General features: G+C 39.1%; 1 protein-coding gene across 3 annotated transcripts; it reads left to right on the plus strand.

Annotated features, from left to right (window-relative positions):
- The first annotated feature begins 14,267 nt into the window (after positions 1-14,267).
- On the plus strand, positions 14,268-112,264 carry Pkib (cAMP-dependent protein kinase inhibitor beta). 3 transcript variants are annotated; one of them, XM_021174711.2, is made up of 6 exons: positions 14,268-14,436; positions 31,561-31,652; positions 60,638-60,704; positions 83,673-83,777; positions 103,023-103,199; positions 111,477-112,264. In XM_021174711.2, the coding sequence occupies exons 4-6, from the start codon at positions 83,693-83,695 to the stop codon at positions 111,542-111,544; spliced, it is 330 nt and encodes a 109-aa protein (XP_021030370.1). In that variant the 5' UTR covers positions 14,268-14,436; positions 31,561-31,652; positions 60,638-60,704; positions 83,673-83,692; the 3' UTR covers positions 111,545-112,264. The 3 variants fall into 3 exon arrangements, with proteins under 3 accessions (XP_021030370.1, XP_021030373.1, XP_021030369.1); XM_021174710.3 differs by lacking the exon at positions 14,268-14,436 and adding an exon at positions 27,145-27,242; XM_021174714.2 differs by lacking the exon at positions 83,673-83,777 and having other exon boundaries at positions 14,274-14,436.
- Positions 112,265-144,179: the final 31,915 nt, after the last annotated feature.

Consider the following 144,179-nt stretch of genomic DNA (forward strand, 5'->3'; position numbering starts at 1 on the left):
CCTGAGATTTCAGGGAGCTGAAGAGTTATTTTTTTGTCTCCAGGGGAACTATAAAATGTGGACAGAATGTAATGTGATAACCTTATATTAGTAGTTAATCTGATGAATGTAGACACCAGAGGGATGAGGGTTTAATCTCCAGAGCCAGTATTTCAAGTTTTAGACAGTAGGACAATCAGAAATCTTTCCTGGTCTAGTCTGGCCAAGGAGTCAAGGAGAGTCAGAGGGTGTTCGGGGAGAGACTAGAGGTAAGGGAGACACGGGCTCTTTGGTATATGTGTAGTGTGTTCTCCTCTGCACCTTTATTTCTATTGACAAGGATGGAGGAGAAAATAAATATGAGACATGTGAGAGTGTTAAACTATTCGGCCGATCTGTGTTTCCTTTAGACCGACATCTTTCTGTCATGAGCATATTCAACAAACTTAAACAAACAAATGGCCCAAATCTCATTAGTCTCAGCCTTCTATGCAATGATGATGTAGTGCCAGGGAAGTGTTAGTGATCCCCCCCCCCAAAACAGACAGGTGCTTATCTGATGCAACTCACAGCAGGGTCTTTATTCTATTCAAGCTAGCTCAGACCTCCCCTCCCCCAGCGCACTATAATGCAGAACAGTTTTGATGGTTGGGGAGTCCCAAATATCTATCAGGGCAAGGCTTTCTAGTAAGCAGCAAGTGGGGGTGAGTGTGCAAGCATCTAATTGGAAAGCTACTGTGGCCTTTAACAATTGGCTGGTGCTGGGAGTCATATCATAAACTTAATTTCTCTTCCCCTCTGCGTTGGTGGTCATTAGCCAGAGAGTGGGCTTGTAACCTGGGGATGCTGGTTTGTTGGGGGAATCACCTGGAGATGCTGGTCTTGTTGAGGGTGTAACCTGGAGACGCTGATCTTGTTGGTCATGCATGAGTCTAGAGACTGGAGCTAGGCTCTGGTTTTGTTGGGGAGCTACTTGGAAACTAATGCTAGGTACCAGCCTGTTTGCCTGAGTCAAACTTAGGTCAGATTCTCTAAAAGGGAGTCTGAACTTAAAAGATTTTGCCTCTCAATGGTTTATCTACCTTTTAAAATTGTCTCTCAGGAAGGAAATCCCAGAAGCCCCAGATTCTCCATGCTGACTTTTAGCAAGGCTCTTTCATCTGACTTTTGTATTTCAGTCCTCCCATCCTCTTGCCTACATGCACACAAAGCCCATAGAAACACTGCACCACCATTTATGAGTGCATGAGTGTGGATAAAGGACTTCTAGATAGTATTTCTTTGGGGCACTAATTGCATTAACTATCTTCTAATTTTATTTTATAAGAGTAGAGAATGATGAATCTAATTCAAGTATCTTGGAAGCGAAGTACCTGTTCAGAACAGATGGGAGTCTCAGAGCGATGGCAGGAAGGTACATTCTAAAGATGCTTTAGTGGTCCAGAGGTATATAAAAAGAACAAAAACGAAGGAAAGAAAATGCTTGCTTGTCATCATTTGCTAACAACTCACTAAAGATAGTTGGTAATACGGTAGCTAAAATTCAAGATTCTAGTAGCCTGCTCTGCTTTCTTTAAAGCGTTTAAACCACAGACTTGCTATTAGGTTTTCATTCATTTTAGTGGTGGTTAGATTTTTATTGTATGTTAGACTTTATTCAATGCCTTAGTTACTTTTGTATTGCTGTGATAAGATACTGTGACTACAGAGCAATTCATTTGGGACTTACGGTTTCAGAGAGTTAGAGCCATGAGTGTCACAGTGGGAACATGACAGTAGGGTGGTAGGCATGTCCTGGAACAGTAGCTGAGAGCTTGATTACATCTTGATCCACAAGCAGTGAGAGCTAATTGAGAATGGTGTGGGGTTTCAAAACACAGCCCTTGCCCTCCAACAAAACCAAACCTCTGCAACCTATCAAAATGTTTCACCAACTGGGGATCAAGCATTCAAATACAGGAGCCTAAGGGGGCTGTTCTCATTCAACCTCCACATTTAAGAACTCAATAAGTTTGACTGACTATAAAACAAATTTCCCCATCTTTCACTGGATAAATATTTAGCTCAAACTGATCACCTGTATATAAGATTTCAAAGGACAAATAAACTATGCTTGGTATCCTTGGCTGACATTCTAAAACCGTTCTACAAATGCTTGCTTGGTGTATGGCCAGTTTTGTTTGCCACTTTGTTCTCTGAACAATTTCCTTTTCTTCTACTTTAATGAAGAATCAAATTTGTGACTTTTCCAAATTTAATGTTCAACCTCAACGAACAGAGTCAAAGTTTTATAGGTACATATTCACTCCACTTCCCGTTTACATTACAAACAATGAATTTAAATTAATGATCTTTTGAAAAAATCTCACCTTGTTCAATAATGAGTATCTCTTGACAGCTAGCAGGATAATGTTTGCATCAAGGATAGCTCTTGATTTCTACAACCTATTTTTTTTCCAGCTAATTTCCTTTTAATGACATGATTAAGTTACTTTAAACTAAATGATTACATGAATAGATGAAATAAACTCCAGGATTCCTTTTTGACCCAAATATCCATTATTATGACTTTAAACTTTTTAAGATAATGAATTTCTAAGTAACTTGATTGAAACACCAATCAGAAGATTGAAAAGTGGTCTCATTTTAAACTATGGTCTCAAGCGAGTTCTGCAAAATTCTAATCATTTACAAAATCATGAAGGAGTTACATTTGTAATACTCGGAAGTCAAATACCATCAAAATTCAGATTAAAACAAGCTGAGACTCATTTTCCAGAGAGAAGGACTCTTACATTTTGGAGTGTTTTTTCCATGTAATTTGTCTCACTCTCCAAAGACATTGTTTATAAATTGCATTTGCGATGCCAGAAATCGGATTAACTTAAATACTAGGATTACTATTCAGTGATGAAAGGGATTTTCTTTCTTAGAGTAAGGTAAACATAGTTTATCCTCAGTGAAACCTCAGGAGGTTAACTACTGACTTTAGGATGTATATACAACAGGGCTTCTCGAATTTAGAATGACACAAATTGTTGGAGATCTCATTAAGTGTCAACTGAGGTTTGTGAGATCTAGGATGGGTCTATAATTTTGTGTTATTAATATTTCAATTTTACTTCAGAGAGCTCATGGAATCACATTGCCTACCACTCTAATACGTAGGGCCTTCTATGGCTAATATTCGTAATTTGAAATCATGAGTGTTTGGAGATCACTTTATCTATGAATCTTTTGTTGGTTTTGTTTTGTTTTTCAAGACAGAATTTCTCGTTGTAGCTTTGACTGTGCTAGAACTCACTCTGTAGATCAGGCTAGCCTTCAGCTCACATAGATCTGCCTGCTTCTGCCTTCAAGTGTTGGGACTTGGCTCCCTAAAGACCTTTTATAGACTAAAACACTGAGAACAAAGCTAGTGTGTGCTAAGCTAATATGTATCTATGCAACTTACTCATCATGTGTTTTAGAATCTTTCCATTAGTTCTTTGAGAAATTTGTACAAATTAATTTTCACTCCTTCCTCCAACTCTTCCTATATCTACCCCCAATTCCTATATCTTCCCTCCCAATTTTGTGTGCCCCCCACCCCCACCCCTACCAAGGCAATTTGTGCTTCTCAGGTATTCTTGGATTCGTTGTTGTCCACTGGAGCACAGCTGATATACAGCAGCTGAACTGTAGAAAGAACTGGCTCTTTTCCCAGCAGCTAACAACTGCTGATAGTTCCTCAGCTAGGTGTGGAACTTCATGCCCAGCTTCCCTCTCTGTGCTACAAGTTTGTCTGGCTTGGGTTTGGTAGGTCTTGTTCATGCCACCACTGCTGTGAGTTCGTATGTGCACTGCCCTTCTGTGTTTGGATAATAGAGTATCATTGTTGCCACCTACCTGCCTCTGGCTCATGCAGATTTTTCTGCTCCCTTTTCTGCAGTGATCCTTGTATTTGTAAGGGAAGAGGATGTGGTATATATGTTCCAGTTAGGCCTGTCTGCAGACTCTGATTCTCTGCATCTTGGCTAGGTGTGGGTCTCTATGTTGATCATCATTTAGTGTAAATGCAGGTTTTTCTAATGGGAGAGAGTCAAGAGATGTCTTTATTTATTTCATTTAGGGGGTATGACCTGTCTGCCCCTATGTTCTTGAATGATAATAGTACCAAGCATGTGTTTCATCTTTAGAACTGAGCATTAAATCCAATCAGAAAGTGGTTGGTTACTCCCATGATGTTACTAGTGTACCAATGGTATGTCTTCCTAGGCCTGTAATTTTTGTTATTCTCGGACCTCACAGCTGTGCATGGATGATGCTTTCTACTCTCTTCCAATAGCAGACAGAGCACCTTCCAGCACTCATAAAGCTAAGCAGTAAGGGTGAAGTATCCAGATCAATGCCAGCTTGATGTGTCCGTGTTCTAGGATTCCAGTGCATAGTCTGCTATCGGGTCTTACTATCAAGTTCTGGAGGGATGCCAAGAGGGAATGCTGGCAGGGGCTTTTAATGATTGGGGACCTTTGGGACCTCACTGGCTAACAGCTTCAGAAGATGTTACTCACTCCTGAGAGTGGGCTTCTTATTGACTAGTCTGTGGTGTCTACTACTAGGGACACTGTTGCCTCCTTACAGGACTACATTTTGTATGTATATATTTTATGTGTGTATACAGACATATTTTGGGAACATTCTACACTAGTAGATTTCCTTATGAGTTTTTGGAAAGTAGTTAGTATTTTCTATCCCTCTCAGTTTTTCTTTTCTAACCTGCCCTTCCCTCCCTGGTCCTAATTTGTCCCTTCCTAGTTCGAAATTCCTGTTTAACCCTTTATAAACTGCATTCTATTGCCCTCTGCCCAGATAGCTACATATGAACCAAAAGCACAATGAAAGAGTTGGTACAGTAGATTTATATGCTCTTATTTTTTAACAACATAAATTTGTACAGTTTTTATAAATACTGTACAATATTTTGTGAGACTGAGGATATTCCTTAGTAAAGATCTGTTGGTCATTAGTTTGATGAAAAAGTTGAGATTACCAGTGCTGAACTAAGTATTTTGTATTCATTCTCCTCCTTGACGTCAATGTGGCTCTTAATGGTGACTTTCATCAACTCTGCTTGAGATTACAGCCTCAAATTAGCCCTGTACTCATAATTAGTAATTTATAGATAGACAGTATTTGTGGTAGAGTGCTGTAAAGACAATATAGTTAGAATTTAAATATAATCCTGGCTAAAACCTCCGTTATTCATATTTAATATGAAAATTCTGCATAATTTAGATAGAATGTCAATATCAATTGCCATTCCATGTTTCATGTAATTCCAGAAAACCATGTTAGTTCCAGGCAGGCTCTGGGAGTAGCAGCGGCACGCCTGCTAGCTAACACTTTTCCCACTGCTTTCCCCACCAACGCCAGGAGCGCCTTCCCGGCTATGCTCCGAGAACACTGCCAACAAAGGTCTCACCCAGCTCGCAAGGCTAGCCTGGCAAAGCCGCTCTGGTCTCTGATTGTTTCGTGCTTGTGCCAGCAATGGCAGCCTCACCCAGCTCCCTTTAGCCCTGTGGAAGGAAAACACCAGAGACCTTTATATTTTAAAACTGACCAGACAACTCAAAGGCTGGGCGAAGAATATCCTGCCCCATCCTCCTTGGCCTCCACAATTGCCTGCAGAGACTACAAACGTATCGGTGCCTTGTAGAGACTACACGTCTGCAGCTTCTCATCTGGCCACTGCCTGCTCCGACCCTAACCTCTCTCTCCTCTTCCTGTCCTGCCTAGAAATCTCACCTTCTCTTTTACCCAGTGATTGGCTTCTGATTTCTTAGGGAAAGTCCCCTTACAATTTTATATAAAAATCTAGACATAAAAAGTTAAAGCCAAAGAAGTCCACACAAACTAAGAAAAGAAGTGGTTATCTCAGAGTTATGTCATTGCAAAATTCTCCAGATTTAATTTCTCTGAGAAAATGCAACCAAATTCTTTTATTCCCCTTTCAGTCAGTCTGAATCATTTATTGAGTGCATTGTGTACAATGAGTTGTTACTAAATATTAAGTGGCAAAAATGTTTTACATAAGAACCCAAAACTATAAAAACCAAACATTTAAAAAGACTATAGGTTATTTGCTCTACTCAAGATTGGTAATTGGCACCAAATCTATCCCTTTGCCTGGGGAAATTATCACAGCAGGTAATTGGGATGTTTCTCAGAGGTTGCACTCTCCTTGCAGCTCCAACTAGTGAACTTGTGAAAGAAGGGACTCAGAGCACTGACTGAAAAGAATGTTCCAGCCACAGTGCAGAAGGGATAACTCAAGCCAAGGTCAGTCAGCCCCTAGAGTTGACAAAGAGAAGTTGGTCATTTTCACAGCTCAGAGTTCTCTAGCAAAATCATCTGAATGGAAAAGAACTTGGCAATCTTTAGTAGACCTTCACAAGTCTTATGATCAGTCCAGTCTCTGTTTCCATGTGAGAAAACTACTTCAGATTGGGAGCTTTTGACAACGTAACCACACGAGGAAGAGTAGGAAAGAGCTCCAGCAATCCCCTAAGTCTGTTCCTGGGATACTAAGTAAGATCAAAGTTTAAATAGAAGGCCAAAGATATGCACATCTAAGTGCATGGTCTGTGTGTGTTTCTGCCCAGCACTGACACGTGATGCTCTGGCCTTCAGTCCCATCCTGTAAGGTGTTCTGTCAAGTTGTTAGAATGGAGTAAAATTTATTTTAGGGAGACAAGTTTCCCCTCTGATTGGAGCCTTTTACTTCTCCCAGAAGGAGATTCCTGGGGAAATTCACATTTCTTTACTATCCATTGTTTCAATAGCCTGATATTCAGATTGAGAGAAGCAAAGTGTTTCTTTTAAATATCTTCATTTCTACCATGTTTATAATACCTATTTACTTCACCCCTGAGAAAAGTTGAGCACAAAAAAGGGGGGCCCTGGGAAGGCCCTGGGGAAGAAGGGGGGGAAATATGCCATGTCCTGCCAGACTTCCTGTGCTCTAGGCAGGCAGATGCAGGGAGAGTGCCAGGCACTTTCCACAGGGCCCCAGGTGGACATCTAAGCCTCTGACCCACGTGGCAAGGGATGGAGAAGGGGCATCCTCTGACAGAGGACCTTGAGGGGACACCCTGTCACCCGGGGGTTATAGGAGAGAGGGATGAGGGAAGGAGTTCCCAACCCTGGCGAGAATGGCGCAGCGGATCTAGATGGAGCAGAGACTCTGTATGGTTTAAGAGGTTTATTATAGAAATGCAGGGGAAAGAGAGAAGGGGGGAGGGGAGAGGGAAGGGGGAGGGGAGAGGAGGAAAGAGGAGAGGAGAGGAGAGGAGAGGAGAGGAGAGGAGAGGAGAGGAGAGGAGAGGAGAGGAGAGGAGAGGAGAGGAGAGGAGAGGAGAGGAGAGGAGAGGAGAGGAGAGGAGAGGAGAGGAGAGGAGAGGAGAGGAGAGGAGAGGAGAGGAGAGGAGAGGAGGAAAGAGGAGAGGAGGAAAGAGGAGAGGAGAGGAGAGGAGAGGAGAGGAGAGGAGAGGAGAGGAGGAAAGAGGAGAGGAGAGGAGAGGAGAGGAGAGGAGAGGAGAGGAGAGGAGAGGAGAGGAGAGGAGAGGAGAGGAGAGGAGAGGAGAGGAGAGGAGAGGAGAGAGGAAAGAGGAAAGAAAAGTGAGAGAAGTGAGAGGTAGAGGAACAGAGGAGTGAGAGAGCGAGGTGGGGGCCGAACAGCCTCTTTAATGATCTTCACTGTTGCTAGGTAACTGGGGAGGAGTTTAGCCTGAAGGTCAGAAGCTTGGGCCATTGCTTACCTGACTACTGACCATGCTTCTCTTGTGGGGGCTGTGGGAGGTGGTAACTTAGGCAGGGACCAGAGTTCCAGGAGCATGTGGGAACGCCTACCGTGTCATGTAGGTGAATTTTGACCATCGGGGTTCAGACAGCTCAACTGGATACCAGCCTTCAATTCCCCACTGAGAAATATGACTTTAATGAGATTACACAGTCATGACTGGTCTTGTCATTTGGAATCAAAATCTCAAATCTTCTGCTTTCAAGATTCTTTTCGTGTACAGTATGAGAAGTCTTGTGTGATACAGCACTGGGAGATATAATAACAGGAAGAATAGGTTAGTTGCCATATGAAACTTCTATTTGGAATACTTGAAGCAAGTGGTATTTTTTTTTAATGCTTCTTACTTTGTATCCTCTTCTCTTCTAGAAGTTACGTGTTTTCTTTCCAACTGCTTTGGTGGATGTGGGTTCTTAGCATCCTTATACAGAAGTTCACTTTTAGTGGACATGGGCTCTTAACACCCTTCTCCTCAGCAGGAACAGAGTAACAATTGCGAAGCCTGAGCTCTACCTCTTGTGTCTTAGGGCATTACATTTTTCAAATCTAGTTTCAGCGCCATTTTTCCTGAGGTCTCTCCCGAATGGATGCTTTTCTAACCTGTTTAAACACACACACACACAAAACACTAAAAAACAAACTAGTCAGCAAACAAACACACAAAAACCTTTCTTAAACTACTTTGAAATCTCTTACAATCGTCATTGACCAAATGACAATTTCTAGTTCTCTGCCTCTAATAAAGAGAAAGAACCACTGAGTTTTGCTTTATGAAGATAGTTCCATTAGGTCCTGGCAGCTACTTGAATGCTTCCTGGAGTGGAGTGCCTGCCAGCCAGCATACAAAGGAGCATGGCTAACACTATTTTAAATACTCCTTTCTCTCTCCAGAAGGATGCATATCTGTCCATATGGAGACAGATTAGGGAACTATTTCAGTTTTGGTGCCAATGTCGGAAAGGTACAAGGTACTCCAGCCCTGTTCAGTTTTGTGCTTTTATGGAGAGATGAAGTATGTTCCTCCCATAGACTGTCTTTTGACACTAGGGAACTCTGCCAGTACTCTAGAATGGAGGCTGGTGAAGAAATTGACCACAGAACCCCATTCTCTTGATTATCTGTACTTGGACTAGATCTTCCCATAGGAACCTGGATCTGTGGGGCAGTGGACCACACCACCAGACAGAACAGGTAAGGCTGTAGCAAAATTCAGAAACCCAATAAAACTCATAAGTGAGAAAGGCAGGAGTTCAGAGTCCATCCGAACCAGAGTCCTATCCTGAAGCGCATGACCACGCCACGCCACTAAGAAGACCATGACAACCAGCCATGTAGTATAGAACTTGCCAATGAGCTGCTCTTCCTGGGCATCCCTTCCTGCAAAAGGTATTTAATCTCTGGTTCACCCTGAGGAAGATGTATGCATCTTCATCTGCCATGAATAAAACAGTTTGGACAAACAAAAATAGTCTCCTTCATCAAGGACCCCAGGCAGGTGTGGAGGGATGGTGTTATTGTCATACAGAGCCCTTTCTAAGTCCCCCTTAGAAGCTCCTATATACTCCTAGCACTCACTTTGAACTGAGTCATAGTTCACCCCCACCCCCAACCCTGGGCTCATGGCAGTCCATCTGGGCTAACTCCTCTCAGTCCCCAGTGGTATCTACAGGGGAGGAGGATGGGACCTTTCTGACCCCCTCATTCTCTCAGCTCCTTGCAGTTCCCAGCTGAGTCTGGGTGCCAAGAAATTTGAGACCACAGCTCTGTTCCAGCCTCTACTGTTTCTCACCTGGATGAACATGGACTGGGACCCCTGGGAACCCCTGTCCTAGACTGCATTTCCCCTGCAATGAACAGCACATGTCCACGTTCTGACATGGTGGTATGGAAACTGTGAACTACGTGGATCCTTGTCTTGGTGCGTCTGCTTCTGCTAATGACAAGTCACTACTCCAATGATCTAACATTGCTCTGGGAGGTTTTTACCTTCAAAGTTTTATTTATCTTACATTTAATGTTCCATATACTCCAGAAATGTTAATAAGCCTCATATTACTATGATAGCTCAGTTTTGCCAAATACACTTGAAAAATCTTTCACCTAGTAGTATCATCCAGCCTGCCCAATTCTGTGGCCCTGTCAGATTGGGGTATAGTGGACTAATGGTTCTGTCTTAAAAACATATGTTCAAATCCTAGTCCCTGATGCTTGTGAATGTGATCGCCTTTTAAAAGATCTGTGAAGATTATATTTCTCAAACACTTTCACAGAGGTCGCCTAAGACCACCAGAAAACACAGATGTTTACATTATGATATATAACAGTAGCAAAATTACAGTTATGAAGTAGTAATTAAAATATACTTTTTTGGTTGGTGTTCACCACAGCATGAGGGTTGCAGTCTTAGGAAGGTTGAGAGCCTCTGTTTTAATATAGAATGTGTGTCCAGATGAAGTCATCTGAACATAATTGGATGTGCTACAAGTGTCCTTACGTAAGAGCAGAACATGGAGAGTGGAAACACGATGGGGAAACATGATGAGAGAGGCAGGGAGAAAATAACACGGAGCACAAGCTCATCTGCATCAAGGATGGCTTATGACTGAAAGCCAGAAGGGGTAGCACTGGCCTTCTCCCCCAGGACCTTTAGAGGTGGGGGGAGGAGGGAGGGAAGAAGGGAGAGGGAAAGAGAGAGAAAGAGACAGAGATAGAGACAAACCGAGAGACAGACACAGAGAGACAGAGACACAGACAGAGCCTATCCATACCTTGATTTCAGACTTTGATCCCTGAACTCTGAGAGATTACAAATACATTTTGAATCACCCAGGTTGTACCAATTTGTTATGCAACCTCAGGAAGTTAAAATACTCTCAGAAAGAACAGCAGAGTAGGTTGTTAGTGGCTGTCCCCAACTCCTACTCAGATCTCAGCCAGCACTGCCCCAACCAAACAGAACCCAGAATGCACTTGAGACCTAGCACAGCACTTCTCCCTAAGAATCTTGGTGTCCCATCAAAATGCAATCTCCCGCTTCAGTTGGGCAGAGGCTCCTTACTGCTTCTTGCTTCACATCTCTGTCCATGTCTCCGCTGCCCCACAGTTTTGATGACATACTCATTATAGGCCAGTGGCAAGATGAAAGTGCTTCTTTTTGTTTAAAGGATGTTAAGGGTTTCAAGTCAGGGAGAGAAGGTATGGTTTTCTCGGAGGCAAAGCTATGTTCAAGAGTACAAGTTACAGGACCTTGAAGGGTTTTCTCTATGGATCCGTTCTAACCTTGGAGGATCTATATTTAGTATTGAAGAACACTTACCGTCTGTATAATCCTTAACTACAACTTCCTCCTTGTTCTGGATTTCAGTTTCTTCTTTCAGCTTAGTGGATTCTTCTTCTTCTTCTTCTTTCACCCTCCTAGAGGTCATGGGAACAGCATCATGTCCTGCTGCTGTCTAGTATTGAACTGTTAGCCACCTCTCACCTTTCACCCACTTAGATTCTCCCTCTCTGGGTGTGCACATGTGAACTTCTTCCTCGACTCTGCAGTCTTCCTTCAACTCCAGACCTTTCCACTACATTCATGAATGTCCCCTGCACCATGATCTAATCATATACCCACAGGCATCAATGCTGGTGGCTTTGGTGTCTATGTGGATACCTTACTCCCCAATTGTTTGGCCATTGCTGTGGCCAGCCAGTCTTACCCACAGCTTCTCCATAAATTATGCCACCATTACTCTGTGAAAATGTCTATAATTGACATCCTACCTTCTCACTGTTAGTCCTCTTGTCTGTATAATTTGATTGAGACCAAATTGCTTTATTTTCTCTTCTTCCTCAGCTTTCGTCTTCTTTATCTTGTCTTGCGTTTACTTCATGTCTGTCTCCTTCATCTACTCCAAGAGCTAACATTTAAGCGTCTCACTTGTCTTCTCACCATCTTGCTATCATATCACTTGATAAAATGTTGAAGCTGATTTGAGCTTTCTGTATTTAAAGTCACTGTCTGACACAACTTAATGCAACTGTTGGAAGCTACTGTTGCCTTCAACTCTTGGACTTGAACTATTTCGTTGGATACACAGTGAGTTCTGTCCAGTGGCAGTGGCTGCAGAACTTCCAACTGGCCACATGGTGGCGTTGGCTTTATTTAGACATGAGAGGACACATAGAAAAAAATCTTCAATCTTCTCTAAGTATCCAAGATCACTCCACAAATAGGTTTTTTTTTTAAGTCACTATACATAAAAACAAGCATAAGGAAATCAATTTGTTCATTTTAAAAACTACTCATTTGGTAAAGACATTTGCTACCACAAAACCTGACCAGCATAATAGAAGGAAAGAACCAAGTCCCCCCAAAATTGTCCTCTGACTGCTACACATTTGTTGTGGCACCCTGTTTCTTATGTAAGTAAATAAATAAATAAAGCAGTACAGAATTTTAAAAAACATCTCTCTAAGCATCTGTTTTTATGGATACCTTAGCTCTTAAGGGCACACGATTGTGACTCCTGTGAATTTTAAGTATGTAGGACTTTATAGGCACATCACTGAGGACTAGTTTTAAAAATAAAAATTGTCCCCAAATGCAGGTTTTTAAAAACAAACAAACAAACAAACAAACTGTGAATAAACAAAACTACAGTTGCACATTCACAAAACGTTGGCCATTGTTATAGAATAGCTCGCATGTCAGATATGTTACCCCACACCCCATCATAAATCCCTAATAGGAACTAGCTTTAGAATAACTAGATAACACAAGTACTACACTATGGACTAGTATTGGACTTGGAAATGTGCAAAATAGTAGGTTTTCAAGCTATGCTAAAGACAGAAGTAATGTTTGGTGGTCTCTTTTGTGGATACATTGTGACTACATAAATGTTCTCAGGGAAAAGATGCACCTATTCCAACATTTAGAGAACTCATCATATTACCAGGCTGCAATTTAAATCTGTCATCAGTTCAGAAGGTAAAAAGGCCTGAGTTTTAAAATCAGCTTGGTTAAAAATGAGATTAACTTTTAGTTTGTGTTTACGTGTGTTTTTCCTGCAAGTATACTTATGTTATCACATGCAAGCAGTACCTGTGGAGACCAGAAGGGCGTGACAAAACCTTTAGAACTGGAGCTTCATCCATTTGCCACGTGCAATATGGGAGCTGGGAACACAGTGCTGGTTCTCTGTGAGAGCAACAAGAACTCTTTACCATGGAACCATCTCCTTAGCCCTCTCTTGAAATTTTAAATCACATTTATACATGTGTACTGGTGAATGCATGCATGTGTGTAATCAGAGCATAGTTTATGGGAGCCAGTTTTCTCCTTCCACTATCCAGGTATGGGAAATCAAACCCAACTCATCAGGTTTGGCAGTAAGCACCTTAACCCTCTGGGGCATCTCACAGGCCAGGGTTTGGATTTCCCTGTTTCATCTTATGCAACTGGCCTCACTTTGTTGGATTTGAGTCTATTATCTGCAAGTAGAGAGTTATTACCACCCGGTGCAGTTACAAATAGTCAATAACTCAAGGAATCTAATCAGCATACACTTTGTAGACACTTCCAATGGGGACTTTTCCCTGATTATATTTTAATACGTTAGTCTTTCTATAAGCAGGCCAAACGGGGCTGGTCAATGGGAAGTGGTATCCCAGACCTGGAATTCCTGGAAGCCAGATGCAGGATAATTGAACAGCCCATAGTAAAGACTTGGAATTCTGGTGACTGTCAGGGCATCAGAGGCCACTGGGACTTCCAGCAAAAGTCACCTCCTCCAGAATCAGAGTCTTTTTTGTTAGCAGCATTTTCCATTTCCTACATCTTTTAAAGGACATAAGGACAACTTAATAGTAAGAACTTTGTTTTCTTTAGTGAGAGTCTAAAAGTGAAGCCTGATAAACAGTGATGTCTGCTTTTTATTGCACAAAAAAAAAAAGAAAGAAAGAAAGAAAAAGAAAGAAGAGAAGAGAAGAGAAGAGAAGAGAAGAGAAGAGAAGAGAAGAGAAGAGAAGAGAAGAGAAGAGAAGAGAAGAGAAGAGAAGAGAAGAGAAAAGAAGTGTTCTTTATGGCGTGAGACTCCAATGTGCTAAAAGAATCTGTAAATAAACGCGAACACCCAGATTCCAGGTGCAACAGAGCTAGTTTCTCCAAACCTCCCTTGTTAGAGAAAGTGCAACCTCCTGATACCAGGAGCCTAAGTCCTGTAAATAAGAGGGAAGGATAGCAGCAGACAGACAGACAGACAGACAGACAGCAGCGGAGGTGTGTAATTTCAAGGGAACTGACTGTCTTCGGTGAACATGCACAGAGGCTTTCCCCCTAGGACACCTGGAGCAGGAACCACTGTTGCGTTTGTCCCCTGGGGCTCAGCGGTGGCAGGTTCTGCTTAACTGGGCAGGTCCTGTGGAGCCTAGCTCAGCTCGCGGGGGCGGGACCGAGTGGCTCCCTCCGCCCTACACATTGCTGCCACCAGCTCAGCCCAGCCGCATCCCAGAGCAGAGGCGGCTGCAAGCTCCAGCCGCGTCGCAGCTCCGTGCCGCAGAGAGGCCGGCAGCAGGCGCCACCGCGAGGGACCTGGCCCGGCGCCGCCCGCATCTCTTGCGCGCAGCTGGTAAGTACTGGCGAGCAGGTGTCACTAGAGAGGGGATGGAGGGAAAGGGCTCGGGGAGTTGGGGAGACCGAGCGAGGGAAAAATGTAAGCTCAACTTTGCTATTTTATGCCTGGTCTGCACATGCCCAGGGGGATTTCAGAGCAGATCCCATCCTTCCACCTGGAGCTGGGGGACTGTCGGAGTGAAAGCCGGTGCTCCTGGGAGGTTTGCTCATTGGCTTATCGCTGGCCACTGAAAGTGGACTCAGGGGACCTCTGATTATAAGTTGCTGAGCCTTTCTCTGCTCGCCACCAACGCCACATCATTTTCTTCCGGCCTCGTTTTTCTATCAGTAGAGGTCTGAGTTCCAACCCGCTTCAAGCGTCCAGAACTGTGACGTTAGCCAAGAGACCTCACCTTACCGGTTCCCCCCATTCCTTGATAAAGTATGCCTGCTAGGAAACCAGCGACCTCAGGGGTGCCCCGCAGCTATATCAGACTCTGCTTGCTGCGAGGACCCTCGCTGATAAAGGAAGAGGGACTCAAGTGCCAGATGGTCCCACAGACTGAGAGGCAGAAGGCATCCCAGTCCAGGTTGGTCTTGGCTACAGTTCCTGCAGCCTTTTGTGGGTTCCTGAAGGTTTGGAGGGTTTCAGTAAAGGGTGACTGGGTCTCATGGACGTCTCAGACCCCACAACTCAATTCCCTTCTTTAGTCAAGCTGAGATGATAGTAGCATTCCATCTTCTCAAAGATAGTATCAGAAAGCACTCCTGACTCAGGAAAGCTCCCTGAGGAGCAGGTGCTGAGCCCAAGGGAAGCCATTAAAGCAAACAACGGGGTTAACAGCTGGACCCTACCAGACCAGCAGGTGGATACAGGACACTGATGACATGCTTAGAGGCATGTTCAGCTGGGAAAGACAAACCAGAACGAGGCACTCTTACCTGTGATTGGATACCGGAAAAACTAATGGGTTAGACTTACTCTTACGGGTTGTTTTGCTCTGTGTACCTTTAAACATCCATCTATCGATCCACTTCACAAGATGTCTTTTTTCCCCCTTACTGACACGTTGAAAAAAAAAAAGCAACTTCCTTGAATTTAATATTCGGAGGCTCAGAGTTTGGCTTATTAAAATGAAAATTAAAATGTGGTGACCTCAACTCTCTGATGCCAAAGATTGCACCTCCAAAACGCTGTACCCTGTGACTCCCTGACACTAGTCAGAGCCAGTCAACTGACTCTGTCTCTAGGGAAAAAAAAAGTGTTTGGCAAGTTCAACTGATTCAATTTTAAAAATCTAAATATAAAAAAGAAAGAAAGAAAGAAATAAGAAAAGAAAGAAAAGACCCAGAGAATAGTTTTAGTAATTTACTAATAGTATGTCCATGACTTTCTTCAGCAAAGTATTACAGACAGGAGCTTACTCAATCTAGAATATTTTAAGAAGTGCCAAATTCCCCTCTTGTTAAAGAATTTTTCCCTCCTATTTAGTCAGCTTAAGTGTATATTTAAATTCATGATAGATCAGATTATTTTTCTAACAGTCTTAGAATTCTTTAACTTCCCATTCAGTTTGCATTACAGATTTAAAGGTAAATTGGTTGAGATATAGATTATAAATTTATACATAGTAAAATCTACCCTCTTCAAAAGCAGATGATCTTCAAAAAGCCACCCCAGCCACTATGAGTTTATATGCAACTCTCCTGTTTTACCCAGAAATCACTGCTTCAATAGAGTCGCGACTGCCTCTACCTCTTCCAATCTTTCCAATCCTCTTAGTGATTATCTCTGAGCCTTGAGAGGCAAGGGTGTGATACAAATGTCCCATTAAGTGCTATGAGCTCCGAGTCTTTTCCTCGGCCTGTGGATGACTCGTGGGGGTTAATCATCTGTACTGCACAAAGAATCTTCTCTGATGGAGGTGAAAGGACGCACTGATCTATGGGTATAAGCTTTTAGGTGTTGGTTTAATACTATGCCCTTTCAGTAGAGTTCTAGTGGGTTCTCTTTTAGGGCCCAAGACCTACTCAGTTTCAGGTTCTTTGCCCTATGTATAGTAGCAGACATGCATGTAATATAGTGTGTCATAGCATGCATAGGAAGGGTAGAGAACAACTTGGGGGAGTACATACATTTCTTCTACCATTTGGGTCCAAGGACCAAACTCCCAACTTCAGGCTTGGTGACAAATGCCATCAAGCCTTCTTCCTCACTCTGCATTGTTGTCAATATGTGCTGTTGTGAACCCCAAAGCTAAGGATATTCATGCGTAAGTCTTTGGGAGCTCATATATTAATTTCTTTTTTGTAGATATTAAACCATGGTATCTCTTCATTATATATGAAAATTATGTCGTCTCCATTTAAAAGAACATGATGCAATCAGTTTTATATGTAAAAATGTAGAAAATTCTAGAGCATTGTGTGTGTGTGTGTGGATGACATAGATAGTTAGATAGATGATAGGCACATAGGTAGAGAAATAATAGAGATTCACAGAGGAAGCTTTCTTTCAAAGTTAATGCTCAAGTACAGCAAACTACTCTGAAAAACTGTTTCAACATTTTTCACATAATTTTGTGTGGCTCGACAGTAAATTTGGTCATGTTCCATTCCTTTACTGCAAACGTTTTAGCTAAGTAAAAAACAAACAAACAAACAAACAAAATCCATCCTGAATGTCAAAACAATTGAGAGAGTCTAGAATAAAAGGAGCCTCCTTAGTTAAAGTGTCATGCAGATAGATACTAATTAATCCTCTCTTAATGCAGGTGAGGAAATCTAAGGCCCCTACATTCAGGAATTACATCTACCAAAATCACATATTAGGAATAAATTCAAGACAGAAGTCTTCCTTTTAGGACCTTTCCTACTGGTACATGCTTTTCTAAGTCTGTTGAAGGAAATATTTTAAAATGACTGTCAGGTTTCCCACTGCCAGCAACTCTCAGCCCCTGTGTTGTCCCGCTGCCTCAGCCTCTAGACTAGCCTCATCAGTGACTGATCACCGTCTACCCAGCTCCAGTTCACTTGTTTCATAGCTGTCTGTACCTTCTCAGCCATAAACCTCTGTGGTCAGTGGTCCCACATTCCAGTATCCCAGGAAAACAAAACTCTTGAAGCTTATAATAAACCAGTAAGGTTTATGTATCAATAAATTATCAATTCACAAGATGCCCATACAAAATTTTCAGAGCCAATTGATAATGATAAAAGCTGCCCACCTAGATTAGACAACGTATCCCAATTATTCTGTCTTTTATGATATCATATCTACCAGTGGCTATTTAACACCACGTGAAATCTGAATCTTCCTGGTCCACCGTCTCCATCTTGCTTCCTCTCTCTCCTGAGTTGCTCTCTGTCCCTGCAACCTTTAGCTCTGCCTCCCTTTTCCCTGTCCAATCACAGACCTCCTGCTGCACTAATGATATTTAATGTAATGGGACAGGGAAAATCCTGACACGTAACTGTGTTGGTTTTACACATTATCATATACTTTGTATATAGCTTTTCTGTGTCATTGTGAGATAATGATATTTCACAAGAAAAGTTCCAGGTCGCACTCCTGTGCGTACCTGCAGAAACAAAACTGGTTATTATTTTTCTTCTTACTAGAAGTAGAACTGATTTTGAGAAACGAAACAGAGTTACTACTTTTTACTCAAATAAGAGAAGCATATTTTTTTTTCCAGCTGGCAATAGCAACTGCAGTTCTGTGCATCTGCCTAGGCAGGATGCCTGCTGCAGACTTTATAGAAAATGAGGATTTGTATCCCTCAGAGTCTCAGTATGACAATATCCAGGAGCTGAGTTTGTGGGGTTGTTTGTTTGTTTGTTTGTTTTGTGTGCATATCTGTTCCTGAATTTGAGGCAGCAATCTAAAGGAGAATTCTCGATGAATTAGATATAAGATTTTTCAAGAAGGAAAGAGGGCCAAGGGAACAGAGATGCTTCAAACAGTATGGAGTCAGGACATAGTTGACAGTTACATGCGGTGGCAACAGCTGAAGCCTTTGAGCACAGGATAGACAGGCAGGAAGTCCTCTGTGGATCCTCCCTCCACACATCCCTCTTCCTTAGAAGTCCTAACATTGTTCTGCTGATAAGAGGAAGTATGGTCTGTGCTGGATGTTCAGTAGGGGCTACTGAAAGTGTTCATTTAGGGACTGAAATAAAAGGAGAAACTGAGGCCCAGTGTGACAGCCTCAAAAATAAAACCACAGAAGGGGAGTCCCACATCCTTCCTCTGCATGCTTGTATTCTAACCATCACAGAATTTCTTATGTCTGCATTTATTTTATGCACTGAGGTTACATGTCTCAAGGAGAAAACAATTTGGCTTTCTCAATCTCTCTGCCTCTCTTGTTTCCTTGCACACACATGTGTAAACAGAAATGGTTCACAGTCCAAGCAATTATAGTACTTTATTATGTTGGTTTTTTTTTAAATGAAAATAACCACTTTTATTGTGGAATCTCTGGAGCAAAGAGTAATGCTAAACTCGAAATGATGAAGTAAGACCTCTTCGCCTGCCTTTCTCAAAGAGGTCTTTCGAATCTAATAAAACAGCTATATTACAGACATGATGACTTTTGTTACACTCTGAAGGTTTGTAAGACATCTATCAAACCCAAAGAAGAAGTTCCAAAGGGCAGCACTTCCCCAGAAACTGCTTTGCCTCCCAGTTCCTCTGTCCTTGATGAAGGACATCTGTCACCACTCTGTGTGCTGAGGGGCAGAAGCAGCACTGCTCACGGGAGGGAAAAGTTAAGACAGAAAATAAAGACTGACTCACTCAAGCCTTTCACACATTCTAGGAAGTTACAGATGTTCCCCACTCTTACAGTTCTTAGGTGAGTAGATAGATTGCAGGGCAGTGCAAGCAAATATTTCTAACCATTAATCCAAATGAGGAAGACTAGGTAATATTCTGGTTCCAGAACTATTAGAGCCTTAAAGGACTGGGCCTGATGATAGCTGAGTTGTGTAAGGATAGACTGCCAAATGCTTCTCTGTGTGAGGCTACAAGCTGGCACAATTTATGGGCACAGCAATTTGAGATTGAGAGTGGACTTGATGTGTATTTTGAATCGTATATCTTCCTTTTATTTTCCCCTCCTTAGAACCTGGAAATGTGAGCACATATAAAGCCCTACCTTATGTGTAAGAGATAAATCAGAGGTGTGATATTTAAGAGGCCAATGTATAGAAGCTCAAGAGATAACATTAGTGTTGGTATATAGGAGAGAATATGGTGAGACCCCTTATGGTAAGAATGCAGAAGCACAAGAGTTCAGAGAGTGCCCCCAGAAAGCCCAGGAAGAAGCTGGAACGAGACATTTTTCACATAGCAACGAGTGTGTCTATAACCACACAGAACTTCCGAATGTGTTATATATATATAACCACAGGTCAGGGCTGTAAGAGTAATGGCAGGAGGATGGTTAATAGAGCTTTTGATTTGACAAGATGAAAGGCAAGGCTTTGTGTTCATGAGGAGGAGCAAATAGGAGGTGAGGAGACGCATCAGTGCTCAATATTCATTGTTGTCTTGGGACACCGAGTCAAATTGACTTTTATTCAATGATAAAACAACTCATTGGTGGGAGAGGCTGTGACTCTAGAAAAAGTAAGTCATGGGACTGTTTCCCAAAGGAGAGGGGTTATATTAAGTGGGAGTCACAAACATTGCATGCTCTTCGGCCTGTAATGGAGTTTAAGGGAGAGCAGTTCTTAAACATTTTCTATGGAACTGGCTATGTTAAGAAAATGGAAGCGATCTGTTGCCAGGCCTCGGACTAGGTATGTTCCAATGCTTCTTTTATTTTTCGACTTATGAAACTGGTATTATGGCTGCATTTTCTGGATGAACAATTAAAGGGTGTTTTTGTTCAGTCTTTTATTTTGTTCACATGTATTGTTTGTGTGTGTGTGCGTGCGCACATGTGTATACTCACCCACTTATGTACAGGTAGAGAACAGAGGTTGATGCTGGTGCTTGCCTTTATTGTTTTCTGCTTTGGCTTTTGAGGCAGGTTCTCTTGCTGTCCTCAGTGATTGACATTTTAGCTAGGTTGGCTGGCTAGGAAACTCCTGGGATAGGTCTGTCCCTGCTCTGTCTAGTGCTGGGGTTACAAACTAGCATAAGTCCAAGATTTTACATGAGTGCTGGAGATCTAAACATAGGTCCTTGTGCTTGCTTTTTCCAAAAGCATTTTACTCACAGAGGCATCTTCCTAGTATTGAGGTTTTGACTGTTGCTATGCATTGTAATACCAAATTTTATGCCCAAAGGTCTAGGCCTGCGAGGGAGTTCTCACATTTGCAAGTTTTTGTTGTGCGAACCTTGTTCCTTAACTTAAAACTATTGGTTAAACAAAAATGACTACAGCCAATTACTGGAAGTAGGTGGGGTTTGAATTACCTGGTTGAGGGTTGCAAAGAGGAGGAGAGAGTCAAGCCAGGGAGAGAGGAAGAAGCCACCATGAGATCTGGGGACGAGATGGACCATGAGCACATGGCTGGGAGAAACAGCAAGTATTTGGGGGACACCGCTGGGGAAGTAGCCAGGGCAGCAGTTAGAAAAGTAGCCTAGGGGCTACGCCCAGTAATTGTCAAACCAAAATAATGTAACTGTAGTCTGAGTCTCATTTATTCGTTAACTAGACAGGGTTAAGCTTAAACTGGTTCTACTATACCCTAGCTCCTCTGTCCAGTCATTAAATAGAAGGTATCAGACTTTATTTTGATGATCACATAAATTCAAATCCTTGGTCCACTGGAAACTGACAGGAATTGAAAAGGATAACCCTGTCATCCTGGACATTTTAAAAAGTCTAAGTGTGGTACACACCAAGCTCTCATTCTTAGTGTCAGGGGTAAAGATGGCCACAAAAAGGCAGTGTGGAAAGGTGGGTAGTGCATCTACTGCAGCCTTCCCTGGCCGCTGCCCTTCAGCATTGCTGGAAGCCAATCATCTCAGAGTCCATATGGAATCAACAGTAGAGATATGAAATATTCTCTTACTAGTTTCAGGGTGAACCTTGGCTTTCATTCATCTGCATTGGGAATAATGGGGAAAGGTTTCAGAGGAAGTGAGAAACAGTTTCCTTTCCCAGTAGATCTCAGGCAGTCTTTGAAATAGGGTGGATGTTGGCTAAACGCGGTTAAACTTCCAATAAATCCCAGCAGAACTTATTTCACCTTTATAAGCCTATGTTTTGGGGTTCTGGTTTGATTTAAAAACTCCTGCTTTTGAAAGTAGAAATGTATTTTTTTCAACCACCTGCCTTCATTTTCCCTTTAAAGCTGTGCACTGACACTTTATCTTAAGTATAAGACAATTCTGCTCCATCTCTTAACCTTCCCATCTGTTGTGAATGGAGATGCTTAAGCAATTAACCATATTTTAAGGATTATTACCATGTTCCATAATAGCAAATATATGTCAAGTTAACACAAAGGGACAAGAGGTGTTTATGAGATTTGTGAAACTCGGCTTTTAGTCACAGCTTGATGCAAACTAAAATTATTTTGAAAAAAGAAAAAAAAACAACAGTTTCTTTCTCCCTCTTTATTCACTTCATTATCAAGCTTTACTCTGAAAACAAAAGAAGCTGTCAACCATTCTATAATTAATTTCTAAAGTATACATTCAAAGAGAACAAGGTATATCTACTCAGGCTTTAGTAAGTCTCTTGTTCCATCAATTTATTCCATAAGCCCATGTGGGAAGCTACTGCTGTGGGGGGTGGAAGGGTGGGGAATGTAACAAGTTTTCTGGGCAGGTGTGATTCATGCTGGGACCTAAAAAACAGCTGTGATTAGGGCATGTGAAACTTTGATTAATCTGGCCTTGGTCTCAGTGTCATTCTTGGGAACAAGTGAATCTGGCAGAGCCTGAAAAGAGAAGGAAGAGCCCTTCACAGAGATAAAGTGCAGGGAAAATATTTACCGGCCTCTTCCACCCTGAAGATGAATGGGCTAAAAGGAAACCAGACAGGTAATGAAACCAGGCAAAGGTCTGGTTCCAAAGGCTGTTTTATGTGTGAAAACCATGAATATTATTAGCACATAGGTTGTTGGTGACATTTATTATCATTATTACATTATATCTTCATCATCACATACATATCATCATTATTATATATTTTAATATCTTGATGTTTTGCTGTATTCTTTGTATTTTTGGTGAAAAGTAAGTAAGCTTTGTAGAAATAAATCTTGTTCAGTATAATCCTCTTTAATTATCATTAATGAACTTTATTGTATATAGTCTGAATCCAAATAATAATTTGAAAAGAAATAATAAGTGTGAAAGAAAATCTTTCTCCTTTATATAACTATATATCTGTGACTAACACTTGAGAAAATATGGACAAAGATTGTGGCGAGAATAACTCAAAAATCACTAAGCTACAAATGAAAAAGCTTGCTCTGTAGCCACCTCCACTTTTAGTCACGTGCTAACAGACAAATACCTTAGTTTTTGAGATTTTAGGTTTTTTTCTCAACATAATTATACTACTATAACAAAATTGAGTTCAGTTTTCATCATAAAATCACTTCAGAAAGCTACATGTATTATTGTAAAAAGAGTCCTCGTTCCATGTCTTTAGGTTGCATTTTCATGCTCATGCTTAAGAGCGATCATAAGCATTTATTTAGTGCTGGAGAGGTGGCTCTGTGGTTAAAAGCACTCGCTGCTCTTCCAGAGGACCTGAGTTTGAATCCTAGTGCCCATATGGCAGCTTATAACCATCTGTAACCTGGGTTTCAGAGACTCTACTGTCATCTTCTGGTTCTTGTGGTCACCAGTCATGCATATTGAACACAAACATACATGTTGGCAAAATATCTAGACATATAAGATAAAAATAAAGAACACTTAAAAATGTTTATTGAAAGTTTTAATGTACTTTGGAATTGACTAAGTCTGGTTTTTTGGTTTTTTTTTTTTTTTTTTTGAGGTGAAAGGCTAACTAACCTTAAACAAACAAACGCCCACTTAATCGCATCCTCTTGGATGCAGGCATTTCTTTCTGTGTGTTTATTAGTGATAGATGTCAGCAGGAATGAGGGAGACTCATCTTCTTTGTTTGGGTGCTCATGGCAAGTGATGGAAGACAGTCAGCCTAATCATCCATCTCTTAAAGAAACAGAAAGTGTTGAAGAACTTCAGAGAATTCAAAGAAGAGAGAAATAAAATTAGCTATTCAGAAGGGTGGTCCAGAATAGCAGAAACAACAGCTCAAGTGCAGAAAAGGATAAGACAGAGCTGCAAAGACTATTCAGGACTCAGAGAAGGTAAGAGTAGAAGCAGAGATTGAGGCTGTTGTGAAGGGCTTTAAATACCAGACTGAAGACTCTGTTTACACATATATACATATATATTATCACTAATAAAATGCAGTATTTACTAACATTAGCCACAAATTTAAACACAAAGTCTTTCCTTAGTCTGATATATATCTGGTATGTATGTGTGTGTATGTGTGTGTGTGTATATATATATATATATATATATATATATATATATAAACATACACATATATGTGTGTGTATATATATATACATATATATGTGTGTGTGTTTGCACGCGCGTATGTGTTATGTGTGTTGTAGGTTCATTTTATATACAAATGTACTTACCATATTTATTATATAATAAATATAATATATAAAATATATAAAAATAAATATATAATTTATATATAATATGCATGAATGTATATTGAAATATGATGGAAGAGAAATGGTCATTAGCAGAATTGGTAAAATAATAGAGGTTTTTGGCTTATTATTGATCAGCTAGTGATTAATAATATCAAGTGGCTGTCCAACAAAGGTAATGAGTATATAAAGAGTAAGATTTAGTTAGAACTTAGATCTACTACTTGTTTGCTCTTTTATTTTCCAGATTTTTCTGACTTTTGCACTTCCAGTGTATTCGCATCATAGAGATGACAGCGTTAGCTTGTCTCCCCTTTTCCTAGCATCTAATACATCTCCACTGTTTGTGACTGGTGTTTGAGTGTGAAGGCTGCATATAGGGGGTTAGATTGGGTCAATGAGGAGCCTGTGCATTGAGGACTAATGGTGGAGAAAGAAAAAATATATTTACACACTAGATACACAGCCTTAGTAGGGCATATAACTGATCAACTCACTGGGTTAAGAATTCTTTTCATATGTGCAAACACAGGCAGGCTAGGAATTAAGATTTCTAATCTTCAGAATTTGTGTTCAAGTTAGGCACTCACAATACTCTTAGTGCAAACATGCTTGAGCGTTGCTCACACACAGGTATATGGACCTCAGGCTCTTCAGTACTAAGTAAACCTGTGAGAACAAGGCTTACATATGTCTCTAGCTCCAGGGGTGCTAGAGAAAAGGAATGACTGTGGGTATTGTGACTGATTGCCGGATTCATAAGCTTTTGTGTACTATTTTCCTATGGTCCTATTTAACTTTTCAACTAGTACTTTGAAAGAAGCAGATATTGAATAAATGCTGACTTGGGACTATTTTGGATGTTTTACAGTTAGGATAACTTGCGTTCAATCCAGAGTACCTGCACATAAGCCAGACATGTTGATGCAAGCCAGTAATGAGAGACTTAAGGTCATTTTTTTGGGCCATATAACAAGTTTGAAGCCAGTCTGAGCTACACGAGAGCCCATTTCAAAAGAAAAACAAGCCAAACCCAATTGCTGATTAGTATGGAGAATTATTTTTCTGAGATGGGATCCAGATCAGTATCAGTGATTGGCTCCTGGATGTAGAGCTCATTTGAGTGTTCCATTATCGTGACTCTAGTAAGAGAGACACAGACTGGGGATTCAGGAGACTCTGTGGCAGAATGCTTGTTTAATTTGCCAAAACTAAATCAAATCAAACCAAAACAAAACAAGAAAACATGGGTTAGTATTGCAAGGAAGAAAAAAAAAAAAAAGAATACAGGGGACCAGATTATAAGAACAATGTCACTCAAGGGATATCTGATAAGTTAGTGTAGAAGCATTCATTATAGTTTAAGAGAAGTCAGGAAATGGAGTTTTTGTTTTAATTTTTGGCAAATTATATCACTTCCCATCCTAGATGTATTTGGGAGATAAAAGAAAGGCAGAAGACACCAAAACATGCCCAGTCTTTATAAATTTTGCAATTTTTCCCTAAGTCACTGTTTTCTAATCAACAATCCATTATCCCATGGTCACCTCCTTAATCCTAAGGACTAGGCCAGGCCTCAACAAGGTCAAGTTAGGTGTAGTGTAGGCTGTTAAAAGAGTACAAGATTAATGGGAAAATAAACAACTTCAAAACCATGTGACTGAATTCACCATAGCAACTTTGATCAAGTGTGGACATGATCAGCTGCCTTTATCAGTAATCTTGAAATCAGGGCCAGTTACTCTGTAGAGGATGACATAATTGCCAGATCTTAAAAGATAGCCAGTCATTTCTCAGGTAAAGAGGAATGTGTTCTGGGAAAACGCCAAGAGATATGAAGTGCAAGGTGTGTTTGAGGAATTGTGACTCATTCAACATAATGGAAGTGTTCTGTATGGGGCAGCAGCGGATGGGGCTTGACGTTGAACAGGAAATAGAGTCAGAAGTGTTTTTGTGAGTCAGGGTATATATACTTGGTCTTTATTGAAGGCTTTGAACTGGAAGAGTAATGGATTCCATTTCTAAAGTGGTGACATGACTAATGGCCCATGCACCTCTGCATGAATCCTTCCTTGTCTCCTGAAGAGTTTGGGAACATTGGGGGAATGAGGTCAGAGAAGAGCTCATGACTGGTTGGGGAAAGTTTTCAGATTATTCACTACATGTTGCCTTCAAAGAATGGGTCAGGTATAGAAAATATGACGACTTTAGGTTGGTTGAGCTGTTATGGTAACTTTGGGACAGAACATCTCAATGTGGGCTTAACTATACATAAAAAAATGAAAGTTTTGCCTGGAAGTTGCTATGCCAAACTAGAGTTGTACACTTAAATATTTTGTAGAGTTAAATTTTCTCTCCTCTTTTTCTTGCTCTTTCTTTCCCTCCTCTCCCTTTTGTCCTTCCTGAGAGAGTCTTACTATGTAGCCACAAATGGTCTCATACAACATGTCTTCCTCAGCCTCCCAAGTCCTGGAATAATAACCATGTGTCATTGAATGCAGCTTCAAATATGTCTGGCATAGTTTTCCAGGAGCTTTGTGATTTAATTCTTGGGTTTCTCCACTTTTCTGTGAGCAGAAAGTATGTAAATAGTTAAGTTCTTTGAAACGGTGAAAACTTTGGAAGTCATACTTTAAATGTGACTTAATAAATATTGGCTCATTTATTATTTATTTCAGTACTTAGAGTTTTCTAGAGTTTGCTTCCGTTGCTTTAGTCTTCCTGACAGATTCTGTAACTCTCCAAGGATAGAGTTTAAATCAAGGATACATTCAAAGTACCCTTTGTGCTGAAAAATAACTCTAACCAGATTTTTATTTGGCAACAGTGGAGAGTTTCCTGAGAAGCATGTGTATACATTATGTACCTAGTCATAGAACCAGATACCCCTAGCATCCTGTGAACCTGGCTCACTTGAGAGCCACTAAGCTGTGAGTGTTCTTGGGAACAGCTGGGGCAAATGAAGCACTGTTGCCTAGCAGTCCCTCTGGGGCAGTCATAAGGGATTGTTGCTGAGCAACCAGGAGCCTCTTGGTGCCACATCAGCCTCCATGGAGTATCAAAGTGGTAGTGGGTCCACTCCCCTTGGGAGGGGCAGAACATCTTGGAAGAGTCCAGACTAGCCTCAGAGGCATGGTGTTATCAGTAAGTTTCTGACCGTATCATGAAATATGGTAACTTGTATACTGTGGACATACACGCCTTTTATGGAATTGTAAATTGAATTACATGTAAACTTGGGGAAAGACACATAGAAGTGGCAGCAAAAATTCTCACACAAGTAACTTGACTCTGGGTTTTTTTGTCCTTCAGGCTAGATTGTAAGGAAGGTCTTCTGGGCCAATGAGATGTCATTTTTCATTGTAGTACATGGAATAGGTACTGTCCCTTGGTTAACATTCTGTAAGCCAAGCAAATATTTGCATTTGAGAAAAACTGGCAAGCTAATTCTAATCTGGTCAAGAGATCCTGTTGAGTCAAGTACTTGATTCAATTCAACATAATTTGATCCTACTATTTGAGATATCCCATTGAGTACAGAATGGTCAAGACATTGTCTTATTTAATTTTTTTTTAAATATTTTTCTTTTTAATTTTTTTTTCCAGAGCTGAGGATTGAACCCAGGGCCTTGCGCTTGCTAGGCAAGTGCTCTATCACTGAGCTAAATCCCCAACCCGTCTTATTTCATTTTTAATTTTATATAGTGTATACATTACTCATCAAGAGTTGATAAAAAATGTGGAAACTTATTAAATCTCTGAGGACAACTGACTTCTCATGTTGGAAGTCAATGTTTCTTTGGTGAGCAAATGCTTGTGAAGATTCTGGCAAATTTTTCACAGACCAAGATTCAGTCCAGGATAGTGTGGGACAATTTCAGCCTCTGTTGGAAGTGGAGTGTGAAGTCTCTAATCTGTTTTAGTTTTTATTTTTTGTAAATATTAGAGCAAGCTGTCCCTGACTCTGTGGCCTGCCTATGGATCTCCTTCTCCTAGATGGGCTACCTTGTCTGGACTCAGTGGGAGAGGATGCCCTTAGACCTGCTGTGACTTGATATGCCAGAATGGGTTGGTACCCATGGGGGCTTCCCCTTCTCTGAGGAGAAGGGGAGGGGATAATAGAGGGAGGGTATGTGAGAGTGGGACTGGGAGGAGAGGAGGGAGGGAGCTGCAATCAGGATGTAAAGTGAATAAACAAATTAATGAAAACTTTAAAAATTCTTGCTAAGTCTTGCATACAGAGATCTGTTTAACACACATTCTTTCACAGTGATGCATGGAAGATGGTAGAGTTAGTGCATCATTGAGGTTCTTTATGTAAGTAGTCACAGGAAAGTGGACATCTCTGTAAGGTGCTTGATGCTGTCTCTATACTATGAACATTTACAATTAGCAAGAACTGTCATTTATCTTATATGCATGTTGATAATCTGAAACATATAGAATACATTTTTGCTAGAAGTTGTTCTATGTGACTTAAAATACTAGACTATTTAAACTTTAAAAGTTATTTGTTTATTTTTAAATTAAATTTTAAGGTAGCATAGAAAGTAAAGAATTGTTATGGCATTTTCATATATACATATATGTGTGTGTATATGTGTGTTATGAATATTAGGAAGCATAAATATACTTTGTTCTAATTCGTTCCCGTCTTTCACTGCTTTCAACTTCCTACTCCCTCTTAAAGATTCTCTTTCTCTTCTCAAATGTCCCTCCTCTACCTCCCTGTCACATGAATTCCACTAACCTCTCTTTTATCTCCTCCTAACTTCCTTAGGATATCTTCAATGAACAGTGGTGGCACATACCTTTAATCCCAGCACTTAGGAAGAAGAGGCAGGTAGATCTCTGACTAATGCACACACACACACACACACACACACACACACACACACACACACACATGCCTATCCAAACATATATGTATATATGTGTACATATATATATATATATATATATATGTGTGTGTGTGTGTATGTATATATATATTTGAATATTAGAGAAAATGTGTTATTTGGATTTCTGAGTATAGCTTATTTCTGATTCCATCCATTTTCTGGCAAATGTCAAGATTTCAGTTTTCTTTGTGGCTAAACAAAATTCTATTGTGTATAAGCATCACATTTTCTTCATACTTTCATTTATTGATAGATAGCTAGGCTAATTCTAAAAACTATATACAAAATACTTGACTCTTAAGGTTATTGTATAGATGGTGTCTTAGGCTGGTATAGAATACTTAGTAGCTTGGCCAAAGACAGTGTAGAAAAATCAGTCTTCAAAATCCATGATCTTAGTCATTATTTTCTTCCATAAGCACTATGTCATTTTATGAGGGCAGCCATGTCAGTATTTACAATGAATTTGTCTTTTTTTGTTGTTGTTTGTTTTTTTTTGTTTTTTTTTTGTTTTGTTTTGTTTGTTTGTTTGTTTGTTTGTTTTTGAGACAGGGTTTCTTTGTATAGCCCTGGCTGTCCTGGAACTCACTATGTAGACCAGGCTGGCCTTGAACTCAGAAATCCGCCTGCCTCTGCCTCCCAAGTGCTGGGATTAAATGCATGCACCACCACTGCCCAGCAAATTTGTCTTTTAAACCACATAACCACTTGGGTAACTAAGCTGCTTGATTTATGATTTCTCTCTCTCTCTCTCTCTCTCTCTCTCTCTCTCTCTCTCTCATAAGAACGCCTTTTGATCAAGTGTCTTTGTATCCATTAAAGCCTCTGAAGAGGAGAATAAGTTCAGCAGGCATTAACAGTCTTGCTTCTATTTGTTATCTTGTTTTATAAAATAAGAAAGTATATATATATATATATATATATATATATATATATATATATATTTAGTATAATATGTGAATGAAGGATAAGTGGTTAGAAGGTAATTTGTAAAAATAAATAACATTTTAACTGATTTTGGAGTCAATCCACTAGATTTATTTTAGGGCTTTGAAAATTATAAAGATAAAACGCATTTATTTTCAAGAGAAAAGTTATCTAGGTGAGAAGATATATAAAGGTAGAATCAAAAGTCCAAGAATATTACAGCCTCATCATGTCCAATTTTAGAGTTGGACAGAGCTAAGCTTAAATCCTGGTTCTGGGATTTATTAGCTGTATGTCCTTGGGGATGGATATATCATTAAGCTTTGAAAAGCATTCAAAGCCGGCGTTGGCACTATGGTCATTCTACTGTACCATAGAATATAAGGAGTGTCCTTTCTAATGGTGGCTTTGTCCTGCATCATCTGCCATTGCTGTTCCCCTTGCCCATCCCCCACCCCCTTGTCACCTATCCTTTTGTGACCCCATCCTCTTCTACCTCTAGGAGACCTAAGTGGATATTTTTAGGTTCCAGACGTGAGTGAGAACCTGCAGTATTTTCTCTCTCTCTTTTAACTTCAGGGTCTTTTTGATATCCAAACACATAAGAATATACTTGTTGTCTCTGGAAGCAGAAACTCTTTCTTTAGGACTTCCCATCCATAAAGGGAAACAGCAAGATGTAGGAGTGTGAGCCGCTTCCTTCCCGGGGGGTCCAGGACAGATTTAGTGCTAGAAGTAGCAGATTTTTGTTTTTGCTATTTCTTGTTCTTCAGGAATATTAACAGAGGCACATTTGCTGTTTCATTGCATGGGGCCATCCTTTAATCCCAGGGTAATCTAGAGAGACAGGCAGGATTGTCAATGCTCTGTCTAAGGCAAAAGATGAGCCTCCAAGTCAGCATCTGATCTATGGAAATGAAAATAACAGTTTGTGTGTGTGTGTGTGTGTGTGTGTGTGTGTGTGTGTTATTATCTTTAAAAGGCTGACATTTTATGTAGAAAACCTAAAACCTAAAAGAATACAAATGGAAAAACTACATGTAGGTCAGCTGCCTGTGCACAGGAAACCTTTAGGCATTATGTGTAAACTGGATTTTATTGGATTTTTCTCTTCAAGAATTCCAATACTGTGGCATATGACTGAGGAATACAGTAGTCTTGCTTCTATGCATTAGGATTCAAAGACAACTGCTGCATGGATTGTCACCTTTGCAGGCACAGGGTTGAGAGAGGCTGCCACTCACACAAAGGATTCATTTGAAATGGAAATTTGAAAATGTGAAAAGAAACATGTGTTTTCATTTTAAGCTCTTCTTACACAGTTTAGCAGAAAACCCAAGGAAGGTTGCTCAACTATCAGAAGATAATTGGTATATATAATACATCCATATTTCTTAATATATATATATATATATATATATGCATGCATGCATGTGTATGTATATATAAAGACAGGCAGCTGTTTGCTTAAGAAATCTGTCCTCCTAATCTTAGAGAAACAGAAAAATTATGAGATTATTTTATCATTTTAAGTGACATGGTTTTGCTCAAGAAAGCTCTTGTTTATTTCAATGAAGAACAAAGGACCAGAGACATTTATCTTTATAATTTTTCTTCCTGTTTGTTTCCTTTAGGGGTCATGATATACTGGGAACCACACAAGATTAGTCTGGGGAGGCAGAAACCATAAAGCCCCTGAAACCAGGTCCAGAGAGGAACGATAAAGGTAGGTAAAGTTTTGGTCCCGTTGATCCTTGGACCGATGCTATCACTGACTATATCTTTATTACTCTAAAGCCAGGGAACAGCAAAGGATGGCTAGGGAGAGACTGGCCTCAGTTTAGAAAGTTACTCAATACTGTTCTGTCAACCATTTCTAGTGATGAATAGCAAACACTACACACATTTCCATCTGATGTCACCTCGGGACTGGGGGAAGTAGAGAAAGACCATCTTTTGATATTTCTATTCTTCTTAGCTGTGTCTCTTTAAATTTCTCTCAGTGAAAGCCAATTGGTCATTAAAATCTTTTAAAATTCTAGTCTTTAATGCTGGATACAAATTCGCTACATTAATTATTACTCTCACTGGAAATATTTTTCTGAGAGGCCACAGTAAGCAATGCCTGTAAATGATCTTTTGTTTCCTTGAGACAGGCAGGGTCTTACTATATAGCCTGAGCTGCTCATGAACATGTATCCCAGGCGTTGGGCTCAGCCTTGCAAAATATTAGGACTGCATGACTATTTTCAAATAAATTCTCTTGATGGTTCTGACTGGTGGACATACAACTCAGATTAATGTATTTTGAGGACCGGGAAAATAATACAGAATATCTTTAAATCATTTATGTATATGTATCTTGATATATAGATGTATATGCACACAGGTGAGGCATGTGCAATCTTAACAATGATGGAATTTTCCTTGAGGCCACTCTAACCCATAGTTCTGTGTTCTGCTGTCTGGAGTGAGGTATTTGCTCCTCCATCATAGTTTGAATGATGGGTGAGAACACTGACAAGGCTTCATCTTAGGTGCAGTATACTCTTATTCTTGCATCCCCAAGAGAACAGTACAGGGAGGCAGCAGCAACAAGTAGGTATTGACAGGGGCTTAGGCCCTGTGCCTGCTTTCTGGAGACTGTTTGTTTGTTTGTTTTGTTTTGTTTTCAACATCTAAGATTTAGATAGTGGTAATGAGTTCTATGTCTTATTGAAACATTTTAATGTCCACTTTCAAACTTGTCAACAAAGAATAGCATCGTCATTTGACGTTTGCTTTCTATAAGCAAAGGATTTTAGTAAAATAATTTTGTGAAAAACACATTTCTACAGGAGTTATTCTAATCTCTAAAATGGTGAAAATAATAAACTTAGAGATTCTTGCTACATACTTGAAGACAATTAAAACTGATCGATAAAATAATTACTGGGTCACTGTGGTGGGATGAATGCTCAGGATTTATAAACAGAAACCATTAATCCAGTTCTCATGACAGTTCTGGCAGGAGGTGAAGAGGGTTGTTCCCTTCTGTCATGAAGGCTGACTGCGTAGCCAACTGCACATATTTGGCCAGTGGGTGGTGAAGTTTGACATGAGTCTAATTCTGTCTACTGTCAAACCTATGTCCTTGACCAGTATGGAGAACAAAAGCTAAAATACTGGCTTTAAAGAACAAGGCATCTCACTTTCATCAGACACTTATCATCCACTGCTAGAATATACACTTTTAAGGAACACATTATTTCTCTACACAGTGGGCTCTGTGAAGAAATATATATATAATTGGAATGTGATGATGGTCAAAGCTGGAAATTTCAATTAAATAATTTTACAATTATAGACCAAAAAAAAAAAAACCCTACACTTTTGATTTTATAACAGACTTCAAATGTTTATTTTTTAAGAAAACACATGTCTAGATCATTTAGTAAGTTAAGATAGCAAAAGCTAATGAAAATATAAGAAAATCTTTCCAAGAAATCAGAAAAAAGTTCTAAGGGTTAACTGTATAACAAGTTTGATCAGCTGAACTTAGCCTCACTTTATAAATTCTAATGGATATAATAGAAATTGTTATCTGTCAAAAACTATTTTAAACTTCTTATAATACACATTTTTTTTTCAAAATTTAACCTCTAGGGAGTTCCAGTTACTATCATTTTCATTTTACAAACTTGGAAACTGACAGGCAAAAAAGCTGAAACAACTTAGCCAAGTCCACAGACATTAAATAGCAAAATAGAATTAGTAGTCAGGGGATTTAATCTATGAGTCCTTATTCTTAAACACTATATATTGCTGTCTTTTTAAAAGTTGTAATTTTTAAAATTTATAATTATGAAAAATATGACAAAGTAAAGAGTATCAGAATAGAAGGATACAGTTACTCAGGCATAGAAAAATCTGGAGAGATACCTCAGCGCTCAAGAGCACTGACTGCTCTTCCAGAGGTCCTGAGTTCAAATACCAGCAACCACATGGTGGTTGATAACCATCTGTGAGGATACCAATGCCCTCTTCTTGTGTGTCTGAAGACAGCTGCATTGTACTCACATTTAAAAAAAAGACAATGGTATAAATCAGTTTGTCTACAATAAATAGACAATATGATAAAGTAATCTCATTTATAGCAGTCATGCATACCTGTGGATAGGAAATATATAAGAATTAAATGAAGAGGGCAATGAGAGAACGAGAAACACACAACAGAGTTAGCAGTGAGCAATGTCTCCATTGTGTTCCTGTATAAGAATAATAAGTGTTGTATAAAAGTTACCCACCCCATATACACTTATAAATTTGATATAATTAAATTTGTAACCTCAAAAAGAATTTGTGGGAAAGCTTGCCATTCACATGGAAGAACAAATGGCCTGGGGGAAACCTTTTTGAGAAAAAAAATATAATTTAAGAACATGCTTTTTCTGAGTATTAAAACACGTTAGCACAGTGAGCTACTTCCCTCTTACCATTACCACTACTAACACAGAAACTTAAAGGAACGGTAATGATTTGAAGAGGAATGTTCCCATAGGCTCCTGTATTTGACTCTTGGTCTCTGGGTGGTGGCACTGTTGGGGAGGTTATGGAAGCTATTGGAGATGCCCCCTTGCTGGAGGAGGTGTATCATTGGGTTTTGAGGATTTGCCATGGCCCTGCTTTTCTCTCTGCTTCCTGTGTGGTTGAGATGTGACCAGTCAGCTTCCTGTTCCTGCTGCCCTCCCTGCCTGTTACATGCTCTTCCTGTCTTTGTGGACTCTATCCTTCTAGAACCTGTCAGCCAAATAAACAATTTTTCTCTTCAGTTTCACTGCTCATGGACTTGTATCACAGCATCATAAAAGTAACAAGTACAGGAGGAATTAAATTAATTCCATGGAAAAGGAATATGTAATGCACACACTTCATATTGATAAAGTGTCTGCTATTCAATGACCATAGTAACAATAATTGGTTAATGTTTGGAAAAATGTAAATACACAAGTATTGAATGAAGATTGATAAGAGAAGAAAAATGGTAACTGAAGGAAAATAGATTAGTGATTGTCTTTGCAATCTTGTTTAGCATTCTATTAAAAGAAGAATCCATGGCTGAATTATATGAAAACTTCCTTGTATGTCAAGGAGCAGGAGACAAAACAGTATGACACTAAGAATGAATTTGTTTCACTTTGAGAGTAGAATTAATAAATCTTGTAAGTTCTGACTAACGTTCCAAAAATATGACTATTTAAAGGCCTAGTAAAGTGAAGGTCTATAGGTAAGTTAGTTTTCTACTCTCAGCAGCAAAAGTCAATAAGGACACTATCAAAGGAGATGGGTATGTTAAGTCATAACATAGGAAATATCTCATTCTGTCTATCTGTCTATCCATCTATCCATCTACCTACCTACCTACTTACCTATCACCTATCTACATTATATATATATATATATATATATATATATATATATATATATCGATTGATGTACCAATATATTGATATGTAGATATAGCTACCTATATAGAGAAAAATGATATAGATCATATGTATCTTGATGTCATAATGTTTATATACCAGTTAAGTGTAATAACTGTATTCCAAGCAATAACCTGGGAAAATGGCAGTTTTCTATCAAAAAGGCCAGCTAAAATTGAGCTACAGTATTCACAAGAGTAGGGGACTTTTAGCAGGCATTCTTATAGTTCTTTAACATCAGTGCCTGCTTTAGAAGCTATGTGTAACATCTTTGAATAATTCAAATTTTGTACACATGAAAACATATCATTAGTAGTAAAAATGAAATAATTACAGTTCTTCAAATGCAATAGATAACAACAGTGGAGTGGTATGGTGATAGAATTTGCAGGAAAATGTTTCCAGTCTTATGATTGTCATGTATGGTGTAAGAAAGATGGCTACTTCACCTCCATCTAGAGGTGAAATAAAACTCTCATTTTAAAGGCTGAATCCCCAAAGCTAATGTGAAGGGAAAGCTATCACCATCACCGTACACTGATGAATTTCATGTTGTTGATAATAAAAGTTTTAGAGCTTAGTGGGCAAAAGCACTTGCCACACAAGCTTGTCAATATGAGCCCAATTTTGTGAAGCCACAGGGGGAGAGAGAGAAGTGACTCCTGAACACAGTCTTCTGACCTTCGTGCACATGTGTAGGTTTCGGATTATGCCAAGGGATCTAGATTGTCAACTCTGGTTTGTCCCATCAAAAGGGTTCTTGATTGTATTGAATGTGTTTCAACCCATCCCAAAGCAGCTTGCTAGTGCATGGTTAGTGACTTTGGGTATGCTAGAGTTAGGATGCTGTGCTGCAATCAATTCCTGTTTATCCATCATGCTATGGGTATCAATAATTGAACAAGGTATATTAGTCATTGAGAAGTCCAAAAGGACTCAGTGGTTGATCTATTCCTAGGTCATTCTAACAGAAGTCAAATAAAGCAGTTAGGAACAGTGTGTTGCCATGTAAACTCAATGTACTTACCAATTACAGTAAATGAGCCATTCCATGCTTAATGCTCCCCTTTCCAGTCCGCCTTTATGAGCTCACCTTGCCTTTGTTTGTAACCATCTATGCTGTTTCCATGTAGCATGTGTGTAACTCAGGATGGTTTGATTTGCAATTTTTCTACTTTATGAAGTGAAAGTGATATCCATTTATTAGCAGCAGTAGTCTGAATATTGAATGTTAGTGTTTTCTCGAATGGCACTATGTGTTACAACACTCTGGCTATGTAAATAACAACAGTAAGCTGCAGCTTCCAGTCAACCATGCAACCATGAAAGAAACAATAAAGGCTCTACAGTGACATTTCTAAGTCTTAGTGTTTCATAGGTTAAGTGTGCTGCACAAACTTTGACCTACAGGATTTTCAAGGTAATTTTATAATAACATTAGTCCATTGCCAGTCAAGACACTTTTGTGCATTGTATCTTGCGACATTTAAGCAATATAGAGAATAAAGAATAAAATCAACTCCCATTTCTGAGAAGGGATACATTTCATTGTGATAGTCCCGAAACTTTTTTTAAATACAGTGCTACAGTTGGTTAACTGGCAGAGCATCATGAGCAGTATACATGGTTCTGATACTTTTTATGGTTTTTTTTCCACATATTTTAAATTTACAAAAACCCATCTACTTTTTACATTGTTTTTAAGATCAGTGAGGCTCTGTCTTTCCAGCTCTGTTCTCCTTTTGGAATTGTGTATCACTTGGAAATGCAAGTATTTGTTTGCTGTTTGTGTTCACTCTCCTGCTTGCCTATTAAGAGGATTCACCAATGACAGGATGTTACTGTTGGAAGAGTTAGAAGAAAGCTCCTTATTAGATGCTTTTTTTTTTTGTTGTGGTTATAAAAAAAAAAAAAACCCAAGAAATAAGGGAGGGAAGGAGGGTGTGTTTTGGCTCATGGTTGGGAGTGTACCACCCATCAGAGAGGGGAAGGCATGGAAATAGAAACAGGAGGAGACTCATCAGAGTCAGGAGGCATCATAGAATGTTAAATGCAGATGCTCAATTCACTTTTTGCCTTTTTACTCAGTTCTGGAACTCTGGCCCATGCAAGTGGGACTGCCCACTTAAAGTGTGGAGTTTCCCCTATCAGTTAAATCTCCTTGGAAGCTACTTCAGAGAAACCAAAAGGTGTGTTTCTACTGTGATTGTAAATCTACTTGATAGTGATAATTAACCTCCGCAGCATCCTCCATTTATGGGTCTCTATATGTCGAGTACTGAAGCCATTTGAAGATGATAAAAGTTAAAGTGGATGGGAAGATGGGAAACATGAATAAATGAAGGAAAGAGCAGACGAGTCATATGGAGAGTCAAAGTAACTGTTAAGGAAGTGAGACCACAGCAGGTGAATTGACTTTCTCAAAATAAGCAGGTTTTGTGCCTAAGGTTTATCCGTACCTACAACCTTTACACAGGCAAAATGAAACCAAAAGCTTGGTATGTCACAGATCACAGGCCTCCACCTAGTCAATTGATTTGTTACGTAAGCAGGAACACACCAACAAACCATATCCAAGTGAATCACACTACTGTTGCCAGTCAACACACTTGCTTTTGTATTCAGGCTACAGGGGCAGAGCACTGGGTTTCTCTCCTAGTTTCATGTACTACCTCATCATTCAGGACGACTTTAGGTATCACTTGAGGGGCTGCAAACATTTTCTGTTAAACAAAAGCTAGTTAATGAAAAAGATTTTCAAGTCCATGACAATCCCCCAAATGATGTAGTGAGAAATGGCTTTGATATTTAACCAACCAACCAAACAACCATGTGTGCAGTACAGTTTGATCTTAATGGGACTGGTTGTTTTTAAGTTTTTTATTTGCAGCTTTCCTATAGGTTATGTGGCAGGGTTAATGCTGGTCCTTTAACTCACAGCCCAAATCTCAGAATCAAACAGTTGCATAGGATAAAATGCAAAATGATTTTTGTTCATCTCTTTATTCATTATGTTTCTTATGTGTGAAAGAATAGAGAGAACGTAATGAATCCTTCGAGCTCCCCTCACCAAAATCAACTGTCTGCTATTCTGATTTCAGAATGGCTGGTAGCAACATACCTTCTTCCCCTTTGAGCATTATGAATCTAACCTAGCTACTGATTCCCTTTGGGTGAAGCAGTCTGGCCCATTTGTTCCAATACAAAAGAGAATATAGTTTGTCAAGTTGGAATTCACTGGTCATGAGAGTCCATAGCCTACTTAGGGATTTCTCAGCCAAAATTTGTTCTTCCCTACGGTTGTTTTGATTTGGGGATAATTAACAGACATGGCATGTCCATTTCTAGAAAGGTTTGGGAAATGTCAACATTCTTCTGGGGACAGAACTATGTCAGCTTGAAAAGCAAGTTTGTGGATGCAACCAAGGCCTGCAGTTCCCTGTGGTTGAGGTAGCCTCAGCAGTTCTGGGCAGTCAGTAAACACTGAGTTTGTATCATTAATGGTGCATGGTACTATGGTAGATCAGTCTTTATCACATTTTTATTTAAACTTTGACCCCAGTGTATCTCCTAAGATTAAGAGGAATGTAACTATTTTTTAAAATAAATTCACTTCAAATTTGTTCCTATTTTAAAAGATGTTTTACATATTTATAAAATAAATAAAATCAGTGTTCTTGACCAGCATGTAGGCAACAGAATTTTTAAAACACTAGTGTATTTGCTACAAGTTATATAGCAAGTTAAAAGTAATAGCTTGTCATGTGTAATAACATGCCACAGTAATAACTGCAAACAACATAAATGTTTGGTAATTATTAAAAACTCTAATGGTAGAAAATGATATATATAAATGTGCAACCTTAGAAGATCAAAGCAGTAACTAAAAAGATGACATCACTGTCCCAGAGTGACATCATTGTCCTAGAGCTGCCCACGAAGAAGCTGTTTTTATTTGTCTCAGATGATATATTTTCTGACCTTTGGAAGGCATTGTAGATATTTTAGCTGCTAATTATTATCAACATTTTCAACAAATAACAATTATATGTATGGCTATGATTACTGAAAGTATGAGGGACAGCAGTCCTTCAAGGTCACATTCACATTGTATATATGTGAAGGATCTCTTATTGAATTTAGTATGTGGCTTTTTATTATTGCTATGTAATAGAGAACATGGTTTAACTCTGTGACCTGATGCTAGATGAGTCTCCAGCATGAACCTCTCGAGAAGTGTGTGGAGTCTCTTGTTACAATTTAAATGCATATCCACAGCTTAAGTTTATCACATGAAGTTGTGATTATAGCAGCAATTTATAATTCCTTTTTGGGTTTTTCTTGTATCAATTAGTAAGTAGTCTGCTGCATGAAATTTTATAATATTTCTCATGCATGGTGGACATTTAAACCTCAGGAAGATTTTTGGGAAAGAACCTGAAAATTGGAAATTAAATCTCTTTCCTAACATGCTTTGTCACTATCTGGCTACAGTAGTCTCTGAGATCACTCAGAGGTGAAGCACAGTGCAATAAGCTAAGTCATGAGTTGCCAATCTTGACTTTTCCTTGCTTCCTTTTTGAGTTACATGGACTCAGGCAAATAATTTAACCTTTATGGGGGTATCATCTGTAAAATGAAACTGATATTAGTATTTCTCTCCTAAGGCTGTTAAAATGAAATTTATTGTTGTTTATATAATATATAAAGTGTTTCCTTATATAACTATTTAATTATTATTATTTAATGTTACTTACTATGATGTTTATGAAGTTTTTTTCCAGTTTGAAGGTCATATCATTTTAAGGCTGATTGTTTTCAATGTGTCTTTAACTTATTAAACTTCCATTGATCAATACACAGCCATAGAGTCTATCGCTGATTGATGGTTGTTCTTTTCTTTTCTTTTTTTTTTTTTTATAAACCAAAGACTATTTGCTGAACCAAAGAACTAAAGCATGACAAAATATTTACATGTTCCATAGCTTCATATATGTTGACAAAAACCTATCTGCCTTGAAAATAGTCTTCTAATTGTGTGTATGCTTTGTTTCCATGCTAAGGGGCCTTAATCTCATGACTTTACATATGTGCTTTGGATAGCAGGCTGTTTGGGATGCTAACTCGATGATTAATATTTCACCTCTGTTTATGTGTGAGAAGTTTCCACTTCTTATCAGATTTCTTTAGCACAAGTTGGCACATGTCTTATCACTTACTAGAAACTAGTAAACAACATCTGCTTCCATTATGCTTGAAACCTGTTCAATTGGTGTTTTCTGATTTAGAAGCAGGGCAAAGAGTAGTATAATATCACTGAAGAGCTTGGTGGTAGAGGTAAATGTCCATTTGTTTAAAGACTCTCCATCAGCATCAGAGTGTAAGAAGCGCTTGGAATTGTAATTTACTTAACTGATGGGAGAGTATCAAAGTAAGTCAGCAGGCTCCTTAGGAGGGAAGGAGATGATGGCAACAAGAGGTGGATCTGACAGCCAAGAGGTTGGAGACCATGAGAACCAGGAAGGCCCAGCAGATGGTATCCCAGCATGTGGGTTGGCCATGGTGACACAGAGTCTGGAGGAAAGTGATATCTGGGCAGATAACCAAAGAAGTCTGGCCATAGGTGCTGAGGCCCCAGGGTTGAGCTTGGGTAGAGAGAATAGCATGCCATCCAGGGTGCTAAAGCACAGGCTACATTCTGTGAAGTCACTATACCATAAAAGCTGTGCTATTTCAGGTTTGTCAGTTATGAAGACTGAGGGCTGTGGGAACAAGGATACCAGTCGGTATTCTAGCTACCAAGTCTGAGGTTCTTCAATTAGAAGTCACAGAAGTGTAAGACACATATGTGTTAGTCAATATGTGCTCTATGTTACTAAGGAGGATAATTAAAAGGCAGCTTGGAACCAGCCTGGTTAGTTTCATCATGGGAAGCTGTAGTAGCTTGCAAAATGGTCAGAATCCCTGACGGTTGGTACTGCTCACACACAGACAAGGTTAAGTGACACATGAAACATGGACGTGCTGTTCTATGCATTTTGGACTTATCCTTGGGGGGAGGTCATCTGTCAGATAAAAGAATGGTGGCAGGTGGTTGTTTACAGCTGAAGTCTACTTGCAGAGGAAGAGAAACAGTGGAAGCTTGCCGAACTCATTTCCTTATAGTGACACGAATGTCATTGGCCTTTTTTTCCTGGCAAGGACTGTCACAACAAATTCTTTGACTGCCAAGGAGCAAAAGGACACTGGACACTGAATCACTTCAGTCTTGGTTTAGACGTACTTCTCTTGTTGGACTTAGACCTTAACATATACTTATGTATCCATGATCAATGTAAAGTACTGTCCTTCCTCAAAACAAGATTCAAGCATTCTCATGCTTCATATTTTTAACATTTATTTGTTTTTACATTATTATGTGCATATGTTGATTATCTTCATGTGTGTATGTGCATAGTGTGCCTGTTTGGTGCCCATGGAAATGTGACAGGAGTAAGAGATCGTCTAAAACTAAGGTGGTAAATGATCACCTGCTTCCTGACGTGGGTGGTTAACCAACCCCAGTGCCTCTATGAGAATAGCGAGTTCCTTAAGGACAGACTCAACACTCTGATGCTATATCTATATTAAAGAAATAGTAGTGTTTCCATAGGTTGCTATGAAGTTTTGAAACTTGGAAAATCCATATCTTTTTTTCCAAACAGCATTGTTTATAATGGTGAATGTGGAATGGCAGTACATTTAAGTGGTTATTTAACTTCTTGCATCTCATGGATTCTAACGTTTTGAATTCTGACCTTTTGTATAGCTTTGGGGCAGGTTATTTACCATACAGGTAAATATGAGGCTTTACTTTCTCAGGTTCACTGTTCTTTATATAATACTGTCATTTTGGTAGTCCTCAGGAAATCAAGATTGTTTTTATTGAAAAATCTCATACTTTAAATAATTTTCATATGCTCTACTCTTACTTATCCTCACAGTGTGGACATAATTGTATATGTCCAGGCACACCAGAGAATAAGATCTAGAAGGGGAAAAATTACAAGGCATTTTGCAACTGGTCACAAAGTAAGTGACTTTGTGAGCTGGCAGAAGGACTGGCCAGAAACTCAGGAGCAATGGTTGAAATGTCTTTCGCCAATAGAATTTCATTTTAGTAAACCTTCATTCTGCTCTCAAGCCCTCTAAGGGATTGTTTCTGATTATGAAAGGTAAACCTCTTAGAGTCGGTTGACTGCAGATACTATGTGTACAACCTATTTTACAACAACACCCAAGTCAGCCTATGATAACTGAAGACAATGATGTCAACAAAGTAACTCATGGATTTGTCATTAAAGTCCAACCTTCATCACCTTTGCACCCCTATGCCTTTTCTTTAACTCTTCATCTCAGGGGCTATGACAAAGTCAATCTTCTGTAATATGATACAACCCCTTTGAAGAATGTTTTATTTCTAAAACTATACTAGCCATTTCTAGAAAGAGAATATGCTGTTGGTTGATATTTGCTATTCTTCACATCGTGTTACTTTAACACTATGACACAGCTATAATTGCTCTGTGTAGTAAAGGTTAGATGATAAATGCTTAAAGACAAAAGCAAAACTACACATACATAATGAAATAAATGCTCATAATTATAGGTCTTTTCTTTAGAACTGGGTACACAGCCAGAGCTGGTATTCTTTAATACAAACATTGTGCCAACCATTCATTATTGTTTTTGCTCTTAAGCAGCCACACCAATACATTTCTTTGTCTAGTAGAGTGACCAACACTATCATCAGGGATGCATTAGAAAGCAGCTATATTGCAATAGCTGTTCATCTGCCTATAGTATTTACATATTATGCACAAATGTTTGTAAGGCAGACTAAAGCTTCTCTTCCTGTCAGTGTGTTATAGCAGACTCCTGATGGAGCCATATGAGTGAGCTGATAGGAGAGATAGTAAGACAGTAGTATAGACTGCAGATATGTGGCCTAGCTCCTGATGTAAATTATTTGTGTCATTGAGATTTGCTTGAGTTCAGTCTTATACACATGGCTTCTGTTCAGTATTGAAGTTCTTTGTACTAGTTGGTCTAACAATTAGTTTATAATGCTTATGGTAAGATGGTGGCCCATGGTTTATTAAGACTTAAAAAGCTAAACAAATGCTATTTCTCAAGGGGAGGGTAATTATCTGTGGAAGAGTCCTCAGGGTTCACCATGATTCACTTGTAGGGTCTGCTGTGGCCTCTAATCAGCGTTTTTGTCAGCTACTAGGACTTAAAGCTCCATCAGATCTGATGAGTCGTAAGTCCCAAAAGACAGAACACAGCAGCCTGGCCTTTCTGTGGTGTCTTCCCTTATTCACAAACATACTCTAAACTGGTGGCAGCTTCTGTGATCACTCAGCAAGTGGGCCAGAGTAGCACACACAAGTTAACAATCTGTTGCTTTCTAAATCTATGGACTCATTAGACATTGTGCTTCCTTGGAGAAGACATAAGGGGCAAGTGCAACTTCCATTTTACTTTTAAGAGAATTTGCTAAGTGCTTTACATTATTAGACCTCTGGAGACCCAGCATGTATGGAAAGGCCCACATAATTGTATAGGTGAACTAACTGGAAAGAGTGGTGGGAATTTACCACTGTGCCTTTCAATTTCTCCATGATGTCATGAATCTCTGCAGAGCATCAAGAAGTCTTGTTTCATTTTGTTTTTCCAAGCACAAACTGTGATAGGATTTTCCACTTGAGTAATCTTACCTCACCACACAGGTTTTTATGCTTGGCAGGTTTAACCGCTTCAGACAGTATAGAAAGTCTTCTAGTCAAAGAAAACCCACCAGCCTTGAGGAGGTTGCTGTTCAAAGCTTTACTGGGTTATCCCATATATCCCCACCCTAAGTTTCTTGATCCTATTCCTTCTCACCAATGAACCACTTTCAGAGAAGGAATTCTGTAAGGCAGAGAATTATTTTGTTATAAATGAGCAACGTACAAGGGTGAGATCTTCTATGTGAAACACAGGTACAATGATTGTAGGAGATAAGGACTTATTTGAAAAATACATAAATTTCAAGTCATTTATGCAGAGCTTGAGTTGGGAATATCAAGTACAAAGTTAATATTTTCATTCCCTGTTTTTAGAAGTTAGCTAAAATACTCTTTCATTTGATTAATGTATTGTAATGTATTAGTTAATCGAAAATATCCCATATAAAATGCATTTAATACATCTGACCTATCCAATACAGCATCTCAGCAATTCTGCAGTATAGAGTACAGGTTGTGTCTCACCTGTGGTGCCTGATGGAAACCACTCATGTTACTGCTCGGCCTCTCTAGATAGTATCCTATTATGTATCAGAAAAAGATGAAAATTTAAAATACAGTTTCTACTGAGTGTGTACTGTTTTTCTTTGCAGCAAGAGTTTCAGTCAATTTTAGGTTGGAAATTTTCTCAGTTTAGGATAGGAGATACATAATCAAGCATACAAATATATGGTTACTAATTGCGATGACTTTTACAGAAAAGATATAGATTGCTACACAGAGTAACCTCTAAAACCCTTCATATGTGCCATGTTTATGACTATAATTTATTTAAATTTGAATAACCCTTAATGGGTAAATGTCAATTTTAGGCTTTATCCTTCTACCTATAAATTACTGACAAAAAAAAAACCCCAATTGTTTGATTTTGTAGATGTACAGAGCTGTGAAACTTAAAGACTTAAAAAATGTGTGGAAATAGCAATTTTGAGTTCAAAGACAAAAGTGTTGGTGTGTTCTCTCACTTGATGGCAATCTTACATTTTTTACTAGTGTAAGTTTTGTTTAAATGATATTGTATATATATTTTGTATATAATAATTTTAGGAGATGTTTCTTCTTCATTATTATTGTAACTTCAGATGTATTTTTTATTTGGTTATGGGGCTAATATTTGTACATGTAGAATCTGGCCAACAAAACTTTTGCATCTGTGAAGTAAGAGATCTGTTAAATCTGCAAGAGAATATTGTATTATATAGATATGATTAATGGTTAGGTGTTTTTTTTAAAAGTGCAATTGCATAAATATCACTTGATTAACACAACTGTACTAAGACTTTTAAGCACATTTTACCTCAGCTGAAAAAAATATCAAATCATAAGTATTCGGTAGATTTGTCTATGCATTCAATCCATTCACTATTTTAATCGTAGGGAACCTGGTGTATATCTGGCCTCACTTGTCTGCTCATACAGCTGATTCTCACTGACCTCAGTGCAGAGGGCCAAGTATGGCTCTAGATGAGTGGCCAGTCAGGAACTCAGCAAAGAGGAATAAGTGGGCAAGAGAAATGAGGGGGGATTGGAAACCCTAAGGGGAGGACCAGAAGAGCAACAACGACATCCTTAACTTGTAAGTGTGGCACCAATACATTAAAAACAGATGTGCAATGCAGTGAAATTGAGTCATTCTGTTGAAGGTGAGGTTGCCAGTGGCTGTGTTTGCTCTGCACACACACTGTAGATTTCCCAGGTCCCCCTACCTTACTTGCCTCCTCAGAGGTTTCCCAGACCTCCCTATTTAATTAAAGTTCATCCTGACTCCTTGTGTTTAAACAGAGTAACTTCCCCCTTCATGTCTCTTAGCAAAACACATAAAATTTGTTCTATGTTCTCTTTTGCTTATTACGGGATTATCCCAGCTAGCTCCTAGTTAGATGAAGGCACATTTATCCAAGCTTTCCATTGATTACTTTATTATAATAGCTATGTTTCTCCTCAAGATGACAAAATACTGCCTAGAAGCAATCTAAGGGCGGGTGGGTTCATGGTTTCCCATGTCTTAGTCCACCAAAGTGGGGAAGGCATAGAGGAGGCCTGGTTGTTGGAAGTCTGTGCCTGTATTAGTTTTCCTTGGCACATGAAGAGACAAGGTGAGGCCTCTAGAGGCAGGTATACTCTTCAAAGTCCAGACCCTAGTGACTCAATTCAGCTGTCTGGGCCCACAGATTTTAAAATAGCATCATAGGCTTGGGGCTGAAAACATGAGCTTGTCTATGGATGACATTTTAGATTCCAACCACAACAGTTATCCTCAGTGTCTGCCTTTACCCAATAAAACTTGCATTTGAAATTGTTGCTCGTGGCTATATGTTCATTGGGAACACTCACGACTGTCACCAAAATGCAATAAATGTGGTGTTATTTTTAGCCATGCAGCTTCAATATACATGGGAAGTGATTTACCTCTAAACTGTATCTATTCATCCAGAAGTAGAATTGTAGTTTATGGTAGTGTCTTTAATTGCTATTAATTGATATGAATTACTGATTATAGGGTAATATCTTAGAAATGACATGGCTGTAGTTTCCTGTGGTGTTCTGTAGGGGTTCTAATGTGTGAATGAATGCAGATGTATTTGGATCCTCTCATTTTGAGGTTTTCTGCAATACTGCTTCAGGTCTCTCCATAATTTAGTAAGAATTTCTTGGCATTTTATTTGCAGTGACCACCACCACTTCCAGCACAGCAAATTATATTTGTATTTATCTTTTTTTGTTTATTTGTTTGTTTTCGAGACAGGGTTTCTCTGTATAGCCCTGGCTGTCCTAGAACTCTGTAGACCAGGCTGGCCTCGAACTCAGAAATCCGCCTGTCTCTGCCTCCTGCGTGCTGGAATTAAAGGTGTACGCCACCACACTCAGCTGTATTTATCTATTTTTTCAGTTGTGCATTTCTAATTAGTAAAAGACTAGAGAGAAAACTATCTTAAACACCGACTTTCAGCCACACCTCTGTGTATTCATTAAGCCAATAGATTTCTCAAAAGTCAGTTTTGCAGGCACAGGAATCAAGTGACTCACACTGGAGTCATTTAAAAACGTAACTAAAGATATGGGCTCTGATGAACGTCAGATATGTTGTGGTGTATGTGCTAACATTCAGAAATTCTAGTTGTACTTTTACACTCTGTGCATTCCCCCAAACACAATAGCGATATCTTCTATTACCCCAGGTGATGCCTGAAGTCATGGATATTACCAAATCCTGTATGGACTATTTTTTCTCCTAGATAGTATGAATACCAATGGTTGATATATCTTTATTGGAGTCATGGTCTGACTTCAAATCTTGGTACTGTCAATTCTGAGCCTGCGCATTTGGAAGGCTTCCCCGTCTGAAGATTGCTTTTCATTGATGAATTAGGGATGGTCATGCCTATTGTGAAAATGTAATAATGCCTATTTGGTAGCATCTTTTAGTTGTTTAAAACAACAATATATAAAAAAAAAACTATTTGTAATTTATGCTTTAGCCAGGCTTCTACCCAAATTAGAACTTTTTGGGGCTTGGGGGGTTTTTTGTTTGTTTATTTGATTTTTGTTTTTGAGAAGGTTTTAAGTTTACATCTCTTCTTTGTCTTCTTGGTTAAAGGGTCAATGAGGAAAAGTCCCTAAAAATCAAGAAATATGAGAGGAAGGCAGAATAATATACTTGTGTTCTTGTTACAGTTTAATTATAAAACACCCCCCTACACACACAGGCTCACGTTTAGATAATTGGTCCTTTGGAAGCAGCAGTAATAAAACTTTAGAGAGCGAGGCACAGCCAGAGAATGTAGGTCAGTAGGACAAGTAGTTCGAGGTGTCTTATTCTTGTCTCTTTCCTGAATTACTTTGTGCTTTCTGGCCACCATTAAGTAAACAACTCTCATCTGGCTACAAGTTCCACTGCTGTGATGTTCTGCCCATGCAGTAGTGTCAAGAAAGCGTGAGCTAAAAAAAGACTCTACAACCTCAAACTGAGAACACTTCCCCTTAAGTTGATTCATGACTTTGCAAAAGAACTAACAGTGCTCATGTAAGTTACAGATAATATGGTTTGATCTATGAAATTATTATGGAGATCAGTCAAAATAGCACTTATATGCATACTTAAAACTTTGTGTTACAGCAATTACTTGATGATGTTATTATAACTGACAATAATTTTAGCATTATGATGGCTACCTAAGAGTTGGGGGGACGGTGCTTGAGGCCCCTAAAAATTCTACATGAGAAAGTTTAGATATTTTACTTTATGTTTTAAAGTTTGGTGCTTATTTATAAAATAGAAATGTCAGTGGTTGCTGTCCATTAATGCTGTTTAGTCCTGAAAAACATTGAAGTCCATAAAGATATTCTTGTAGTCTCTGTACATTCATTCAAAGCACCTGATGATGTTATCTTGAGTCACTAGGCAAATGTGTTAAACAGTTAAAAGAACTGCGAAGCTCCTTTCCAGAGAGATTGTACTTTTTCACATTCTAACCAGCTATGAATAAAGTTTTCAGTTTTTCTTCATGCCTGATAGCACCGCCATTGTGTTTTATAAATTATAGCTGTCATTGTGTATGCAAAGTGATGTTTCATTTTGACTTTGCTTTCCATGTTGTTCATGGTTAATAACGCTGAATACAATTTCATGTGCACATTGGATTTCTTCTTCAAGACTGTCCATTCAGATCTGTTGCCTGTACTTTTTTTTTTTTGTTAGTTGTGTTAATTCTGTGCTCAAAATGCATCTATAAAATGTATCTTGATTGGTAGATGTATCTATTGGCATTTTTATTGGTGGTGTGTGCATCTGTGATTGGCAAGTAGTTTCATGCTAGGGAAGGTCATTTCACTTTCTGATGTCTAACATACAGAATTTTTCACTTCCATGAAAATTAATTTATCTCTACTTTTTCTTATCTATTATGTTTTGGTGTTATAACCAAGAAAGAGTTGACATGAGGCATTGATCTATGGGTATAACAGTATGTTATTAGGAGTCATTTTCTTTTTCTTTTTTTTCTTTTTCCAATTTTTTATTAGGTATTTTCTTTATGTACATTTCAAATGCTATCTCGAAAGTTCCCTATACCCTTTCTCTGCCCTGCTCCCCTACCTACCCACTCCCACTTCTTGGCCCTGGCATTCCCCTGTACTGAGGCATATAAAGTTTGCAAGACCTAGGAGCCTCTCTTTCCACTGATGGCCGACTAGGTCATCTTCTGCTACATATGCAGCTAGAGACACGAGCTCGGGGGGGGGGGGAGAGTCCTGGTTAGTTCATATTGTTGTTCCACCTATAGGATTGCAGATCCCTTTATCTCCTTGGGAACTTTCTCTAGCTCCTCCATTGGGGGCCCTATGATCCAATCAATAGCTGACTGTGCATTGCTAGGTTTCTTTAGCAGGCTTATAATATCTTTTCTCCGAGAACCATGGCTTACTTAGTCCCAAGTTCTTGGCCACTTTTGCAATGTCAGATATGAGTTCTATTGGGCCTTTACTTCAATGAGTAAGAAATAGATGGTTCCTCCCATCACATCTGTACCACTTTTGAGCTTGCAGGCAGATTACTGTTGCATGTTGAAGGATGTGGATCTGGGAGTTGTGGATGATTGCTATTCCTTCTTGGTAGCATGCCGAGTACTTTCTAGTACCACACTACTATTCAGTAGAGATGAAGTCTCTAGTTACACACCAGGGTTTTCCCCCTGTTTTTCATGACATAAGTAAATGTTGCATTTGGAAATAGGGCCTTACCACTAGATTTTGGAGAGAAACCAGCAGCCTGTGATGTTTCGAGTGGTTCTGTGGGGCCACTTTGACTAATGACTTAACAAAATGTAACCCATTCTTGACACTTGACATTTTACTTAATGGCATAAGAAGTCTAGTTGGGTTATTCGCTCCGTTATTATTTGGTGACTCCACTTAGAATCCTTTCATATATAGAAACTTCTACAGCAGTGAATTTCCACATGGGTTTTCAAAAGGCCTCTGGTGTTAGCTTTCCCACCTTATAGTCCTTTGCTTACCTCTCTCTTCTATCCCCTCCATAATTAATCCTCTTGTTCAATTTTCACTATTATCTTTCCATAACAGTATATTCTATTTCTCTTTACTTAGGACAGCCCTTCCACCCCACCTGGTCCCTTATGAGGTACTTAATCTCTATGACTATTTAGCTTCTAGCACACAGACTGAAGGTTTCAAAGCTAACATCCACATATAAGCAAAAACATCTTTGTCTTTTGGGGTCTGAGTTACCTCATTTAGGATGATTTGTTTTAGCACCATCCATTTACTTGTAAATTTTATAATTTCATTTTTAAATGGCTTAGTAATTATCCCCTTGGTAAATGTTTCACAGGGAAACCAAACCAAACTACAAAAGGTGTGGAGTTCAATTTGTGATAGCAAACTATTCCTAAGTCTCGAGTATGTCCTGAGGTGTGATTGATTAATCAGTATCACTTCATAGAAGCAGACTGGTCTTTCTTCTTCTATGGGATCAATTGCAAAAAGCATCTTGGCTTGAGTTGGGATTTTCTGTTTGCTTGCCCTCATCTGTGCTGGGATCTTGTCTGATTTAAGCATATGCAGTTCTTGTCTGAGCTGTTACAGTTTCTGTTAGTTCATACGTGCATTTGTCTTGATGTGTCTGAAAAATAGTGTTTCTTTGGTGTTATCCACTTCTGGATCTTAAAATCTTTTGAAATCTATCATTTTTGAACAATTATATTTAGATTTAAACACTTGATTGTCTATGAACAATTGAGAAATATCAAATTATATATAGCTTATATATTTTCCCCTAAGAGAAAATATTTACCATAGCTAGATATTTTGGATGTATGGAACTTCATATAAAGATGAAGCAAAATTTTAAAGCATGATAATACTATGAGATAAGCATGCTCTTAACAAGAAATTGCTATTATTGTATATTAAAGCATAATGCAAATTAGTTATCTAATGATATTTAATGTTTATACAAGCTGAAGGCAGCCCAATGATCAAAAATTATTACCCTACCCAATATCATCTAAACAGATATTGCTAGTAGATGTCAGTATCTGAACAAACAGGAGATGAAAATTAATTTATTTTAGAAATATTTCTGTCAACAAAATTTGAAAAGTTTTAAAGAATAAAAATTTCCAATTGGGTATAGTACAATTATAGAAGTAGTTTGCATGGCACTATGGATATTTTTTAGAATTGATTCATTTTCCTATTCACCTGATTTCCTTCTGATTAATAGAGAAGAAGCAGAGTCTCTGGGAGGGTGGTTATCTCTTCCATGAGTAAAGTGCCAGTTTGTACCAACACTGAGCTAAGTAGTGACTTTCCTAGCCATTACTGCGTACATGCTGTATGGATTGAGTGAAGTGTGAGTCTCATGGTACTCATCTGTAAACTGAAGGTCACCAACGGTGATTTTCTTTGTCAGTGGCACAGAGGTCATCAACTGTGGAGTTAACACTGTTTAAAGATGTCTTGGTCCTAGCAGTTGTGTCTCGCTACCCCTAGTGGGGGTGCTAGAGCAGGAACTCAGTGTCTCAGTCCTTGCTCTCATCACTCTCTTGCCATTTTGGTATCATTTCTCTTCCATTTGATTTTGCTTGGGAAAATAACAAGAAAATAATGCTCTAATGCTATCAACATACTGCTTTGTTCTGGGTATCAGCCACCATGGTGATTAGTTGATATCAATTAATACCTGCAGGTCATGAGATGAAACACTATTTCCTCCCGGGTTATAAGGACAACAGTCATACTTGTTTAATGGCTCATCTTATTCTATTGGGATCTTTCTTTATTTGGGTACCCTGGGTACCCTGCAATAACTACTTTCAAATTTAATGGTGTTCAGAGGCACTAATGGTTATGACCTTAAATATCATTTTGAGAGGTACCACTCCACTCATGACACTAAATTTGATATTTCTGTTACAGTTGATATATGCTAGACTGAGAACCCCTTAGGGAACCATGGAGGGTGGGTGGGATCATTCAACTGAAAATCACAAGGTCCTTCTGCATCAATGACTTATTTTTTATAATTTATTTTGCAAAATGAATGCATTTTCCTGGTTGTGTGGCCATTCCTGTGTTTAAAGATGGGATTTAAACCAGTTCAGTATGATGTGTTGTAACACAAGGAGAATAACAGTCACACAGCCAGCCTATCAGGCTGGCGACTGACAGCTCCTACAGCAGCGTGAGACTTTGGAAGTGCAGCTTTTAGTAGGAATGGCAACTTTAAGAAGTAGCTCTAGTGAATCTCTACCAGAGCTGCTATTTTTCTCAGAGCCAGATAATTCCTGATACAGGGATAAGATGCTCTTATAGGAAGTATACATTTAGATAAGATGTATTAGGCGTGTAGTCATTATCAATAATTTGGGAGAAAGATGGTTTACATTTTCTATATCTATCTATCTATCTATCTATCTATCTATATATATATATATATATACAGATATCTATATCTATATGCACTGTTTTTTTCTGCCTTTTAAAATTTTCATCCCAACCTTTTGCCTTTTAATTTACTATCTTAAGATAAATTCTGTCAATGTAAGTTACTTCATTTTCAAAAGCAAATATATTTAGTATAATGTTTAGGACTTTGCTTGTCTCATAACCATTGTTCTAGGGAGGATATACCTTTGTGGAAAACATATTAAAACTTTTTAAGTTCTAAATTTGGACCCCAATGACATCAATGATTTTTAAATTGAGCTGAGAATATTCCTTGGACAAAGTGAGTCACAGCTGTGATGGCTGTCTGTGTGGCTGTAGACAATGACAGCTGTGATGATAGGTTGTGCAGCTGTAGTGAGTGACAGCTGTGATGGCAGTCTGTGCAGCTGTAGTGAGTGACAGCTCTGATGGTAGTCTGTGCAGCTGTAGACAGTGACAGCTGTGATGGCAGTCTGTGCAGCTGTAGACAGTAACACCTGTGATGATAGGCTGTGCAGCTGTAGACAGTGACAGCTGTGATGGCAGTCTGTGCAGCTGTAGACAGTAACACCTGTGATGATAGGCTGTGCAGCTGTAGTGAGTGACAGCTGTGATGATAGGCTGTGCAGCTGTAGTGAGTGACAGCTGTGATGGCAGTCTGTGCAGCTGTAGTGAGTGACAGCTGTGATAGCAGTCTGTGCAGCTGTAGACAGTGACAGCTGTGATGGCAGTCTGTGCAGCTGTAGACAGTAACACCTGTGATGACAGTCTGTGCAGCTGTAGTGACAGCTGTTTTGGCAGTCTGTGCAACTATAGACAGTGACAGCTGTGATTGCATTCCATGCAACTGTAGTGAGTGACAGCTGTGATTGTATTCTGTACAGCTGTCTGTTATGGCCTGCTGTCACATACTCTCCAGTTCTAGAAAGACTATGAATTAGAAAAGATAACATTTTGTTATTCAGAAATATTTCAGTTAGAGATGTGAATATGGCAGGTGCGGGTTTGTTTACAAGAGCATAATGCTTTGGAAGCCTAGAAAAGGACATCAGATCCCCTGGAGCTGGACTTAGTCACATGGTGTAGGTTCTGGGAATAAGAACTTGTATTCTCTGCAAGAGCAGTGTATATTTTGTTCTCTGAACCACTGAGACTACTCACTAGGCCTAAGCTTTTGGTCTTTGGGCTCATATATATGATTTAAAAAAAAAAAAAAGCACAGTAAAATCACAATAAATTATGACAACACATACATACACACACACACACACACACACACACACACACCAAACAAAAAACAAAACTAGGCTATGCAACTTAATGAAGACAAGCATGGAAAATAGAAGTTGCTTTGTTGATGAACAAAACAACAGTATTAACTTCAGTTTACTTTTCAAGGATGATTCTTATTAAAATCCCATGCTTATCAAACATCCCTTTATAAATGATTCAAAGCAGGATGTACTCAGAAGCATGGAGGCAGAAGTGGAACTTTTGAAGCAAGATTGTAATATATTCTAAGTTACACACAGAACAATGGTCTCAAAAAGCCAAGGGTCAGGCTTGAGCTCAATGACCACACAGTGATTGGTTGTCTTCAGCTGCCATGGAACACATTGATAGGCCTTTCCCAAACAGATCAGCTTCCTCTGGGCAGGTTACTGATGTTACAAAAGTAGGGATGGGATATTGTGGGGAATATTAAAAAGAATGGCAAGTTCCCACGCTATACCCAGCAACTCTCAGCCCTGGTGGTCTTGCTGGCCAGTTCTTATCTCACGGAGACTCTCTGACTCAGAGTTCCAAAATCTCTCCACTCAGCTCACTAAGTTCCCACTGGCAGGTCGTTACCACACCCGCTCCATGCTTCCAAACCCCCACAGCCTTTGTGGTGCACATCTGGCAAACCAAGGCTTTGCTGCTGTACCTTTCTCTCTGGAACCCAATCGAGGTGCTGTGTGAAGAAAAGCACCACACAAACTTAGTTCAGAAACAATAGTAACTCAATCTCTGGGCACAACAACTAGAATTCTAATCTTGTAAACCATATTAAATCTAAATCCTCTGGTGGCGAATCTGCCAGGATTTGCCGTCTAATCCAGGAGATGCTAGTAGCTACAGCTTGTCCTGTCAAAATCCCCATCCACAAAGGCCCCTAACTCTCTCCTGCTTCCTCTCTTCCTCCCTCCAACCCAGAAGTCCTGTCTACTTGCCTAGTGATGCCTTTATTCATTAGGGGATAGTTCACAAGAAGCCACCTGAGTACATGGCTCATTCCTCATTCCAGACAACCCATTCTGGGAAGGCAGAATTAACATCAAAATACAACAACACCAGGGCCATCCACAACAATGGGACATCTGGTCTTAAAATATAGTAATGTTAGTATAACATTAAATAGAAGTATCTTTGAATAATACAGAACCTTATCCAAAGCAGCCACTGAGATAGAATTCATCAGTCCCACTTCCTACTGACTTCCATATGTGTATCATATGGCTTCTAGGTTGACTTACTTATTTCTCCTGTCATCAGTCAGTGTGACTTTGTGGTAGGCAGACTTGGATTCAAATCTTGTTTCTGCTTCGCACTGACTCATATAGATCTGAAGGTTCCCTCAGGTATCTGATATTATTAGTACTTTCTTGTGTATTATGTAAAGATTCAGTGAGATGCAGTTCACATCATCAGGAAAATCATGGCAATAACACTTCCTGCCTCCTTCTTTCCCAGGAAGTAGAGGTATACAGTTTTGTGTCTAAGACACTTGTTTCTTTCCCTTATGAATACGAATGATCAGGTACAAAGGGTAAATCTGGTAGGTTGGATATAACAATATTGGTGGCATATCTAGTATTTTAGCTCAATTAAGTTTATAATTATCCATGGAGATATTTTTCAACTATAATGCACAATTGTTACCCAAATCTATTTGTCCTTTTTTTTTCTTTCTGTATCAAAAGATTCCAGAAGTTACCTAATTTTTATTTTATTATTTTATTTTATTTGTAACGGTAATAGATCACTTAATTTGTTGACTTTTGAAAGCAAAATAAAATTCTATCATAAAAAGATACTGGAAGCTATGCAGCAGATATGAGACATTTACAAACTAACTACAGTCAGAATGTTACATAGGATATAGAGGAGGAAGCTTTTAAAATGTGTGCTTTTACTGAAGCTTTGCTGGTAACCATTAAGAAACACTGAGCAATTTATAACAAATGTGAGCCTGCTGCTCTACTTGGTGCTTTGTTTATTATGTGGCGCGTCCTGGGGTCAGGAGAGGAACTTTTCTGTCTGAGCTGAGTGACTTGAAGGTCAGAATATAACTCTAAAGATGCAAGAATCACAGGTTCCATACTTACCACAGGCTCATCTTCCATCCATGTGTGCCCTTTCTTTATGCAATTCAACATAAAAAGAAAGCTCTCTCACTCCCCACAAGCTAACTTAGTGCTTTATAGCAGCTGCTGCCTGGGTGTTCTGCATGTACTTATATTGGAAAGATCATTTTAGGTTGGGTCTTCCTACCCTGCATTCACTTGGAAGAATGATAAGTAATGTCTAATCATTATATTAAAAAAAGATAAACAAAACAAACACCATAGTGAAGAGGTGTGGGATCCCAAACATGATCCACTATTGAGAACTTATAAAACTCAAGTAGAGCATGAAAGCTTAAAACTACAATTAAATCTCCACCCCCACCATCCCAGACAGAAAGACCATGGATAACGCAGTCACTATGCAAAGAGGAAGAGATTACTACCAGATTTTTCTTCAAAGGAACGGAAAGGAAGATCAGTTTCTCAGACAAAGAGATTTAGTGTGAGCAATTTCAATGGAAATGCAGTGCTTCCAGAAGAAAATCCTAGAGACTTCCTAAATGTTCCCCCTGAGCAGCTGTAGTGTGTGTTTATACCATGTGTTTTTGCAAGAAAGGAAGCAGTCTTTACAAACTTGATCAATCTGAAGTTCATGGTACTAAGAGAAACAGAAATCTTTGCTGTGATTCCTTCCTGAAGTATTCTATCTTTATTCGATAGCATAGTTAGGTGTAGAAAGATGGGACTTGGAGGGTACACAGTGTAACATCCCCTAAAAATTCTAGAACAATGGTGATTGTCCAGCAACTGGAATAAATCTCACAAATGACATAAATTCCCAAACTATTGCCTGTTTCTTACAGGAGGCAGCTTATTTTATTCTTATAAACTGTTATATATATATTTTTAACTTTAAGGCTTAAATGTAAAATGTACGAAACAATAAAGATCGAGGAGGATTTTGTCATTTCTGAGGTAAGCAGTATCCTAGAGGTAACATCTATCAGAGCTAAGATGCCTCTGCTGCCTTTGCCTCTATTCTCTCACCTCATCTCCTTCTTCCTCTACTGTGAGGGTTTCCTGCAAAAGGAGAAGATGCTACAGTCCTTGTTCTGTCTCTCTTAGGATTTCTGAAATTGAACTTGGCTTGTTCAGAACCTTGATGAACACTGTTCTGTTTCAAGACATGATTGTTTTATTTTTCCAGCAGATCTCTACATGCAATTTAAATATCCAGAACATGACATTCCTTCAAATGTCTTTGCCAGCTGGAGTTGATTCTATTCTGTTTTTAATCATTTTGTACTCCCATGTAAGAAATGCCTGTATATTTTCCTGTGCTGATCTTTTTGCTGCATCTTACTGATTAGTGTGCAAACACTCCATTATTAAGCTTTGGACAGGCAGTACATATTTTTTATTCTGACATTCTCTTCTCATTTGTAAACTATATAAACTATAAAAAAATGTTGATCTTCCATTTTTCAATTTGCTCCTTTGTCTGAGTCCCAGACTCCTGGCTCCAGTTATTGTCTGAGTACGTCCCTGTCTCTTCTACTCTAATTGCTAATAATCTCGATATCGCTCTCTATTACTCTCTCCTCCTGTCATTTTGACTATTGTCCTTCTTCCATCGACCCTGAGCCTAGAACATGTTTACATGGTTTTAGATCAGGCTGACCCTCATCCAGTATTTCATAGGACTACTTTCCATGAACTTTTTAAAATGCTTTTCTTACCATATGTATTTGTTAAAATAAAGCCACAAAGTAGCAGTGGCTTAACCACAGTATAAGCTGAGCTTCTCCTTCCAGACAGTTCTACCATGTGATCAAGGATATACAATGATTAGACAGTACCACAAGCTCCTCCCATCTTCTCATACTATTTGCAGTGGAGAGAGTCTTTGTCTACCTTGCGATCAAGGAATCCCTCCACACATTCAGTCCAATTTGCAAATAGGATAAGACTGCTTTCCTTTCAGAGTGTGATCTAGAAGTAACATAGACTCCTCACAATTCATGTTAATGAAATAGTCCTTTGCGATGACCACACCTACCAACACAGGAATTACAGTACTAGTCTTTGTGCTAAGCTTTCTTGTTCTCTAGAGGCATGGGCAGGTAGGGGGGTTGCTATTCACAGGGAACGAGCATGTCATTTCTTCATTATAATAGTTTTACTATCTTCACCTTCTGGTGGGTTTTTATTGCCCATTTCTGAGATTACATCTAGGGACTTTTCATTTACATTTCTGTTTGCTCACTGTTAATCTACCCATTTTTATCTGAATTTTGATATATGAAAAGTCAAAGTAATGGGTGTAAAACTATTTTCAAAGTCCATTGAAGAAGTATTTTGCATGTAACATTAGTCAAAAGGAAGCCAAGAGGAAATAAATTGTTCTATTCATATTTCATGGTCTTGTCCTGTCATGGACAGAGTAGGTGAAAATTTGTAACATTCAATTTCATTCTAGAAAGCATGTAAACTTAATAGAATTTAATCATCACTTTGAAAACATAAATAACAGGCATGGATCTATCTAACTGACTTAATAGTGAATTTCTGTTTTTACTTTCTCCTGGATCTTTGCCAAGAATTACATGCAAATGGCTAAAGAAAGAAAGTAGAGTTAGGAAGATTTTTTTCCTTATTTTGGATTTTTAGTGATATATATAGGCATTAGAGTCTATAAATGTTTAAGTTCATAATTTTTTTATCTTCTTGCTACTTCCCACATGACTGTTGCATGATTTATTTTTCTCTTCCTCTCCTCACTTCCTTCTGTTTGGCCTATAAATATAAGGCTTAACTGAAGGGAAACTGTCCCTGAGTGATTGGAACAATACAAAACCATGTGAGAAGCTGGTTATAGGAACAAGGCTCAAAAGTGTCCTCTTTCGATTTTTAAGATTGGGAAGTATGCAGTCGGATAGCTGCAAGTCTAAAATGTACCTTGTGCGTGTTGACACTCGGCAAAATGTTTATTGCATTTTTCCCCACCACCTGGGAAAAAGTGTGCTAGGGGTAAGACAAGTGAGTTACTGTTTTATGTCTTTGAAGTGTTTAAAAACAAACTTACATGAGAAGAAAGGCAGTTAGTTCGAAGAAATGTACAATGCATGGGGTAAGTCCAATTGATGTACTGCTCAACCTAGTCTTGAAGAGATGTGAAAGACTTCTGTGAAGGAGTGCTCAAATTGACCCAGAATAGATGAGTAGATGCCAGCAAGTGGTGAGAGAAAATTGAGGGTAAAGAGCCTCAGCCACAAAGGCAAATATAGACCCAATGCTTGAGTACAGCATCAGAGTTTTAGCACTGATGCATACTGGATTTGAGTGAAAAGCAAGGAGAAACTCAGAATGAAGTTAATCCCTATGGGACAACTTGTACCAAGTAATGGGTCTTGAGCTTGATTATGTAGAGATAGGAAGTCTAGAAATGATCAGTCATAGGGTGAATATGAGCAGATTTACTTTAAAATGATTCCACCCAATATGTAGGTAAAGAATGAATCTTCAGGAAACAAGCAGGCATGTAAGAATATAATTTATGAGATAGTTGAGATAACATAGGATGGAAAACGGGGCAATTAACTGGGACATAAGGATACTTGACTGCTTTGTAAGGATACTTACATGCCTTATTGCCTTGGAAACACTGGTGAGTCATATTCCTACTACTTCCCACCCTATTTGCAACGTGTGTTTAAACCAAGATCCAGGGGCCATTCTTTGAAGAGGAATTCAATGTGTGTAGTTTATTTCCATAATTGGAATGAAGATGGTTGGATTCCTTCTCTGTGGTTTCCATATCTGTGCTAGGCACCTGGATACAATGTCTCAGTTTCTCTTACATTTCTGGCTGCTGTGGAACAATACCTGATAGAAATAACAACAGTTTAAGAGGTTTAAGAGAGGAAGACTTAACTGGGGTCACCAGTTAGGTGGATACTACAATTTATCACTCCAAGAAACATGGGACATCCGCAGGCATCACAGATAGTGAGAGCTGATGCTTCATAGTGTTGATAAAGAAGAGATGGCCAGATGGGCCTGGGGCCAGACTATAATCTTAAAGCCCACTTCCAGTGATCTATCCCCCTCTAGAGAGGCCCTACTTGCAGGTCACACAGTCAAGGTTCTGCCTACAGATGGGGACCAAAAGTTCAGATATACAAGCCTGTAGGAGACATTTCATACTCACATCCTAAATGTTTGATATGCATAGTTACAACTTCTCAAAAATATAGCAATGCCAAGTATTTTTTTTACAAGATTGTTCTGTGAATGGCAATAAAACTGTTGACTGTGATGTGTTGTGTCTATGAGATGATTTTTTTTCTCAACTTGCCTTTGATCAGTACTAAGGCAGTAATCACCTGCTAGATTTTGTAGCTGATATCTTCAGTACATCTGGTGTTGGAAGTGCAATCACTTTGATTTTCAACACACAGTATCTCTATTGACTCAGAGGGTCTGGTTTCCCTAAGGAGGCCAGGAAAATCTTAATGTTTATTTCTTGGACCCTGTTTTAAAAAACATATATCCAAAATATTCAAATTTGGTTACTCATGTAATTATCCTCTTTTCTGGTTCTTCAAAGATTTTTCTTCTCTGCTTCTTTTCCTTTTCCAGGAAAGACTCCCTTTCGGCTCATCCTTCACCTGTCTTAGAAACAACAGCACATTTTAACCACAGATTTGTAAGTATCCTTTTAATTTTTTTCTACTTAAGAAATTAGATACAAAAAAACAAACAAAAACAAAACAAAACAGCCGGGCGTGGTGGCGCACACCTTTAGTCCCAGCACTCGGGAGGCAGAGGCAGGTGGATTTCTGAGTTCAAGGCCAGCCTTGCCTACAAAGTGAGTTCCAGGACAGCCAGGGTTATACAGAGAAACCCTGTCTCAAAAAACAAACAAACAAACAAACAAAAAACAAAAACAAAAAAAAAGAAATTAGATACAAATTTGGGGAAAAATAGCTCCTTTGGCAAAATACAGCCACACAATATGAATTGACATGAAAATTTGCAAAATTTACCACTCTTCAAAATAGCAACAGAATATTATGAAAGAAACCAAACACCAATCAAAAAATCTTTTAGCACGTGTATGTAAAACTAGTGAATATTGCATTTATTCTTTGGCCAATTACTCTTTCCTGATGTCCTTTAATTATGTTTTTCTCCTGTGTGTATCTGTGTCCGTACTTTTTATGAGGTCAGCATGTTACCTATTACTCAAGTGACATACCTTATATCCACATGTTTTAGAACAGCTATGGCACAAGTAGGAAGGAAGAGACAGAGCATGGATACATGGATATGTGTGTTTATACATTTAAAAGTCATATGGTGTGCATTTTGCATGCTTAACAGTTTTAGTAAATATTTAACATTTCATACTGCATCTCACACAGCTAAGGTCTGTTCAGTTTCAACACATTTCTCAAATGCCTATTGCTGTGTATGATAATTAAGTTTAATGGTTCAGTTCAAAATCTAGTGCAATCTGACCCATCCTATACACAATCAGGAGTTTAAGGTTGAACATGTATTTTGACAGATGTGTTATTAGGTAAAATTAGAGGTACCAGGGAGAAAAAAAAATAGAAACCTGTTGTGCAAATGTTATCTGTGATGATACCATTTTTTACACCTTATTATTAAAAAAAAAAACCTGTGTGGATATACATCAAGGTAAAGAGTACAGATCCAGGGACCATGCTGTAGAGCAGTGGTTCTCAGCCTTCCTAATGCTGTGACCCTTTAATACACTTCCTTCTATTATGGTGATACCCACCCCCCAACCATATAATTGTTTCATTACTACTCCCTAACTGTAATGTGGCAACTGTTATGGATTGTAAAGTAAATACCTGGTGTACAGGATAGCTGATATGCAATCCCCAAAGGCTCAAGAGCTACAGGTTGAAAAATGCTAAGGAAACGAGATCAAGAAGTCAAGGCCATTAGCTAAGGTTCTCACTGGCTCGGAAATCTGTACCTCATATGTTTGGACTTCACAACTGCAAACATCTGTGTCTGTGGGTGTATTGACCTGGAATAATAACTGCTTAAGATCTTTTTATGATCCCAGGAAATTCTCAAATCACTGTTCTTTAGTATTCATGACCTTAACATTTACAGAGTAACCAATATACCCAGCCAACAGGAACTTGACATATTTTTAATTTGCCTCATCAGATAAGATCTAGCTAATTGTGTAGTTAAGAGGTATACTCAACTCTTAAGCTTTCAGTAGCAGTGCAATCTGTTTCCTAGCTGTGTGATCCTAGCTCTTTGGTTCTAATCCATGCACTTATTAATTTTTTAGTCTTGGGGGTAGGGAAGTACCTGAACTCTTAAGGATGTTTCACTTGACTGTACAATGCAGGCTACAGGGCTTCCTTCACAGCTTGTAACAGGAACTAAGTGAAAACAATGAAACTATACTACATTACTCTCACATTTCCTCATCTTTTCTATGTCATTTTGTAAACCTTGCCCTTCTATACAATGATGACTTCCTTAGTAAACATATATAAACTCTCTTACAAGTTAAGTTGGTCGCTGTGGAATCACTTTGACAACTGTTTCAGGATGGATTCTTTCTTGGCCACACTTGCTGTTGTTTCTAGCAAACATCTTAGATCCTTGACCTGCAAAGTAATCTGTGGACAGGACTTTGAGAAAGATGCCTTTTTTAAAAAGTGAGATTCTCAAACTACTTGGTCATTAATACTAAAGGAAGTGTTGTGGTTTGGATTGTAACAAATGGGTGTTCCTAGAGCTCTTCCCCCTGAAATCCCTATTTAGCAGATTGAATAGATATTTGGTTTCAAGAAAACAAACAAACAAACCTGTATCTTATGTCTATATTTTGAATTACAGCCTCGCTATGTTCTAAGTGTTGAGCAAGGGAGCTGTATGTGTGCCTGGCCAGTGTGGATGAAAGGATATACTTGTGTTTGGCAATCCAAATCAAGTTGAAAGAGTGGAAAACTGGTGTTGAGATGTCTAAGAGAAGCCAGGTGTGAGGGGCAACTGACAGGGAATAATGGGGGTATTGCAAAGATCAAGGAGCTTTTACTGGTCTGTCCTAGGTCCTCTGCATATATGTCATGTCTCAATCACTTGGCTTCATTGTGGGAATCCTAACAGTGGGAGCAGGGGCTGGCTCTGACTCTTTTGCCTGCTTGTTGGGACCCTTTTCCTCCTACTGGGTTGCCTTGTCCAACACTGATGTGATGGTATGCACATAGTATTATTGTAGCTTGTTATGCCATGATTGGTTGATGTACCTGGGAGGCCTGCTCTTGTCTGAGGGAAGGAGGTGGGATGGGGTATATATGGAGGTGAGGGAAGGTGATGGAGGAGAGGAGGGGGAAGAAACTGCAGTTGGGATATAATATATGAGAGAATGTTTCTTTTTAAAGTCACCTGAGAAATTCATTAAATGGCAGACTTTCTCTGCTTAAAAGGACTGTTGGAGACAATCTAGCTTTGTTTCTTCTTCATAGAGGAGGAGAGTAACTTAGTGCTTCACCCACGATCACAGAAGACAGGGATTACAAATCATATTTCTTCTCCCAACTCCACTCTGCCCCTATCATACTAGGCTGACTCTGCCTCTGCCATTTCAAGAACCAGTAATACTAGTGAATCCACTTTCTCTGAGCAGTCAACAGGGAGCTAGAGAGCGCTCTGCCTTGCAGGTCCAACTGCATTTGGAAAGCAAGAGTGTCTTCCTTTCAGAGTCTCACTCAGCAGGAAGGCATCCAAGGCACCATAGAGGCAGGCTGTGTGTCCCATGTCCACCCCCACTGTTGCCCTCCCACCTCTTCCTCTGTGCCTCTTATCAAATTCCATTACTGTATCTGTTGCTAAGAAAGAAACTCCAGAAGGAAGACCAGGTTTCAGAAGGGAGATGAACATCTCTCAGATGAGAGGAAGACACCAGTTAACATATCTCTTTCTGGTTTCCTCAACATGAATGGGTTGTTCATACAAGTAGGCGTCCACATGCATTGACCACATCCAGTCTCCCCAACTTTGGGAGGTTTGGTTTTGTGGACTCCAAAGAAATAGAAGCAGCTTAGACCATCTATGTGCTTGCCTAAGGTGTTTCTCAAGAAGCAGGAGCTCCAGATCAGATGACAACCCATTGTGAAGCCTATGTGCCTCACTCTTTGTTGCTGGTTCTTTTTAGCTCAGCCGCATGTAATTCTGTGAAAACAGGTCAATTTTTAAATGCAAATAACTTGAGAGTTTATGAATTGTTAAGTAGGACACATGAGCTATCTTGCAAATTATTCTCACCTCTCACTTAGACTTTGCAATGCTCTCTAAACTCTTATATTTTACAAGTGTGCAGGTATGAGTATAGAGTGCAGAGGACAACCTTGGGTGTTGCTTCTTGGTAACTATGCACATTTACTTTGAGGCAGAGTCTCTCACTATCTTGGAACTTGTCACCAAGCCCCAGGGTTCACCTGCTTCTACCTCACCAGCTCTGGGATTATAAGTGTGTGTCACCATGCCTGGCCCTTCTTTGTTTCTTTCTTTGTTTCTTTCTTCCTTGCTTGCTGAGACAGGGTCATGAGTACTTTAACTGATAAGTTATTTCTTCAGTCCCTGAAAACTCATTTCTTTATGTGCATGTATGTGTGTGTGTGTGTGTGTGTGTATTGATGTGAGTGTGTTTATGTGGCTAAGAGTACATGTGTGTGCACTTGCCAGGGAGACCAAAGGTTGGTGTTGGGTGTCTATTTCCCATTGCTTTCCACCTTGAGACAGGGTATCTTTTTTAACCTTAACATCTAGTCAGATAGCCTTGGCTGGCCAGTTGACTTCAGGAGTACCACATCTCTATCCCTCTAGTGCCAGACACACAGACTCACACCCAGCATTTCTGTAGGTTCTGAGGATCTCAGGTCCTTGTGTTTATTGGCCAACTGATTTTTTTCCAGCCCCTTAGCTCATTTCTTAAATCCATTTTTCCTCTTTCCAATCTGTGCTGTTTGTTACAGCCAAACAAACCTGAAATGCAGGTCTCGTTGTCCACTATTTCTTAAAATCTTTCAGTGACTTCCTGTTGCTAAACACACCTAATTTTTAATGTGTCTGAGTGACATGATTTCTACCAAATTTCCCCTTTATCTCCTGTTGTTTGGTGCCATCTTTCTTGTGCATTGGCTATATACCCTTTCTTTATGTTTTAAAATTAATTTTATTTTATGTTTATTGATGTTTTGCCTTGGATGTTTGTATGTGTACCATATGCATTCCTTAGTGGTCCAAAGAAGAAATTTGATGCCCTAGCACTAAATGTAAGGGTGGTTGTAAGACACTATATGGGTGCTGGGAACCAAAAATGGGTCTTCTGTAGCAATAACAGTGCGCTTAACAGATGAACTATCTCTCCAGTGCCTTGCATGGTCTTCTTACAGCCATGAAATGTGCCGTTATTCTCTCCTTGTGAAACACTTTTTTTTCTCTAACCTCTCAGCAAGTGCTGCTTTCATGCATTCATCTCAGACTACTGATGAGTTTGATGTTGATACAGAGGTCCCACACCCATCACCATTCCTGCGGCCTACTGTAGTTTTAAATCATATTAGTCCCCTGTTGATGGTTAACTATGATTACTTCGTCTATTAAGAGTTCTTTTTTCACAATCAGCTATTGGATGGATCACAGAGCCCCCAATGGAGGAGCTAGAGAAAGTACCCAAGGATCTAAAGGGAACTGCAACCCCATAGGTGGAACAACAATATGAACTAACCAGTTCCCTGGAGCTCTTGTCTCTAGCTGCATTTGTATCAAAAGATGGCCTAGTCGGCCATCACTGGAAAGAGAGGCCCATTGGACTTGCCAACTTTATATGCCTCAGTACAGGGGAATGCCAGGGCCAAGGGGTGGGGGTGGGTGGGTGAGGGACTGGGGGGGGAGTGTATTGGGGACTTTTGGGATAGCATTGAAAATGTAAACGAGGAAAATACCTAATCAATAAATAAATTATATAAAAAAAAGAACTCTTTTTTTCTCTTTTTTTTTTAAATTAGGTATTTTCCTCAATTACATTTCCAATGCTATCCAAAAAGTCCCCCATACCCACCCTCCCAATCCCCTACCCACCCACTCCCCCTTTTTGGCCCTGGGGTTCCCCAGTACTGGGGCATATAAAGTTTGCAAGTCCAATGGGCCTCTCTTTGCTGTGATGGCCGACTAGGCCATCTTTTGATACATATGCAGCTAGAGACAAGAGCTCCGGGGAACTGGTTAGTTCATATTGTTGTTCCACCAATGGGGTTGCAGTTCCCTTTAGCTCCTTGGGTAATTTCTCTAGCTACTCCATTGGGGGCCCTGTGATCCATCCAATAGCTGACTGTGATCATCCACTTCTGTGTTTGCTAGGCCCCGGTATAGTCTCACAAGAGACAGCTATATCTGGGTCCTTTCAGCAAAATCTTGCTAGTGTATGCAATGGTGTCAGCGTTTGGAAGCTGATTATGGGATGGATCCCTGCATATGGCAATCACTAGATGGTCCATCATTTCGTCACAGTTCCAAATTTTGTCTCTGAAATTCCTTCCATGGGTGTTTTGTTCCCATTTCTAAGAAGGGGCAAAGTGTCCACACTTTGGTCTTCGTTCTTCTTGAATTTCATGCGTTTAGCAAATTGTATCTTATATGTTGGGTATCCTAAGTTTCTGGGCTAATATCCACTTATCAGTGAGTACATATTGTGTGAGTGCCTTTGTGATTGGGTTACCTCACTCAGGATGATGCCCTCGAGGTCCATCCATTTGCCTAGGAATTTCATAAATTCATTTTTTAAATAGCTGAGTAGTACTCCATTGTGTAAATGTACCACATTTTCTGTATCCATTCCTCTGTTGAGGGGCATCTAGGTTCTTTCCAGCTTCTGGCTATTATAAATAAGGCTGCTATGAACATAGTGGAGCATGTGTCCTTCTTACCGGTTGGGACATCTTCTGGATATATGCCCAGGAGAGGTATTGCGGGATCCTCTGGTAGTACTATGTCCAATTTTCTGAGGAACCGCCAGACTGATTTCCAGAGTGATTGTACAAGCTTGCAATCCCACCAACAATGGAGGAGTGTTCCTCTTTCTCCACATCCTCGCCAGCATCTGCTGTCACCTGAATTTTTGATCTTAGCCATTCTGACTGGAGTGAAGTGGAATCTCAGGGTTGTTTTGATTTTCATTTCCCTGATGATTAAGGATATTGAACATTTTTTCAGGTGCTTCTCAGCCATTCGGTATTCCTCAGGTGAGAATTCTTTGTTCAGCTCTGAGCCCCATTTTTAATGGGGTTATTTGATTTTCTGGAGTCCACCTTCTTGAGTTCTTTATATATATTGGATATTAGTCCCCTATCCAATTTGGGATAGGTAAAGATCCTTTCCCAATCTGTTCGTGACCTTTTTGTCTTATTGATGGTGTCTTTTGCCTTGCAGAAGCTTTGCAATTTTATGAGGTCCCATTTATCGATTCTCGATCTTACACCACGAGCCATTGCTGTTCTATTCAGGAATTTTTCCCCTGTACCCATATCTTCGAGGCTTTTCCCTACTTTCTCCTCTATAAGTTTCAGTGTCTCTGGTTTTATGTGGAGTTCCTTAATCCACTTAGATTTGACCTTAGTACAAGGAGATAGAAATGGATCAATTCGCATTTTTCTACATGATAACCACCAGTTGTGCCAGCACCATTTGTTGAAAATGCTGTCTTTTTTCCACTGGATGGTTTTAGCTCCCTTGTCAAATATCAAGTGACCATAGGTGTGTGGGTTCAACTCTGGGTCTTCAATTTTGTTCCATTGGTCTACTTGTCTGTCACTATACCAATACCATGCAGTTTTTATCACAATTGCTCTGTAGTACAGCTTTATGTCCAGCATGGTGATTCCACCAGAGGTTCTTTTATTCTTGAGAAGAGTTTTTGCTATCCTAGGTTTTTTGTTATTCCAGATGAATCTGCTGATTGCCCTTTCTAATTCGTTGAAGAATTGAGTTGGAATTTTGATGGGGATTGCATTGAATCTGTAGATTGCTTTTGGCAAGAAAGCCATTTTTACAATGTTGATCCTGCCAATCCATGAGCATGGGAGATCTTTCCATCTTCTGAGATCTTCTTTAATTTCTTTCTTCAGAGACTTGAAGTTCTTATCATACAGATCTTTCACTTCCTTAGTTAGAGTCACACCAAGGTATTTTATATTATTTGTGACTATTGAGAAGGGTGTTGTTTCCCTAATTTCTTTCTCAGCCTGTTTATCCTTTGTATAGAGAAAGGCCATTGACGTGTTTGAGTTAATTTTATATCCAGCTACTTCATTGAAGCTGTTTATCAGGCTTAGGAGTTCTCTGGTGGAATTTTTAGGGTCACTTATATATACTATCATATCATCTGCAAAGAGTGATATTTTGACTTCTTCCTTTCTAATTTGTATCTCCTTGATCTCCTTTTGTTGTCTAATTGCTCTGGCTAGGACTTCAAGTACAATGTTGAATAGGTAGGGAGAGAGTGGACAGCCTTGTCTAGTCCCTGATTTTAGTGGGATTGCTTTCATCTTCTCACCATTTACTTTGATGTTGGCTACTGGTTTGCTGTAGATTGCTTTTATCATGTTTAGGCATGGGCCTTGAATTCCTGATATTTCCAAGACTTTTATCATGAAGGGGTGTTGGATTTTGTCAAAGGCTTTCTCAGCATCTAACGAGATGATCATGTGGTTTTTGTCTTTGAGTTTGTTTATATACTGGATTACGTTGATGGATTTCCATATATTGAACCATCCTTGCATCCCTGGGATGAAACTTACTTGGTCAGGATGGATGATTGTTTTGATGTGTTCTTGGATTCGGTTAGCAAGAACTTTATTGAGGATTTTTGCATTGATATTCATAAGGGAAATTGGTCTGAAGATCTCTATCTTTGTTGGGTCTTTTTGTGGTTTAGGTATCAGAGTAATTGTGGCTTCATAGAATGAGTTGGGTAGAGTACCTTCTTCCGTTTCTATTTTGTGGAATAGTTTGTGAAGAACTGGAATTAGGTCTTCTTTGAAGGTCTGATAGAACTCTGCACTAAACCCATCTGGTCCTGGGCTTTTTTTGGTTGGGAGACTATTAATGACTGCTTCTATTTCTTTAGGGGATATAGGATTGTTTAGATCATTAACCTGATCTTGATTTAGCTTTGGTACCTGGTATCTGTCTAGAAACTTGTCCATTTCATCCAGGTTTTCCAGTTTTGTTGAGTATAGCCTTTTGTAGAAGGATCTGATGGTGTTTTGGATTTCTTCAGGATCTGTTGTTTTGTTTCCCTTTTCATTTCTGATTTTGTTAATTAGGATGCTTTCCCTGTGCCCTCTAGTGAGTCTGGCTAAGGGTTTATCTATCTTGTTGATTTTCTCAAAGAACCAGCTCCTTGATTGGTTGATTCTTTGAATAGTTCTTCTTGTTTCCACTTGGTTGATTTCACCCCTGAGTTTGATTATTTCCTGCCTTCTAACCCTCTTGGGTGAATTTTCTTCCTTTTGTTCTAGAGCTTTTAGGTGTGTTGTCAAGCTTCTAATGTGTGCGCTCTCTAGTTTCTTTTTGGAGGCACTCAGAGGTATGATTTTTCCTCTTAGGAATGCTTTCATTGTGTCTCATAACTTTGGGTATGTTGTGGCTTCATTTTCATTAAACTCCAAAAAGTCCTTAATTTCTTTCTTTATTCCTTCCTTAACCAAGTTATCATTGAGAAGAGTGTTGTTCAGTTTCCACGTGAATGTTGGCTTTCTATTAGTTATTTTGTTATTGAAGATCAGCCTTAGACCATGGTGATCTGATAGGATGCATGGGACAATTTCAATATTTTTGTATATCTTGAGGCTTGTTTTGTGACCAATTCTGTGGTCAATTTTGGAGAAGGTACCATGGGTGCTGAGAAGAAGGTATATCCTTTTGTTTTAGGATAAAATGTTCTGTAGATATCTGTTAAGTCCATTTGTTTCATCACTTCTGTTAGTTTCACTGTGTCCCTGTTTAGTTTCTGTTTCCATTATCTGTCCATTGGTGAAAGTGGTGTGTTGAAGTCTCCCACTATTATTGTGTGAGGTGCAATGTGTGCTTTGAGCTTTACTAAAGTTTCTTTAATGAATGTGGCTGCCCTTTTATTTGGAGCATATATATTCAGAATTGAGAATTCCTCTTGGAGTATTTTACCTTTGATGAGTATGAAGTGCCCCTCCTTGTCTTTTTTGATTATTTTGGGTTGGAATTTGATTTTGTTAGATATTGAAATGGCTACTCCAGCTTGTTTCTTCATACCATTTGCTTGGAAAATTGTTTTCCAGCCTTTCATTCTGAGGTAGTGTCTATCTTTTTCTCTGAGATGAGTTTCCTGTAAGCAGCAAAATGTTGGGTCTTGTTTGTGTAGCCAGTCTGTTAGTCTATTTCTTTTTATTGGGGAGTTGAGTCCATTGATATTAAGAGATATTAAGGAAAAGTAATTGTTGCTTCCTGTTATTTTTGTTGTTAAAGTTGGCATTCTGTTCTTGTGGCTGTCTTCTTTTAGGTTTGTTGAGGGATTATCTTCTTGTTTTTTCTAGGGCGTGGTTCCCGTCCTGGTATTGTTTTTTTTCTGTTATTATCCTTTGAAGGGCTGGATTCATGGAGAGATAATGTGTGAATTTGGTTTTGTTGTGGAATACTTTGGATTCTCCATCTATGGTAATTGAGAGTTTGGCTGGTTATAGTAGCCTGGGCTGGAATTTGTGTTCTCTTAGTGTCTGTATAACATCTGTCTAGGCTCTTCTGGCTTTCATAGTCTCTGGTGAAAAATCTGGTGTAATTCTTATAGGCTTGCCTTTTTATGTTACTTGACCTTTTTCCCTTACTGCTTTTAGTATTCTATCTTTATTTAGTGCATTTTTTGTTCTGATTATTATGTGTCAGGAGGAATTTCTTTTCTGGTCCAGTCTGTTTTGGAGTTTTGTAGACTTCTTGTATGTTCATGGGCATCTCTTTCTTTAGATTTGGGAAGTTTTCTTCAATAATTTTGTTGAAGATGTTTGCTGGTCCTTTGAGTTGAAAATCTTCATTCTCATCCACTCCTATTATCCGTAGGTTTGGTCTTCTCATTGTGTCCTGGATTTCCTGGATGTTTTGAGTTAAGATCTTTTTGCCTTTTCCATTTTCTTTGATTGTTGTGCTGATGTTCTCTATGGAATCTTCTGCACCTGAGATTCTCTCTTCCATCTCTTGTATTCTGTTGCTGATGCTCGCATCTATGGTTCCAGATTTCTTTCCTAGGGTTTCTATCTCCAGCGTTGCCTCACTTTGGGTTTTCTTTATTGTGTCTACTTCCCTTTTTAGTTCCTGGATGATTTTATTCAATCACCTGTTTGGTTGTGTTTTCCTGCAATTCTTTAAGGGATTTTTGTGTTTCCTCTTTAATGTCTTCTACTTGTTTAGCAGTGTTCTCCTGTATTTCTTTAAGTGAGTTATTTAAGTCCTTCTTGATGTCCTCTACTATCATCATGAGATATGCTTTTAAATCCAGGTCTAGCTTTTCAGGTCTGTTGGGGTTCCCTGGACTGGGCGAAGTGGGAGTGCTGGGTTCTGATGATGGTGAGTGGTCTTGGTTTCTGTTAGTAAGATTCTTACGTTTACCTTTCGCCATCTGGTAATCTCTGGAGTTAGTTGTTATAGTTGTCTCTGTTTAGAGATTGTTCCTCTGGTGATTTTGTTACCCTCTATGAGCAGACCTGGGAGACTAACTCTCTCCTCTGAGTTTCAGTGGTCAGAGCAGTCTCTGCAGGCAAGTCTCCTCTTTCAGGGAAGGTGTAGTTATCTGGTGTTTGGACCTCCTCCTGGCTGAAGATGAAGGCCCAAAACAGGATCTTTCCCAGAAGCTGTGTTGCTTTGGCCTGTGCAGACTGCCCTCCACGGAGTCCCGGAACCAAGCTGGCTCCTGGGGAACCTGAGGCAGAAGCCTCTCAGGTGGGCAGACACCTGTGCTCTGACCAGGAAGGTGGCCGGTTGTCTGGAGTCTAAAATGGCGCCGCCTCGGAGGCTCTGTGGCTCTCGCCTGTCCCAGAGACTGCTGGCCTCTGTATTCCACACTCTCACTTGTGCAGACTGCCCTCACGGAGTCCGCGGAGTCCGCGGAGTCCCAGAACCAAGCTGGCTCCAGCGGAACCTGAGGCAGAAGCCTCTCAGGCCGGGCGGACACCTGTGCTCTGACCAGGAAGCTGGCCGGTTGTCTGGAGCCGAAAATCCTATTAAGAGTTCTATATCAGGCATATAGTTGACACCCACCAGATATTTTCAGGTAAATTTATAAGTGAAAAACTTATATTTGAACAGTTATTTTTTTCTTTTTTTATTTTTAATATTTTTATTACATATTTTCCTCAATTACATTTCCAATGCTATCCCAAAAGTCCCCCATAGAGCCCCCCACTTCCCTACCCACCCATTCCCATTCTTTTGGCCCTGGCATTCCCCTATATTGGGGCATATAAAGTTTGCAAGTCCAATGGGCCTCTCTTTCCAGTGATGGCCGACTAGGCCATCTTTTGATACATATGCAGCTAGAGACAAGAGCTCCGGGGTTCTGGTTAGTACATCATGTTGTTCCAACAATAGGGTTGCAGATCCCTTTAGCTCCTTGGGTACTTTCTCTAGCTTCTCCATTGGGAGCCCTGTGATACATCCAATAGCTGACTGTGAACATCCACTCCTGTGTTTGCTAGGCCCCGGCATCGTCTCACAAGAGACAGCTATATTTGGGTCCTTTCAGCAAAATCTTGCTAGTGTATGCAATGGTGTCAGCGTTTAGAAGCTGATTATGGGATGGATCCCTGGATACGGCAGTCTCTAAATGGTCCATCCTTTCATCACAGCTACAAACTTTGTCTCTGTAACTCCTTCCCTGGGTGTTTTGTTCCCAATTCTAAGAAGGGGCACAGTGTCCACACTTTGGTCTTCATTTTTCTTGAGTTTCATGCGTTTAGCAAATTGTATCTTATATCTTGGGTATCCTAAGTTTTGGGCTAATATCCACTTATCAGTGAATACATATTGTGTGAGTTCTTTTGTGATTGTGTTACTTCACTCAAGATGATGCCCTCCAGGTCCATCCATTTGGCTAGGAATTTCATAAATTCATTTTTTTAATAGCTGAGTAGTACTCCATTGTGTAAATGTACCACATTTTCTGTATCCATTCCTCTGTTGAGGGGCATCTAGGTTCTTTCCAGCTTCTGGCTATTATAAATAAGGCTGCTATGAACATAGTGGAGCATGTGTCCTTTTTACCGGTTGGGACATCTTCTGGATATATGCCCAGGAGAGGTATTGCTGGATCCTCCGGTACTACTATGTCCAATTTTCTGAGGAACCGCCAGACTGATTTCCAGAGTGGTTGTACAAGCTTGCAATCCCACCAACAATGGAGGAGTGTTCCTCTTTCTCCACATCCTCGCCAGCATCTGCTGTCACCTGAATTTTTGATCTTAGCCATTCTGACTGGTGTGAGGTGGAATCTCAGGGTTGTTTTGATTTGCATTTTCCTGATATTAAGGATGTTGAACATTTTTTCAGGTGCTTCTCTGCCATTCGGTATTCCTCAGGTGAGAATTCTTTGTTCAGTTCTGAGCCCCATTTTTTAATGGGGTTATTTGACTTTCTGGAGTCCACCTTCTTGAGTTCTTTATATATATTGGATATTAGTCCCTTATCTGATTTAGGATAGGTGAAGATCCTTTCCCAATCTGTTGGTGTTTTTTTTGTCTTATTGATGGTGTCTTTAGCCTTGCTTTGCAGTTTCATGAGGTCCCACTTGTCAATTCTCGATCTTACAGCACAAGCCATTACTGTTCTATTCAAGAATTTTTCCCCTGTGCCCATATCTTCAAGGCTTTTTCCCACTTTCTCCTCTATAAGTTTCAGTGTCTCTGGTTTTATGTGAAGTTCCTTGATCCACTTAGACTTGACCTTAGTACAAGGAGATAGGAATGGATCGATTCGCATTCTTCTACATGTTAACAACCAGATGTGCCAGCACCATTTGTTGAAAATGCTGTCTTTCTTCCACTGGATGTTTTTAGCTCCCTTGTCGAAGATCAAGTGACCGTAGGTGTGTGGGTTCATTTCTGGGTCTTCAATTCTATTCCATTGGTCTATTTGTCTGTCACTATACCAGTACCATGCAGTTTTTATCACAATTGCTCTGTAGTAAAGCTTTAGGTCCGGCATGGTGATTCCACCAGAGGTTCTTTTATCCTTGAGAAGAGTTTTTGCTATCCTAGGTTTTTTGTTATTCCAGATGAATTTGCAGATTGCACTTTCTAATTCGTCAAACAGAATTTCCTTTTGCTTTAGTAAAATAAAATGACTTTCAGCCATCTTGATTACTGCTTTTAATGCACAATTGATACAAAATTTCCCTTGTATTATACTCTAATGGTGTTCCTATTTCTGAAGTCTATTTGCTCAATCAGTAAAGCTAATTTAGGTAATTACTAAGCTGAGTTGTCGTTTTTTTTTAACTAAACCAATTAAACTAAGCAATTAAATCTTGGTAACAGCAACTATAAAAAAAAATCACAATTAAGTGACCCAAAGAGATTTCAAAGATTCAGGATGGCTGGCTCCCTTCAGTGCCAATTCGGCTCAGCTTCTGTGAACAAGTCCTTTTGATGTTTTCCCACTTTTGTTTGGGAAGACATCTGACAGTTGTCTGTATTAAGGCTAATTCCCAGGTTGTTCTTTGTGATGGCTAGTGTTAAGTTGTCAACTTGAAAGAATATGAGGGACAGGTCACTCTGTATGCCTGTGGGGATTATTTTAACTGCATTATATGAGAAGGGAAACCTACTGCTGTGGGCAGCACTATTCTGTGGTAGGAATGCTGAACTTTGTAAGAATACAAAGTCACTTGAGCAGGTGCAGGCATTCATCATTTTTGTCTTTCTTACTGTGAGTGAATGCGATGTGATGGACAACTTCAACATCCTGCCATCTTGATGGTCTGTAGTCTTGAACTACAAACTCAAATAAATCTTTCTCCCTTAAGTTGCAACATGAGAAGAAAGACACCTGTAGACTCAGGTGGGTCTTTTTGTTTGTTTGTTTGGGTTTTTTGTTTGTTTGTTGTTTTGTTATTTTCTTCAGTTATTTTAATTCAGCTGGATGAGGAGAATTTTCCTTTTCCAAAGCTCTTCATTATCCTTTTACAGATATGAAAGCCTATCAGTGCAGAATTTGAATGTGATCAGAGTGGTGGAATAACTTAGTGTCTTTCTTGGTTCATGGAAGCTGAAAGCTTAAAAAGCCAACAGATGTTTTACTCTTGTATCAAATTCACCTAAAACTTTCTGCCTGTAATGATAGGTTTTTCAAATAATTTGAGTAACACAAGGTCAGTGGTTATGAAGCTCAATTGAAGTGTTCCACTGAACCCCTGATATCCATGGCCAATGCATAGGAAGTATTTGTTCTTGCCTCCCAGGAGTCTCTGTCACTCCTGGGGGAGGGATGCCCTACACAGTGTTTAGTGACATGATGGTAAATTGCTTCATCAGTGAACCTCATGATTGAGAAGGAAGGGTGGAAGATTACAGAGGAAGACATTAGCATATATCCTGATGTAACAAGTGCAACAAATATTTATTTTTCAACTTAGTTTAATTTTTAACTTACGATAAAGAAAATTTTACTCAGGTCTGAAATCGAGCTATCAGGTCTCCGAGACTGAGTATGTGCATTGCCATGCTGTTAAAAGCACCAATTATAACCTGCCGAGTGATAATAAATGAATGAATGCATTCTGGAGAAGGGTGTAGGGGACAGTATAAGATGTAGTGAGAAAGATGTTGTGAGCTAAGATTTATTCTAATTCCATTCTCAAATGTGTTAACCTCAATTAGCTACAGAATTAAGAATACATATGACACCAGATAGCAAGAGGCTCCGGGGAATACTCGGAACTCCATATTCATAACAACTGTCACCACGGAGAGTTATGCACAAATTTGGCAAACCCTGCCCACATTCTTCTGGCATGAGATTAATCGTCACAAATAGGGCTTGTTTGGTTTTGTTGTTTCTCTTTTTTGATTCATTCCCTCCTCCTGCATTTACTCCTGGCTCTCAGAGGAAGATTTTTAAAAAGATCTCAGGAAGAGCTAATTTGCTGTAAATTCAGTTTGTCAGGCTCCAGGCTGGCACAGACAGGCTGTGACTTTCTGAGACCTCGTTTCCCACAATTTAATCAAGTGCAAAGGTGAGAATCTAGTTCTTGGTGGAATGACAAAAAAGGATGAAGAGGAGTGAATGCCCACTGCCCGACATCGACATCAGGAGGTAAAATGATGCTGTTAGTAAAGCTATAAAAGTACCTAAAGCCTATACAATCTGATGAGGTTGCTGTCAGGGCCGACAGATGCAGTCCACTGGCTGATCATTCAGCAGCTACTGAGCAGAAAGCATCTCTAGGATGGCGTGTGTGTAGCTGGGAGAAGGCCATCAAGTCTTACGTTTCAAAGGAGAATCTCAGGACTTTGCAGTGTTTCCTATGAGTTTGCCTTAGTTTATAGAAATGACTCAAAGGACAATAAGTCCTCAGCTGTCAGTCTTTTATTTCATTATGTGTGTCTTTTTTCTTTTGCAAGAAAAAAAAGTCTTTTTATAAGATGTAAGTAATTTTAATATTCTAATGAACTGTAAGGATGAAAAACATTATGAATAACTCTAAAATAATATTTGAAAAAACCTTAAGGTTATTAAAAACAAAAGTTCACACTGGCTTCATACTATCTTTAATGAACAAGTTCTTTTCCCTATTGTGAATGGAAAATAAGGTGGGGAATAAATTTAACTCACCTAGAAATTATACGTTGATTAAATTATAGAGCAGTTTATATTATTATAGAGAATAATATAAATGTTATTGTTTAAACGGGAATTTTCTTCTATTTATTCTATGAAAGACTTTTAATGAATATGGAAGTAGGTTTTCCCATATATAAACTGTATAATAACTAAAGAGTAGCATAAAGAATATATATTGTATTCAAAATTATATATATCTTTCTCAGTCTTGCAACTTATGTTTTTAGGAGCAAATCAAATTTTAAGAGCAAATCAGTTTGAATCAGATGAGGGGCTAAAAAATATATTTTGATGGTAAAATATTATGGAGACAGGGTTGCAGAGATGTCTTAGTGGTTAAGAGTGCTTTCTGTTCTTGTGAAGGACATGCATTCAATTCAGGGGTGTCATTTCTGCCCACACTGGGCAGTTTGCAACTACCTATAATTATAGCTCCAGGGTTCTAACATTCTCTTTTGGCTTCCATGACCACTGGCACACATGTGCACACACACACACACACACACACAGATACACACACATTTACAATCACACACACACATACAGTTATAAACACACACACAAAATAAAGTAAATTAAAATAGAAATAGAAACACTGTAGAGAATATCTGGGTCATAGAAGAACAATTTTAGTTGAGATTCATGCATGTGGAAAATGGCTGCAGTAGGTAACTTTTAGGTGGCTTATTTCTAAATTAAGATACTTCAATTTTATTCTAATCTTATCCAAATTTATGAAGGCCAATGGAGACTGATAGAACCTAATGAAATGACTAAAAACCCATGTTGTGGAATCACATATAAGAAATTTAAATCCTAACATAGGACAAGATTCTTGATGTCTGGAAAGCTCAATTTTAGTCATCTCATGATTATGAGTTTTCTTGATTTCTCTTTCTCTTTCATGCACACATGCTGATATTTGTGGTAATGATTACATGAAATAATGCAATAAAACAATATACAGTTTATAAATGCCTATAAAGCCACTGCCTCACTAAAGACTCAGTTGAGAAGAGCTGCTAAATTTGTATGGCTGATAACAATTTAATTATTAACTGAGATTTCTTTACTCATTAAACTTCCTTTAGTGTTTTGTATGGACACTGTTAGCTGAGAATGATACACACAATCACCTATGTTTCTATCACTGGTTAAGTGGAAACAAAGAGTCACATTCTTGAGAGCCAACGATATTTCTGACAATAGGCTGGCTTTAACTTTCTGAGATGAGAACTGAGAACACACCTTGAAGGAAAAAACAAACGAATGTCCTAAGTTAGGCTTTCTGTTTCTGGGAAGGGAAATGAATCATTTACTAGCGAGTGGGAGAACTTGTGCTATGAGGGGGAGAACACGGCTATGGAGTGTTTGCTGAGCTCTCCAGATTTCCAGCCCTCTTGGTTGAGCAGCAAAGAAATAGCAATGGAAATTTCAGTGGGGTTAGCAAATCCAAGAAAGAGAATTATAGCTTAGTTCCCAGGGAAAACCTGAGCACGATAGAGAAGTTCCGTAGGTACTATGGCCCTCAGAAGGCCAAGAAGTCATGGGGAACTGAAATGCCGAGGCAGATGAGCTTAAAGGCCACCCCTGACTTTCCAGGCTCTCAGGAGAATATGGTTGAGACACCAAAATTATTCAGTGTGTTTCAAGCGCCAATAAGAGCCATTGCAATAAACATTAAGCTCCAAATATCTTTGGCTGGAGCAGAGGATGTAACTATGTATATTTCAACTCAATGTTAGGGCTGAAACAGTTAAACCAACAACTGTAGATTGCAATATGCAGAATAGAGTAATTTGTACCCCACTGTTGGTTGGTATGGACACAGGACATATGTGAACTGAATGCCTTTTCCCTTTCTATCCTTCAGGTTCTTTTTCTAGGGTGAAAAGTGGTATTGGTATTTCGGGGTGTCTTAATTTATTCACACCATTGGTAGAAAAAGCCGAATGCCACCTGACACTGAAAACATAAATTTGAGGGCAATTCATCAATCATGTATAGTGATAGCATGGGAATGGGGAAACCCTGTACAGAGCCACACAGTAACACACCTGGGAATTGATGCAGTCAATATTTAAAGATACACCAGTGCCATTGTAGACAAAAGGCTGTAACTGATTTGCTTGATCAATTATCAATTATTGGAAACTTGGTAAGGGAGGGTTTTCAAAAGCTGTTTTTTTTTTTCTCTTTGATAAGGACAGGTGTCTGGCTCAGAAATTTTATCTATAGCAAGAATAGTGAGGGAACTATGGCTGGGCCATTTGCAAGATATTGTATCCGATGTTTGGCCTTGAGATTTTGGCCTTATCCCAGAATTCATACCTAACATCAGGTGGGTTATTCATTTGTTTTGTTCAATTAATTAATTAATTAATTAAATTTGTTGTTGTTGTTGTTTGCTTGCTTGCTTGGTTTTATTTATTTTGTTTTGAGATAAGCTCTCACTATGTTACCCTGGATGACCTGGAACTTGCTATATGGACCAGGCAGGATTCAAACTTGTGACAATCCTTCTGTATCTGCCTCCTGAGTTATGGGATTATAGACAACTATTTGTAACTAGACAATAGCTAAGACCTTTAGGAACAAGCAAAAGCATGGTGACTTGGATGTGAAACATCCACCTGACAAAGAATAGACAAAATATTTTGGCTGGGTGGTGGTGGCGCACACCTTTAATCCCAGCACTTGGGAGACAGAGGCAGGCAGATTTCTGAGTTCGAGGTCAGCCTGGTCTACAAAGTGAGTTCCAGGACAGTCAGGGCTATACAGAGAAGCCCTGTCTCGAGAAAAAACAAAAAACAAAAAACAAACCAAAACAAACAAAAAAATTGAACTGGCACTTGAAAACATGAACTTTCCTATACATCCTCTTGTCCAGCTAATAATGGCAACTCAGGGACCCATGTGATGCTGATGTAGAACTCATTATCTTTAGACACTTGATTATGTCTGTGATGAGAAGGGACCATGGCAGGGATTTGGGGTGTCATTTTTCAGTTTGTCTTTAAAATAGGAATTCTTTGGAAAGATCATTAGGCTACTTACACTGTCTGTCTCCCAGGCCTAATCATCTCTGGGTCTTTATGGGAGGTTGAATTCCCACTAAATGTCTTCTTCAAGCGCCCAGCCTGAGCATCCTAAGTCACAAGATTATTTCTCTCTCTTGGACTCCTAGTCAGCTAAGGAGTACCCTGAGAGGCCTTAAATTGTGATGTAACCCTACTAGGAGAAATGTGTTACCCTGGTTCATGCTTTGAGCCTGTATCTGTAAAGCAAGAATCTCCCAGTGTTCTTTACCTAAAAGAGAAACTTCTTGCTAATGGTCGACGAGTTTGCAAATGTGTTCAGATGGGACCAATGGCCAGGGAATCCAGGGAATCCTGGCAGTATGTCTAGTGAACTGCCCCTTGGCTTTATCCTTTGTTAGGAATGTTTTTGCTAGAAGAAAAAAAGGAAACAACTCTCCATCAAGATCCATCATATGTAACAGAAATATTACTACTGTGTATTTACTTAGGTCATCCAAAGAAATTTGTCATATTACAAAGAACATTGGGAAATGGATGAATGTTCATGGAGAAACCATGGATATCATGGTGTCTGACAAATGATAGAGCAAGAAGGCCACCGCTCCGGGGAAGAGAATTTGTCCAAATGTCGAGATGTGACTTCATTCTATATCTAGGATCCCAGTAGTTATGACAAGCTCATGCAGTATGGCTTCAATGATCCAGAGCTTACGGGTGCTGGATGTGAGTGCAGGCTCAAGGTCTCTGAGGTTCTGTTCCAAAACTCTATTCTAATTCCACTGTCTGCCACTCTACTGAAAGATAGTATGATGTCAGGAAAGGCATGCTATTTTTCACTAGAATCCCATGGGTAGTTTATAACTATCATAAGCAACCCAGAGATTAGGGGTATGAGATAAAGTGGCCAAAGTCTCTGTTGCTCATCAATTGCAATTTGGACAGATTATCTAGTTTTGGACTGGAAGGTCCCTTTCAACATGGACTAACTTTATGAATATTTCTAAATGAGTATGTTGCCTCCAGAACTTAAAGAAGAATGATATATGTTGTCTTATTTTCTATTGCTGTGATAAAGTACCATGGCCAGTGAAAACATTTAATTGGTCTTTAGGTTCCAGCAGTTTAAGGCCATGAGGGTAAGGCAAAGACATGGCAGCAGGAAGTGCAAAGGGCTCAAATCTTGATCTCAAAGCAGGAAGCTGAGAGTATATACTGAAACATACGAGTGTTTTTGAGTCTCAAATACAGGCAAATCTCCCCCAATGAAGACGTACCTCCCAATCCTTCTTAAACAGAGCTACCAACTAGGGACCTGGTATTCAAATATATGAATGTGTGCAGGCCAGTATCATTCAAATCACTGCATATGTCGAACCTGTATTCAGTTGTTGGCATTAATTATGTCAGTATCTATTCCTTGACAATGCCCGGGATGGAAGGCTCAAGGGTTAATAAGTGAGTTTCAAGTCTCACAAATGTCTGATGTAGTGACTCACATGATTTTGTAAGTTCTTTCTTACTATTTCTACCATTAATACATATATTTTGAGCACTTGCATGGCGGAATGTGTGCAATGTCATTGCTGCTCATGGATCCCCAAAGTAGCCTACTTAAGATGTATTGTGACTCTCTGTAGGTGAAAGCAACTAGGACTAAGAGGTTGTTGAAATGTGTGGCAAATCCATCATATTAGTCAAATTAATAATTGTAAAACATATGCACATTATTGATTGGATGAGGTCAGCACTTTTAGTTATCAAGTTGCTAGCTATATGGGGCTTTATGGAATGGGAATTTATGTTACGATGCAGACATCTACTGTAGAACATCATGTCTTTCTCCCTACAATTTAAAGCAGGACAAAAAGGACCAAGTGAGCTAAAATGTAGAATCAGGATAATCGCTCCTTCACCCATGAGCTGTTATATAATAAGTTTTGATCCCTGAAGATACTATTTTAAATTAGATGAGGTAATTAAATTAAATTAATTATATAAATTAAATTGTTAATAATTAAATTAATTATTAATAATTAATAATCTTAATTATTAGGGGTGGGAGAACAGGATTTCTCATTTTTCCAGACAAATTTGTGTCTAAGATCTAATTTGATTTGCATTGGGTTAGAGCATCTATGTCTACCATGTGATATTTTAAGGCAATATGTGCTATATTATCATAGGAATTTGGGTAAGATGTTAGTTACTTCTGATGAATACAGCAATAAGTTGTTCTGTTCTTAACCTTATTTATTCCACCTAAGCTTATGGGAAATAATATGTTCAAATTTAGTAAGCACTTCAGATTTACCTGTGAGTGGGCCATTTGTTTATTTACTTACTTATCTTTCTATTTCCAGGTGGGGTTTCTATGTATAGCTCTGCCTGTCCTAAAACTCTCTTTGTAGACCAGGCTGCCTCAAATTCAGAGATCTACCTACTTCTGCCTCCTGAATGCTGGGATTAAAGGTGTGTCCCACCACCACCTGGCTAAAAAGATTTATTTTTTTTTTTATTTCATGTGTATTGGTGTTTTGTCTGCATATATTTCTCATTTGATGGTGTCAGATCCTCTGGAACTGGAGTTAACAGACAGTTGTAAGCTTCCGTGTAGGTACTGGGAATTGAACCCAGGTCCTAAGAAAGAGCAGCCTTTTAACTGCTGAGATATGTCTCCAGGTCCCCTTAAAAATATTTAAAGCCAAGGTAATTTGCCAGTAGGTACATTTCAGCAGACATCATTGTAAATTATTAACTTATATTGGAGAGACACAAAAGTAGATCAGAGCTCTTTTACTTTTGGCCTATAATTCTTTCAGTTCAGCTAGGTTAACTCATACAGGTTTGTTTCAGATTTTTTTGCTATTTTCCTCTCTCCGTATTTTGGTTTTTAGTCTTTATCTTTTTCAATTTGTGTGTGTGTGGGGGGGGGGTGATTGTAAGCACAGGATATATTTGGTAGGGGTAGTACTGGAGGGTCCCCTTCACCTTTATCATATTTATATGTTTCTTCCAGAAATCAATATCTTCAAACTTACAGGTCTGCCTCATGGTAATAGTTGACTTGTATGTTTAAAGACATTAGGTTTGGATTCATGTCTACAACAGGTGCCACAAGGTTGCAGGGTGTGACCTGCAGGATGCCATGGATATTTTCCTCCAACCCTGTGGATTAGGGCTTCTGTGGTCTCAACAGAAGCACAGTCAATAATGTGGTGCAGGGAAAGAAGGCTTGATCTGCAACTCAAACTTGATTAAGACCACCCTCCAGAACAGCCCCACTTTCTAAACCCTCCTATCTTCTCTTCTACCGATTTTTAGTAGAAAAATAACTCTCTGGGAATATTTTGGATTTCTATCCAGGTAATATTTTATACTTCTACTTCTGTATCTACATAACTGTCTATTGTATAGACTTTTGGTGCAATTGTGGGAAAAATGTTCAGGAACTTGTTGGTCGACATTCTAAGTGGCTGCCTCTTTCTCCTAGGAGTCCTAATTCATCACCCTGGGATAGGCATCCACATCCAGCAAAGCTATTTCTCTATGGCTTGCATGTGGTCCTGGGTTTGTGATTGCAAAATTAGATTTTTGGTGTGCTTTTAGGCAAGAGTGCTTGAGCCCAGGGCCTGTTGGCAATAGGTTTTACATCCCAAGATTGGTTGAGTGCCAAATGCTCCTTCCTCTTCCTATCCCCTTTTTGTTTTCATCAGCACCTGGGCCACCAGCCACCATGGATAAGAACACTGATGCCCCTGGGGGTCAAAAGAAAACAAAGGAGACCAGCATGGGAGGCGGCAGCCCAGAAGCCCAGCAAGGTCACTACCCTGCATGAACAACTGGAATGCCTTAATTCTCTGCAGGACAGTGCTTTCCTTCCTTTCCACAGACCTTACAAAGAGGGTTGTCCCTTGGCCAGTCCTTGTATGTACAACTACAAACAATATCTGTATTGTAACCTTAATTAACCCATGACAGTGACCAGAGTAGACACAGCGGAGCTCTAGCCTGCTTAGTAAGATGGGCTGAAATTCTGCTTGGTCCAGGAACACCTTTAGAAAAAGACACCTCAGGGTACCACCTGTGAAAGAAACTCAACCTGCTATCATGTGACATCAGGGTCTGGTTCACAATATTCATCTTGGAGACAAGGGCTTCATAGTGTGGAAGGAGACCGTACTGGACTGGTTGACAGAGACAACATACTGTCATACAGTCCCCTGCTCAGAGTCTCCAGCAATGGGAGGTTCTGATTCAGCTTTTGCCATATCTCAGAACCAATTAACCAATAGCAGTAAATTTATTCTGACAAGATATCCTTTAGCTGTCACTGTTGGGAAGGCTACATAGTTCCTGACACCAGTAATTTACATCCCTTCCTAACCACCCTATTGGTGAGGCAGAGAATCCCTCTCTGGAGACCTGGCATTGGCTAAACACACCTAATACTGGACAGATGAGATCCACAAAAGATTGGGGTCATACATGTTCATAGCACAAGGCCAAGAACACTGCAGACCATGCAAAGACTTGGAGAAGGTAAATGACCAAGATCTGTGAACAGCAATGAGAATATGCTGTCCATGTGTTCCCAAGGATTGGATAGGATTTGCCTCGTGCTAACTAGGAGCTACCTTAGGATAAGCAGCAACAGTGACTGCTCCCTGCACTAAGAATGATTTAACTAGGGTTTTACTGTGGCAGCTGAGTAGAGAGAAACATGACATTAAGTAATTCAAGGTCCTTAGCAATTTATCAGAGGTTGGGGCAACATACCTTAATTTTAATGCTATAAGCCACATGAAGGAATGAATCCTGTACAATGTCATAAATTATCCCCAAATTTGCAGAAAGAAAGAAATCTAATCTGAAAATGAATGGTATTTTGAGTTAAAGACTCTCAAGACTATAAAGGGAAAATGAAGACCTGAATTTTAAAATAAGACTGTTAAAGACTGATGGCATTTACATATTTGAACATCTGTATATGTGAAGATTTGTGACCAAATGAAAAGGAAACTTTGCTATTACTTGGATGTGAAAGAATTGAAATTTAAAGCCAGGACTAACTTTTCTAGAAATTTTGGATTACTTCATGACCAAATAAGCAAAGCCCCAAATACAACAACCATGAAAACCCAGTGCATTTTAATGGTGGGACCAAATATTTCTAAAACTCTCTTTTAAGTGATAGCTATGTTGGCAAATAAGTATGATAATTTTTATAAGCCCAGAAGAATGAAAGATTGCAAAGATCAAGGTGAGTGCTAAATGAGGCCTCTCTCTCTCTCTCTTTTTTCTCTCCTCAACTCTTGAATAGACTTGTCTAGTCTCATTTTAAGTCTAAGGACCAGGATGAATGACTGTTGTTCCAATACAAGTCTGAGTTCAATGGCAGAGGGAAACTAAGGCTATAAGTCAAAGGCAGGTAGAGAATCCAGTTCTCCCTTACTCCATTTTTACTGAGAAGGATAATAAGTTTTACACAGGCCACTATGTTAGACACCGGTCTCATTTAAAAGCCCTCTCCTAACCACATCTAGGTGAATGTTTAGCTACAATCAGAGTATCCTATGACCTAGTCAAGCAGATATGTGAAATTAATCATTTCAATTGTCAAATTCTTACATGCCATTGTAGAGTGGAGTGAGATTATGTTTGGTGCTTGCTTATTCAACTAAGAAGAGTCATTCTTGTCAAAATAAGGGTAAAAATAGACCTTGGTGGAGGGTGTTTAAGACAGGGTTTCTCTGTGTAACAAGTCCTGGCTGTCTAGGACATGCTTTATAGACTAGGTTGGCCTTGAATTCCCAAAGATCAGCCTGCTGAGTCCTGGAACTTCAGGCATCTACCACCATGCCCTGAAATATTTTAGTGTACAAGGATCAGTAGTCTCCGTGAATTTTTAAAGTTTATTCTATAATGGAAAAGATGAGCAATTTCAAGGGATACCACATATAGTAAAGAATTTTGTGAAAAATACAATGATTTTTATAGACATAAATGATCTGCTCATAAATAGATAAACATATTATGCCTTTAGATTATAATGCCAAAATATGTGGTCTTATTTTATATAGTTGAGCTATGTGTGTGTGATTACAAAAACTACCACAAGCTTTGAATCTTTTTTTTTTTTTTTTTTTGGAAGCAGAGGATGACCATGGCCATGTGGAGAGAGGGAGAAAGGAATGGGGAGAAGGAGGGTGAGTGGTGAGAGTAAGAGCAAGAGGGTAAGAGAGGAAACAAGAGAGGAGCTTTGAATTTTTGCATAAGGTATATACATTGTAGTTCATACAACTTGTCTCATTCATTCATTCATTCACATCCAGAGTGCTGCTCCCCCTCCTGGTCACCCCCAAATCCCTCCTCCATTCCCCCTTACCTTCTCTAATAGGGTAGAGGTCCTCCTGGATATCCTTGTATCCTGGCACATCAAGTCTCTGACGTGCTAGGAGCATCCTTTTCCACTGAGGCCAGGTAAGGTAGCTCAGTTAAGGGAGCATATTTTACAGACAACAACAGCTTTAGAGATACCCCCTACTCCAGTTGTTGGGGGAGCCACATGAAGACAAAGCTGCACATCTGCTATATGTGAAGGGAGCCTAGGTCTGACCTGTGTATGCTCTTTGGCTGGTGATTCAGTCTCTGAGAGCCCCAAGTGTCTAGGTTCCTTGACTCTGTTGGTTTTCCTATGGAGTTCCCATCCCCTTCAGGAACCTCAGTCCTTCTCCAACTCTTCCATAGGACTCTCTGAGCTCCATCCAATGTTTGGCTATGGGTCTATGCATCTGTTTTAGTCAGCTGCTGGGTGGAGCCTCTTAGAGGACAATCATGCTAGACTCCTATCTACAAGCATAACAGATGGTGTCTCAAGTTGGGCTAGTCATTGGTTGACCATTCTCTTAGTCTCTGCTCTATTCCCTTCCCTGAATATTTTGGAGACAGAATAAATTTTGGGTGTAAAGTTGGTGTTCCTATTGCTCCAATGGTGTTTCTGTCTGGCTACAGGAGGTGCCCTTTTCAGGTTTCATATCCACTGCTGTTTTTATTTCATATCTATTGCTATGTAGTACAGCTTGAGGTCAGGGGTAGTGATACCTCCTGAAGTTCCTTTATTCTTCAGAATTGTTTTAGCTATCCTGTTTTTTGTTTGTTTGATTTTGGTTTGGTTTGGTTTTTCTTTTCCCTATGAAGTTGAGAATTGCTCTTTCAAGTTCTGTAAAGAATTATATTGGAATTTTGATGGGGATTGCATTGAATCTGTAGATTGCTTTCGGTAAGATGGCCATTTACACTGTGTTAATCCTACTGATCCATGAGCATAGCAAGGCTTGCCATCTTCTGATATCTTCCTTCATTTCTTTCTTCAGTGATTTGGAGTTCTTGTCATAAAGGAGTTACACCAGTATTTTAGAGTATGTGTGACTACTGTAAAGGATGTTATTTCCCTAATTTCTTTCTTCATTTGTATAAAGGAGGGTTACTGATTTTCTTTACTTAATTTTATATCCAGCCACTATGCTGAAAGTGTTCTTCAGCTGTAGGAATTCTCTGGTAGACTGTTTGGGGTTGCTTATATATATTATCATATATTATATCATCTGCAAATAGTGCTACTTTGACTTCTTCCTTTCCAGTTTGTATCCCCTGATCTCCTTTATTTGTCTTATTGAATATTCAATATTTAAGTAGTAGTATATTGAATAGATAGGAAGAGAGTGGGCAGCTTTGTCAAAACACAAAATTTACAGAACAAAAACAAAATATTTAAAGCAGCAAGGGAAAAAGGCCAGGTAACATTCAACGTAATGAAAATATTTATAGTGCAGAGTCTACTAGATGAAAACTATATTTGATACTATCTGTAGCATACTTATTAATTTTTACATGAAGTATTTATTGTTTACATTCTATTTTTTGATAAGTCATCTGGCCTGATGGTTTAAGGTCTTTATCTTTGTCCTAATTTTAATATGAAGCTATCCTTGGTAAATGGTATGTGTTATGGTAGGTTTACTTATAAAACTTTTTTTTTCTAATAGCCTTTAAATGTCTTTCCTTGACACTGGTCTGCATTTCCAGGTAATATTTCTCATGATCATCTTTCCTATGTAACTGGGGGATTTTCAGGGTTCTCCAGTGCCCACAGAAAAAGGTCTATTCATGCATTTTAATGACATTCCTTTCTTTGTAGTAAGAGTTCCAGTAAGGAGTATGCCCCAACTCAGTAACAGTCTATATTAGCTAGGCTTTTCCTTCTTTAGTGGAGACTTACCTTTTACACATGGGTGTTGTTACTGTGCATATTACCAGTTTTAGTCCTTTTGTCACTATTTCCCCAGAATCTGACCTTGAGCACATTACTCTACAGATGCTCAGTAAGACAAGAGTGAAAGGAGACAGCTGCCCTTTGTAACTGTTCCAGGAGGTGCAACTGAAGAATCAGCGAGGAAGGATGAATCATGGTCTTTCTCGGCTGAAGCTAACTCATCAAGGCTCCTCAGTTTCCTTTTCTTTAAAATTGTCTTAGTAATAACAACCCTACAACACAGGATCACATAAGAGAACTTTCACTGAAGAGCTTAAAAACTGTGCATGTTCAACATGATTTTGTCAGTTTTCCCTATTATAAAAGTTTATATGGATCTATGTAAGGACAATTACAAAGAAGCCATGAATGTGAGAGAGTGCGAGAGGGTGTATGTGAGAGGTCAGAGGTAGGAAAGAGAAGGGCTGGAGGATGTAATTATATTGTTATTTCAAAAGCTAAGAAAAATATATCACTTTAAGAAATCATCATTACAGAAAATTTGTAAAACAATGATCCTGGGAGAGAAGACAAGAAGTTACAGCAACTATACCCACACGAGACCCCTGTCCTTGTTTCAATCTAGGTCTCTTACTAGGTTGTCTCCTTACACATTTAAAATCAATAGATTTGTACAAGTTTCAAAATCATTTTCACTTACTTATAAAAGCATATTTTAGATATAATTTTTCATGAACTCATAGTATTTATATAATAAAAATATAGTGACATTTTTATTTTGCAAAAGATTTTGTGCAATGCAATGAATCCATTTAAATATATTTTCATCTATTTAGCTTGATTATAGGTTACTGTATACATAATTTGAGAAAAATACTTTAAAAACACAATTTTTCTTGTCATTTGCTATTTGTTTGAGTTTTTATTATTGTTGTTTTGTTTTGGCTTTACTATATGACCTAAAAAAGCCCTCTAAATACTTAAAATTTTGCTACTGTGATTTTGATTATTGTTTTCAGTTGGTCAAACATTAAAATGCATTCTTCACTTATAATAAAAAAACAAACCAGAGCTCAAAAAGATGTAATAATTTTTTCTCTTTTCTCTGCAGCCAGAGAAAAGATGACAATTATATTCATTTACAGGGGGAGTAAGATACATTCGGAGAAATTTTTCTTTAAATGGATAACATAAGATTCATTACTAAAAAGTAATATACATATTAAATATATAAATGTATGTAGTATAATATACATATTTATATATGATTATATTTATGCATGAGTATATACATGCATATATGCATGTGTATATAATATATATAATATGTACTTTATGTATTATATACAATATATAAATAAGTTGATATATAGGTATGGCATTTCAGTATATTATATATATAAATTATATAAATATATGTAATATATAATATACACATACAAATATAATATCTATTATGTATTATATACACATTATAATATATATATATGAATGTATTCATTCAATATATATTGTGTATGTTTTGAAGTACCACATGGAAAACCATTTCAAATGAGGACTCCAATGAACACTTTGAGCATTGGCATTAGTTCTTAAGGACTCCAGTACCTACTAGTGACCCACATTAAGTCATAACTCCCTCCAATGTTGTCCTTTCATATATGCAGTCAACATACAGAAATTAAAGTCCAACTATCTAAAAGGGAACATCCCCCAAACTGACTCCTGATTATTTTTATAGTCTTTTGACTTTCAGCAAAACTTTGAAGTTCTCTGCTGACTAAATTCCTACTATTAATATCAAAATATGTTAATATAACTCATTTTACTCTCTTGGACTTAAGCAGCCAATGTCTTTAAATGTTTCTGGCTAGTAACTACACAGATGAAATGTATTATCAAGGCTATGATAGACTATTGTCATGAACACCGATGTTCTGTTAAGCCGACTGTAACTATGTCTCTAAGGACAGCCTATGACATGGGTTATGCTATTGACTTTAGGTCAGTCATTTTGTCCAGTTTAGTGTTAATGAATCATTTTCAGAGAAGGCTTGTGTCAGAGCATAGGAATACTGATTGCCTGGCTGGCCGAGGATAAAAGTTAATGCTGTAAGAGTTTATATTAATTATGACTCTGCAAATGATAACTAATGTTTGTTACACACACACACACACACACACACACACACACACACACACACACGACCCTCATAGCCCTGTATTTTCCTAGTTTAGGGCCTTCATGCAAAGTTATTTGAATGTGGTAGTGTAACAAAATCCACTTTGTGGTTGAAATCTTACTTACCGTCTTGATTTTTATCTTGTTCTTTAGAAATGTGAAAGTAAACTTTACTGTTGGCTATTATTTATCATAGTTGATATAGGTACCAGCTTGTAATTCACATTTGTTTGGTGAATTTAGTAAGCAGCTTTCCCCCCTATATTTTACATGAATCAGAGGAACACAAAAACATTTCTAGTGTGACCATGATGGTTATATTAACTTCTCCTTCTCTCCTCTCTACTGATGTCATCAACTGTCATTTGACATTAAAGCTATGTCATTAGCAGAGAAACCAATCAACCTGAAGTGCATGCAAGTCAGTTCTAAGAATTCTAAAATTGTATTATTTTCCCCACAAGTGCAAGACATGAAGTTTGAATGTCTTTGTTCCTGTTTTGAAATATGAAGTGGTGTGTGTGTGTGTGTGTGTGTGTGTGTGTGTGTGTGTGTGTGTGTGTGATAAGAAGCAATTATAAAAGGAAAAGGGTGAGTTGGGGAAGATCACAGGTCAGTCTCTAACCCACATTGGCTGCTTCCAGTGGAGCCACACCCACTTCTGGAATTGGAATGAACCTTGTCCTCCTCTGCTCACCTGGTGGAGATGAGCTGTTCATCATGTGGTTCCTGAGTCACTAGTCAAAACTGGGAAATTCCTGTCTCATCTCCATGTTTTGAATTTTTCTTTTTCAAATTTCTGTCTTCTTCCTTTGGTGAGAATGTCTCCTTCTAATCTGTGCTACGATTTTTTTTTCAATTTGGATCTCTTAGAAAAGTGAGAAGACGATTGCAAAAATGATGGAAATTGTAAAACAGGAGGGTGCCATGGTGTGGTTTATAGCTAGAAGGAATGGCACTCACCTAAACGAGAAGTAAAAAGTGTCTGTCTATGTTCTAGGTGTTACCTAGCACATATAACACATAGGGACACATAAATACAATACATGCAAGCATACACACACACACACACACACACACACACACACACCAACAAATCAAGTGTATAGTTTCAATTTCTCCAGCACTGGGGAGTAAGTAGGAAAAGATCATGTATTTAAAGGAAAGCATGCTTAGTTTTTGTTTTGTTTTTTTGGAGAACATTTAATGCATTAGAAGTTTTATTTTCTCCTTGTCAGTGGCCACTCTCTTCTTCTAAGGAATGGGGCAGGAGGAAGCATTATCTCAATGAAAGAAAGATGCTTCCCAAGTCCAGGCTTGGGAAGAGTTTGACAAGTTGGCTTTATATCGACTTAAGTTTGGATTCAACTGTTCCTTTGGGAAACTGCAATGTTATGAGAAGGCCTCATAACAGATTGGCCTCTAGAATTATTTATAGAGGGGATTCCCTATCCCTGCACGACCATACACATAGCTAAGCATCCTGTGCCATGTACTGAAGTATTTATCATACTTTATTTCACTTCATATTATTACCATAAGTACTCCTGTTTAGAAACAGTATTACAGTACTGGAAGGGTGTTCAGTCTTATGTATGACTTCATCTTACAAGATTATTGGAGAATAAAATTGTTTAGATTTGAATACCAAATGCTTAATTTCTTAAAATTTTTCTGTGCTACAACAACTTTAATATACATATGAATATTTGTTGAAAATTTGTTACTGCAAGCAAAAATCTGAACATTAAAAATGCTAGTGAGATGGTTCAGTGGGTAAGAGCAATGACTGCTCTTCCAAAGGTCCTGAATTCAAATCCCAGGAACCACATGGTGGCTCGCAACCACCCATAATGAGATCTGACACCCTCTTATGGTACATCTGAAGACAGCTACAGTGTACTTAATTATAATAATAAATAAATTTTAAAAAATGTAGATAAAAATTTCATTTATTTTTGTCTTATACTAGAAAATGATAACTTGGTTAAGGAAGAAATAAAGAAAGACTTTTTAGAGTAATGAAAATGAAGCCACAACATAGCCAAACTTATGGGACACAATGAAGGCAGTCCTAAGAGGAAAACTCATAGCTCTGAGTGCCTCCAGGAAGAAACTAGAGAGAACATACACTAGCAGCCTGACAGCACACCTGAAAGCTCTAGAACAAAAAAGAAGCAAATACATCCAAGAGGAGTAGTCAGCAGGAAAGAATCAAACTCAAGTCTGAAATCAACCAAGTAGAAACAAAAAGAACTATACAAAGAATCAACCAAACCAGGAGCTGGTTCTTTGAGAAAATGAACAAGATAGATAAACCCTTAGCCAGACTAACCAGAAGGCACAGAGACAGTATCCTAATTAGCAAAACCAGAAATGAAAAGGGAGACATAACAGAAACCGAGGGAATCTAAAAAAAAAATCAGGTCCTAGTATAAAAGCTTATACTCAATAAAATTGTAAAATCTGGGTGAAATGGACAATTTCCTAGACAGATACCAGGTACCAAAGTTAAATCAGGATCAGATAAATGATCTAAACAGTCCCATATCCCCTAAAGAAATAGAAACAGTCATTAAAAGTCTCTCAACAACAACAAAAAAAAAAAGCGCAGGACCAGATGGGTTTATTGCAGAGTTCTATCATACCTTTAAAGATGTAATACCAATATTCCTCAAACTATTCCAGAAAATAGAAACAGAAGGTACTCCACCCAATTCATTCTATGAAGACACAATTAAGCTGATACCTAAACCATACTAAGACCCAACAAAGAAAGAGAACTTCAAACCAATTTCCCTTATGAACATTGATGCAAAAATACTCAATAAAATTCTTGCAAACCAAATCCAAGAACACACTAAAATGATCATCCATCACGATCAAGTAGGCTTCATGCCAGGGATGTAGGGATGGTTAAATATATGGAAACCCATCAAGATAATTCACTATATAAACAAACTCAAAGGAAAAAAAAAACGATATGATCGTTTAATTAGAGGCAGAAAACCTTTTGACAAAATCCAACATCCCTTCATGATAAAAGTCTTGGAAAGATCAGGAATTCAAGGCCCATACCTAAACATAGTAAATGCAATATACAGCAAACCAGTAGCTAACATCAAACTAAATGGAGAGAAACTTGAAGCAATTTCACTAAAATCAGGGACTAGACATGGTTGCCCACTCTCTCCCTACCTATTCAATATTCAATTTGAGGGAAGTACTTGAAATCCTAGCCAGAGCAATTAGACAACAAAAGAAGTTCAAAGGAATGCAATATAGAAAGGAAGAAGTTGGAATATCACTATTTGCAGATGATTTAATCGTATACTTAACTGACCCCAAAAATTCCACCAGAGAACTCCTAAATCTCATAATTTCTGCAAGGTAGCTGGATATAAAATTAACTCAAAAAAAAAATCAGTGGCCTTCCTCTACTCAAAGGATAAACAGGCTGAGAAAGAAATCAGGGAAACAACATCCTTCACAATAGTCACAAATAATACAAAATACTTTGGTGTGATTCTAAGTAAGCAAGTGAAAGATCTGTAGGATAAGAACTTCAAGTCTCTGAAGAAAGAAATCGAAGAAGATCTCAGAGGATGGAAAGATCTCCCATGCTCATGGATTGGCAGGATTAATATGGTAAAAATAGCTATCTTGCCAAAAGCAATCTACAGATTCAATGCAATCCCAATCAAAATTCCAACTCCATTCATCATAGAGTTAGAGCAATCTGCAAATTCATCTAGAGTAAAAAAACATCTATGATAGCGAAAACTATTCTCAATAACAACACCATTGCATACACTAGCAAGATTTTGCTGAAAGGACCATGATATAGCTGTCTCTTGTGAGGCTATGCCGGGGCCTAGCAAACACAGAAGTGGATGCTCACAGTCAGCTATTGGATGGATCACAGGGCCCCCAATGGAGGAACTAGAGAAAGTACCCAAGGAGCTAAAGGGGTCTGCAACCCTATAGGTGGAACAACAATATGAACTAACCAGTACACCCACCGCCCCCCCAGAGCTCGTGTTTCTAGCTGCATATGTATCAGAAGATGGCCTAGTCGGCCATCATTGGAAAGAGAGGCCCATCAGTCTTGCAAACTTTATATGCCTCAGTACAGGGGAACGCCAGGGCCCAAGAAGTGGAAGTGGGGGGGATTGGGAGGGTGAGGGTATGGGGGGACTTTTGGGATAGCATTGGAAATGTAAAAGAAGAAAATAAAAATAAATAAATATGAAACTGAAAAAAAAAAAAACCCTCTGGTGGAATCACCATTCCTGACCTCAGCAGTACTACAGAGCAATTGTGATAAAAACTGCATGGTATTGATACAGTGACAGGCAGGTAGATCAATGGAATAGAATTGAAAACCCACAAATGAACCTACACACTTATGGTCCTTGAACTTTGACAAAGGAGCTAAAACCATCCAGTGGAAAAAAGACAGCATTTTCAACAAATGGTGCTGGCGCAACTGGTGGTTATCATCTAGAAGAATGCGAATTGACCCATTCTTATCTCCTTGTACAAAGCTCAAGTCCAAGTGGATCAAGGAACTCCACATAAAACCAGATACACTGAAACTAATAGAAAAGAAAGTGGGGAAGAGTCTCGAGGACATGGACACAGGGAAAAATTTCTTCAACAGAACACCAATAGTTTATGCTCTAAAATCAAGAATTGACGAATGAGACCTCATAAAATTGCAAAGTTTCTGTAAGGCAAAGGACACTGTCAATAAGGCCAAAAAGCAAGCAACAGATGGGGAAAAGATCTTTACCAATCCTAAATCTGATAGGGGACTAATACCCAATATATACAAATAGCTCACAGAAGTTTATAGACTCCAGAAAACCAAATGACCCTACTAAAAATGGGGTACAGAGCTAAACAGAATTCTCAAGTGAGGAATACCAAATGGCTGAGAAACACCTAAAAATGTTCAATATCCTTAATCATCAGGGAAATGCAAATCAAACAACCCTGAGATTCCACCTCACACCAATCAGAATGGCTAAGATCAAAAAATCAGGTGACAGCAGATGCTGGAGGGGTTGTGGAGAAAGAGGAACCCTCCTCCATTGTTGGTATGATTGCAAGCAGATACAACCACTTTGGAAATCAATTTGGGGGTTGACAAAATTGGACATAGTACTTGCTACCTGAGGACCCAACAATACCACTCTTGGGCATATATCCATAAGATGCTCCAATATGTAATAAAGACACATGCTCTGCTGTGTTCATATCAGCTTTATTTATAATATCCAGAAGCTGGAAAGAACCCAGATATCCCTCAACAGATTAATGAATACAGATAATGTGGTACATTACACAACGGAGTACTACTCAGCTATTAAAAACAATTCATGAAATTCCTAGGCAAATGGATGGAACTAAAAAATTATCCTGAGTGAGGTAACCCAATCACAAAAGTACACATATGATATGCACTCACTGATAAGTGGATATTAGCCCAGAAGCTCAGAATTTCCAATATACAATTCACAGACCACATGAAGAAGAAAGACCAAAGTGTGAATACTGTGGTCCTTAGAAAGGGGAGCAAAATACCCATGGGAGGAGATACAGAGATAAAGTATGGAGCAGAGACTGAAGGAAAGGCCATCCAGAGACTGTGCCACCTGTAGTTCCCTCCCTTATAAAGTCACAAACTCAGACACTAATGCGGGGGCCAACAAGTGCTTGCTGACAACTATCTGATATAGCTGTCTCCTGAGAGGCTCTACCAGTGCCTGGCAAATACAGAGGTGGATGCTCTCAGCCAACCATTGGACTGAGCACAGGTTCTCCAATGGAGGAGCTAGAGAAAGGACCCAAGGAGCTGAAAGGGTTTGCAGTCTGATAGGAGGAACAACATAAACCAACCAGTAACTCCAGAGCTCCCAGGGAATAAACCACCAAGTAAAGAGTACACGTGGAGGAACTGATGGCTTCAGCTGCATATGTTGCAGAGGATGGTCTAGTTGGTCATCAATGGGATGAGACCCCTTGGTCTTATGAAGGCTCTATGCCCCAGTGTAGGGGCATGCCAGGGCCAGGAAGTGGGAGTGGGTGAGTGGTTGAGCAGGGTTATTGAGAAGTGGATAGGGAGTTTTCAGAGGGGGAAGCCAGGAAAGGAGATAACATTTAAATGTAAATAAAGAAAATATCTAAGAAAAAAAATGGAAAAAAAAAAAAAGGTGGCTGGAGAGAGCAGACTATGTCTCCTGTCAGTAGATGTTGCTTCCTCTTTGTGGCTTGTGGGATGTTGCAGGACTTGCATGTGATTACATGGATAAATAGCTGATCTGTTGTTACCCAAAGAAGCAATTATCTTGCATCTTTTACCATGTTTAGAGGAGGTCTGTGCATTCAAAACAGAAAACTACAAAATAAGTGTCTCTACCAACAGAGAACTGGAGAAAACTAACATAAAGTATAAAGATATTGAGAGCTAGAGAGATAAAACCTTGCCTCCCTTCTCCTCTCCTCTCCCTTCCCCTCCCCCTCCTTTTCTATGGGAGTGTTCATTGATGAAGCCTCACACATGCTAAGCCTTCATTCTACCACTGAGTTAAGTCCTTAGCCCCTAAGTATCAGCTGAGACCACTATCTTTCCTTTTCTCTCTGCTTTTGGCCAAGAAAAACACTCACTTCCCAAAACATACTTTTTAGAACTCCTTTTTGCTGCTGTTATTCTAGGTGCTTCTTTCCCCAGACAGTCTGACACATACTGCCCTTCTAAGAACTAAGTTAGCGGGTAAAAAATTTATTTGACATGTTGTGCACTGAATAAGTAGTGGTTTCAAGCTGGGCGTGGTGGTGCACGCCTTTAATTCCAGTACTTGGAAGACAGAGGCAGGCGGATTTCTGAGTTCGAGGCCAGCCTGATCTACAAAGTGAGTCAAAGTGAGTTCCAGGACAGCCAGGGCTACAGAGAAACCCTGTCTCGAAAAACCAAAAACCAAAAAAAAAAAAAAAAAAAAAAAAAAAAAAAAAAAGTGGTTTCACTGTGGGAAGTGACAGAGAGAGATCAAGAGATGAGAAAAGAAGGAAACTATCCAGCTGTTTATATTCTTAGCTTCCAGTAAAGACATCTACAGAAAGGCTGGTGTGGGAAACAGCACGCATTGTATAGTATATAGGTAGAGAAGCTGTAAGATCTGTTTGTAGCTACACTTTCAACAAAGAAACACACCATTTTCTAGCATTCTCCTAAGTCTACTGGGATTTTTGTACTATGCATGTGTACAGTTATGTGTACATGTTCATGCATACATTATGTATGTATGTATGTATGTATGTATGTATGTATATATGTATGTATAAATCTAGTACTCTGTTTAGCTTGAACATCTTACTTTCTTCATTTGTGCTTATACTTTACCCTCCATATTTTAGAGACTGCAAAGCAGCTGGAGTGCATGCATATATGACTGCATTATGGTCTTTTGTTAAAAGCTATATTTTCAAGTAAGATTAAGTATGTTCAGGGCAATACAAATGGCATTACCTCATTGGGAATATGTGGCTTCAGTAGAATCTTCTAAAGTTCAAATGGTTCCAGCTCTTAGAAGCAGCACAGTTGATAAAGCAGAACTCAGCTAGAATCCTCTGTTAATTCTGAAAATGATGAAGAGGTGGCTTTGCTGGTGAGTCAGCTACCTTGGTTAGCAAACAGTCATGTAATTAATTTTTTAAGCTTGCAAAATTTAAAATGCCTTGAAGCTTATCTCAGTCTGGTTTCCCTGGGTTGTATTACTTCCCTCATCTTCCTATGAACTATGTTTTTTAAATATCACAAAGCATTAAAAGGGAGAAGTTGTCTTTCTATGTTTACCACTCCTTACAAAATATAAAAAGCACTACTGCCCAGAAAAACAGAGAAATAAAATGGCTATTTAGGGAAGGGAGAAACATTTGCTTCGTGATTTGCTCTTTATATGCTCAAAATAGTAATGCTAGGACCTTTCTGTGCTAGAACTGTCTGCTGACTCAGTTTGTCTGGCTTCAATCTTTCTATATTATTAAAGAAATATATGTTCAGTTTTTAAACATTAAAATGTATCAAAGGAACTGAAAGCTGGTTGATATGGTCCATGTTCTGTCTGCAGATCCCAAGTAGGCCTTTTTTCCTTTGCATAACATCGAAGTGACTCGTTATTTATTTTCTTTTTGTTCCTACAATACCAATATCACTTTTACATTTCAGAAACAGATTATGGACATGTTTCTGTCTGTAGAGTTGACATTTTCTCCTTAACCTAGCAGTATTAAATTAATAGGATGATGCACCCAATTTATTCACATTTTCATGATGGACTTTTCAATTATGTCCAATGCTGCAGGGAGCCTGTTGCCAGAGAATGCAAAGCTCAATGCTAAAGCCAGAACCAAGGGCCCTGCAACCTCTCAGTAAGCCACCAGATGTTGGGTCAGAAAGATAGAGAGCTTTTCACCATAGAATCCCCCACCTTCCCACCATTATGAGGGCTGAGATGGTGAGCTCGCTGGTCTGTCAGTAGTGGGTATCTTGGTCAGCATGAGCCCCAGGATCTGAGAGGAGCTGGATGCAAAAAACTGAGAAACAGCAGAACAAAGCCTCAAGAGGAAGGCGGCCAGATTACTGGCTCTCTCTCTGGACTTCCAGCTCTGATTAATTACTCAGTAAGATCCTCGTTACTGAATGTAGCTGACACACTTTTAGATAGTTTTGTAATGTTTTTGTTGAGGAAATTGCAGCACAGTATAATAATTGTAAAGGTAACGGGAGCAACTTCCCACACAGCAAAGACATTAACTCAGGGCCCGCTGTAGTAATGATTTAATGTCAAACGGAAGCTTCTACGGTACCTTTGATCATTCAGTTCCCATATGAATGGCACACAATCTTTATATTTATAAAAAGCCTTTATAGCACCAGAGTTGGGCGGATATCTACCCTCTAAACTATTAGAATTTGTTGCTCCATCAAGAGCATTGCCATGTTCCATCTGGGAAGCTCTTAACTTCAATTGGCCAGCCCTCATGGACATGTTTTCATAACTCACCTACCCCATGATGTCTTTTCTCTCCAACTTTCCTCCCCAACCCCAAATACACTCTCCTGAGGTCTCCTTCAACCCCAAACCTAGGGACCAAAAACCCTGCCTATCTTTTTCCTTCCCAGCTATAGGCTGTAGGTATCTTTATTCACCAATCAGTCATAACCTGGTGGTCAAGGTTACATAGCATCACTGGGATGCTCTGCAGATCTACATGTGGATTCTCTTGTTACTGAGGCAACCAGGCCTTGGAGGCTTGTATTTAGCATTACAAAACATAGCAAAACCCAAACCTTAAAAAGGGCTGAGAATTCTGCTTCCACATTGATGGCTGTATCCATCTTTTAGAAACTCTCTTTTAATATTCAAGTTGAGATTTGTGTAGATAAGCATTTGACCATGGCCATCATGTCTGAGGCAATGTTAACTGACTGGGGATAGAGTTGGGGCCTGAGGATCAATTCTGCTTTCAAGATGGTATCACCCACTCCTTCACAAGCTATAGATAAGAAACCTCAACTGAAACCAATTCCTCGTGGGTAAGGGTTCTTACAAACTACCAAATATTAGATATCAGATAATATCTGTGTCTGTCTCATACTTTCTCTCTTACACATACACACACACACACACACACACACACACACACACACACACACACACACACAGTGCAAGACAGAGGGAGAATTTTAAACAGGGAAATTTCCCTGTTAAAAATCAATGAAGAACAGTAACGAAAGGAGGCATATGTGCAGCTAGCTGCATATATCAACAGGATTTTATAATTCTTAATAATCCATGCCGTTTTGATTTTGGTGTGAACTGGACTGTGATTCTATACAACGTTAGATTAGTGGTTATGCAGCTTTAAATCAGTCATGGAATCTCTCATTCTTGATGGCTACATCCATAAAATCTAGATCATATCTCATTGCCTTATAGAATTATAGCAAAGTTTAATGAGGTGATAGACACAAAATATCTATAGATGTTATTGAAGAAATGCTGGTGTCTCTGTTAGGAAGTTCAAGAGAAGTCTAGCAAGGAGGTCCTTCTTCTGATAACAATGAGGCAACATAGGAGGAAGGTCAGGTCAACAATAGGGAAAGGTGACAAATGATGCAAATATCACTTGTCAGTGAACTTATCACAGGAACAGAGAGAAGTTTACCCACTATCTGTCTAGATAATGCTGTGAATCAGACAGGGTGATTGCCATAGCTGATTTGTAGAAGAGAAACTGTGACTTATAAATTTAAATGAATTGCCCACTGTCACCTTGTAACTCAGGTGGATTCTTTTGAACTAATTAATAGTCCAGTGTTCATTATACTTCTCTGAACCATCAATGCCCAGACACTTAGCAAGTACCAAACAGCTGAAAGTCTAATTCCAGATTGTCTGCAACCTCGTATGATGCTCACAAAAGGAGACTAGCTAGCACAGTAAGAGAAGGCCTCTTTTAGGGCACTTTCAGATGACCACAAAGCTCCTGAGAACATGTGGGGCACCACAGGAATTATTACATGCAGTGGGCAGGAGCTGTGTTCCTAATTCCAGATCAGCATGTGTGCATACTCTCAGTTTTTATTAGCATTTTCTTAGTGGAAATTGATTGTCTATGAAAAGCTTTCCTTCAACTACTATGAGAAGGCTGGCTTGGTTTCCTCAGGCCAGAGTTTGCTATGTCATAAACAGCAAAGAGGATCAAACCCATTCTTTGGTGGACACTGGGCACATTTTGTGTTCTGAGGTAATTTGTCAGAAAATTTAAACCTGTGCTTTCCCTCTGAGGAAAAAAGCCCTGCAGGGGGGGGGGGGTGTCTGTTGCCACCAAAGGCCAGGTGAACTTTCCTGGTCTGGGATTGAACCCAGGCACATATCTGAGGATGGTGCAGAACTGGTCCCATCCTTTTCCTGGGCATCCATGGGAGAGTTAGCCCTGAAGGCAAGGGAGTATGAGAGATGTTCCTGTTCCCCACAACTACACTAGGGAGAGTGGGTCTTGTTCCTCACCTGAGCTGCACAGTAGAGTTGACCCTGGTGACGGGGGTGCCAGTGAGCTGGCCCCAAGCGTATGAATGTAGGAGAGCTGACACCAATGGTGTGAGTCAGGGAGAGCTGGACCAATAACTTTTCTGCCTTGAGGCAACATGGGCTAGAAAGAGATACTCGCCCCGACCCTAAGTCTTTGCCCCTTATGACTAGTGACTGGTGGGAGAACTGGCCCTGGAGTCATGAGAAAAGAAGAGCAGAGTGGGCCCTGCTCCTCACCTGCTGCAGCACTTGGGAGAGTGGGCTCTGCACCTCATCAGGGCATCACAGTAGAGCTGGTGCCGGACATGGGGATTATAGGTGATCAGTCCCAAGGGGGTGAAGACAGGAGAGCTGGTCCTGCTTCTTGTCTTCTTGTGGTGCATGGATGAGGGAGAGATGTCCCTCACCACCTATGAGAGGTAGTTCCAGTGAACATTTGCAAGCAAAGTAGTATGGACAAAAGGGTATACTGTGGGACACACTGTGACACAGTAGAGCTTCTACAAGATGTTTTTTTTTTCCCTCTGTTAGAGGGGAAGGGTGCAAGGGTGGAGGGTGAGTATGAAGGGAGGGGCAGATGAGTGGGACTGGGGTACATGATGTGAAATTCATAAAGAACCAATAAAAAGTAAAAAAAAAAAAACCCAACCCTGAACACACACACACACACACATACATACACACACACATAGACACATAGCAAGGCCTTGCTAGCACCTGACCTTGCTACCTACTCAGCAAATTCCTTCTGCCATCACAACTCCTGAGTTACAGCTCAAAATCAATTTTTAGGAAGACTTGGAAAAAAAAATCATAGTTGAAAGACGGTGAGTTTAGATTTTTTTCAGGATATATAATAACTGCTACCTCCTATACAACGAATGGTTTCTGAAGAGTTGTTGGAGAAGCATCACTAAGGATGACTGTGAGTCATTCCTATGACTAGCAATGAACTGTGTCCACTCAAAGGCAAGCAAAACTGTGCCTAGCATAAACCTGAGCATACTGAAACCTATCTGAATCAGCACAAATGACGTCACAACTGTGGAGGGGAAAGCCTCAGACATAAAATAGGATTTCTTTCTAAAGAGTAAGGAAACGTGCTTTGTTCATTCCCCACAATTACAGTGATTTGGTTTCAGCTCAAATAAGTACCACAAACAAATACTCTGGGAGTGACCACTCCAGTCTGTCTTCATTGGTTGCCAAGCTCCGGGTTGGCTGATTCTTTCATAGAAAAAGCAGAACAAAAAATGTTCAGGCCTACTACACCCTCAAGCGTTCAAGTGTTGCTTTGGGATCCGGGGTTATTTATAGCAATCTGGTTCACAGAAGTACTTCCTGCCCTATTCAGCAAATGCTCACGTGGGCATCTTAGAGCCAAGGCGCAGACACTGCTTTTGTGCCACCCGAGATCAGCTCTCCAAGCCTGTAGCGGTTTTGATGTCTTTGAGGTGACCCTTTACTTCTGAACAGCACATTTTTTTTAATGTGTACATTCTATCTATAGATTCTGTGATGAGGACAGATTCATCAGAGATGACTGATGTGGAATCTGTGATCACCAGCTTTGCGTCCTCAGCCAGGGCAGGCCGCCGCAATGCCTTACCCGACATCCAGAGTTCACTGGCTACAAGTGGATCCTCTGATCTTCCACTGAAACTGGAAGCGTTGGCCGTGAAAGAAGGTAAAACTCCCAATCCCCGGAAATAAAACCCTCGCTTTGTCTCTCTTTTTCCATCTTTTTCTCTGGAGCAGCCTTTTAACTAGTTATAGCTGATCTCTCTTCTTCTTGACCAAAAGCTCTCAGGTTTAAGTGGATGTCTATGCCTTTCTGAAACTAGGCAATTTCATGTCCTAAGGGTGAACATAAAAATTGGTGCTCTGTCTATTGGATGTGCATGATCACATGATAGGATTCTAGGTTCCACCTCCAGTACAAAATTAATTAGGTGGTCATGAATATTAATCCTTGCATGGGATCTGAGTACTGCGGCTCATAACTAGTTCATTACCTGTCTCAATCTGCCACTTGTAGTTTGAGAACCTAATACAGAAGCTAGTGCCCTCTGTATCTTCTAACATTACAAGAGGCAATGGGAGGTGATCCCAGTCACAAGGTATCCTTTCTTACTTCTATCATTGCTATGTTGCCTACCATTCAATTTCATGACTGCTAAGTGCTAAGAACTCCAGTGATGAGTAGAGCAGATGTAAACTCCTACTGTCACAGATTTTTATAGTCCAACAAGAGTGCTAGATTTTTAATGAATAAATATATAGTCTAACAATGCTATGCTTTATCAGAAAACTGGAATGGGTGCTTTGTAGAGAGTTCATCAGTGACTACAGTACAATAGAAATCAGAGCAGCCATCACTGAAATCAGAATAACTTGTGAGGCAGAGGCAGGAGGATTGCTATTAGATGGTTGCTACCCTGGAATACACAGTGTAACATGTTTTTTATTCTTCTGTATAATTGTCATCTGGGATGCTTCCTGTCTCAGTCTGCTAACCTAGGCCTAGTCCTGGAAGTTTCTAGCCTCTGTACAATCTTATCTAGATTGTTTTCAGCCTCTGAGACTTACTGCTGAATAAGCTTACCCTTTCTAGTTCTTTTTTGAGCTCTGGCTGGTTCAACTCAGCTGTTCTGGCTCAAACTTCTCTCCTAGTCTGGCTTCTCTTGGTTTCTCCAGAATTGCTGTTTAGACTGAAACTAACTCTAGCAGTCTTTTTTAGCCTTCTCAATCCTTCTCATTCTCTTGCTCATTCTGTCTTTACCTGTGTCCAGCTTGTTCTTTCTTCAATTTGTCTCTATAAAACTCTCCTGGTAAAAATAGCCTCCTTTTCCCTCTCTGTGCTGCTCTACTCTCCCTCTCAACTCTACTGTACTGCTCTCCAGGAACTCTACTGTATTCCTGCTCTGTACTCCCTTCCTCCTGTACTGTCTGTCTCTCCCTTAAGTTGCTTCCTTTTCCTTCCTCTTCTCCTGAGAGTTGGGCATATCCTATTCTGTCAAATCTTTCTCTGATTCATCACTTTGTCTGCTCCTCAATTAGACATCACATTCAAATGTGGGTGCTTGCTTTCTTTATGAAGTAACTTTACCTTCATTGCTTGGAATTAAATATGTGTACTAAGGGTCATAAATGTACTTCAGCCAGGAGGATTAAATGAATAGCTTAGGAGTGAGTCATACTCTAACTAGAAACAGGCTCAAATATGCTATAACAAAAGTAGGTTCCAGGATAGCCTGTGCTAGCTACAGTGTAAGATTTTCTCAAACAAAACCAGCACAACGACAACATCAGTTTATACACCAAGGCAGAGGGGAAGAAGTTCTTCTACCTAATTTCATTAGGTTGAGCTTTGGGAGGACAGTGCCCACTGAGAGAGAATTGGTTCCCTCCAGAGAGGAATTCCCACTTAGTGTTCCCAATCCCTAGTGGTCAGCCCCGAACACATGCGCACACTCACAAAAAGCCAAATAGATTCAGTAGGTTATACACACAAGTGTGCATACGTGTATGATTATATGTAAGTGTCTGTATGTGTGTATATACATGTGACACTAAGTCAAAAAAAGGTTATGAATTTGTGTGGGGAAGGAAGGAGCTTGGAGAAAGGAGTGACATATAGATGCAGTGTGCATAGATGAAGTTCTCAGAGTCAGGGTGCATAGATCAAGTTCTCAGAGTCAGTGTGCATAGATCAAGTTCTCAGATGCAGTGTGCATGAATGAAGTTCTCAATTGCAGTGCACATTAATTAAGTTGTCAGAGGCAGTGTGAATGAATGAAGTTCTCAAGAAAACCCACAATTTTTAAAATACTTTAAATAAAAATTCAACAACTCCTCTGTCCATTCCATAATAATCCAGCTATAAGGAGATGGGATAAAGGAGAAGGCAGAATAAGGAATACAGAATAAACTGCTGATGTGGTCTAAAAATAAAAACTGGCCACTGTTGGTTGAGGGTGAGTGAGAGAACAAGTTCTTCAAGATAACTTTGGGCACAGATACCAAGGCCAGATCTTGTGAAACATTAGAAATGCGGGTGGGGAGAAGGATTTTCATTCCCCATGAGAAGATGTCTAGTGATGGGTTGGCATCTGATTTATGTTTAAAGTGCTTTTTCCTTTAACTATGAAATGGAAATGGGTGGTACGGAAGCATTAATGTTAGATTATGGATGTAAAACTCACATTAGAAAGATCTTTTTTAGGGTAAATTAAGCCTTTGGACTCACAAGGAAACATGAAATCCCAGAGTATTCTAAGGTGTACAGTTACAGAAACTCAGAGGAAGCTGGGGGAAGCCCACGGTCTTCTTGCATGGGACCCTTGATGAGGGTGGTAAGGCAGACCTGGGGTCATGTCTGTGTGTCTCCCCTTCACCAGGGGACTGCAGGGAGACAAGGTCAATGGAGTTACAGAAGCCCTGTGTGCCAAATGAACTACTACAGTGTAACAAGTCTTTAACCACTGCTTCTTGCTTCCCTGCAAGAGACATGTTCAGTCAGCAGGATTATGGTTTGTAGGGCAGCCCAGTGTTCTGGTTCCCTACAAGGTCCTTACTAATTTATCTATTTTTATATATTCTTTTATGAAACTTGTGAAAGTGTGGGTTGAATTTGGGGCCTAACATATGCTAAGCAGGTACTTTTCTACTGAGCTGCATCCCTAGCCTATTCCCCCATCCAGTTTTTCTCAGTACAAATGTATTTTACTATAAGCATCGTATTTGTCATAAGATTAGACCCAGAGTAGTATTATATCTTAATTAACCCAAGACAAACATCTCCTTAAAGAAGGAGGAAAACAAAACTTGACTAAGCCATGGCAAGTGAAACATGATGGCTTCAAGTGGGTAGGAAGAATGGAGAAAGGTGGGTAGGTAAGGGTGATGTCGAGAATCAGAAGAACTTCCTAATGAATTTGTATATTGTAGAAATGAAGGAAAATGGGTGATAACTGAGCTCAATGTGATAGCATCTACACAGAGAGATTAACTGAAGTGAGGGCAATTTTGAGAGATGAGTAAAGCTTTTGTTTTCCTCTGTATCCCGTTAGGGATCTCTATTACATGTATACACTTTAAATAGTTAGTTGAACATGTCATTTCAAAATACGTTTTATGCTATAAAGGAGAAAACATTCTCTTATAGATGGCATGTTCCTTTTTTTTCTTTTTCTTGAAGCCTAGAACCTAGGAGTTTACACTTGCTAGGCAAGTGCTAAACTAAATCTCCAAACCCTGAGCCAGTTCCATTTCTGGTAAACCACATGAGCAGATTGTTTGTAAAGACTGACTGTAAGAAGGAGAAGGACTCCAAAGAGGCCACTGTTGTGTTGCAAAAGTTACTCATAGTTAAGTCCTAACAGCTTATGTGCAAAACAAGGACATGACAGTGTCTTGCTCTAAGACCATTAAACTTAGCACCAGCTTTCTCAACATATTGTCATGAAGAGTGTCGTGAATTTAATGTATTCCACTATATGCACATACATATATGTATGTGTGTGTGTGTTTTGTTTTATATCTACATGCATATATATATATATATGCATACACATATATATATTTAAACTGAAGATATTCTAAAGTGTGAGAATTTCATACATGCATATATTTTGATTAAATATACCCATATTCCTTCCTCTTCAACTCTTCCCCTCTCTCTCCCACACTTCATTCTCACAACTTCTTGTGCTTTTAAAAATCAAAGACAGAAACACAAACAAAAATTCACTGGATCCTCCTAGTGCTACCTTTATGTGCATGGGTGAAGGATATCTGCTGGAGTATGGGATACAACCCTGAGGAAAACAGACTTTGCCATCCCAGCAGCCATCCATTGCAATAACTCCTCAGATGGGGTGGACACTATTCATAGTCTCATCGGTAGTTCTCAATAGGTGCTATCCTGTTTCTCTTGTCTCTTAGGAGTTTCTAGTTGGATTTTGAGAAGGATAATTAAGAAGCCTTCATACCACTATCTCATTGGACCAACCATCACTAAGAACATAATTTGCAGAATAATTTGCCTCTTTGACTTACAGAAGAAGCCAATGTTGTCTAAATGAAATCATCACCAGTTCTAATAGCTTTTCCCAGAACGCTATTTTGCGGTGTAGTTGCTTCAGAACTAGTGATGACAAAACGGTTGCAGGACTAACTTAGTGCCTTGGATCTCATAATGCTACACAACTTCACGACTACTCATTTCCACCAAACATACTTTCTGAAGTTCTTCCCAGGAACCTTCAGGAAAGGCCTACGGTTGTGACCATGACCCAGATGCATTCCTGACCCTAGCCTTCTTATAGCTGATCTTACTTCTGTCTTTGTTTCATAGAAAAGTACCATGGGAATGTGCTGCTTTTTTAACTACTATTTTTCTTTTCTCCATTCTTCCTCTAGCACCAATAAGATGTCATCCTATCACACTTATGTTTGGGCCATTGTCTTGACTATAGTTTGTGGTCAATTCTTAGCCCCTTTGCAGCATAATCTTTCAGGGAGCTTAGCAGGAATGATTATTATGACTTCCCTTAAACAGTTTTCCTCCCTTGGTTCCCTGGACAACTTGCTCTCATGGTTTTCATTTTTCCTCATTGACTTTTTCACTCTGGGTTTCTTTCTGCTCTCCTCCTTAATCACTTAACAGAATGGAAAGCACAAAGCACAGTTTTTGGACAACTGGGTCAATGCTTCTTTGCTTCTAATGCTATCTGATTTCCTTGGATCGTTTATATCATACTGATACCAAGATTTATGAGTTACTGAATAACTCGCATGAGTTACTCTTCTTGTTGGCATAACTGACAAAATCGTAGTAAGAAAGGAATGTTTTTGTTGAAAATAGATTTTTTTCTCTCACATAATAAATCCGCATTACACCTTTCTCCCTCTACTTCTCCAGGTTCCTCCCCTCTTATCTGGATCCACTCCCTCTCTGTCTTTCATTAGAAACTAACAGGTTTCTAAGGGATAATAATAAATAAGATGAAACCAAAGCTGACATGCTAAATAGGACAAAATAAGGAAACAGGAAAAGAGCCCAAGAAAAGGCACAAGAAACAGACAAAGAAGCATAAACCCTCTCATTCATGCCCTTAGAGATCTCATCATAACACTAAACTGGAAGCCATAATGTACATGCAAAGGACCCGTAGGGTAAACGAGAGCAGGAAAAAATATGTATGTATAAAATAATGTTTAAAAAATAAGATTGACTCGTAAAACCAAAATAAAAAAAAATAATAAGATTGAAAAAAAAAGCCCTGACACAATATTATGGGACAAGGAACCTTCAAAGATACCTTTGAGTTCATTTCTCAGCGTCAATCCCCTACTGGGAATGCAGCCTTGCCTTGAGAACTTAATTTCCCCTGTAAGACTCCCTCAGAGTGGCTATCCTTTGTCAGTTGCTTCTGGCCTAAGGGTAGGGGCACGAGTCTACATTTCCCTTCAGCTCTCGTGCAGACCCATGTCAACCCTGTATAACATTTTTTAATAACAGTGGTATTTGGTTTTATTGTATGTCCCTGCGTTATCTAGTCTCCGGTTCCATGTCACTGTGGCATCCATGTCATAGAGTGGGCCTTCAGTAAATCAGATATTGGCTGGTTACTTCTAGGGCATTTTTTCCTAGCTGGTAGCTTAAAACTCTTCCTCCTCAAAGCTGTTTGTAAAGGCCTATGAAGCACATAACCAGGTTTATCACAGCAGCTGTGTTCTCGGTAGCAGTATTCTAAAGTTTCATGTTGCTATGACCTTAGGCAATCAAATGAAGGAGGAAGGATGTCCTTTAGCTCACTGTTTGAAAGGATGTACAGTGGAACATAGCAGGAAGACAGGAAGGATGATGAGAAGCCAGTTCCTGTTGTCTTTGGAGTCAGGAGTCAGGGAGAAATGAATGTTGGTGCTCGGCTGACTTTTTCCACTTCACTTTTTTATTCAGTCTGCGAGCCTGTGAAGGGATGCTGCCTATCTGCAGGATAATCCTCATTGAGTTCAGCCTCTCTGAGCTACTCTCACATATATGTTCAGAGGTATCTCCTGGATAATTCTAGATCCACCTAAGTCAATAGTGAAGACTAATTGTCATTAACTAATGACATGGATGACAGGCTGGAGGTCCCTGAATTTTGCTCTCATAGAATGAACTACCTGGATGACATCACTGCTTAGGTACAGAACTGTATTATCAAATTTAGTGGGCATAAAAGCAATCTTTGGATTTTCCTTCTAAACCCCATTCTTCCTATGTTTTCACAATCTCTGTGAGTAGTTATTCCACAGCTCCAGTTGCTGAAACCAGAAATGTTGGCTCATCCCTATTTCCCTCTGATTTTCACATTCTGCCTCTCAGCCTTTAGTGAATGCTCTTAGCTACACTTTCAGAACTGGCCCACACATCTGCCATTTTTCTACCCGTTACTCATGGCCCTGGTGCTTCATCTCATGCTTTTTCTTTTCTTTCTGTTGTCCCTCTCGCACATCTCACACATCGCTGCCCTGGGCTTTACTGTTGTCTTATTTAAATTCCTTTCTCCATGTGATACAAACTGCACACTATCCTCCCTTTTCAGACTTTTACTAAAATCTGGAGACAGATTAACCATTTCTATTTTCTACTCCTAACTTAATAACCTCACAAACCCCTTTCACTTTTTAAAAATGATACACTCTACATATTTTGTTTATTGTCATTCTCATATCACTAACTGGATGTTACCTAAGAAATGCTTCATGTTCTTAGCTTAGTAATTTTTATTTTTTTTAAATAGAGGTCTCACATTATAGTCCAAGCTGGCTGGAAACTCATTATATAGCCAAGGTGGGTTCGCAGATAACTGACAAATGAAAAGTCCTAACTGCTAGACTTCTCTTCAAAGATGCTATAGATGATTTTGTTAGGAGAAAGTTTGAGGGAATGGTTGACACTTAAATAATTTCATTTTAAATGAAGACAACCAAATATGGAACATTTCAAAGGATGAAAGAGAAAAAAGGGTATTGCAACTGAGCTTCATATATTTAATCCCATCACTGGGAAGGCAGAGGCAGATAAATCTCAGTGAGTTAGAGGCTCCTCTGATCTACATAGTGAGATCCTGTAGGGGGGAAAGTGTTTAAAGATGATAGTGATTTAAAATGAAGACTCAAGAAAAAGGGGAAGGCTGGCCAAATAAAGAGTAAGGAATTGTGGCTGGAATTGTCAGCTTTTGATGAATCTGAATCTCACAGGAGCTGGAGCCATGAGGGCCTTAGACTTTGGAAGTAAGAACATTGCTAGGACCAACAGCAATCGTGTCCATGGCAATGAACAGGGTCCTGCAGTCATAAAGGGTTGTATTTGCTTATGATTCTTCTATTTCTTCACAACTTATCAGTACAGTCACTACATTTTCACCTTCCAATAAGTGCTGACAAATTCTGTAACCCTTCTTGGGAAGCACATCTTCCATTGTGATTTTCCACAAGTCATTTAATCTGATTCTGCTTTAGTTTGCCAGCCTGTAGATCAGTGGTTCATAACCATCTTTAATGCAGTGTGAACTCTTAGTAGAGGCTTCATGTTGTGGTGACCACCCCAACCATAAAATTATTTTATTGCTACTCTGTGAGTGTAATTTTGCTGTTGTTATGAATTGTAATGTAAATAGCTGATATGCAGACCCATAGGTTGAGAAACACTGCTGTTGATTGAGAGTATAATGGCATCTTAAGAGTCATCCTGGCATGTAGTAACTATAGACGAAGAAAGTTGACTAGGAGGAAGACCTATGAAGGACTCAAATATTTCCTCTCTATGCAGATTCATATCTGTGTTGAACATGATCTAGTCAGGATGGAAACTACATGAGTAGGCAAAGTGGGAAACAACTTTCATTGGAAGCATATAATGTATTTCAATATATTTTGCATACGATTGAGAAATCTTTTCTTTTTGTAGATGCAAAAACGAAGAATGATGAGAAAGACCAAGGCCAACCAAAAACACCCCTAAATGAAGGAAAATGAAGGTTCAGAATTCATCAAGGGTGTTGATTTTATGCTCATTGAAAGACATAGCAGCTATGTATTCCTGGGGTGTTTGATCTGGTAGTAACCATGGTAACCCATGGTAGCGTGTGTGTGTGTGTGTGTGTGTGTGTGTGTGTGTGTGTGTGTGTGTGTGTGTGCATGCATGTGTGTGTGTGTTTTAGGTAATTTTGTTGTGATGCTCTGTCCTTAAATTGCAGCCATGATACTGAAATAGGTTATTAAAAGGTGTTACTTTCAAATTGCACCCAAGGAAGGACACACTGTTTATACCCCAACAAAATCCACTGTCTATTTTGGGATTTACTTAGTCAGATATATGCTTAATTCTGTCTTAGTGAGTTGGAACATTTTTCTTGGTATGTATAGACCGAAACCTATTAATTTAATACATTTTAGAATTTGTAGGAAATTATATTTTTTTGGTGAGATGGAATTAGCAGTAAAAATCACACTTATAAAATGTGTTTATTTTTAATTAAAATTTTCACCATATTTCCTGTAAAATATTAGGAGAGATCTGAAAACAGTGTCAACATTGTAACAACTTAAACATCTCTAGGATGTTTTTGTCTAATGTATTTTCCATCTAGTCTGAATGTACTGTAAATTTTCATATCGACCCACATAACATAAAATTTGTGACAAACTTGCTTATATAAAACATGTGTATTGAATAAATCTCACTATATTCCTTAACTTGGTGTATGTGTGCACCTTGTTTAATGTGGATTGTACAAGATATTGTGCTCCTTTTCTTAGACTGTTTTTCATTCTCTGGACTTTTGTGTGTATATGCAAATTGTTGCTAGAATAATTTCATCAGAATGCTGATCTTAATTTTTATATTTTTTCTAAAGAATAATACTAGAAGTTAAAAGAGTAAAATACATGCTTTAAATATATATTTAAATATAGGTTTTTTCCTTTTTTTATTGAAAATAGATTTTCATCTCATACATTACATCCCAACCACAATTTTCTCTCCTTCCATTCCCCCTATTTCTTCCCCATAGATCCTTTCCCCTAGATCCACTCTCATTTTCCCTTCAGAAAAGAGCAGGCCTCCAAGAAGCAACAGGAAACACATAAAAAAGAAGATACATTAAGACAAGGCAAAAGCCCTCCGATCCAATTTGCACAGGGAAACCCAGGAGGATGAAAAGAGTCCCAAGAGTAGGCAAAAGAATCAGAGAGTCACCCACTCCCATTGTTTGGAGTTTCACAAAAACGCAAAGCTAAAAGCCACAACATATATGCAGAAGACCTGCTGCAGACCCCTACAGGCCCCGTGCTTGTCCCTTCAGTGAGCCCCTGTGAACCCTGCTTAGCTGACTCTGTAGGCCATGTTCTCCTGGTGTCTTCCATCCTCCCTGTCTTCTACAATCTTTCCTCCCTGACTTCCACAGAATAGTTTTCTTTTTAAAAGAGAACAGAAACATTAACTGAATAAAACCCCACAGTAGAAATTCATAACTGATACAAATTTCCTTTCTTTTGTCTTCTGAAATAGGCTGGGTATAAAGTGAGGATACAATTGAAAGGGTGGAGGATGGTTTTGTACCTTAAATCCCCTGCTGCTTGTGCCTGAATGGATAAAGGTGAACTTTATGGCTATGAATACCAGAAGCAGATTTCCAAGAGCTTCATTGTTTTCAGCTCTCAGATTATATATATATAAAATAAAGAGCATTAGTATGGAGGTGTGCGTTTAATTAATATTTAATAAAATAAATTAGTCATTAATTTTTTAATTTTTATGAACGTTGTATAATGGGGTGATACTGAATGATTGGCATGACAGAGAGAACAGTTGTTCCCAAATAGGCTGGGATTATGATTCAGCCTCCTTGAGAACTTTGACACAGTCTGGAGACCACTGGGGAAAGGAAGTGGGGACAGAAGTTGCTGCTGGAATGGAGAGAACAGAGCTGGGATGCTGCTATTAACAGGTAGTAGCCCTTATGAAGGCCTCCACAGCAGGGTTGTATAGCCTTTGCTGTCAGTATTACTGAAGTGGAGAGACCGGGGAAAGAACTCCCTGGATTTGAATTTTATTCCTATGTACTAGCGATGTGATCTTGAATGAAGAAGATCCTATCTGTTAAATTTCCACCATACCCTATGTGGAATAGAACTGATAACAATTTTCATTTTATAGTGAGTGTGATGGTTTGTTTAGATCAGCAACTTGACACACCTAGGATCACCTGGGGGAGGAAGAGTCTCTGTGAGGAATTTTCTAGATTAGCTTACCTCTGGGAGATTGTCTTGATTACACTAATCCATGTGGGAAGACCCAGTGTGTTGCGGGTGGTACTATTCATTAGGTTTGGGCTCCTAGATTTCATAAGAGTGGGGAAAAAATGGGCAGAGTATCTATAACGCATGCCTGCATTGATTTCCTCTCTGCTCTGGACTGTGGATGTGATGGGTCAGGTTGTCTTGAGCTCGTGGCACTGTGCCTTCCTCTCAGAGATGGACTGTAACCTGGAGTTGTTACCTACAATAAACCCTGTCTCTCCCAATTTGCTTTTGTCAGGGTATTTTATCACAACAGCATCAATAAACTAAGGCAGTGGGTGTAGCCGGTAATGATACTGTATACGTAAAGCACTTGAATAATGCCCAGAAGAAATGTTTTGATAAACATTAGCTATTATCATCACCATGCTCCACTGCACTTGGCTTTATTTGTTGGTCATGAGGTAGGTGGACAGCTAAATTGTTTAGTTGACTCTAATTTTACAAATGTCCCTAAGTCATAGTGTTGGGAGAATAGATTCTATTGGAAATGGACTCTTGGAAGCATTTGCCACATCTGTAAAAAATTCAGTCATGTTAATAAGTGTCTGACAGGTAATGATTGTAAATGTATCTTGTATTTGCCTAATATAATAGTCATCTCCTTGACTTACTGCCTCTGCCTGCTAACCAAGGCCTACCAATGATGTAGTTCACTCTATGAGAGCAAACTTCAGGGACCTCCAGCCTGACATTGATACCATTAATGACAGCTAATCTTCACTATTGACTTAGGTGGATCTAGAATTATCCAGGAGATACCTCTGAACATATATGTGAGAGTAGCTCAGAGAGGCTGAACTCAATGAGGCTTATCCTGCAGATAGGCAGCATCCCTTCACAGGCTCCCAGACTGAAGAAAAAGTGAAGTGGAAAAAGTCAGCCGAGCACCAATGTTCATTTCTCTCTGATTCCTGACTGCAAAGACAATGGGAGCAGGTACTTCTTTTTAACATTCTAGGTTTTTTCCTTCCAGTCTGGCGCTCAAAACTCTTCCTCCTCAAAGCTGGCTTAAAGGTCTGTGAAGCACATAACCAGGTTTATCACAGTAGCTCTGTTCTTCATAGCAGTATTCTAAAGTTTCTTGTTGCTATGACAAAATACCTTAGACAATCAAATGAAGGAGGAAGGATATCCTTTGGCTCACTGTTTGAAAGGACGTACAGTGGAACATAGCAGGAAGACAGGAAAAATGAGGGGGTGCACTGCTCTCTTAAGTAGCTTCCCCTTCCTCTCTCATCTCGTAAGAGTTTGGGTATTTCTTGTTCTGTCAAATCTTCCTCTGATTCATCACTTTGTCTGCCACTCAATTTGACATCACTTTCAAACATGGGCACTTTCTTCTACAAACTAAGTTTACCTTCATTTTTGGGATTAAAGATGTGTACTAAGGATATGTCTATATTTCAGCCAGAGAGATTAAAGGTGTGTACAAAGGGCTGAGCCATACTACAAATAAAAAAATAAAAACCAAAAAAACCAAAAAACCAAAAAACCAAAAAAGCAGGGGTTTTGAGAAAATAACAGAATCTCAGGGTTCACAATGTAATCAAATATCTGACAACAGATGAGCCTTGCTTTTTTTGTGGATGCCAGTAGGGTTTTATGATAGTTGTCTAACAAAATAATTGTGAGTTAGTATTTAAATGAGTATTTTTTCTATGAAAATAAAGAAAAATAAGCAACACGTAGCTAATAATGGCATTTTCTTTCATTTACACCCAAACTGTCTTTCTTCATTATTACTAGCAGTGATAAATATTCTATATTATGTATCTCCTACAGGTCAATATATCATAGTGTATACACATATACAATGCCCCATTACATGTGTGCATATTGTATGTTATATGTACATGTTATATGTGTATATTATATGGACATTTGCCTTATAAAGATATCAGACTTGTTAACAAAGAATATTTAGAGAAAAAGAATGTATTATTTCACTAGGAGGCAAAGACAAAGGAAAATTTGAGGCTAGAAGTTATATAAAAACAAAATTGAAATTTCTCATGAGCATTTTATTTTCTTTTTAGTGTAAAGAGTATTATATTTTAGGAAGTAGACACTTTCAATGGAAATTACTTGACTGGGCAGGTGTAGCTAATAAACAAAAGACTTCAGCTCATTTTTGCATTGTCTTTGTGTACGGTTCCTGCTTGAGTTAATTATTAGACAGTCTTAATTAGCCCAGTCAGATAATGAGGCTAAAATGGAACAATAAAGCTATTGAGTGGCTGTGCACAAAGTTACCTCTCTCCAAACGAAGAGAGAGAACAAAAGTAATCCATTCTGTGTCCTGTGCTGGGGAGGCTTTGTGATATGAGGGAGGGGGAATGTTTGAGTCTTATCGGGATGTGACTAAGAGTCGAGCATCCTACTGCAAAAAGAAATAATGCATTATCTTCACGGGTCTGGGAACGTTGTATGTATGATGGGAGGGGTGAGGGATAGCATAGGAAGGAGAGAGGGGAGAGGTTGACTGGGGAAGAAAGAAGAGGAAGGAGAGAAGAGGAAGGAAGGGTAAGAGAAGAGGGAAGAGGAGAAAGAAGAGGACAGAAGGTAGGAGAGAAGAAAGAGGCAAAGAAGACATAGGGGAGGCAAAGGGTGAGGAGGAGAGAGGGAGAGAGGGGAAAGAGGAGAGAAGAGAGGAGCAAAGAGAGAGAAGACAAGAGAAAAAAGATGAAAGCATGAAGGGTAGATGAAGGTGAAGAGAAAGGACAGGGACATAGGCGAGTGGATATGAAGAGAAGGTGGGGGGAGGGCAGGACAAAGGCCAGCTGAACACACAACAAGCGTAGCAGCCTGTCTCTGCATACCTGGCATCTTCCAAGCTCAATGCAGAGGCTTTCTCTCATGGCCCTGGTTAATTATTTTATGCTCTTTGCTCCAATTTCTTAATGTGTAAGCTGGTGAATTATTATAAAGGTAAAGGAACCAAATATTGGCAAAATTCTGAGAACAGTGCCAGACACACAGCAGAAATTGCTGCTATCTGCCAAAACATAGAGGCTTGCCACAACTTTAAGACCCCTGATTTATTTCCAGATTATGTATCAAGACATCCCTTCTCCCTCCTTTGTCTTTTCTCCACCTTCACAGTATTTTCTTGTCTAAAACTATGATTGCTTCATTAGTGCCTTCCTTTATTCTTCCCAGTTACTAATGGCAGTTCTCAGAACGTCAAATGCCTGCTGCTATCCAAAAACCAGAACCGTGGCTCAAAGGAAAGGTTGACGCTTGTGTTGTTAACACCGGGTTAAATCCAGGAGCCAATTTCTCATTGAGCACGACACAGCAGAAACCGCGAGCCGGTGCTCCTGGGGAAATGGTGTTGGCTAAGCACATAAGAAAGCTATTTAAAGCTTCAGGGAAATATTCATACAAAATTGTTGCTTCTGATTTCCACAAATGAATAAAGTAAATTCCAAGGGTGGCCTTGAGAACTCACACAGCATCCACAGAGAGTCAGTGAACCAGAGTGTGCACTGCTTCTCTTCAACCAAAAGGCCACACTGTCCATATTCATTCAGACAAGAGTTCTATTCAGTCTGCCTGAATCCTAGCGAAACTGAAAAGCTATATACAAGGAGAATCATATTAGAGCTATTTGTTTACTTTTCCTTCTTCCTTTCTTCCTCTCTCTCTCTCTCTTCCTCTCTCTCTCTTTCTTTTTCTTTCTTCCCTCCTTCCTTTCTCCTCCTCCTCTCTCCTTTTCTTTATAATTTCAACATGATATTTTGTTTTTAATCTCTTGTTTATGTTTTCTCTTTTTATAGTACATATCTTTTGGGTCTCCTACTCCTCTCCGTCTCCCTCCTCCTCCTCTTTCTTGTTCCTCCTCCTCTCCTCCCACAAAAGATTTTAGATGACAAACCCAATAATCATTTAACTTATCATTACTTTTCAGAACGTGAACCAAATGGAAAAATCTGTGGTAAGCCCACAGATTGGGTAGATGACCATACTTGCAAGAGACAAGGATGAGTGTCTAGATGGGAGAGAGATAAAGTGCTACTCCCAGACTTAACTTTTATGTGTGTCCTGGGGCTTCCCGAGACAGTGAATAGAACACAGAGACATTCTGAGACAGTATTAGGCACCTTTTGGAGTACTGCAACGGAAGTACCAGTGATAACCGAGAGACTGAAAAGGTGTGCTTGCGATTTCACAGGTTTCTGTGCAACGTCATGGTGGGAGCATGCAGTTGGAAGACCTGTTCATCTCACAGTAGATTCCATCATAGATCCTACCTCCCACTACGCTGAATAATACCATAGCTCTGATGAGGGAACCCTTCGGTGGACGGTCAAGCTGCAGACTGTAACAGGAGCAGCATACAAACAATCTGATATCCACTGACAAAAATTTGAAATCAGAGCATATTGAGCGCATGTGTTCTGTTCCATGTGCCTTTGAGGGGCACGTGTGACTGCGCAGCTTCTCCAAGGTGCGGACTAGTCCAGCTGCTGAGGCCTTGGGGAGCCACTCTTCAGAGAGTAAGATATTAAGAACAAAGGGCTTGTCACTCCTTTGATTCCATGGACTTGACTTTGGCAGTTCTGTGAGAGCTCCCAGCGCACTAAATAGACGTTCAGATATTCCTGTTTTATTTTTTTAAAAATCTATTTGGATTTAAAATCACGGGGATTTACTTTTTTCTATCAATTTTTCGATGTCGTAGAGTGGTGGCTACTAAGAGGGGAAGAGCAAAGGCAGCCAGTTTGTGTGGATTTGGGTAGATTTCTACCTAAAATTGGGTAAATTATATTGCTTCTTGGGTAAATTATTTTGCTTACATGTTCACAAAATTAAATACTTATGTATGAAAATTCATAAAATGGACACGAGGTGGCGATGTCACTCTACCGCTAGCCCGTCAAAGCCAATCTCTGCCCAGATTGCCCTAGGTTTCCAGATTATTTTTGTTGTTGTTGCTTTGTTTTTACTAATGCTGCTGTGTGTTGGTGGGGATTATCTTAAGCGGGCAGGGGTGGAATCACCAAACTACAGTTTCTCACACACACACCCCTCCCTGCAAAGATGTCTTATCGGACTAGACTGGTTTCTTTTCAATTTTAGGGAACACTATTGAACTTAGGTGCCAGGAGAGGGAGCTATAGTGCATCCCAAACTTAGGCATGTATAAAGGCTACAGCTTTTCTATTAGTTTCTTTCTTATATGCAACACAACCAGCTAGATTTTATTTATTAATTTAATATGGTTGTGCACAATGCTTTTTTATTAAAATCAAATTACAAACAATTCTGAATTGTGTAAAACCTTAAGTTTCAAATAGGCCTTTGATGCCTTTCAAGTTAGAAGCACTATTTCCCAATTGAGACTAATTTGGAGCTCTCAAAGCAGCTTGAGCCCACGTGAATAACATGTGAATGGGCGTCTTTATTCTTGCCTTAATGCAGAATATCTTCTATCAGAGCACAGCCTCTTAGTGAGAAAATGGGACTCTTAAAAGAAAGGACATGAGGTTAACTGATTTGCCTGGTCTTCCCAGGGTGGGGGTGAAGGGAGATAGCTATTTTCTCACTGTGTGCTGTGTGGGAACATTGAATGTACAAAGAGGATGCTGGCCAAGAAGTCTTGGCAAGGAGCTGTTGGGGATTAAAGGCACTGAGTATAGCTGCTGGTACCACTGGAGTATTTTCCCTAGAGAGGACACATACAAGTGGTAGCATGAGAAGAACATAATGTCTAACACTAAGCATTAACTATTATCCTAAGTGCTTCATACATAACTAGTTCTGACTATAGCCCTATGCATGAGAGCACATGGCCCAAAATGGCCACCCAAGATGAGCCCAGTAAGAGGCAAAGACAGGTTTTAAAGCAAGGCAGGCTGGCTTCAGAAACAGGACTTTTAAACTGTCGACTTCTTTTTTTTTTTTTTTTTTATGGTTTAAGAGCTTTATTATAGAAATTCGGGGGAAAGGGAAGAGAGAGAAAGGGGGAGGGAAGAGAGGAGAGGAGAAGACAAAGAGAAAGGTGATGGAAGAGAGAAGTGAGAGGTAAAGGAATAAAGGAATAAGAGAGCCAAACTGTGGACTTCTATCATCTCCCCAGATAGCAAGAGACACTTCCATATTAGTTCTCTGATGTACACATACCATTCTGAGAGCTTTATTCACATGGGTCCTTGTAAGTCATATACTCCCATGGTATGGTACTACTATTGTCCCTGTTTTGCACCAGGAGAAACTGAGGCACAAATGAATTAAAAGGTTAAGGTGATTATTGACGGTGAGGATGTGTTTAAAGACAAGAATGCTTTTTTTATTGGGCTGGTGAAATGGCTCAGCAGGTAAGAGTACTGACTGCTCTTCTGAAGGTCCTGAGTTCAAATCCCAGAAACCACATGCACATGGTGGCTCACAACCATCCGTAATGAGATTTGATGCCCTCTTCTGGTGTGTCTGAAGACAGCTACAGTGTGCTTAATCATAATAATTCTTTTTTTTTTTAAAGAATGCTTTTTATTTATAACAAAGTCCTTTTGAAGTTACAGAGCAGATGCAGAATTCAGTGTGGATTCCTCCGCCTCGGATTTCTTTTGCTTCTGTTTATGCCTCCCCTCCAGGTTTTCATGAGCTATACCATCTCTTTCTAAGGTACTGCTATAATTATTGAATGAATAATTTTTGTTCTTGGTGCCTATTAGATGGGATTTAAGTACACACACAAGGTCACTAAACATGTAGAGAAAACAAGACACAACTTATTTCACTTCCTCTGCACTGAGGGCCACACCCTGTAATAATTCTGCTTTGACTACTTTTACAAAAGGTTGCAGGGCCGTGACACATGTCTGCTTGCTTCCTGTTACCAGCCTGTCTTTGCTAGCATTCCCTGTTAACACAGACAGGCTGTCTGTAGGTCTCTGGATCAGGGGTTCACCTCCCAGTGATAATTAACAAGTACACAGTCTCACTCCACAGACCAGAACATCTCTGTCTCAAGAAAATGGAAGTTTATGAAATGGACCAGGAGGTAGTGAGGCAATCATCACCATGATGATCAGAGACTGGGGGATGAACTGATCAGTTAACTTTGCCTATTAGCAGAAAGTGTGGCTCAGTGGCTGGGCTATTCCATTCCTAAATCCAAAAGAGGAAGAAAGCGTACTTTGCTTCTTTGCAGGTACTCTTTCATTACACGTTCTTAGAGCTTCCGTTCTCTTAAACTGAAGTTATAGAAAAGCTAACAACCTAGACTTGATAGTCTTTGAATTTGGGGATTTATTTTTGAGATATTTTGAAAGAATAAAACTCTGGCAATAATGGCCTGTTCCCTCTTGCAAACAAATTTATATTTTATTTTCCCTGAACTACTTGTTTTTTTTTTTTCTAGTTTGAGAGGAGACAGATGGGGCATATTACACGTGATCTCCAGAAAAGTACACTCAAACTTGGTGACTTTGTTTCTCAGCATTGACTGAAGGTATTATTAGCAAGTTCTTCAATGCCGCATGCATGACAGCTTAATTCTACACGTGTGTGCTGAGTCCTCAGTCCTTACTACCTCTCCAAGATATGGAAACATTTAGTTCCATTCTGATGCCTGCCTAACTTTCCTAGGTTGCGTACATGTTACACTGTGTTGCCTTGGTGATAAGCCCTCCTATTTCAGTGAGTTGAACTCATAAGAACTTCCTTCCTTGTGGAAAAAGCTTCCTGCGCCCCTTCATTGCACCCCATTCCTGTTCTGGTCGGCTCTGGAGTTCTCATAGAACTATTAGGTCTTCAGTGGCCAGAGAGGGCGAGAAGAGGGCCTCCTCTATGGCTGCCTCTCTGAGTGCTCCTACAAAGCTTCTGCTGTCTCCTCCGTTCAGGATCAGCCAAATGATGAGCAGCAGCATCAGTGTGGGTTACACGACAGAGTAAGCTGTGATAAGTGAAGGCTACAAATGAGGCAATGGAGTAAACTCACAGAGGAAGGCTGAACTCAAAAGGAATGGCAAGTATTTCAGATGAGAGGTGCCGAGTGGCGACCAGAATTGCATAGGTGGATTGTTGAGTTTCACATTGTGGTACACACAGAGAAAAGCACAGAGACATGCAAGGTTCAACGTTGAAAAATGAGGTTCTGCAAAGATCCCAAAGACCCAGGAAAATCAGGCTGAGACATCTGGGTTTTGTCCCTGTAAGCAAATGCAAACAAAGAGCAAATCCTACCTTGTAGTAAATAAATGAAATGTGGGTGGCAGTCAGCAAAAACTGACTTGCAGTTTCCTCCTTATTAAGGTGATAAAAGTATTCTGACAAAAATGATTTATGGGAGGAAACAATATAGCTTAAACTCCTAGGTCACAGTTCATCCTTGAGGGAAGTATAGGAAATCTCCTCCTAGGCTGAGGCTCACACACAGGCTCAAGCTCAGCTAGCTTTCCTCATATAGCTCATGACCACATGTCTAGGGACAGTGGGGTGGGCCCTCTCTCATCAGGTAACAAAAGACAATTCCACCCACAGACATGGCCATGGAACAATCTGATCTAGAACATTTCTCAACTGAGACTTTCCTATCAGATGACTATAGGCAGGGTGAAGTTGACAAAGATACCTAGCTACAAAAAAACAGACATGCTCATCAGAAAATATCTGGAAGGTATTAGTAAATTTGACTGAACAAAATAAAATCCCACAATCCTTTGATCGGCAGACGTCTTTGTTAATTATTCACAAATACCTCTTTAATGACACTTGATAACATTTATTGCATATCCACCTTCCTTCCCCTAGCTCATGATTTATTCCCAAAAGCAGTCTCTCCCGAGATGAAAATTTCCTTCTCTGTTTGTTTTGGAATTGCCTGAAAAAAAAATAGCATTTGAAATGCCCTCAACAATCAGAGATGCAGGCAGAAAAAACAAAAACAAAAAAACAAAAAAACCAAACCTGGATCCTGAACTATTGTTGGGTCTAACAGTCACACTACTGCATGTTAACAGGCTGGGACACAACCAGGCTCAGGTAGCATAAATGAGTAGAATTTCTATGCTCAAGAATTTTCTGTGGATTGTCTGGATAGGAGCAAAGCAACAACTGCTAATTCCACAAACATGATGGAAAAAGACCATCAACCCAAATTAAACCAAGATTTATTTGTGTACGCACCAGATCTGAATCTTGGGTGTCTCCCTCTAAGGCAAGGGCTAATGAGACCAATCCAAATCAATTTTTCAACTTTTTTTGTTGGACAAAATCCCTGAAGTGGTGAATTTTGCATGTAAGCCTGGTTACAGAAGCAAAATGTAACCTTAACATACTGCGAAGAAGAAGAAGAAGAAGAAGAAGAAGAAGAAGAAGAAGAAGAAGAAGAAGAAGAAGAAGAAGAAAAGAAGAAGAAGAAGAAGAAGAAGAAGAAGAAGAAGAAGAAGAAGAAGAAGAAGAAGAAGAAGAAGAAGAAGAAGAAGAAGAAGAAAAGAAGAAGAAGAAAAAGACATGGTTGCTGTTTCCTGGAACAGGCAATGCAGGATCATTTGTAGTCAAGGTCACAGGTTCAGAATGGCCTCCATCCTTAAGAAACAGTGATTTAATTAACAACAGAGATAAACCTACTTTGGCTTTCCTATAATACAATGGCTTTCAAGCACAAGTTGGAGGCAGGCTGGTTTATCATCATCAGATAATAGTTGACAAGCCAACTTTAAAGGCAAGTACTTGTTTTCATTGCTTTTCAAATGGAAAATTACTAGATCATTAGTGACAGAAAAGATGATTGGGGAGGAGAGCAAAAGAGAAGAAATACTAAGAACGAAGAGAACACATAAAGAGAAATAGAAATAGAAATGGGCATTAGAAACAAAGGGGAAAGTGAACCAGTTCCAGAAACACAGAAAATGAGAGGAAATAAAGCTATGTAAACCTCCCAAGATGGTTGCCCAGGGAATGTAGCTGGGAGAGTTTCTCTCTCTCCTGCCTGAATGATTATTGAGGGACACAGTGGTTTGCTCTCATGGCTCTCCTAGTATCAATTAGAAAACAAACACATTTCAGGCATTGGCTTATGAACACTGAATTTCCCATGGCAAACTTCTAAACAGAAGTGGTCATTTCATTCAATGTAACAGGAAAAGGAATAACAAGGTGGAAGCCCAGGAATGTAGGAAAAGTGAGACTTTAAAAATTCTTTTCACCTGAGAAGGCACAGTTGCATTTGGGAAGGCCAAAAAAACCTTGGAAACGGAAATCAGGAGAGCAGGTCAAAGCCCACTTGGCAATGAGAAATGAAATGAGTATTACACTTTTCTTAGTAGTCTGCTGAAAGTCATTTTTTCCATGTAAAGAGCTTTTATACATATATATATATATATATATATATATATATATATATATATATATATATATTGTGTGTGTGTGTGTATACACACACACATATATTTTCATGCCATGTAGAGGCATGCTTTACATTGTAATACAGCTTTTAATGATCCGTGAGCATGTGGTCCTATGGAAACTATTACCAGAGCTTTTCCTGCTTGACACAGAGGGCAAGCATCACTAAGCAATGCCTCTCTGCTCCCAAATTCTCTTACCTATTTTACAAAAACATGTATTTTCTAAATTGCTCCAAATAAAACTACTATAACAAAATGATCATTCTTGTATTTCTAGAATTTTCTAGGAGTGCATGGTGAGGTGTGGGGGATGGGCTGTAAGGAAAGTAGACCAGTAGTTTTCCTTAGTGACACAAATTATCTTGTTTTGTAGAACAAAGATAAATAGAATGAGTATCAGTATTTTTCTGCTGGTCAGAATCACTTGGGTGAATTTTTCATTGTATTAGCATAGAAAGATTTTCTGTGAAGGAAATTTGTAGAGCCATAAAAATCCTCGTCTGTGGGATGAAATCAATCCTGTATTGTAAATATTTACAGTTAGAGACAGATTCATAGGATGTAATGTAAAACTTGTCTTTGACTTTTCGCTAAAATTTAACTTTCCTCTTGGAATTGACATTGTTAAGCATTTGTTCATCCTCATCATAACACTGCCTTTGGGTTTAAATTATCATAGAGAGAAAGTAAAATCCTAGACATTCACACCAGGACCAGTAACAAAAGAAACATGATACTAACCCCCAATAAACTAACTGGATTAAAGTAAAAGTCAACTATAAAATAGGAACAAGTCATAAACAATTATAATGCATTCTCAAGTATTTTCCTGGGTCTAGGTAGAGATAGAAAACATACATATATGCAATACTTATCTAGGTTTTATGTTTCAATGGACAAGAAAGCTACATATTTTAATTCTAAGTAAATTTTGTAAATGTGCAAAATACTTACCTGAGACTTTCAGGGTCTGACTTCCCCTGCCTCGGTTTCCTAAGGACTCTACGACACTGGTAGGAACCTTACTCCTTCATCGCTTCACTCCCTTTGAGTCAGGGGATGCCCAGAGCACTCTACCTAAGAACGCACTGGTCACACTGGACTGGGATCAGGGAGATCTTCATTCTCCATTCTTTCACCACTGAAATTCCTTCAAGCTCATCCCCACCCCTGTAGCGGACCACTTAGAGAGGTCTGTCTCCCCTCACTTATTTCAGTCCCTGGGGAATCCTCAGATCATCACAGCAGACCTACCTTTTCTTTTTTCTGTGACCTCTTTCAGCAATAGCCTCATCCACTCCTATTTCATCATAACAGATCCTAATGCCTAGAAACACATTCTTTGCCTAGAAGCTACTCCTGGCATGGAAACAGAAGCATTCCTTACCATGAAACCTTCACCCACAATACTCTCCTAAGATCTAGAGAGGACAACACATCCAAGGAATGGAACACCCATCCAAGAAAGGACAAGAGCATATATCACTCCCTAGATTAGTGACCATCACAAACTCAAATGCCTATACACCAGCAAAAAACAAGCAAACAAACAAACAACAAAACACAATCAAGTAAGAGCCAGGAAAATATATCTCCACCAGAATCCAGCAATCCTACTGCGGTAGGCTCTGAGAAATGTGACATAGCTGAAGTACAAGTCAGGGACTTCAAAATAGCTATTATGAATGTGTTCAAAGAAAATGTTAAGTCTTAAAAAAAAATCCAGCCAGATACAAAACATCCAGGAAATATGGGACATTCTGAAAAGAGTAAGTTTACAAAAAAAAAAAAATAGGAAGAAAAGAAGAAGAAGAAGAAGAAGAAGAAGAAGAAGAAGAAGAAGAAGAAGAAGAAGAAGAAGAAGAAGAAGAAGAAGAAGAAGAAGAGGAGGAGGAGGAGGAGGAGGAGGAGGAGGAGGAGGAGGAGGAGGAGGAGGAGGAGGAAGGAGAAAGAAGGAGAAGGAGAAAGAAGGAGAAGGAGAGAAGAAAAGGAGGAGGAGGAGGAGGAAGAGGAGGAGGAGGAGAAGCAAGGAGAAAGAAGGAGAAGGATGAGGATGAGGATGAGGAGGAGGAGGAACCAGGATCAAAGGTATAGAAAGTATTTTCAACAAAATCATAGAAGAAAACCCCCCTAATCTGAAAAAGGAGATACCTATCAAGGTACAACAGGTATACAGAGGATCATATAAAATATAAACTGTACCAGAAGAGAAATATCTCTCAACTATAATAAAACACTAAATGTACAGAACAAAGAATATTAAAAGCTTCAGGAGGAAAAAAACATAATAATATATAAAGGCAGACCTATTAGAATAACACCTGACTTCTCAATAGAATTCTCAATGGAGATTCTAAAAGGCAGAAGGGCCTAAACTGATATTCTACAGACTCTAAGAGAGCATAGATGCCAGTCCAGACTTATATATACAGCCAAACTTCCATCACAATAGATGGAGAAAGGCATTCCATGATGAAAATCAAATTTAGTCAGTATCTATCTCAATATCTCTCTTCACAGAAGGTGATAGAAGGAAAACTTCAAGAATACACACTCATTTTATAACCCCAGACCAGAAAATCAAGAGCAAAAAACACACACATGCACGCACATGTGAGCACACACTTGAGTGTGCGCACGTGTGTGCACACACACACACCAACCACACCACAACAACAAAACAGGAATTAACAAATACTCATTGATAACTCTCAGCATCAGTGGACTTGTTTCTCAATAAAAAGACATTGACAGAATGGATGCAAAAAACAAAAACAAACCCCAGTTTCAATAATGAAACTTGTGGTACCCTTTCCAGGCCTTGCATTCTCTAGAATCATTAATAAATGATTAATTAATAAAGTACATGTAGTACAGATGGAAGGACCAATGGCAATTTTCTTCTCAATGGTGAGTCCATCCTCTTCATACTATGCATCCTGTCAATATTTTAACCTTGCACCTTTACATTTCTTGGGTTTGTGGACCCTAATTCAGTTAAGAAGCTTCAAGATTTCTTAGTTTTTCCAGCATAGCTGAGGGTTTTCACATCCCCTGAGAATATGAGAATTTACCATCTTCCACTCTAAGTGAGCCATATATTTTTTAGAAACCTAATATGTCACGGAGAATTTAAAGCATTCACCTGTACTTTTTTTTAGCAAGAAAAACTCAACTCATACTGCATTTAAGTCAAGGGAGAGAAAGAAGTATGGATTTGTGTATCTGACTGTAATTCCAGAAGTGAACCCATTGTCTGATGAGGAAGTCTAGGGACATCCATAATGCTGTTCAACTCTGGCTATATGTTGTCTCTGTATTTGGATTAGCTGTATTCAAGTCAGTGTTCAGTTTAGCTTTGACAACAGGCTTCACACTCTTTGGTTTTGTTTGTCTCATCTGGGCTTGACTTTTCAAACTAGGACAAGCCCAGTGACAGAGAGATGACTATCAACAAGGTTGACTGTGTAACACCCTGTTTAAATACTATGAGAGGTTATTTCCTTCCCTACCCACAAGAGTTCCAGAAAATCATGTCTGGGATGATGTGATCCTTTTGCTTGAAATCTGTTCTTGTAGTGAATCATCTTGGATCATCTGAAGTTTTATTAGTGATTGACCTAGACTGGCTCTCCTTACTGCTGTAATAACAAAGAGAGGGCCCATCTGAAACTAGAGTTGCTGAAGGGAGACAAGATAGGAACTTCCTGACTTACGTTTTTTTTTTTTTTTTTTTTTTTGAAACTCACCAATGTTAGAGGCAGTTAAGAAGAGCAAGAAACCTGTTCTAGATTTAGTCATGAGAGGATCTGAGATGCTCATAGTAGCAGCATCAGAAGTCTTCTCTATAGCAAAGGCTATACTGAAAGAAAAAGGAAAGCAAGAGTTAGCTGCAAATTGTGGAAATATTTAGGTGAGAAGCAAAGGTTTTGACTGTATTTCTGGACTGTTGTGTTATTCTGTCTCTTCCTGTGCTTTTTGTGCTAAACATCTCACTAGTCTGATCATTACCTGATGGATATCTATGTCACCCACCACCCACCTAAAAGTTCCCCACAAGCAACTTTTCTTTGAGCTCAAGTTTCTTTGTGGAAATTCAGATATAATAAATTGACCAATACTTTGAATTCTACTTTTGGAGCGCTTTAGAAGAGAGCATCACAATGATGTCGGTCAGGTCATCCTGTGTGAACTCAGCACTTTCAGCTGTCTCCTTTCTGCTTTGCCGTCTGCAAAGTGATTACTCTATGGCCTATGTCATAACATATGTGAATTAAATACATAACCATCTGAAAACTGAATAGTGTCTGGACTGTGAAAAGGGCTTTTGTAGACTGGATCCTTCCACTCTCCTTGTCCCTCACTTACACGTACAGTCCAGTGGCAACAGTGCAGAGGCAAGGTGCAGTGGGGAGTATCTGGCCCCTGGTTTGCAAGATCTGCATAGGAAGGCATTTACTCTGAGAGGCCACCTTCCTTTAAAGTTTGCAGAGGAGTTAAGACCACATCCTGTCAGAGCTTTCTGGTTTCACTTTACCCTGAGCCATTTCTACAGAGCCACAGTGCCACAGGAGAGGCATATAGCCTTAATTAGCATTTTTCTGATTGCTAAGTATGGTGAACACTTTTAGCCATTTTTTTATTTCTTCTTTTGAGAATTCTGTTCAGATCCATAGCCTACTATTTTTGCTTGGCTTTTTTTCCTTCCTTCCTTCCTTCCTTCCTTCCTTCCTTCCTTCCTTCCTTCCTTCCTTCCTTCCTTCCTCCCTATCTCTTTCTTTCTTTCTTTCTTTCTTTCTTTCTTTCTTTCTTTCTTTCTTTCTTTCTTTCTCTCTCTCTCTCTCTCTCTCTTTCTTTCTGTCTCTCTCTGTGTCTCTTTCTTTCTTTCTTTCTTTCTTTCTTTCTTTCTTTCTTTCTTTCTTTCTTTCTTTCTTTCTTTCTTTCACACATATGATATTGGATGCACGCAAAGATTCTTTCCAACATTGTGGGCTTCCTCCTCACTCAGTAGATTACATTCTTTATTGCATATAAGCTCCCTTCCACCCCAAGGACTCATAGATTATCAAAAACCCTAGTGCCAGTCAAGGGAAACATCCCTGTGAATTGTTGACCAGGGGCCCAGAGACTCTCAAAACAATATAGGCTATCCCTATTGCCCCTGGGTTACTTCCCACAAATTACAGGTTGCTGAAAACATCACACACTTCAGACACAAGGTTGGAGGAATTAAGCTAGAACTGACATGGAAGCCTCCTCTCTGAGGTTAACTCTTACTGTATAAGAAGGTTCTAGGTACAAGCTGCCAAAGGAGAAAAGTAACCAGTAGTCCTGCCTAGCAGTAAGGACTCTAAATCAGAACAATTGGCTCGATGAGGCATCTTCAATGTGCAATTAATAGACTTATATCTTGTGTCAAAAAAAATCTGTCTAATTTGACCTAAGATCTCCGCATCTGAAGGGAACCATAGTTGTAGGGGTTGTGGTGCAGATGTGTCATTTAGGTTTGGACACTCCATGACCACCTATTCTCATCATTTTGACCAATTGTGGATCTCTGTAGAAGCCATCATCTGTTGCAAACAGTAGCTTTGTTGAGGAGATATGCTATGCTTGTTATTACATATGAAGAAAAATATGTAGAGTAAGTACCCTTAGAAGCTAGGTTGATTTAGGAAAATGGCAGGAATGGGTTCTTCTCTAATATCTATCATCATACTTTTGCAGATTTATGAAAGAAAATTTCAGAGTCTGTGGTATGGGTTGTATTGTGCCTATCCTGCTAAAACTACCCTCACATCACTTGTGACATCTGCAAACTGTCCCTGGTGAGTGTGGTAATAACCTTCTTGTATTGGATCTGACACCATTAATATTGCTGCAGCATTCCTACTCCCTATGCCTGGATGGGTGGCAGGGATGTAGGAGTTAGGGAAAATGGCACGTGTCTTCAACAGAACTATAGCATTACCACCACCATACTAGTAGAGAAAAATCAGGAATTGGGTGAAATGAGACCGGTAATTTTCTAAAATCAAGTGGTGATTGATTATTTGCTGCTAAAAAGACTGCATTGGCTGTAAACCATTTCTGGGCATGGACTGCTTAGCAATTTAGACTTCTGACATAATGTACAAGATCGGTTAGACCCAGAAGGAATATTTTTGGCTCTTTCCACATGAACAAATATAAGATGTAAGACCTCTTTGTACTTTTATTTGCTTAAGCTAATTGTAAATATCACCTCATGTTTTGCTTGCTTTAAAAATAAAACTGAGAAGTGCTTTGTTTCTACTACTCTTGAGCTCAAATGCCTGGAGTCCCCTGGTACCTGACTTAGGTCTTTGGGATATCCTTCAATCATTGAAGATTATCCTTGATGGCCACAGAGCAGAAAGAGTTGGAGCAGGAAGAGAAATTGAAAGTGTTTTACTCTTTTTAAAAGCGCTGGTCTTTCAAACAGCTCTTTTATATTACATATTTTCCACGTCAGTGCACTTGGTGTGATGGGTTACTGGTCAGTACTGAATTAACTCTGTGGTAATGATTGTCAAAGGTGACTTCTTCCAACCTGTTCACTGCTGAATGACTTTTCACTTTGCAATCTCCGTTCTGTTGGATTCTTACCAGACGCTACTGTACGTGAATGGTTATTCAACTGCAAAACGCTATTTATGAAAACAGACAGACAACTAAAAGGACTCAAGATATTATATGTGTGTGTGGGTGTGTGACAAATATGTTTAGAAGAACAGGTTGTGAACTCAAGAGGGAGAAAGAGGCATTACCCAAGTCCAAGGAGGAGAAGAAAGAGTAGAATTGACATAAATATGGTACTCATATATAAAATTATCAAAAAATTTAAAAAATTTTAAATAAAGCACGACAGAGACACTTAGCTCAGGAAGTTGAACCTCAGACATAGCTACATATAATGAAAATGTTACCTCTATTCCAACATGCTAAGAGCTGCTGCCTCAGCACGAATATACAGAAAGTTTACTCCCACCTCTCATTCCACTTGGTGGCTAACCTCTTGCATGTTTCAGAGATCATTAGCGCATAAGCTCTGTGTAGTCTGCACTCATCTCCCTTCCTTCTCTCCGTGTTCTGCACCAGTCTGATGGCTTTAATTTCCCATGGATAAGAAGTATAAAATATCCTTGAATCATCATTTTTTTTTTCATCCCTGGCTTCTCTAATGGAAGTTGATGGAGGGCAGGTGTTTAAGGTATGTCTCCTGGTTTTCTGTTTTTTTGTTTTTTGTTTTTTTGTTTTTTTGTTTTCGAGACAGGGTTTCTCTGTATAACCCTGGCTGTCCTGGAACTCACTTTGTAGACCAGGCTGGCCTCAAACTCAGAAATCCACCTGCCTCTGCCTCCCGAGTGCTGGGATTAAAGGCGTGCGCCATCACGCCCGGCTTTGTTTTATTATTATTTTTTTCTTTTTGTCTCCTGGATTTCTGGATGTCTCTTGTTATGCCCTCCCCCTTCTGCTCTAGTTTTATGCATTTGGATCCCCACCTCAGTGTCTTTTAGAGAATTTGGTTGAGAGTTTGCCAATCTTATTGATTTCCTCAAAGAATCAACCCTTTGTTTCTTTTTCTTTTTTCTTTTTCTTTTTTTCTTTTTCTTTCTCTTTTTCTCTTTCTTTCTTTCTTTTTGATAACTTTAGGTTGAGAGTCGATTTTATTCAATATTAGAATGGCTACTCCAGCTTATGTCTTAGGACCATTTGCTTGGAAAATTGTTTTCCAGTCTTTTACTTTAAGGTAGGGTCTGTCTTTGTCACTGAGGTGGGTTTCCTGTATGCAGCAAAATGTTGGCTCGTGTTTAGGTATCCAGTCTGTGAGTCTATGGCTTTTTATTGGGGAATTGAGTCCATTGATATTAAGAGATATTAAGGAAATTGTTGTTGCTTCCTGTTATTTTTGTTGTTGGAGTTGAAATTTTTTTTCATGTGGCTATCTTCTTTTAGGTTTGTTGAATTTCTTGCTTTTTCTAAAGCATAGTTTTCCTTCTTGTGTTGGAGTTTTCCCTTTATTATCCTTTGAAGGGCTGGATTTGTGGAAAGATATTGTGTAAATTTGGTTTTGTCATGGAATACCTTGGTTTCTCCAATCTATGGTAAATGAGAGTTTTGTTGGATATAGTAGCCGGGGCTGGTATTTGTGCTCTTTTAGGGTCTGTATGACATGTACCCAGGATCTTCTGGCTTTCATAGTCTTTGGGGAGAAGTCAGGTGTAATTCTGATAGGTCTGCCATTATATGTTATTTGACCTTTTCCTCTAACTGCTTTTTAATATTCTTTCTTTGTTTTGTGCATTTGGAGTTTTAATTATTATGTGACAGGAGGAATTTGTTTTATGTTCCAAACTATTTGGAGTTTTGTAGGCGTCTTGTACGTTCATGGGCATCTCTTTCTTTAGATTCTCTTTCTTCTATAACTTTGTTGAAGATATTTACTGGCCCTTTAAGTTGGAAATCTTCTTTCTCATCTAAACCTATTATCCTTAGGTTTGGTCTTCTCATTGTGTCCTGGATTTCTTGGATGTTTTGGGTTAGTATCTTTTTGCATTTCTCATTTTCTTTGATTGTTGTGTCAATGTTTTCTATGGTATCTCCTGCACCTGAGATTCTCTCTTCTTTCTCTTGTATTCTGTTTGTGATGCTTGTATCTATGTCTTCTGACTTCTTTCCTAGGTTTTCTATTTCCAGAGTTGTCTCCCTTTGTGTTTTCTTTATTGTTTTTACTTCCATTTTTAGATCCTGGATGGTTTTGTTTCATTCTTTCACCTGTTTGGATGTGTTCTCCTGTATTTCTTTAGGGGAATTATTTATGTCCTTCTTATAATCCTCCATTATCATCATTAGAAGTGACTTTGGATCCATATCTTGCTTTTCTGATGTGATGGTGTATCCAGTACTTGCTATGGTAGGAGAGTTGGGTTTTGGTGATGCCAAGTAACCTTGGTTTCTGTTGCTTCTGTTATGCTTGCCTCCTGCCATCTGATTATCTATCTCAAGTACTCCCTTGATATATCTGATTGGAGCCTGTCCTTCTTGTAATCCCAGTTGAGTCAGAACTTCTCAGAGTCCAGCTTTCTTTGTGATCCTGTGATTCTAAGATCCTGTGATGCTGAGATTCTGGGTGTGTCAGAGTTCTTAGCTGTTCAAGCTCCCTCTGAGACCCTGAGATCCTGGTGTGACCAAGCTCCTTGGATCCTGGGATCATGGGATCCTTGGAATCCTGGAGTCCTTGGGATCCTGGGATCCTAAGATCCTGGGTGTGTTAGAGCACCTAGAAGTGGCACCTCCTCTGGGGACTGGTGGGGCTGTTAGCTGAGTTCTAAACCAAGGTAGACCAGTGCAGACCAGAAGGAAGCTCCTGTGTTTGTGCTACAGATGTCCCCAGGCACCCGTTTTGTTGGAACAGATGTTGTGTTCCATTCACCAGTGATCCTAAGATCCTGGGCATGCTAAGGTGCCTGTGGGGTGGAGAGTCCTCTGGAGACCGTGGGACTGCCTGCCAACTTTGGGCCTCCTAGCTGCTCTTAACTTCTGTTAAACTGATGATTTCTGTGGAACACCCTCAAGATGCCAGATCACAGTTTTGTCTTCAAAAACTCTGCGCACTGGACACTTGGAGTAACACACCTAGGTACCCTAATACCTGGATGGGGTCCCAGCTGACTGGAATAAAGATTTTTCAATTGGCTAAGAACTGTGCCTAAGTGGGCATCTCTAATGGTCTACTCACCACAAACTCTGGCACATTTTAGGTGTGACTGTCATCCTCAGCCCTCAGTGACATAAGAACATGACTCGTGGAGCCAGTAAGATGGCTCAGCATGTCACCAAAGCTTGTCACCAAACCTGAGAACTTGAGTTTAATCCCTAGCTCTACGTGGTAGAAGAAGAGAACTGGTTCCTAGGAGTTGTCCTCTGACCCCCACACATGCCATGGCATGCATGCCACCATCCCCAAATAGTAAATCAATGTAACTGTTTTTTTTAAAAAAAATATTTTGTTTTCTTCACGAAATCTTCTAGTCTCATGACCTTGGTGCCCACACACTCAGAGACTTCCTTTTCTACTTCAGACAAACCACACTATGGCTTTCACATCCTTCTACTCCCTTCTATCCCAAATTTATCTCCTCAGCTACTCTTTATTTGCCCTAAGATCTCAAAGGTTTTGTAGTTCAAAAGTTCAGTCATTTTCACCTCAAGAGCTTCAGTTCCTCAATCTCTCCACCCCCCCTAGGCTGCAGAGACCATCATGGCTCCCAGGGTTACACGCACAGAAGCAATGGAGACCAGTAATGAGGGACCAGTCACTGACTTCCCCTAGGATATAATCCTCAGCGCCTGGCTGATTCTTGAGTTGTCAAGTTCTACTTCATTGCTCTGATGCAGCATCTCTGGCTTTCAATGGTGCTGTTAGTCACAAAATACTCAAGATGCTGCAATCTTCCAAGGGTACAGTCTATTTTCTTGTCATCTAGAAAACTTAAGCGTCCAAGATTAAGATGTCAGCAAACTCCATGTTTGGTGTGGGCCTATTTTTAAGACAATGCCATCGGATTTATAACGCTTCCATCCTTCTGACTTAACTTGCTCCAAAGACTTAATTTCTTTTTCCTTTTCAGTCTCTTTTTTCCTTTTTCATCTCTTATACAATACATCCCTTCTGCCACCTCCCCTTCTCTCCTTCTTCCCAGTTACCTTTCCCCCTAGATCTCCCTCAGATCCTCTGTTCCTCTGTTTTTCTTCAGAAAATAGCAGGCCTCCCAGGGATAGCAACCAAACACTACATTAAAAGATGCAATAAGACTAGGCACAATCCCTTACTTATATCAAGGCTGGATGATGCAATGTAGTAAGAGAAAATGAGTCCCAAGAGCAAGAAAAGGAGTCATCCCCTCTTCCACTGTTAGGAGTCTCACAAAACCAAGCTAATAATATAACATGTAGACCAAGGACCTAGCACAGACCCAGGCAGGCTCTGTGTTTGACAATTCCATCTTTATGAGCCCCTATGAGCCCTGCTTAGTGGATTCTATGGGCCATGTTCTCCCAGGAGTGCAGACTCCATTTCTTAATACTAAGTTTCATTTAAATTTGGTGGGACATATTTAAAGTATAGATCCCCACAGATCTCAGTATGCTATCCTGTAGAAATTCACAGGCCATCATAAACAACACTCTTATATAGTCAATTCTCTTATCTAGATGTTTGTTTAGCTTCACATTCTAATTAAAATCTAGCTTTCCTTGAACAATGGTCTTCATTTTAGTCATCCACTTCATGAACTTCCGAGTAGAATGTGATGGTATATTCCCTTCTTATTCTTTCTCTCTTCTTCCCTCGGTGGTGGTGGTGGTGGTGGTGGAGTCTGTACATATGTTTTCCTCTTCTGTTCCTTATTATCAGCCTAACAGGTTCCTATCGTGGCTATTCCTTAAGAAGTTAACATCATTCTACTCACTGCCTGGCTCCTGCGTTCCTTGTCTCCTAACCTCAAAGTGCACACAGAACATCTATCCAACTGAGGACTTCCAGCTCCCTTACCTTCCAGTGACATTAGTATCTCTCTTTACTCGCCAAATGAGTGCTATGAGAACACTCATCTAAAATAAGTTTCCATGACTCCAAAAACCCTACGTGACTGCAGTTCCTTGGTCCTTCTTTATGATAGAACTCCTTGAAGGGTTTGTCAAGATGTACAGTGTCCTATTTATTTCTCTTATCCCTAGTTCTTCAGGCTATGCAAATCACTGTTATCAATGACATGCCTGACCCTTAAATTATTCAATTTGAATATTGATTTCATCTTCTGTTTCCAAGTGTTCCATCAGCATCTGACAGTAGCCACCCCTTGAAGCTCTACTTCCTGACTTCCAGTGTGTAGCACTGCCCTTGTTTTTGTTTCCTTCCTCTCCATTTTTTGTTTTAGTTTCTGAGACACAGTCTCACTATGCAGTCTAAACTGATGTCTAGCTCATGATCTTCCTGCTTCTTTCTCCAAAGTGCCAGAACTACAGGCATGTGCAAACATCCAGATGTTTCAGATTTCTTGCTTCAATCCCTGTATAGAGTTCTGATTCATTAGGATCAGTCTTTTCATTGTGCCTCTCTGAGTCCAGACTCACTCTCTGGATAGATGACAGAATAATATCCGTGGCTTTTAAGATGAGTTCTAGATTCTGCTTACTCCTGCCGTGTATGGTAGTCATACACTTACGATGAACTTTCTCCTACACTTCTCTTTTGAATTCCAGACTTCTGTGGTCACAAGTCTACCTGATAAAGGCCTTAAATATATAATAAATATATAATAAATATCTCAAACTTATTTCCAACTTAAAAGTATTGATTACTACTTTCCCCACCCAGTGTTCTCTTAGTTTTTTATAAAATAATAATTTTGGAGCATTCTTTACTCCAACCAAAAGTCTCATACTCTTTCCTAAATCACCTTCCTCTCACAGGGGACAGGATCAGCATCCAATAAACTGAAAAGAAGGAATGGCTTTCAGAGGACAAGAGGACTTTGAACTAGAGATTTTCATGCTAAGGATATGTTCTCCCTTTGTCCCAGCATCTGGCTTCTTTCAACAAAGCACGTGTCTTCAGATGTTAAATGAAATGTCATAGGGAAGTAGAACAAGGAGAAAGAAGTTCTTCCTTTACTGGTCTCAAATCACTTAATAATCATAAACTTCATTTGTAGAAAAATGACAGAAACTTTTCTGCTGTTAGGTAGAAGTGGAAATAGTTAGCAATCAAGTTCAGCTACAGAAAACATACTTTGTTATGGTATGGACTGAGAAGTCACATCTAGTGTCTTTAAAGTCTCTTCCCCTCATGTGGCTTTTGAGTTTTTGGAGAAGTGTTTTATATGAATTCCAGTGAGTCAGAAAATGACTTAATAGGTCTCAAATAATAGAATTTGTACAGTCAATATCTGCTTATATGTAGAATGGCTAGAAATTGACCTTTTTACTGAACTGAGTGTATGAATTGATGTTAGGCCTGTGGTTGCCATTCATCACTAAGTGTCCACAGGATGAAGTAGGCTATAAAAAGTGACACTTCCCCTCTTCTTCTATTTCTATTTATAGAACTTACTAGCTTGTGACTCCATAGATAAAGTATCTAATTCTATATAAAATAAACATAATTAAACATGTTTTTGAAAACTCTGTAGAGCCGAGCATGTAATCACAGCTATGTTATTATGAAAAACTTATTTTGAATGAGAAATGGAACTGTAAATTCACCTAGCTAAAGTAGATTTCAATTAAAAGCTAAAAGAAAGCCGAATACCCTTCCTAAAATAAACCAATGGTAATAGTTTGTACAACTGAAAAACTAAAAAATGAGTGCTTACAGTGCTATTCTCTTAGTATATGATTTTGTTGGTCGTATTCTGAGTTACAAATTCAAACCACATAAGTGGTTGTAACAACAGAAAAATGCTCAAGAAAGTTTCTTGTTTTTTAATTGGGTATTTATTTCATTTGCATTTCCAATGCTATCCCAAAAGTCCCTCACATGCTCCCCCACCCACTCCCACTTCTTGGCCCTGGCGTTCCCCTGTACTGAGGCATATAAAGTTTGCATGACCAATGGGCCTCTCTTTCCACTGATGGCCGAGGATTGGAGAGACGGCTCAACTTTAAGAACACTGCTTTTGCAAATGACCTGAGTTCAGTTTGTAGCACACACATGTGAGTTCAAATCCACCAGTAACTTCAGTTCAAGGAGACTCTAAGCCATATTCTGACCTTGGTGGGCACCAGGCATAAATGTGGTGCACGTACATATGTGTAGGTTAACACTTGTATGCATAAAGTAAGAGAAAATATTTTTTAAAAAGAAATCTCATTAGACAGAATGCTTTGAAATATGAATTTATATTCATTGTTACTGAATATAACCCTCCTACATTATAATGTGCTTTGAAATAGTGCCTTATTTATGAAGCCATCTATGATCAAGGGAAGCTATAAAAATTTATGGTTTGTGTTTGTCTATCTTTAGATCATTCTTGGTATGTTTTTTGTTTTCTAATGTCCATATTCATTTCACATTTCCTACTGTTCACACTATATTAGTATATTAGCATGTGCATATTAGTTACAAGTAAATGAACATATACATATTATGTGGATAAAGATTTTAATAATGTGAAATATAGAATGTTATTGAGATATTATTGCTCAGCAAGACAATAATTAGACACACCACACTTAGTCCTTTCTTTTCAGCACTGAAGATCAACCCTAGAGCCTCTCACAAATGCTAGGTTCACGCTTTAAAGTAAGCTTCATAATGTTGTTCCACCTATAGGGTTGCAGATCCCTTTAGCTCCTTGGGTACTTTCTCTAGCTCCTACATTGGGGGCCCTGTGATCCATCCAATAGCTGACTGTTAGCATCCACTTATGTGTTTGCTAGGCCCCGGCGTAGTCTCACAAGAGACAGCTATATCAGGGTCCTTTCAGCAAAATCTTGCTAGTACCCCAGAGCTCTTGACTCTAGCTGCATATGTATCAAAAGATGGTCTAGTCGGCCATCACTGGGAAAAGAGGCCCATTGAACTTGCAAACTTTATATGCCCCAGTACAGGGGAACGCCAGGGCCAAAAAGTGGGAGTGGGTGGGTAGGGGAGTGGGGGGTGGTATGGGGGACTTTTGGGATAGCATTGGAAATGTAAATGAGGAAAATACCTAATAAAAAAAGTAAATCAAAAAAATAAAGTAAGCTTCATCTCTAGTCCTTCTAATTATTTCCCACTAAAAAGCTGTCTCAGGATCAGACTTCTTACTGTGTTCTCTCCTTGAGCTTTTCCTTTGCTGCCATGCAGGGCTATAGTTTACAAATTCAGACAAGTGCCACATCCTCCCAGTCATCAATCCTCTCAACCCTTGTGAAACACGTTTGTTATGTAGAACATAATAGCACTGAGTCCAGGAGTTTCTCCTGGCAGTGTTTCAAAACTGATAACATAAGCATGAAAATGCTCCTGGTATTTGCCTAGCACTTGCCCTCCTAAGATGTGTGCTAACTATGTTTATTGGAAGAGCTCTGTCACTGCTCAAACTAAAAGTCTAGACATGCAAATCAATCCTAGGAAATTCCAGTTTAAAACTGACATAATAAAATTCTATACTTTCCCTTTATTTCTTCTATTTTTGGTGAGTAAAACTAATGTTACACGTTGTTATGAGCAGAAGAGATCACAGAATATAATAACTATATGAGGGATTTGTTGTGGCACTAATTTAAGCAGTTTGTATGAGTAGAGCCACACACTTTAAACTTATAAGGACTGTTTATGATAATAATACCCATTTTAAAAAGCAACTAAGGTGCAGACAAGCAAATTTACTAACTCAGTTTATTTTCACAATTTAGCAAGTATATGAAGTACATTTTTATATGTTAAAAAGTACATGGAATAAAAGGGAATTTAATGATTTGCAATTTTGTGAATCATGAAGCTTTACTTTAGCCTACTCCTGCTTCGTGTGGAAATCTCAAGCTTTATGTTTTATATAGTTTACTTATTCGATGGATTTCATTTAACACCACTGCAGCCAGTTTGGTTTATAACCTCTGTAAATGTCCCTGAGTTACTAGGTCATAGTTAGCTTCAGTTGCCAACATGTCATAGCAGGGAAAAAGGAAACTCAAACACGGAATTGCCTCTATCAGATTGGCATGTGGAAGCATTCTCGTTGCTAACTGTTGCAGGAGGACCCAGCCCACTGTGGGCGGTACCATTCCCAAGCAGGCAGGCTGGGCTGTATAACAAAGATAGTTGAACATAAGCCTAGAACAAGCCTTCTATCAATGCTCTTCTGTGGTGGTTTCTGGTTCAGTTCCTTTTTCAAGCTAAGTCGCTAGCTAATTTTTCTTTATGATGAATTATCTGAGATTATAAAATAAAATAAACCTTTCTGCTGGGCGTGGTGGCGCACGCCTTTAATCCCAGCACTAGGAAGGCAGAGGCAGGCAGATTTCTGACTTCGAGGCCAGCCTGGTCTACAAAGTAAGTTCCAGGACAGCCAGGGCTATACAGAGAAACCCTGTCTCGAAAAACAAAAACAAACAAACAAAAAAAACCTTTCCTCTCCAAGTTTCTTTTGGTTATCATGTTTATGACAGCAACAGAAACCTAAGTAAAACATCCTAGGTTGGTTTCACAAGAAAACCAAATGAAAATAAAAATTATAAAAGTCAAATCTGAAGCTTGACTACAGAAATGTGCTGACTCTTTGATATTATCTTACAAGAGATGAAGTCACTGTAGTTTCAGGACATAAATTGACTCCTCTTTCTAACCTGATTGCATGAATCTAACTGATCTTTTTGCTGCCTGGATGCATTCTTCTCTTCACAAGTGTCCTCCAAAACTGTACTCTGTGCAATCCTAGATAGATCTGTCTTTTACATTGTTCTCAGGGAACCCAGGGCAGGTGGGGGCAATGACATTCTCATACAATATGACTGGGCTGTTCTGTAATACATATAACAATGTAGCTATTTAGAACATACTATTATTAATAGTAGAATGTTTTGACAAAAGAGAAGGGCCAGACAGTCCCCAAAGTGATCAAGATGAAGAATATTCTTTTCACTCCAAACTTTTCCTCATGCCCTTACAGAAAGAACAGAGAATAAACCCTTAGCTTTTTTTGTGCCCAATAAAGGATCATTTTCCCAAAGCCAATTGTGTCTCCTAACAATCTAACCACTTGATCTTCGTTATGTTTCTCTTTTACATGATATTATTTTTTACTCTTTACTTGTAAGATGTGTGACATTATATTTAAAGAAAATGTCTTATAGGCATTTGGGGGGAGGGGCTAGGAACTTAATGTAAGGCTTTGTACATTCTATTCAAATTCTCTACCACTGAGTAATATCTTAGTCTTCATTGAATTGACTGGATTTCACTATGGAGTTCAAGTTGACCTCAAAGTCGTGCTGCATGTCTCCTAAGTGCCAAGATTCTAGGCATGTGTCATGTCTAGCAGGCAATAAATTTCTTTATGCTGACCTGTTATCCTTTGTTTTTTATTTGCCCCATCCATCTGTTCTTGTTCTCTTTGTTCCTGATTGTTGTTGTTGTTTTGGTTTTGTTTGTTTGTTGATTTTTGAGACAGAGTTTCTCTGTGTAGTCCTGGCTATCCTGGAGCTAGCTCTATAGATCAGTTTGCCCTTGAACTCATAGAGATCTTCCTTTAGGAAGATCTGCTCTGCCTCTCCCTCTGCCTCTGGAGTGCTGTCATTGAAGGTATGAGTCATTACCACCCAGGCTCCTGCAACTTCTTTTGTTTAATTAGTTCATTTTCTTGGCTGTTTTGTCTTCTAGTTATTCTTGACTCCTTTATCTGTATTTCCTTTTATTTTTGACTTTGAAATCATTCATATATATATATATATATATATATATATATATATATATACACACACATGTCTTTTAGCAAAGAACAAATGTCTTATTTTTCTAAAAGAATGTAGATCCTTTTCCATTTATAGGGTTTCCAGGGTAAAGTCAGGTTCATTTACTGGAAAAGCTCAAACAATGATGCCAATTCTGCTTCCCTCTCCAAATTTTGTCTTGGAGAACATGACAGGTATTTGTATCTCCAAGTGTTATTTTAGTAAAACTGTTTTTTATTTGCCTTAAATTAGAATCATGAAAATATCTAGTGATTGCTTCACAAGGGTTAGGTAATGTTTTTTCTGCAAGCAAATTGTTAACATACACAAAGGTCAAAGACCTCTCATCTTGTCAATCAAGGTTTCCATGAAGTTAAATAAGCAAAGTAATGTGGATATACCAAAGAATTATAAGAATCAAAAAGACTGTCTGGGGGATATTGTCATTTCCAAACGATGAATGACAAATGAGCCTAGGTAAATAATTTGTCTACAGATATATTCTGTACTTTTAACATGCTTGGTAAACTTTCAAAGTCAAAAAGAAAATCTTTTCATAAGAGGATTCTAATATAGGACATTCAGAGATTAGTATATTAATCTAAGTACTGCATTGAGCAGATTTAAGATTAACAACACAAATCTCTGGGGTGTGGAGCTTTTTTCTATGTTCTGTTTACTGGGCTCATGTTTCCAGTCCTTAAAGAGAGCAATGGGGTTGAGAACACCAACCTATGGGGAAATGCATAGGTTACTGAAAGAAATCTCAACCTTTTGAATAAGTGGGCTAAAATTTCCTTGTGGCTAAACTGGAAGTCTACATGTAATAATGATGCGATATTTTTGGAAAGTGTATAACTTTTAATTCAGTTGTGATCTGTTAAACTTTTTTGACAAGAAGCTACTCAAAGGAAATCTTGAAGTGAGACATTGCCAGTTGTTTAAGATCTGTCCCTTTGAAAAAATAATGCGTGTTTGACTTTGATGTTAGAAATTCCAAAAGTGACAAACAACATCAAACATAAGTCTCTTTCCAGCTGAACTGGGTCCTCCCTGGACCCAGGGTCCTTTGGTTTGGGAAGGGGTTCATAAAGTTCTAAAATTTTTTTGAGGTAAAAATCATTCCCTTAATATATTTGTCATTGTTCAAAACGTCATTTTTTCATTGTCATTGTACACCTGAGGAGTTTGAAACAGGATTTGATGACAACCTTGGGCTTATTTCAGGGAGCAGTTGGCTATCTCACAATAAGACTTTAGTAAACCTACAAGAAATCTGATTTTACAGGAAAATGGGCTGTCAAGTCCACTGCCCAGTGAAGTCCATTCTGCATGTAAGTCACATATGTTAAATATTATAAGGAAAGTCAATTAGATGTGTTTTCAAAGAAAATCTCTGCTTTGTACTCTAATAAAGAAATGTCAAAATATCTGTGGTATTGCTCTATGTTTGCTGGCTGTCTCAAACTTGCTAGGAAAGAATATGGCAAAACTACTAGTTATTATTAAAATTTAAGCATCATTTTCTCTGGTTAAATACTTCCCTTCCCTTATTTTTATATTTACTTAACTTGAGTTATGTTTGATTTAAAACATTCCTAGGGCTGGAAAATTTGAGGTCTCCTTTTTATCTGCTATTTCTAATGGTGTGCCATAGTGACCTATGTTAGTAATACTAATTAGCAGCTAAAGAAAAGTTGCTTGGAGTTTACCTTATATCTTTATTCCAATTGCTTTGCTATATTTGTTGGTAATTTTAGTATCTAGGTTGCACGTGTTTTATCTTTGTTTGTTTGTTTGTGTGTTTTCCAGAAAACTCTCCATAGTCCTTGCTGTCGTGGAACTTACTCTATAAACCAGGCTGGCCTTGAACTCAGAGATCTGTCTGCCTCTGCCTCCCAAATGCTGGGATTAAACATGTATGCCACCCTGTCCACTGCACTTCTCTTATTGTTAATGTTTCTGTTATGCATAATACCTCTGCATTTTAGAAAGTCTTCACAGGTAATATTCTAGTCATTATTGTTTCTCTATTGGTCTAATTTCTTCTTTTTAATTAATATTTCTAAATCCTTTTATCAGCTTACTTTTAAACTTAATCCTTTCTCTGCTGTTCATCTGACTCATCTTCTTATCCCAGGCTGTTCTCTCCTGGAAGAGTCTTGCTTCTGTTTTATGGGAATCCTGCACATGTATAATATACAAATGACATGTGGTTTTGTTTGTTTGTTTGGGGGAATTTTTGTTGTTGTCATTGTTGTTGTTTTGTTTTGTTTTGTATTTTTGTTTGTTTGTTTTTAGTTTAAGAAGCCATTTGTTAGACCATATGTTTTATTCTCCATCTTCAAGTAATATAGTGTTTTACTATTATTATCATCATCACCATCACCACCACCACCACCACCACCAGCAGCAGCAACAACAGCAGCAGCAGCAGCAGCAGCATTATTAGTGGTGATATTGGTGGTGGTTTATACCATGAATTTGATCGT

This window comes from Mus caroli, unplaced genomic scaffold (genome assembly GCF_978045245.1).
Source record: "Mus caroli unplaced genomic scaffold, Mus_caroli_1 scaffold_9, whole genome shotgun sequence".
NCBI lineage: Eukaryota > Metazoa > Chordata > Mammalia > Rodentia > Muridae > Mus > Mus caroli.

Bases quoted from the DNA above. Each gene is read 5' to 3' on its own strand.
- Pkib (XM_021174711.2), top strand. From the start codon at position 83,693: ATGGATAAGAACACTGATGCCCCTGGGGGTCAAAAGAAAACAAAGGAG. The intron at 83,778-103,022 runs GTCACTACCCTG...TTCTATCTATAG, and splicing joins CAGCCCAGAAGCCCAGCAAG to ATTCTGTGATGAGGACAGAT. The intron at 103,200-111,476 runs GTAAAACTCCCA...TTCTTTTTGTAG, and splicing joins AGCGTTGGCCGTGAAAGAAG to ATGCAAAAACGAAGAATGAT.